The sequence below is a fragment of the Peromyscus leucopus genome, chromosome 18, assembly GCF_004664715.2.
Source record: "Peromyscus leucopus breed LL Stock chromosome 18, UCI_PerLeu_2.1, whole genome shotgun sequence".
NCBI lineage: Eukaryota > Metazoa > Chordata > Mammalia > Rodentia > Cricetidae > Peromyscus > Peromyscus leucopus.
This window is the reverse complement of record NC_051078.1, coordinates 33,924,678-34,068,856: the sequence shown is the minus strand read 5'-3', so window position 1 is coordinate 34,068,856 and position 144,179 is coordinate 33,924,678. Positions and strand designations below refer to the sequence as shown.

Genomic DNA, 144,179 nt, shown 5'->3' with positions numbered 1-144,179 from the left:
TTCATAAAGATCATAAATCTTACTGAGATCTGGCCCCTTAGGATTATCCTGGTCTGTAAGTGATGAGGAGACAGGTCCGTTTTAGAAGGTTTTCAACCGTAAAGGCACAAGTCAAGGAGCAAATCCGACCTCTGGTTGACATTTCCCAGGGGCTCAGCAAGTTCTGGGAGTGTGCCGGGTTCATCTTCTCAGACATCCATGCTCTACTGTGTTATTCAGAGGAATGGAAAGATGTCAGATAGCTGACACTCAGGCCGACTGCCCTGGAGCAAACTTCCTTTTCTCCTTGGCTTGCTTTATAGAAATGCACGCCTTCGGCCCTTCCACGTCCATCCCAGCCTGACTGCTTGCTTCCGGCAGGTTCTGCTGGTGGAACCATATTAGCAGCATGCACTCACGCCTGCCTCCCTGGGGCAGACGGCATCACAGTCCAGCTCTGGAAAGCTTGTGCCTGCCTGTAGTGGTCCTCAAATGTCAGCTTGCATCTGGATCATCTGGAGGGCTTGCTGGACCACAGACGACGAGAGCTGAGGAGGTGTCTTAGTGAAGTGTTTGCTACACAAACTCGAGGACCCGAGGTCAATCCCCAGCGTCCATGTAAAAAGTCAGGTGCGGAGACACACACCTGTAACATCAGAACTGGGGAGGGAGAGACAGGAGGATCCCCAGGGTTTGCTGGCTACCGAGTCTAGCAGAATTGATGAGCTTCCGGTTTGGGGGGAGACCCTGTCTCAAAAAATAAGGTAGTGATTAAGAAAGACACCTGATATCAACTTCTGGCTTCCTCACACATGTGCACACGTTCACACGCACATGAACATGTGCATGCATGCGCACGCGCGCGCGCGCACACACACACACACACACACACACTACAGATTACAGGGCTCCACCATAGTTTCTGATTCAGTAGACATTAGGTCGGCCCCCTGTCTTAGTTAGGATTACTATTGCTGTGATGAAATACTATGACCAAAAGCTACTTGGGGAGGAAAGGGTTTATTTGGCTTCCACTTCCACATCCTAGTCCATCACTGAAGGAAGTCAGGACAGGAACTCAGGAGACAGGAGCTGATGCAGAGGCCATGCAGGGGTGCTGCTCACTGGCTTGCCCCTCTTGGCTTGCTCAGCCTGCTTTCTTATAGAACCCAGGACCACCAGTCCAGGGGTGGTCCCGCCATCCATGGGCTGGACCCTCCCCCATCAGTCACTAGTTAAGAAAATGCCCCGCAGGCTTGCTCTACAGCCCAATGTTATGGAGACATTTTCTCAATTTCAGATGATTCTAGCCTGTGTCAAGTTGACATACAATTCACCAGCACACCTCCAAAATGTGTTTTTTTGTCTCCTAAGTTCTCAGTGCTACCACTGATGAGCTAGGTTGCCATCATCTGAGACTCCCCATCTAGGGGCCGTGAAGGCTGAAAGCACCTCTGGCCTCCACGCCATGTTCCCAACAAGCCCTAACTCTTTTTGGCTTCTGACCACACTCTCTCATTTTCCTCAGTCCTCAACTCCTCTGTTGACTTCCAAGTCTACACTCCACCTGAAACATTCTCGCTGAAGTTAAAAGTGACGTGCTCGGGGCTGGTGTGGGGAAGTTCAGATAGAATTCCAGTCATGATGCCCTGATTTGCTGGCTACAAGGATGAGCATGCGTTCCTATAGTGATAATTACAGCACCCCAGTTCTTGGATCACAGATATTAACTCAGGGACCAAAACCTACATCAAACCAATCAATCCTTTGCTAGAATTTCTTATGCCATTTCATCACGCCTGAGGATCCGCTGAGGAAGAGAAGCGCTATGTATAAGGACCCATGCCATTGTGTTATGGTCAAAAGACACAGATGTAGCCAGGCATGGTGGCCATGTCTTTAATCCCAGGACTAGGGAGGCTGAACCAGGTAGATTTCTATGAGTTCGGGGCCAGCCTGATCTATGCAGTAAGTTTCAGGCCAGCCCAGGCTACATAGTGAGACCCTGTCACCCACCCACCCCCCCAAAAAAGAATAACAAGCCCCATCCTTGAGATGCTACAAGAAACAGGAAGTCTTACTTTGGGTCTCCTTTTCCAAGGTGGTTGCTGTCTCTAGAGTGCCTGGCAGGAAGGACCATGTGGAACCATGGCAGAGAGTGAGTGGGTTTGTGGCCCTTAACATTCATTTTGAAGGACCGTCATGACAAAGCGTCACAGACCAAATGGCCAAAGCAACAGCAGTTTGCTTCGTCATGGTCTCTGACGAAGGCTGGAAGCCTGAGGTCAGGTTCCCAGCAAAGACGATTATGCCCGAGACTTCTCTTCGGCTTGCAGATAGGCATCTTTTCCTGTGACCTCATTTCCCGTTCTGATTAAGACACCAGTCAGATTGCATTGGGGAACCACCCCAATGACTTCATTTACTCTAGTCACCCCTCCAAAATATAAAAAATCTTCAAATACAGGGGTGAGGGCTCAGAATTCTCCCTACAACAGTCATTGGTGGAGTTAACTTGTGAAGAGTCAATGTGCTCCCACTGGAAGAATCCCCCTCACTTCCCGCTCTGGGGAACACAGAGCTGGATGATTCTGAAGTCGTACGTAGTTGACTGAGGGTTGAGTTGCCCCTCAGAAGCTAGGTCCATGTTCTAGTCCCCGGAACCTGCCAATGTGACCTACCTTGGAAGAAGAATCTTGGCAGGCGTCGTTAATTAAGTGAAGGGTTCTCTCGAGATGAGAGTGTGCTGGCTTAGGGTGGGTCCCTAAGTCCAAAGACAGTGTCAAGAGAAAGGGAAGGTGGGGGGGGTCAGAGAGGGGAGAAGACACGCAGAGGAGACCCCGAAGACGGAAGTGGAACGATGCACGCAAGTGAGGCAGAAAGCGGGACCCCTGTGGAAGGGCAGACATAGGTTCTCATGGCCTTAAACCATGAAGCCTGTGCCCACCACACGTTTCCCTCCTCCTTGTCAGCCATGAACGGAACATGTTTGCCGCTGGTCCTTTATCTTATGGCACGAGATTCAAGATAGTGCCAGGAGGTCTCCAAGGACGAACTGGGTGCGGATCTGTGTCTTGCACAGGAAAGTCCCCTCAGACCACGAGGAAACATCATCGTGAGTAACAAGCCCTCAGACCACTCCAGAAACCAGACGACTTTTCTCTCCCTCTGCAGACAGCTTAAATCTCCCACAATCAGTGTGGCCCCTTTTCCTCAACCGCGATTTCCTTTCAAATATAAAGTTGCCTGAGAGTTCATATTTTAGTCTTTGTTTTTATCTCTATGATCCCCAGAGAAAGTCCCCCGAGTCCTGGATCACACAAATCTTCCAGCAGCCACCAGAAGCTCTGAGACAGAGGCGGGGAATTGATTGTCCCTCGGAACCTGAAAAAGGATCCCATCTTGCTGGCACCTTCTAGGCTCTTGCTCTTTAGAACTGTGAGAAAGCAAGTTTCTAAGTTACCCAGTGTGTGGTGATTGCTTATGACAGACAAAGAAAGCTAATGCTTCCAGTTTCCTCTGTGAAGGGATGAGGGCTACCTGAGAATTATTGAAAGTGAGGTACTTCAAAGCTGTCTCTGAACAGGTCTTGGTGATATAATAGGGGTCAAGTCCTCTTCTATTGGTTTCTGGAACCCTACTCCTCACACGGGGTCGCCTTGCCCAGGCTTAATACATGGGGAGGGGCTTACTGCAACTTGATATGCCATGTGTTGTTGATATCCATGGGAGACCTGCCTTTTCCTGGATGGAGATGGAAGGGGGGGGAGGATTGGGGAGTGAGAAGGGGAGAAGGGGGGGAGAGAAACGGGAGGGAAGGATGGGGGAAAGACTGAAGATGGGATGTAAAGTAAATAGATGAGTAAAAGAAAAAAGTGCTCAAGTCACTAGACTATCTAGGATGGAGATAGTTACTATTTGAGCAGACAGCCCACAATGTGTCCACAAAGTAGAACTGTCTTTTACATTTCCGAGGTTGTCAGATCCTTGAAGCCATCCTCTTTCCCGCAGATAGAGGATGGGATTTCATTGTGCAATAAATTAAGAATATTTCTAGTTTCCCTGAAGCGCCGCTTTCCAAGAAAGCTGAGACTTGACTTGCACCGTCATATCGGTAACGAACACTGATAGCAGATTTCCTTGCCAGCCTTTGCAATCCCGGCGTCATCACGGGACCTCCATTACATCACAGCCACCAGAAGAGCTTCTTTCTGCCATGTCTTGAAGATAGAAAAGGGAAGGAAAAAAAGTGAAGAAAGAGGAAATTGTGCATTCCGCTGATAACAGAGGAGAAGCAGGTCCACACAGCAAATTCCCAACACTTGGCTTTATGCATTTGGCATCTTTAACCTGCTCAAGTCCCTAATCAGAAAGATTCCTTGCTTCAGAAGAGTAAGGACTATATGCCAGGGCCTCTTAGGGGGTCTCCAGACTGGACTTATGGCAGAGGGGCAGAGGGGCAAAGGTGTGTGTGTGTGTGTGTGTGTGTGTGTGTGTGTGTGTGTGGAGAGAGAGAGAGAGAGAGAGAGAGAGAGAGAGAGAGAGAGAGAGAGAGAGAGAGAGAGAGGAGCAGATAACCAATTAACATTTCAACTCAATGAATAATGAATTTTCCAGCTACATCAAACCAATAGGATATATATCTGTAAAGTCACCTCCTTATAAATTGGTCACCTCAGTTATTTGTGAGGGAAAGCTGACCAGTGAATAAAGTGTTGCTTTAATACCTTTCTGAGGCCGGGCGGTGGTTGCACACACCTTTAATCCCACTAGTTACTTTCCAATGTTGTGAAAAAAACACTATAACTAAAATGACGTATAAAAAAGAGTTTAATTTAGATTGCAGATCCAGGTTAGCGTCCATATTGGCTTAGCGAAGGCAGAGGGCCGCTGAGACCTCACATCTGAGGTAACTAATACAGACAGCAATTCTATTCTTTGGTTTTATTTTATTTTATTTTTATTTATGTGCATTGGTGTTTTGCCTGCATGTATGACAGGCCCCTAGAACTGGAGTCACAGACAGCTGTGAGCTGCTGTGTGGGTGCTGGGAATTGAACCCAGGTCCTTTGGAAGAGCAGTCATTTCTTTCTTTTCTTTTTCTTTCTTTCTCTCTCTCTTTCTCTCTCTCTTTCTTTCTTTCTTTCTTTCTTTCTTTCTTTCTTTCTTTCTTTCTTTCTTTCTTTTTTTAAGATTTATTATGTGTACAGTGTTCTGTCTGCATGTATGCCTTCACACCAGAAGAGGGTACCAGATCTCATTATAGATGGTTGTGAGCCACCATGTGGTTGCTGGGAATTACTGTCCCAGCTATCTCTGAGCTATCTCTCCAGCCCTTTTTTAAAAAGCCATTTCTAATGTATACCATCAGTTTTGACTCTCTCTTCAAGGATTGCATGTCCCTGAATAAAGCCTAGACAAACATCCTTCTATTCCTTTTTATAAGCGGTTGCTGAATTTTAAAAAAAAAACCCATTTTCTGAGTCAAAGTAATTGAGGAGTGATGAAAATGAACATTGATTTCTTTCACATCATAGTCCTTCCTAAAGAAGAAAGAACACCTGCATGTCCATTCACTTTTTAAAAAGTCAGGCTGGGACATGAACTGTCTATGAGAAAAAGAGTTATGTGCAAGTGTGGACTATTAGATTAATCGTCTTTTAAATTTCTTATTTTATTTTATGAGCATGGGTATTTCGCTGGCTTCTCTGTGTGTGTCTGGTGCCCACTGAGGCCAGACGAGAGCTCTGGATCCCCTGGGACTGGAGGTATAGATGGTTGTGAGCCACCACGTGGGTTTGGGGAATCTAACCCAGGTCCTCTGGAAATACAGCCAGTGCTCTTAACAATCGAGCCATCTCTCCAGTCCCTAGATCAACCATCTTCATTACGGCATGCACGTGGAGTTTTGAGGGAAGAGCAGAGCTGGAATACCCCTGAACAGCCTTGCTTATTAAAACAAAGCCCTGAGTGCCCCACTCTGGCCATTCAAATGGGGCAATACCTCATAGTGGTGCTTTTCATTACACTGTTCCCCCACACACACACTTTTTTTTTTCTTTGTATGTGTTCATGTTTGTGTAGAAGTGCATGGTGTCAGGGCTGGAGATATGGCTCAGAGGTTAAGAGCCCTGGCTGCTCTTCCAAAGGTCCTGTGTTCAATTCCCAGCAACTACATGGTGGCTCACAACCATCTATAGTGAGCTCTGGTGCCCTCTTCTGGCCTGCAGGCAGACATACAGGCAGAACATTGTATACATAATAAAGAATTTTTTTTTAAAAAGTGCGTGGTGTCTGCACTTTGCGGGGAGGTGGGAGTGAAGGCCAGAAGTCATCTGGTGCCCTCTCTACCCCGCTCTCTTTCGCAGTCTGCCTTATTCCTTTGAAAGAGGGTATCTTACCTGGAGCTATGGTGGCAGCCAGCAAGTCCCAGCAATCCCCTCCTGCTCTGCTCCCTACCGCACCGGAGTCACAGACACCTGCAAGGCTACTCCCAGCTTTTTATGTGGGTGGTGGGGTTTGAACTCAGCTCCTCATGCCTGCACAGCAAGTGCGCTTACCCACCAGCCCCTGTTGCATAGCATTTCATCTTCTGACTTCACTTTTTTTTTTTTTCTGAAACAATTCTCAGAAAAAAAAAAAAATCCACTTTCCAAGAAACCCAGTGTTATCAGGGCTGGAATGGAACAAACCACTTGTTGGCCTGGTTCAGGGTGGAGGATTTGCTAAGTGCGTCAGATCGCTTGGATGGCGTGTTCGGGTCGGAAGCCAGCTCAGCGGGCGTTTTCTTTATTCTTTACACAATGATCCTGATTTAGATGAGATTGGCTTTTTTTCTTCCCACGAAGCTAAGTAAAATTGATTGTCTGGTCTTTTTTTTTCCCCCAGACAGGGTCTCTCTGTGTAGTTTTGGAGCCTGTCCTGGATCTCTCTCTCTAGCCCAGGCTGCCTCAAACTCACAGAGATTCGCCTGCCTCTGCCTCCCGAGTGTTGGGATTAAAGGTGTGCAGCCACCACTGCCTGCCCTAACAGTAGACTTTTTTTTTTTTTTAAGATTTATTTATTTATTATGTATACAGTGTTCTGCCTGCATGTATGCCTGCAGGCCAAAAGAAGGCACCAGATCTCATTACAGATGGTTGTGAGCCACCATGTGGTTGCTGGGAATTGAACACCGGACAGTATGGCGGTTTCTCAGAAAATTAGGAATCAAACTACCTCAAGACCCAGCCATCCCACTCTTAGGCATATACCCAAGGAATGCTGATTAATACCATAAAGATACATGCTCAGCTATATTCATAGCAGCACTATGTGTAATAGCCAGAATCTGGAAACAACCTAGATGCCAGTCAACGGAAGAATGGATGAAAAAAATGTGGTACATATACACAAGGGAGTACTACTCAGCAGAGAAAAACAATGAAAGCATGAAATTTGCAGGCAAATGGATGGAACTAGAAAAAATCATCCTGAGTGAGGTAACCCAAACCCAGAAAGACAGTCATGGTATGTATTCACTCATAAGTGCACTCTAGATATAAAATAAAGAACAATCAGACCACAACCCACAGAACCATGGAGGTTATATATATATAGCATGGAGGTCCCTAGGACGACTGTGGCTTATAATAAATTTCGGTTTTACTCAATTACTGAGCTAACCTCAATGAAACATCTCACTATTAAGATAAGAATACATACTCTATCAAGCTGATAATAGAAAAATTAATTAATTAATTTTAAAAATAAAAAGAAAAGAAAAAATTTGAAATATTAAACAAACAAACAAACAAACATTTTACTAAAGTTTAAAAAAGGGAGAACTAGGGACTCATCATTCCTCTACACATTCTATTCTTTCCCTTGTTTTATATATTTTAAAATTTTTTATCAGTGGATTCTGCTGGAGTTTATCGGTGGATTCTGCTGGAGGATCCAATGCAGATAAGCACTGGAGGGCTCCTGTTGCAAATCACCCTCTGGAGCGGTGGAAGGATCTTTCTACTAGCACATGGAAGAGACCCGATCTAGCGTTGGTGTGGCCCCGGAGTTTGGTTTATGTCTTTCCTCAGGACAATGAGGTTCCTCTTTGGATTCCTGAGCACTGAATGTGCCCTGTGGCTGCTGCTGAAGCCCAACATGACAGAGACCTAATGGGTCTCCATGAAAAAAATCTACCCTTCTGATGCCAATGGAGATTGAGAGTCCAATGTGGCCAGCTTTGGCAAGCTTTAATGTAAGCCTCGGAACTGTAGCCATGAGATTGGATTCTCCAGAAGAGCTGCCAGCCAAAGTCATGCTGGGATCAAGAGAAATGGGCCTTGGTGGTTCGTGTTCCTGGAGTTGTATCCGTGCCAGTGGATGTCCATACGCTCCAGAAGAAAATTTGACATTGCTGCTGCCACTGTTGCTGTTATAGCAATGGCAGCCACCACTGCTACTGTTTCTGGGATTGCCATTTCATAATTGCTTACTACAGCTAGCACAGTGGAGAACCTGGCAACAAAAGTAGCTACCACAGTTAGTTAATCTTTCATTCTATTGGGCATGATAAATTTAATTCAGTAGTTTTATACATCTTGATTGGCTTTGAAAATTATAAACTTATAAACTCAAGTTCCAGTTGCTTTTGGGATACCATCTTACAAGGACTCCAATGTACAGTATGGCTCGTTAAGGAAGGGAATGGCTCAGTTGTCTTTAGCCTACTGGCTATGGGTGAGATAGGTCCTCTGTTGGTCTTTTCTGTATCGAACACACAGATTGCAAGCCTAGTGCCACTCTGAGATCATTGGCAGCAATTAACCATGCAGCTCACACACATGATTGAGCCGGTATGATAATGAGTATTCAGAAATGGGTAATTCCTGGGGGGCACTCACCAACCTAAGACAGAGCACCTGTGTGGTCTGGGCAGGCATCTCCATGACGGGTAAGGTGACCTGCTGATGTCCCACACAACCCAAGTCAGAAGCTCATTTTTTAATAAAAGGGGGACCTGCAGGGTCCTGGCCCCCGTTTTGGGTAACTGTTGCCTTGCTTACGGACCTTGACCTTGATATCCTCCCAATGCTAATTCCCTGCTGGGTTCAACCCTCCTGAATGCTTAAGGGAAGTTCCTTGTCTGTGTATCCTGAATAATGGGCGTTAACAGCTTAGATGCAAGATTGTAAAACATCAGCAGCGAACTTCTGCCCTCCAGGGTCCTCACATTGTGCTGTAAATCTGTATTTAACCTCCTACCCCCTTCAAGAAATGACATTCAACATTTAAAATTTATATATATAATTGAATGAATACTACGAGTGTAATCTATGAATACCACAAATGTGATTAATATCATGAGTGTAAGTAATGAATATCATGAGTGATGAGTGTAATTCAAAAAATAAATAAAAAGAAACAATAAATAAATAAAAGAGTAACTTTTTTTAAAGATTTTATTTATTTTATTATGTATACAGCACATTTTATTTATTTTATTATGTATACAGCAGGCCAGAAGAGGGCACCAGATCTCATTACAGATGATTGTGAGCCATCATGTGGTTGCTGGGAATTGAACTCAGGACCTCTGGAAGAGCAGCCAGTGCTCTTAACCTCTGAGCCATATCGCCAGCTCAAGAATAACTTTTTAAAAAATAAAAAAAATAAAAGATTTATTTATTTATTTATTTATTTATTTATTATGTATACAGTGTTCTGTCTGCATATACACCTGCAGGCCAGAAGAGGGCACCAGATCTCATTATGGATGGTTGTGAGCCACCATGTGGTTACCGGGAATTGAACAGCGGACCTTTGAAAGAGCAGCCAGGGCTCTTAACCACTGAGCCATCTCTTCAGCCAGATTGTCTGGTCTTTTCCCCATGATTATATCCAGCCTGGAGAAATCCAGAATGAGAGTGCACAAAGGATCCTTTCTGGATGACGAAAAGAGATTTGACCAAAGCAAAGAGTAGAATCCACAGCGAGGTGTGGGGCGGCCCACTCATTCATCCAAAGTGGTATTGTACACTTCATACACATATTAGTCTGCCTTCCCTCTCTCTAACAAATACCTGAATAAACCAACTCTGGTGTGTGTGTGTGTGTGTGTGTGTGTGTGTGTGTGTGTGTTCCTAAATACACAAATACAACCTGCTTTGCTGTGGTATATTTGCACACTGTGTGAAGATGTGTTGCTGTCACTGGTGTAATAAAAAGCTGACCGGACAATAGCTAGGCAGGAGAGATAGGTGGGACTTCCGAACAGACAAAGAACACGGGGAGGAAGAAAGGTGGAGTTGCCAGCCAGACACAGAGGAAGTGGGATGTGCAGGAGGAGAGGTAACAGCCACAAGCCACATGGCAGGCTGTAGATGAATAGAAACGGGTCGATTTAAGTTGTAAAAACTAGTTAGAAACAAGCCTAAGCTATAAGCCAAGCTTTCATAATTAGTAAGAAGTCTCCATGTCATTATTTGCAGGCTGGTGGTCCCCATGAAAAAAATATTACTACACTACTTAGTCTGTATAACGTTGGTATGGGATCTTTTTTTAAGGTTTATTTTTTATTATTTGTATTGATGTGTGTGTGTGTGTGTGTCTGTCTGTCTGTCTGTCTGTATCTATGTGAATATATGTCTTATGGGTGCACATCTGTGGAGGCCAGCAGAGGTGTTAGATCCCTACAGCTGATGTTACTGGTGGTTGTAAGCCAATAGATGTGGGTGCTGGGAATCCATCTCTGGTCTTCTAGAAGAGCAGCAAATTCATGCAATTGCTGAGCTGTCTCTCTAGCCCCAACAGGGAACATTCCTGAAGAGGATAACAGAATCTCCTCTCTTCGTCCTTTCCATTTCCTTACTACAAGTGAAGTGATTTTTGTCCTGCTATGATCTCCTTCCATGAGCCCACCGTGGTGTGGTGCCCTCTCACAGGCCCAAGGGAGAGAGGTGAACCCACCATAGACCAAGACATCCAAAACTGGGAGCCAAAATAACCCTTTTCCTGGACGAAGGAGACAGCTCAATGGTTGCAGGGTTTTCTGTGCAGATGTGAGGAACTGAGTTCCACCCCAGTACCTGTGTAAAAGCTGGGCATCACGGGATATGCCCATGCTTCCAGAGCCAAGGTGGATCCCAATTGCTAGTCGGCCAGCCAGTGTAGCTGATTTGGTGAGATGAGATTCAGTGAGAGAATCTGTTTCATAAATCAAAGTGGAAAGAAGATACCAGATGTTGACCTCTGTCATCTACGTATGTCAACATGGGCATATACATGCATGAACAAGCAAACCCACATACACACTGCATGCACTACACATATACAGTTGTTTTGTTCAGGCATTTGTTAGAGAGATGGAAGGCAGACTAATACACAAACAAAATACAGTACAACTTCGGATGAATGAGCAGACTGTCCCACATCTTGCTGTAGATTTCACTCTTTGCTGTGGTCAAATCTCTTTTGGTCATCCAGAAAGGAACCTTGTATGGTTGGGGTCACCACAACATGAGGAATTGTGATGTGAAATAGTCCTTTTTGTACACTGTGAATATGTATTACTCTCATTGGTTTAATAATGAGCTGATTAGCCAATACTTAGGCAGGAAGAGGTTAGGCAGGAGAACCAAACCGAGAGGACTCTGGGAAGAAGAATGGTGGCATCATGGGGCGTCACCAGCCAGACACAGAGGAAGCAGGAGATGAACATGCCATGCTGAACAAAGGTACCACCACGTGGTAAAGTACAGATAAGGAAAATGGGTTAATTTAAAATGTAAGAGCTAGTCAACAACAAGCCTAAGCTATCGGCTGAGCATTTATAATAAATAATAAGTCTCTATGTGGTTATTTAGGACAGAAAATCCTGCCTACAACACTGTATTAAAGGGTCACAGCATTAGGAAGGTTGGGCACCACCGAACCAGATCACAAGCTGAGGACCAAGAAGAGCCCATGAAGAACCTTTTAGTTCTAAACTACAGAAGGCGTCAGAAAACTAAGGTAGGTTCTGGGTGAGGAAAAGAGACACATAACCTTCTCCCATGTTTGCTGCTATACAAAAACTCAGTTCCTCACGTCTGCATATGAAATGATCATGTATGTCACCCCCATTTCACTGAGTGCCGGGCCCCAAGAACACAGCCGTGAATGTGGGCGGCAAAAGGTTGCTGGTGGACAGAACTGAAGGATGAGACATGGCTGACAGGAAGGAGAAAAGGAAGCATGTTTCAGTCAGCGAGGAACATGCACCTGGAGCTGAGGTTCTGGGTTAAAGGAAGGGACATATGTACAAGGACACTCCAGAGAAGTGGGGAGAACCATGCGGTAGTTGGAGCTTTCAGAAATGGAGGTCTTTACTCAATCAAAGGACCCAAGGCCTGGCTCCTCCACTCACAGATGTGTACCCAAGACAAAGGAAAGTTGATGCCCACAAAAGACTTGGACACAAATAATGACAACAACCTCGAAAAAGTCCCTACTGCGACCAACCCAAATGTCCAGCTATGGAAGAAAAAACAAATATAGATTCATATAAATTCCTACACAGCAATGAAAAGGCACAGACCCCTTCCATATCAGGACAGAAGAATCTTCAAAAGACCATGGTAGGTGACTTAGTCCATTTCATTTGACGACATTGGCACGAAATCTACAAATAGACAAACCTAATTTTTGGTGACAAAAGCCAATGGAGGGGAAGGTCTGGGGATCAATGAGGAGGAGGAGGGAGAACAGAAATTTCTGAGCTTCTGGAACATTCTACACATCTTGTTTGAACTGATGGCTTCACGGGCCAATCTAGCTGTCAAAACTCATCAAAATGTGCTGAAGATGTGAAACGTTTTTGTTAGTATATTATTCATCAATGGGTTTTTAAAAAAATATTTCTCTTTATTCCTATTTATGTTTATGTATGTAGTGGTAGTCAGGCCCCATAAGCTCATAGGGAGTGGCACTTTTAGGAGGTGTGGCCATGTTGGAGTGGGTGTGGCCTCATAGGAAGAAATGTGTCACTGTGGGGGCGGGCTTTGAGGTCTCCTATGCTCAAGCTATCATTGCAACACAGTTCACTTCCTGTTGCCTTTGGGTCAAGATGTAGAATTCTCAGCTCCTTCTCCAGCACCATGACTTCTTGCACACCACTATACTCCTAGCTACCATGCTCCCCATCAAGATGATAATGGATAACCTCTGAATTGTAAGATGCCACTTCAATTAAATGGTTTCCTTTATAAGAGTTGTCATGGTCACGGTGTCTCTTCACAGCAATAGAAACCCTAAGACATGTGTGGTATGTGTGTGCCTACAAGTCTTGTGTGCAGGTGCCCATAGAGGGTAGAAAAGGGGTCAGATATAAGTCACCCTTGCAGGTCCTCTGCGAGAACAGTGTGAGCTTCTAACTACTGAGCCCTCTCTTCAGCCGCTCAATGTTTTTGTTGTTTTGTTTTGTCATGTTTTTTAAAGACAGGGTCTCCCTACTAGCCCTGGCTGTCCTGGAACTGGCTCTGTAGACCAGGCTGGCCTTAAGCTTACAGAGATCCGCCTGCCACTGCCTCCTGAGTGCTGGGATTACAGGCATGTGCCTGGTACTTATCAGAGATTTTTAAAAAAAAACAAAAAAAAAACAAACTACAGTGATGGAGAGATGGTTTGTTGATGAAGAGCATTATTTTTCCTGCAGAGGACCTGGGTTTGGTTCCCAGCACCTACATGGCAGCTCACAATCATCCAGTTCCTGTTTTCTGGCCTCTAGGGATACCAGGCACACTTTGATGTACTTACATACATGCTGGCCAAGCATTAATACACATAAAACAAAAATCAATAAACACAGGGTGAGTGTGGTTGCACACACACACACACACACACACACACACACACACACACACACACACAAAACACGAGGAGGCTGAGGCAAGAAGTTTCCATGTCTGAGACCACTCTACCCGGAAGAGCAAGACCTTGTCTCAAAACAAACAAAAATGCAAAACATGCATTTGTGTGTACACACAGAGGTCAGAGGAGTACATGGAATGTCCCTTTCTATCAGCCTCCACCTCATTCTCCCGAGACAGGGCCTCTTGGTGAAACTCGACTTCCCATTTTGGGGGCTAGGCAGGCAGCAGGCAAGCCGGAGTGATCCTCATCTCTGCCCCCACCTTCCCAGCACTGGGGTTACAGGCACAAGACCACAGCTCTTTGTTTTTTCCCTTAGGTGCTGGGGATCCAGCCCCACACTTGAGCAGCAGGAGGTTTTACCTGCTAAGCCACCTCTCCACGCCCCAAATATGCATATTTATTTATACATTGTAAGCCCAAGAATAACACCATTGTGATTTGTAACGTGAGCAGAGCCCCCTGGCAGTGGCCGAGAGAAGATTCAGAAGGGCCGGAATGGAAAGGGGTCAGTTGTGTCGAGGAAACCCGTGAACATTCATAGATGCCCACCCCTCACCTGAATTTAACATAGAAAAATCCAGACTGCGCCTTGCTGACCACCCCTAAGAGCTGTGCAAAAACAGTTGTCAACCCATCACAAAGGAAATTTTGCTGCAGGAAAAAAAGGGGGGGGGGCGGGAGCTGAAGCAAGAGAATTAAGGAAATCACAGACAAAGGAGACAGATTGAAGTAAACGTATATAGAAGCTCTCAAGCCAGGACAAAAAAAAAATAATAATAATCGTCTTTGTTTCATATTTCCTGCAATCCTGCCAAATGCTTTGTCAGGCTCTCTCGCTCGCAGTTACAAATTTCTTCTCAAATGAGGAAATTTAGCAGTCTGTGCCTGGGGATGTCTTTCAGTTGGTTGAACGCTTGCCTGGCATGCACGAAGTCCTTCAGTCCCCAGCACCACGGGGCACCAGGCACAGTGACACACCACCTGCTTTTATGTGGCCACTTGAACAGGTGACTCCAGCATCTTCAGCCTTTGAACACAGACTTCACCAATCACAGCCTAGAGCAGTGGTTCTCAACCTTCCTAACGCTGCGACCCTTTGATACAGTTCCTCATGGCGCGGTGACCCCCAACCATAACAATCTTTTCATTGCTACTTCATAACTGTAAGTTTGCTCCCGTTATGAATTGTATTGCAAATAACTGATAGGCAGGATGTCTGATGTGCGACCCCTGTGGAAGGGTCGTTTAATCCCCCATGGGGGTCACAACCCACAGACTGAGCACCACTGATCTAGAGGCTTTAGGACTCTAGCCTTACACAGGGGTTTTGTTAGTTGTTCCATTCCGAGGCTTGCAGGTTTTAAACAGCTATGTGTTTTCCCCTCTCTCCTGACTACCGATGGCCGCTGTGAGACTGTTGGGCCTCCGATCATGTCAGCCCATCTAGTGAATCCCGTTAGAGTTGTATATACATGCTATCTGTTCTGCTCTCTGGAGGAGCCTATTGCAACTTCTCAGTGGATTTTCCTGGTGTCTCAAAGTCACTAATCAGACAGCTGTCTCATTGTAACGGATTGTTGCCATAGAGATCGTAGTAGACAGGGCTATATCTCTCATATTGTTGCTATCCTGACAACTTACTGGATTTTTAGGTGGGGGAAGCTCAGACCTTGTTTCTTACACATTACTGTTTTATAGATGGATGTCATGACAAGCACATCACTACGGGCTGGTTAGTCCAAAAGATTCTGAGTTTTCATTTGCCTCTGGGAACTTGTTTTTTCAAAAAGAAAAGCACAAATATGTGTGTGTGTGTGTGTGTGTGTGTGTGTGTGTGTGTGTGTGCATCCAAATTTTCTTCTTATCCAAAGGACTTGCCCATGATTTTTTTTTAATATCAGTTAAGAATATTTTGGTTGTAACACCAAGATCCATTTAAATGTATTTGCAAAATAATAATCATCATCATTTTCTAGCCAAGTAATTAGGACATGGTTTCTCTGTTCTTATATGGGTGACTGCCTTATCCCCTCATAGCCATAAAATGGCTACAGAAATGCCTTCAAGACCTTTATGAATGTCACCTCAAGTGTACAGCCAGCAGAGAGTAAATTTGCCTGATGGTGACATTCATAAAGGTCTTGAAGTCTCTTCTGCTGCACTGGTTTAATTCATGTGTCCCCTGCCGGACACATGGATGGAGTGCCTCGAGGCTAGACCATCTGCTCTTGAAGTCAGAGTTCGGAGTATTGCCGGAATCCGGACTTGGAGCTGAGGAGGGGGAATTCCCCAGGAGGAAACAGGAAGTTCATGCGCTAAGAAGGAGGAGGCTGAGACAAACTATGGCGTTGTTTTCCTGAGCAGTGCACCAGAGCCAGGACTCACTTCTAAGAACCCCACCATGAGTCATCGTGGACGCTGTCCTTGAAATCAGAGCGTATCTGGGCAAACACGAAGGTCGGATTTCCTTTCAGCCCGGAAGAGCTTGGCAAGCAGAGTGTAAACAGGGACAGCCGGACCTGTCCTGGTCAGACAAAGTGTGAACTCGAGGAGGCCCTTGGAACATTCTACGGGATGAAAACAGGAAAGAAAACAAACAAACAAAAACAAAACACTGTGCTTTCTCTTTTCCAGAGATGCCTATCTCGCTTACAGAAGAAAGAGTTTGAATAGCGTGGATAGTGGGATAGGAAGACGAGACACCAAAATCTGATTTAGACCAGCAGCTCTCAACCTGTGGGTAAAGACCTCTTTGGGGGTCAAACAACCCTTTCATGAATTACAGTGATGAAGTAGCAATAAAGATAATGTTATGGTTAGGGGATCCCCACAACATGAAGAACTGTACTAAAGGGTCTCAGCATTATAGAGATTGAGAAGCCCTGCTTTAGACTGAGGCTGTCTCTGTGAAAAAGACCCTTGGGACCTGCCTGGATAGACATAGAGCCATGTTCCATGTAAAGCAAGAGGCATTTCGAACATCTGCTGCTTTTATTAGGGGAAAGGCAAGTCATTTGTGGTCACTGTGTCTTATGCCATTTTGAATAAGATGTTGGGGACACTTATTAAAATGCAGTTGACAATAAAAACAAAATTAGCTCTTGACTATGTAAATTAAAGCCAGACTCATACAAAGCCACTGCGGGAGCGAGATTTCTTTTTTCAGCCAAATGTAGCAGAAACCCGAGTCAAACCAGTAGAGACGAAAGGGGATCTTTGTGGAGAGACCGTGTGGCTTGCAAAGACGCAGAGTTGTCTACACCATCAGAAATCTTCTCTCGCCCCAACCTCCTCTCTCTCCTCTGTGTGTGTGTGTGTGTGTGTGTGTGTGTGTGTGTGTGTGTGTGTGAATGCAAGTGTGCATGTGCTGAGCGTGTGTGGAGCTCAGAGGCTGGTTTTCATCTGCCAACTCTTAGAGACCAGCTTCTCTTGCTGAGTTTTTCTGCGGCTGCACAGCAGGCAGAGCCTGGTCCACCTCCCATCTCCCTGAAGGAGCGGTAGGGTTATAGATGCATGCGTTACTGAATCCAGTCTCATATGGGTTCTGGGGGCTTCACCTCAGGTGTGTGTGACAAGCACCTCACCCAGTGAGCCCTCTCCCCAGCCCTGGACTCTGCTCTTCTCATCCACTTCCCTTGCGCCTGCTTTCTTCAGGGGAATCACGTCACAAGGAAATCTGGTGTTCCATCCTCCCCTGCATCCATCCGTATATCCCCCTGCCCGCCCCCCCCACTCCCCACCCCCAGCCACCCTCACCCCCCCCACCCCGGCTCTTGGAGAAAAGAAGCCTATTGACCCAGCTCCGTCTTGTCAAATCCTGAAGAAGGGCTCTGGGTACCCAGGTCATGGACTTGCTCAGCATCCAGACACTGGAGTGCGCTCAGGTCGGCTGTATGCTGGCCTTATCCACCCTAATCAACCATGGTAAAGTAGGGATCCCCTTGACATGGGTGCAAGGAAAACGAGCCTTTTCTAGATGAAAAGGGCTGGAAAGGTGGGTCCTCTTGAGATGTTCACATCAAACCTCAAGTTCGTTACTCAGTAACAAAGTGTATCAAGTAAGCCAGCAAAAAGGCTTCCATTAGTAAGAAGACGGCAATAGGAGCGCTCAGGGACTAAGGTAAATTCTTGGCACAGGTGGATGCCACAGATGTTTCCCAGGTGGCTACATTCTTTCAAAAACAAAGTCTACCTGCCCTGAGACCTCAGGGGCACCCTTTGCTACTCTGGGATTCAGACCGCAGACTGACCTTGAGCTGACTCAAAATCCAGTGAGTCAGAACTGGATTTTGCTAGTCTTAAAAAGAGAAAGAGAGAGAGAGAGAGAGAGAGAGAGAGAGAGAGAGAGAGAGAGAGAGAGAGAGAGAGAGAGAAAGAGAGAGAGAAGATTAAAAAAAAAAAAAAAAAGGACCTCACATCTTGGCTGGCTTTGATCTTGCTAGGCTGTTGAGGATGACCTTGAACTTCCGATCCTCCTTCTTCTTCCCGAGATTTCAGGTGTGCATTACCCTATCTGGCTTATATGGTGTTAGGCATCACCCAGGCCTCCAGGCTTTCAAGGCAAGGCCCCTGCTAACTGAGCTATATCCCCGGCCCGTGCTGTTCTTCATCAAGGTTACATTTTCACTCTCTTTTTCCATACCTGCATGATAGGATACAACCACAGTGGCTTTTTTTTTTTTTTCTGAGACCCAGTCTGGCTGTCCTGGAACTCACTCTGTGGACCAGGCTAGCTTTGAACTTATCACAAAGCTGCCTCTGCCTCCCAAGTGCTAGAATCAAAGGCAGGCACCACCACATCCGGTGATACCCACAGCTTCTTACATGGAAGTTTCTTTAAGAGAAATCGGGACCGGGTTCCTGGTTTCTAAGTGTTGTGTTCCATTAAAAGGAAGCAGGAGTCCTTAGAAAAAAGGCTGATTCCAGAGCCAGGGCCGGAAGCGCATCTGCAGCTGCGTGCTGTGCAGCAGGATAAAGGGATGCCCCAAAGTGATGGATGAAGATGTTCCAGACAGCCGCAGGGAAGACGTGTCTTGCCTGGCTGTGTCGGTGTGTCTGAAGACACCAACCCCGTCCTCCTTCTAGAAGCTCAATCCTTGAACTCCCATTCTCAGACACCTCCTTCTCTTCCTGCCTCGTAACTATATGGGATTTTTCTTGGCTCTCTGACCTCAGCCTTTTTTCCTCTGCGGCTTCCTCTTGGGCAATCCTGGCTAACCCGGGTTTCGGTTGTTCTCTGAAGGTCTGTTTCTGAGGGCATTTGTGTGTGAGCTGTAGTGAGCACAGGGACTTACAAACTGCCTTTGCTAAAAGCACAACTTCCTCCCTGGGCCTAAAAGAAACTAAAAGCAGAGTGTAAGCCTGACTTCAGGGCCTTCATTTTACATCAGCCTTCTTTATCTTGAAACTGTGGGTCAGACTTCTGCCTAACCCCTTATGTAGGCATTCTCCCCCATCTTAAGTAAGATCTCTTCCACCATTTCATGGTCCCCTGTCTATCTGCATGACCTATACCCCCCATATACAGACATATACATTAAAATGATAATTTAGGGTTCATATAGGAGAGAGAATGTACACAATTTGTCCTTTTGAGTCTGTGTTACTTTGCTTACTATAAAAGACTGACTTCGAAGAAAGCTGTTAACCTTTCTATCTCACCTCACTTCAAGACTGAAGACATCCAGGTAAGGGGGACTGGGCTATCTCACTGTCAGTCTCTGGACTGCCCTGTCTCACACCCTCACAAGGTAATTGAAAGCTTCCCTAAGTCATCTTCAGCTTCCACTCCTGGACCAGGGGAGTCTCACGGAAAGATCACGCCATAGTGATATCACCACTATCATCTTCCAATCAATAAGGCCCCATCCAAAACACCTCGCAGAGCCAGACCTGAGACAATGACCAGTCAGATACTTTCTACTTTGACTAACACTGTCCCCTGCCCTGTTTCTTGTTTAACCCAGAAATTCAAGATGGGCTGAGATGTTTAATAGCCATCCTCCTCCAACATAGCTTAACTATTTAGTTAACAAACCAATTAACTAACATAGCTAATTAAAATCATTTCACCCAGAGCCCCAGAGTTGAACATTTGCCCCAGGGTGGTGAGTTACAAAGTGTCTTAGTCACTGTTCTGTTGCTGTGAAGAAACATCAGGACCTAGGCAAGTTATAAATAGAAACATTTAATTGGGGGCTTGCTTACGGTTTCATGAATGCCATGACATTGAGCGTGGTTGATTGCAGGCAGGCATGGTGATGGTGCAGTGGCTGAGAGCTCACATCTGATCCTCAGGTTTCAGGCAGAGAGACAGACAGACAGACAGACAGACAGACACACACACACACACACACACACACACGGGGCAGGGGAGGGCGGAGGAAGGGAGGGAGACTAGGCCAGGCTGGACTTTTGAAACCTCAAATCCCACCCTCAGTAACATATCTCCAACAAGGCCACACCTCCTAATCCTTCCTAAACAGTTCCACTAACTGCAGACCAACCTTTCAAATATGAGCCTATGGGACCATTCTTATTCAATGACCATATAGATACACGAGTAGTTTAGATAGACAGACACACAGACAGATTCAACATGGTTATCTCCTTGAGCTGCAGAACTACATAGGCCCCATTTGCCTCTTAACTTGCTGACATCTCAAAGATAAACTGAATACAATCCCTTCTCTTCCCCATTATTGACACTACCAACATCTGCTTGTCCAAGGAAGTAACTGAAATAATCCCTCTTCTTCTTCTAGCCGCGTCCCCCCTTTCCTCCTTCCTCTTTTTGTCTTCCTTTGAAACAAGGTCTTACTATGGTTGGCCTCAGACTCCTGACCTTCTCACCTCAGCCTCCTAACTAGCAGGAAACTATAATTAGTGTCCATGTCCTTCAACCAGAGGCTACCAGGAGGACATACGGAACTCAACAAGTGAGCGTCTCACTGAACACAGCAAAGGAGAGCATGCGACCTTGAGGCTGCTCAGGAGAATATTTGCCGGAAATCCTTTAGATCATTTGGGATCAGGTTGGGTGACCGTGTACAACATTTAAGGAAGCAGGCTTGGCTCCAGATTGGATACGATCAGGGAACAGAAGGATTTTATGACTGAAAAAATCACAGACCTTATCTCCAAGGAAGGCAGTGCTGGTTTGAAAGAAAATGGCTCCCAAAGGGAGTGGCTCTTTTAGGAAGTGTGGCTTTGTTGGAGTAGGACCGACCTTGTTAGGTAGGTGAGGAAGTGTGTCGCTGTGGAGGCGGGCTTTAAAATCTCACATACCCAAGCCACACCCAGTGAGTCAGACCACCTGCTCTTGCCTGCCTATCAAGATGCAGGACTCCAGCACCAAGTCTGCCTGCACGCCACCATGTCCCACCATGATCATAACAGACTAAACCTCTGAACTGTAAGCCACCCCAATGAAATGTTTTCCTTTATAAGAGTTGCCCTGGTCATGGTGTCTCTTCACAGCAACAGAAACCCTGACTAAGACAAGGGCAAACCAAAGGAGAGCTGTGATCAGTGGAGTAGCAGTGCTCATTGTCCCTGAGAGGAGGACATTAATTATCTTGTGGTGGGCACAGTGACTCTACTCTTATCTATTCTTTGGTAGATTGTGAAGTGAACTTATGTTGTGTCAGTCCACTTCAGGGCCCAGAGAAGGCGCTCAGATGTTGGGATTCTATAAGATCTTTATGTCCAACAGGAAAGACCCAGCCCTCACTGTGAATGCTGGGTCATCTGGATGTGAAGAGCTATGTGTGTGTATGTTTGGTGTGTGTGTGTGTGTGTGTGTGTATGTGTGTGTGTATTTGTATGTGTATATTTGTGTGTGTGGTGTGTATATGTGGTATGTGTTGTGTGTGTGTTGTGTGTGTATTTGTGTGTGTTGTGTGTGTATTTGTGTGTGTGTGGTGTGTGTGTGCATTTATGTGTGTGTGTGGTGTGTATGTGTGGTGTGTGTGTTTATTTGTATGTGTGTGTGGTGTGTATGTGGTGTGTGTGTGTATTTGTGTGTATTTGTATGTGTGTGTGGTGTGTGTGTGTGTGGTGTGTGTGTGGTATGTGTGGTGTGTATGTGGGGTGTGTGTGGTGTGTGTGTGTGTGGTATGTGTGGTGTGTATGTGTGGTGTGTGTGTTTATTTGTGTGTGTATGTGGTGTGTGTGTATTTGTGTGTATTTGTATGTGTGTGTGGTGTGTATGTGTGGTGTGTGTGAATTTGTGTGTGTGGTATGTGTGTGTGTATTTGTGTGTGTGTGGTATGTGTGTGTGTGTTTGTATTGTGTATGTGTGTGTATATGTGTGTGTGTGTGTGTATGTGTGTGTGGTGTGTGTGTGTATGTGTGTATGTTGTGTGTGTATGTGTGTGGTGTGTGTATTGTGTATGTATGTGTGTGTATGTGTGTGTGTGTGTGTATGTGTATGTGTGTATGTATGTGTGTATGTGTGTGTGGTATGTGTGTATGTGTGTATGTGTATATGTATGTGTGTATATGTGTGTGGTATGTGTGTGTGTGTGGTGTGTGTATGTGTGTATGTATGTGTGTATATGTGTGTGGTGTGTGTGTGTGTGTGTGTGTGTGTGTGTGTGTGTGTGTGTGTGTGTTGTGTGTGTGTGTGTGTGTGTTGTGTGTGTGTGTATGTGTGTATGTATGTGTGTATGTGTGTGTATGTGTGTGTGGTGTGTGTGTGTATGTGTGTGGTGTGTGTGTGTGGTGTGTGTATGTATGTGTGTTTATGTGTGGTGTGTGTGTGTGTGTGTGGTGTGTGTGTGTGTATGTGTGTGTGGTGTGTGTGTATGTGTGTGTGGTGTGTGTGTGTGTATGTGTGTGGTATGTGTGTGTGTCCGTGTCCCCCGTCTCACTAATCCATCACTCATGCTCACTCCCACACGGATTGGTTGTCAGCACTGCTCATTCTGCCCTGTATCTCTAAATCCCGCTCCTCCTAACCCTCGTGCTGTTTCCCTGACCCGGGCCACTGTCAGCTCTCACCCTGATCACTACCTCAGCCATCTTGCCCCTGCTCCAGCCCGTCCTCCTCTCTCTGCCCGTTAGCCAGAATGAAGTTTCTAAATACGTCATCCCTTGCTAAAATTCCTCCTTGGTGGTATCGACAGCTGTGTTCTAACATTGCACGGCAAAAATAAAAATCAGTGTGGTTAGCAATGCAAATAAACTTTCTCCTTTCTTCCCCGCAAGGAATCAAGAAGGGCAGAAAGTGGATTTGCATAAAGAATCATCTGAATTTAGAGCCTATTTTGATATTCTGATTCCCTCTTAAGAAATTATGACTCATTGAGAATCCACTGGATGACATGACTGCTAAAAAAAAAAAAAAAAACACCCCAGAACTTTAATGTGTCATTGGCACCGTTATTACAAGTAGAGTGTCCTGAGTGAAGAAATGGTGCTCAGTTCTAGGTGACGCATTTTCAGAGATGCAATTAAAAGAATGAATGAATGTATGGGCCCAAAGAATGGGAGCCAAGAGAGGGGAGGTTCTAAGAACATGTCATATGGATAACCAAACCAGGAGAAAAAAAATAATGAAAAAATATAAAGAAATCTGACCAGTGGTTTTTAATATCCAAAGAGCTGTCATTTGTAAAATGGCGTCTGTTTCTTTTGTAGTTCCAGGGGCAGGATCAAGTTTGAGAATTAGAAACCATAGGGATACTGTAAGAAGAAGTGCTAAACCATCTTAATAATAAAAAACCCGGAGCCAAATACTGGGGTGAATTCTGAAAGATCAGAGAAGCAGAACAAGCCACAACTAACCTCACCTCGACAACTCCTCATCGGATCCTGTTTCCACGAATCTTCAGACTGAAAGCTTCTGAGTCCTCATCCAAATGGATCTCAGCTGAACTGCTGCTAAAAGCCTAAAAGCTTAAAAAGCCTCTAGTTCCTGGTCCTCACGCTTTATATATCTTTCTGCTTCCTGTCATCACTTCCTGGGATTAAAGGCACGTGTCTTTCCCAAGCAAGATATGAGATCTCAAGTGCTGGGATTAAAGGTGTGTGTCACCATGCCTGGCTGTTTCCACTGTGGCTTTGAACTCACAGAGATCTGAATGGATCTCTGCCTCCCAAGTGATAGGATTAAAGGCGTGTGTGCCACCATTTTCTGGCCTCTATGTCTAATCTAGTGGCTGTTCCGTTCTCTGACCCCCACAATATATCAGCACAGGATACTGCTTTTACCCCAAGCAAACACTTTATAACAAGACTGTCTACTAATGGAGTCAGCTTCCTGTAAAGGGCACAGACTTCTAACCATTGGAAGTTTTTATACCCCTAGAGAGGAACAGGGTAACGTGTGCAGACATCAGTGCAGACCATAACTTTCTCTGTGGAGTCAGCTGGCTCTGACCATCCTACGTGGGAACCACAGTCAATTTGCTATACTTGAGCAGTAAGCGCCTTTACCCACTGAGCTGCCCCATTGGCCCGACTTTCTCAGACTCCAATGGCCGAGGAAATAAGAGAATGCATTGATCAACGGACTAGGTCAAATTAAAATGTTTCTACAAACAAAAGAAACAATCAACAGCATGAAGTCCTAACCTACAAAATGAGAAAATAAAATCTTACTCATTTGATGAGGAGCTAATATCTAGAGTATATAAAGAACTCCAAAAATATCAAACAAGAAACAATCCAACCAACTAGTGAGCAAATGAAGAGAGGAGATATTGACCAACTGAAAAAAAAAAAATGGATGGTAAATACATGAAAAAAAAATGTTTGGCATCCTTAGCCATCAAGGAAATGTAAATCAAAACTACATTGGAGCTGACCAAGATCCCACACCTATAATCCCAGTACTCAGGAGGCAGAGGCAGGCGGATCTCTGTGAGTTCGAGGCCAGCCTGGTCTACAGAGTGAGTTCCAGGATAGCCAGGGCTGCACAGAGAAACCCTGTCTCAGGGTAGGAGCAGGGGGGAGGGGGGAGATAAACAGTAAGGAATGTTAGCAAGATAGGAAGAAAAGTAGTCCTTAGTCTGCCAGGGAGAGTAAGAATGAATCTAACCTTATGGAGAGAAGCGTAGCAGCTTTCTATAAAAAGAATTAGAAAGAGAACTTCTATATGATCCAGCCCTACAACTTCTGGGTATATACCCCTAAAAAAAAAGTGAATTTACCACACTGTCCTCTGATTTTTATCCACCACTGAAAGTCACATTGCACTCTAATCTGGAATGGAAGAATTCTTAAAATTCAGGTTTTAACAATATCATACAAGTTAATATCTCCAAGTGCTCAATTTATATCTTTAAAAAGCTGGGCCAAATTGGCTTCTTGCAGGGCTATCAAATGTACCCGACGGAGCTTTCCTTCACTGTAAGCACCGTACTTCAGCAAGCAGCCCGATGTTTATCTCCCAAATTATCACATAACAAAGAGGATGAGCTCATTGCGTTAGCCTTTCCATAATTTATCCTCTTTGCTAATTCATTAAACATGCTCCTTAGTACACTATACCTTTAGTATGCTTGAACCATCAACCAGGGCTGGAGAGATGGATCAGCGGTTAAGAGCACTGACTGCTCTTCCAGAGGTCCCAGGTTCAATTCCCAGCACCCACACGACAGCAGCTGTCTGTAACTCCTGTTCCATGGGATCTGATGCCCTCATACAGACATACCTGCGGGCAAGACACCAATGTACATAAAATAAAATAAAATAAAAACCAGCAAGCACTGTTCCCTGCTGAGCCATCTCTCCAGCCTCCCAAAATATTAATTTATATATATATAATGAGATCTGGTACACAGTTAACAGAGTGCTTGCCAAGTACACACAGGAGGTCTTTGGTTCTTTAGCACAACATAGGACCGGGTGTGATCATTCTTACCTATAATTCCAGCTCTCACAAATGGACAGAGGATGGTCAAAGCCATTTGGGCTATATATAGCAAGTTTGGGGCAAGCCTGGAATACATGAGACCTCATCTTTTTTTTTTTTTTTTTTTTTTTTTTTTAGGAAAGTGGAGTGGGGACCGTGATGGTCTCATCACCCCCAACTCTGTCTTTTTATTTATTTATTTTGTATACAGCATGTATGACCAGAAGAGGGCGCCAGATCTCATTACAGATGGTTGTGAGCCACCATGTGGTTGCTGGGAATTGAACCCGGGACCTCTGGAAGAGCAGTCAGTGCCCTTAACCACTGAGCCATCTCTCCAGCCTGAGACCTCATCTTAAATGGAAAAGATTGTATATAGATTATAAGGAGTGTGTGTGTGTGTGTGTGTGTGTGTGTGTGTGTGTGTGTGTGTGAGAGAGAGAGAGAGAGAGAGAAATTGAAAATCAAGTTTTCAAAGTTAAACATGAACCCCAACTCTTCCTTCCCAAGAGAAATTAAAACATATGTCTACACAAAAACTTGTACACAAATATTCGTGGGTGTTTTGTTCATGAAAATCGGAACCTAGAGACAACTCAGAAGCCCGTGGACAGGGGGATGGATAACCAGACTGAGGTAGATCCACATAAGTAATGCTGCTGAGCAGCTGCGGAGGTTTGCATGAGAACGGCCTCGCAGGCTCATGGATTTGAACGTTTGGTTCCCAGCTGGTGGACTGTTTAGGAAGAAGGATTAGGAGGTGCAGCCTTGTTGGAGAAGTATCCCACTTTGTAGCGGGCTTTGAGGTTTCCATCGCCCACGCCAGGCCTAGCCTCTGCTCTCTGTCTCCACCTTGTGGATAGGAAAGGTCCCAGGTACTGCTCCAGCACCGCCCCCACCTGTCTGCGCCAAGCTTCCTGCCATGATGAGGGACTCACTCTCTGAAACTGCAAGCAAGCCCCACCCCCTTCAACGCTATAAGTTGCCTTGGTCACGGAGTCTCATCACAGCAATAGGAAAATAATTAAGATAGCAGCAATAATTAGCTTACAAAGTAAACTAGTACATGAAATAACGTGGATGAGTCACAAATATCATACATACTACCTGGAAAAAAAAAACAAAACAGGCACTGGGTCATACTCTGAAATTCTAGTTGTATAGAATTCTAATTGAGGGCTGGAGAGATGGCTCAGAGGTTAAGAGCACTGACTGCTCTTCCAGAAGTCCCGAGTTCAATTCCCAGCAACCACATGGTGGCTCACAACCATCTGTAATGAGATCTGGAGCCCTCTTCTGGCCTACAGTCATACATGCTGTATACATAATAAATAAATAAATCTTAAAAAAAAATTCTAATTGATAGTGACAGGAAGCAGATCGGTGGTTATTTAGGGCTGGGGGTCAGGGGTGATTGGCAGCTGTAAGTTTGGGAGATGGTAAAATGTTTCTCTTAATAAGGTGGTGATTACAGGGATAGATACACTTATCACATCCGTGCCTTTAAAACGAACATTTTATGAGGTACAGTTACACCACACGAATGTGGATTTAAAAAGGATTTTCCATGACCCCACCCTCCTTAACCAAACCCTGGGCTCAGCCTCTCAGCACTGCATAAAACCAGGTGCAGTCCTGAGTTTGTTTATTTGCAGATTGTTTTGGTAACTATATTAGAAAGTTATTTCAGATTTCTGTTTAAAAAAAAAACCCAAGAGATCTTTTTTTTTTTTTTTTTTTTCGAGACAGGGTTTCCTGTGTAGCTTGCACTTTCCTGGACTCACTTGTAGCCAGGCTGGCCTCGAACTCACAGAGATCCGCCTGGCTCTGCCTCCCGAGTGCTGGGATTAAAGGCGTGCGCCACCACGGCCCGGCGAGATATTTATTTATTTATTTATTTATTTATTTAATTTATTTATTTATTTATTTATTTATTATGTATACAAAAGAGGGCACCAGATCTCATTACAGATGTTGTGAGCACATGTGGTGCTGGAATTGAACTCAAGACCTCTGGAAGAGAAGTTGGTACTCTTAACTCTGAGCATCTCTCCAGCCCGTATTTTTTTTTTTTTAAAGCAATGGGATTGTTCATGTATGCCTTTAATAAATAAAAGTTTGCTAACTTGTAGTGTTCATGAGCATATGATAATCAACTTGACTTCATCTTCTGGAACTCAAACCTGTACAACTAAAATTTAAAAATATTCCTAAGGTCCAGAGCTGCCCAAAGGGTCCAGAAGCTATCCAAAATGAAGGGGGAATGGCATCTTACTGTTTTCCTTTTTTATTTTTATTTTTATTTTTGAGACAGGGTTTCTCTGTGCAGCTTTGACTGTCCTGGAACTCACTCTGTAGACCAGGCTGGGCTCGAACTAAGAGATCCACCTGCCTCTGCTCCTGAGTGCTGGAATTAAAGGTGAGCGCCACCACCACCCAGTCTTATTTTTTTTTTTCTAAAAACACTTGTAATTAGGACTGGAGAGATGGCTCAGTGGTTAGAAGCACTTACTGCTCTTCCAGGGGACCCGAGTTCAATTCCCAGCACACCCATAACTCATGCCTTCTGTCACTCAGGCTCCAGAGGGTCTGACACTCACTCTGGCTTCCATGGGAACTGTGTACACACACACACATATAAAAATAAACCTAGGGCTGGAGAGATGGCTCAGAGGTTAAGAGCACTGGTTGCTCTTCCAGAGGTCCTGAGTTCAATTCCCAGCAACCACATAGTGGCTCACAACCATTTACAATGGGATCTGATGCCCTCTTCTGTCATGAAGATGTACAGGAAGACAGAACACTCACACACATAAATAAACAAATAAATTTAAAAAAAAAAATAAAAATAAACCTAAAACTACACTTGGAATTAAAGATGTCTCCCAGAACATATGGAAGCCGTGTTTATGTCTTGCATATGAATATTATCTCCGTTCTAATGTTACTAGGCGATTAGCTGCAGGCAGGTAAAGTCAGGGAAAGGTACAAAAAACTTTTAGGAAGCATCTTAAAGACCGCAGATTCTATACCCAAGAAAACAAACAGATACACAGTCTCAAAACCCTCTTGTCTCAGGAATTTTGTAGGTGCATTTCCATCCGGAATCCCACACGGGCTCCTTACATCAACGTCCTCTGTACCAGGGCAGCTGCTTTTACAAAAGTACTTTCGGATGATGAAGATACCAGACAGTGTCAGATAAGGAGCCCTGTAACACACATCACCGGACCAGGCCATCCATCCCAAGCATGAGGTAGCGTTTAGTAGAAGAAACAGACATTCATCAAGTGAGTACACGAAGATGGCCAACTGCCCTGCATGGTGGCGCATGCCTTCAATCTCAGCACTCGGGGAAACAGAGGCAGGTGGATCCCTGGAGTTAAGGCCAGCCTGGTCTACCCAGCAAGCTCCAGACCCTCTAGAGCTACAAGGCGAGACCTTGTCTCAAAAACAAAGACAGCAAAAAGAAGATGCCCAACACGGTGGGCACAAGTGTTTGCCATGCAGGCCTGCTGACCTGACTCCCCAAGTTAGTCCTCTGACCTTCACACCACACCAGGGCACACATGAAGCTACACACCACACACACACACACACACACACACTACACACACACACCACACACACACCCACACCACACATACCACACACACACACACACCACACACACACACGTAACACACACACACACACACACACACACACACACACCCAGGAGTGGGGACTGGTAAATGACCCAGGGGGTAAAGGAGATTGCCATCAAGCCTGAGTTCAATACCAGAGTCCACATGGTAGGAGAGAATGGAACATCCATCCTCCACACACCGAATAAATGTTTACAACAACAAAAGATGGGGGAAGAAACTACTGGAGGGGACCAAGTCCCCAGCTGACCTGTCCCCGTGGTCCAGCTGCACTTCCCTACAGTCCCGAGATCCACCCACAACAAATTCCCATCGCTGGCCTCCATGGCTGACAGATTCTGTCCCTGGAAACCAGGTCTTAATTGACGCATCCTCTTACATTGTCTCACTGTGACTGAATCACTCTCCGCCGAGTCCTCAGCTTCTCAGGACGTGCTAGGGGTTTGGATGACCTCAAGGGCGAAAGTCACAAAGCCCTCTAGGCTGTTCTTGTGTTAGATGAGGGGGTGACTCAGTGGTACAGTGCTTGTCTAGCATGTGTAAGAACCCAAGGTCAATCCCCAGCAAAATAACACACACACACACACACACACACACACACACACACACACACACACACACACACTGCTCTCCCAAAGGACTTGAGTTCGATTCCCAGCACCCCAATGTCAGTTCACAGCTGTCTGTAACACCCGTCGCAGGAGATGCAAGGGCACCAGACACCACGTGGTACACAGACACACATGCAAACAAAACACCCATAAAATAAAAAAAAATAATCTGTTTTAAAAAGAAAGGGCAAAAAAAGTTAACTTTATCTTTGAGTGGATCAATATTTTCTACAGTCTCAGTTTTTACAAATGATAGTGAATTACATCCACAGTTGGAAAATGATGTCATTAGAAAAAAATAAGTAGCCCCTGTGATAATGCCAAGGATATTACAGACCTTTGCTGCTGTCCAATTAAAAAGCAGGTTTTCTCACAACCAGCAGTTATATAAATATTTCATGATATCCTGTGGGATAATGCTTTTGTACACTGGTTTAATAAAATGCTGAGTGGCCAGTAGCCAGGCAGGAAGTATAGGCAGGATAAGCAGAGAGGAGAATTCTGGGAAGAGAAAGGCTGAGTCAGGGAGCAGCATGTAATGGCACACAGGTAAAGCCATGGAACATATGGCGACATATAGATGAACAGAAATGGGCTGAGTTTAAATGTAAGAGCTAGTCAGTGGTAGGCCTGAGCTAATGGCCAAGCAGTTTTAATTAATATAAGCCTCTGTGTGTTTACTTGGATCTGAGCGGCTGCGGACTGGGTGGGACACAGGAAAAGCAATCAGCTACAATGATACACTGGTAGAATGTCTTCTGGCAGTGGTATTTACTGAATCACTCCTTCTCAAGTAGGAATATTCAAATTCTCTGCCAACCGCAGGGGAAGCGCTCAGGCTGAACGCAATGTCACAGTGCCCTCTGGTGGTTTTACCAAGAATGTGTTCTGCAGGCTGAGGTACCACAACCCTCTTCACCAGATAGGGAACTGACAGAGCTGCGTTTAAAGGAGCATCCCATATGTGTATGTCTAAATGCCCACTGAGACCCATCAGGGTGTGTCATAGGAAGGGCAGTGAGCAGCCAATGGTTCTGCCCCTGCTATGGGAGAGGTGGAGAAAAGTCAAAATCAGCAACACGTGAAAATAAAAATCCCAGTAACTACATTAATCTATATTTTCAGTGCATTGAAGTCTAATTTCCAAAACACTGACATGTGACGGTGTGATTCTGGCCTTCTAGAATTTCTTGCACTTGGCCTTTTAGTAAGAGAATCACCCGCTGGCCTGATCTGATTAAAGCGTCGCCAACGCCGCTTTTTTTTTTTTTTTTTGTAGCATTTTTTTTTAAATCACTTAATTCAACCTACAAGTCTTATTCTTCCATATTTATAAAATATATTGATCTTTGAAATTTTTTCAATAGAGATCAATATAATTTGGGGGAGGGGTTCAAGATAGGGTTTCTCTGTGCAGTTTTGACTGTCCATAGACTGTCTGCAGACTGTGCTGGCCTCGAACTCACAGAGAGCCACCTGCCTCTGCCTCCTGATGCTGGGACTAAAGTTCTGTGCCACCACTAACCAGCATAAATGTTTTCAATATAGTTTTGTTCAAACAAAACTAATCATGTTTGAAAGTCAGCAACACAGTTGGTAAGTCTGTGTGTGTGTGTGTGTGTGTGTGTGTGTGCGTGTGTGTGCGTGCGTGTGTGTGTGTGCGCGCGCGTGTGTGTGTGTGTGTGTGTGTGTGTGTGTGTTGTGTTTTTTTTTTTTTTTTTTTTTTTTTTTTTTCGGCGGTTTGTGTGTGTGCGTCTGGTGTTGTGTGCTGTGTCGAGATGCTGTTGTGTGTGAGTTGTGCGTGATTTGTGGTTATATTTATTTATTTATTTATTTATTTATTTATTTATTTATTTGTATTGAGTCTATAGGAATTTCACATCATGCATCCCAATCTCACCCATCTCCCAGTTCCTCTGCATTCACCCCTCACCCTCATAGTTTTCCCCCACAGGAAAACTAACAATAATAGATAACAATTTTTTTAAAAAAGAAGAAAAAATAATTTAAATAAATAATAAAAATACAAATATCAGTTTCAATTAAAAAACAAACCATTTAACGGAAAAAAGCAAACAAACAAAACGAAATGAAAGAAAAAAATTCAAAAGAAAGCAAAGACTCTGCTCCTCTGCCTCTGCCTCTCCATGGCCTCGGCGTTGGTCTTGGTGGCATCGGGAGCTGCCGTGTGTCATGCAGTAGACGTTTTGTCTGAACAGCTTTCCTTGCAAACGTTCATTGTGTAACGTGTTTTTGGTCGGGTTCAAGGCCTCTGGCCTCTGGCAGACCATCCATGCTGGACCTGCAAGGAAACTCCTGGGACATGAGGAGTTGCCCATGTAGACCCCACGGCCATGGTTCTGCAAGACCAGTCCCTTCACACACTCCAGCGGGTCACAGATGGGGTAGATGTGGGGTGTGCCAGCTCAATGCCCTGGATGTGTGAGTACCTGGGAGGTTGCTGAGTTGGTCAGTCTGGGCCAGTGGGAGAGCACTCCCCTCAAGTGAGGGGCACTGACAGCTTTCCCACGCCCATGGTGAGGGGTGGGGCCATCTTTCCCAGGAATGGGGGTGCAACTCTCTTTTTAGGGGTGAGCCAGATTCCTCAGGTATGGGGGGTCCAACTCTCCTATTAGGGGTGGGCCAGTTTTCCTAGGTATGGAGATCCAATTCTCCTCTTAAGGGTGGGGCCATCTTTCCCAGGTATGGGGGGGGGGTCCAGCTCTCCTATTAAGGGTGGAACAGCTTTCCCGTGCTGGCATCCTTGGAGTCTGTTGTCCTGGGGCCAGCGAGGGACAGGGTCCGTGAGGAGCAGGGCCAGCTCAGCGAGACCCTTGTGCTTGAACTCATGGTTCAACTCATGGTTCATCAACACATGGTTCCCATGGCCCCTGTGGTAACATGGGCCACAGACACCACCACAGACCCCAGCTGCGGCAGGACCACTGACCGAGACATGGCCATCAGCTGCAGCTTGGGCCTGGATGTCACAATGGCCCCGGGTGGCAGGCAGCACAGGCCACCCCGAACTGCATGGCCCCAATGACAGCGTGATCCTCTGGCACCAACAAAGCCTCAGGTGTTGGTCCAGACCCCAGGCCGACTCTACTGCCTTCGGTGGTAACCTGAGCCACAGACATCGATGGCGGAACATGGCTGAAATGGGACCGATGTCACCATGACCCCGAGTCACTGTGCAGGTCTCTCAGACAGGCATCGCTAGGTGGACCTGGGACAACATGGCCCGAGGTGGTGGCCCAGACCTCAGGCCCTCAATGGTACTGAGAGCTATGGATATCCTTACAGGCCCTGGCTGCAGTAGTCTCAGGATCTCTTCCCAGAACCGAGTGTCAGCCCAGGCCACTCAGATCCAGATGGCCCCTGCTGTGGCATGGACCTTGGACACCAACGAGGCCACATGTGGCAGCCAAACCCCGGGAATCCTCACGGCCTTCGATGGTTAACAGGAGCCATGGACATACACACAGACCCCAGCTGCAGCAGGACCACAGACCCAGACATGGCCCCTGGCAGCAGCTCATACTTGACATCACCATGGCCCCAGACGGCAAGCAGGCCTCCCACATCAGCCGGTTCCTCAGCTCCTTCACCTCTACAGATCTGCCTCCCTCCACCGCACAGGGACCTCTCCCTCTCCCTCCCATACCCATCTGTATATTTGTTAAATATAATGGCACAGGACGTTAGCTTTTTCCCACCTACCCAGGGCAAAACTACCCTGGGCAGTGTATGAATCCATCAGGTAAGTGTTTCTGATTAGCTTGTATTTTTGTTGTTGTTGTTGTTGTTTGGTTTTTCAAGGCAGAGTTTCTCTGTGTAGCCTTGGCTGTCCTGGAACTCACTTTGTAGACCAGGCTGGCCTCGAACTCACAGAGATCCACCTGGCTCTGCCTCCCGAGTGCTGGGATTAAAGGCATGCACCAATATACCCAGCTAGCTGGCTCAGTGTTTAAGAGCATGTACTTTACACAGAGGACCTGAGTTCAAGTCCCAGCAACCATTTTGGGTGGTTCACAACTGCTTTTAACTCTAGCTCCAGGCCAGAGCCTCTGTGGGCACCTGCACTCATGTGTACACATGTTCTCACATAATTAAAATAATAAAAAAATAAAATAAAAAGAGGTACAAGCAGGTGGATCTCTGTGAGTTCAAGGCCAGCCTGATCTACATACAGGTCCAGGTCAGCCAGGGCTACTAGAGAGACTCTCTCAAATAACAAAATAAATAAACAAAACAGGAAAAACAGATTTAATGTTTCAAAAGGAAAATAAGGTCAAAGTGGGCTTCTCTAAATAAGAACCTCAAAGTCAGAATCAGTATAATGAGAAACACATTGAAATCTATGAAAGGGTGTTTTTATTATTTTCTTACAGAACATCTTAATAAACACACCATTTGCATTTTCTCAGTTGGCAAATGAGACAAAAGCAAAATTTCCTCGATGCTTGGAAGATCGAGGGTCATCACCTGTCTTTGGGGGGATCCGGTTTCTTACGGCGCCTGTGATACCTTGAGAAGAAGAAAATATTATAGGTAAGATTACTCCAATAAACTAGTATTCCAGGTAGACATCTTAAATGTCTGTGATTATTTTGCTATTTTTATTAGAATTATTTGAGAAAAAAAAGTCAATAAAGCTTCATAAATATGCTATTACACACTTCTCAGACATTTCTTAGTAATAAGCCACAACCCCATTACAAAAACTATTTTCTATCAACTAAACATTCTGGAAAATCTCCTTTCAGATCTTGAGGACAATTTCATAACCTGAATTATTGGTCTTGAATTAAAATGGATGCTTACCTTTAAAGAGACTATATATCATAAACACGTCTATAAAAATTTATTTAGAATGTAATTATTTTCCTCAGAATAGGGGCCTCTTAAACTGTAAAATCATGTCCCAATGTACAGACAAATTCAACTAATAATGTTTACAGAAAAATGCAGACTGTGACCAAGAATGCAAGCTATGAAAATCAGAATGTCCAGAGCGACTTTGCTCACTTTGGCAATCACAAATATGCTGAACACTGTGAGAACTGATCCAAGCACAGACACCACAGGCTCAGAGCAGCGTGCCTCCACTCTCCACAGCACACTGGAGAAGCGGTGTGGTGAGCAAATCAACTCCTGATCTGCTCCAAAGTGTCTGCGACCAGAAGTGCTTAGGTTTTTCAAGTGTTTGCATGCACAGCATAAACTATCTCATCTGTTTTGTGTTTGGTATGTCTAAACACAAAATTCATTTGTGTTTCTTTCATATGTGCATTATACACACAGTTTGAAGGTAATTTTATGTAATATTCTGACTGTGACTGCAATCTGACTGTGACCCTCAACGCTGAGTTCATGAACAACAACAACAAACTGAATTCAGTACAGAATTTTCCACCTGTGGAATCTGGCCAGTGCTCAACAACTTTCAGAGCCAGGAGCGAGGGCCTATTTTAATCCCAGCTCTTGTGAGGCAGAGGCAGGTGGCTTTCTACATTGTGAGGCCAGCCTGGGCTACATAACATGCACCACTACGTCCAGCAGATGCTTGTATTTCTAAAAACAACAAAAAATCCAATGCTGTTTACAGTCACAATGAAAGGACTCATTGGAGATAAATTTATACATTGCAGCCTACACAGGAGTTTAGAGCGGAGTGCAGTGGTACCCACTGGAGTTCCAAGTACTCGGGAAGCTGAGGTCGGAAGATAAGTGTGAGGCTAGTTTGGGGAAATTACAAGACCTATCTAAAAACCAAACAAACAAACAAACCAACAAAAACCCAAAGCCTCAGTCTGAAAACACATACATATAAGTAACAGAAAAAAAAAAAAAAAAAAAAAAAAAAAAAAAAAAAAAAAAAACAATGTACATAAAGATGAAACAAGGAAGGTTTTATTAATTCATTATTTTTAAAAAAATTACAAAAACTAGTAGACAATTTTGTTTTAACAAGCAGACTATGGAAAAGATAATATTGACAAAGTCACCTGGATTTCGATGAAACATCCAAATCACAAGCTGCTCAACATACAGCAGATCAGCGGTTTTGCGAGCGGAAGCAGAAGAGTAGAAAGCTGGCTGGAGATGTGTAAAGTTAAAATCTTCTTTTTAAAAAAAAAAAAATGTTTGGATTTGTATGTCAATTGCTGATTGGTCAAAAATAAAACATATGGCATCACAGAAGTAGTACAAGAGAGAAGAGAATTATGGAAGAAAAGCGAGCAGGAGACACTGCAGCTGCCCATGACCACACATGTGAAGACGCGTAACCACAGCACGTGCAAGGTATAGATGTATGAAATGACAATTAAGCTATAAGAACAGTTAGCAAGAAGCTGCAGGCATAAGTTTGTATGCAATATAAGTCCTGTGTTATGGTGGTTGAGCGGTGTACTGGCGGACAGACATGTCCTCTTACAAAATCCCAGTGCTTGGAAGGCAGAAGCAGGCAGATCTCTGAGTTTGAGTCCAGCCTGGTCTACAGAGCGACTTCCAGGACAGCTAGGAATACACACATACAACAACACAACAACAACAAAAACCCACTTAAAAGGAAAAAAATTCTAGAGCTCTAAGTACATGGAAAAATGCTTTGTTTCCATAGATGTAAATATCCAGTTCTGTAAGGCATCAACTAACCTGAAACTGACCTGTAGACCAAATGTCATCATATTTAAAATTGCAGAAGGCTTTTTTTTGTTTGTTTGTTTTAGTTTCTCCGAGACAAGGTTTTTTTTTATGTAGCCCTGGCTGTCCTGGAACTCACTCTGTAGCTCAGGCTGGTCTCAAACTCAGAGATCTGCCTGCCTCTGCCTCCCCGAGTTCTGGGATTAAAGGTGTGTATCACCACCACCGCCTGCTTCCAATGGGCTTTTTAAGAAAAAAAGCTTGTTAGAGACAAGCTGACTTCAAAAATTTAGACACAAATGCAAAAGACAGGATTGTTGAGAGAACTCTGAAGAGAACAAAAAAGTTAGAGGACTTCCTACATCTCAAGACACATACCTCCACAGCACAAGGGAGTCAGGGCCAGGGACATGTCAACGGACATGTCAGCTTGACCCAGTGGCTAGGGGGAGACAACGGTAGGTAGAGTTGGCCCAGGTGCTTCGGACACCAAGATGTGCTCTCAGGAGAGATTTGTGCTAGGGATTCAGACAGCACAAAGTTGAGTAGACAGAGCACAGGGCTACCACACTGGCAGGCATCAATGACGTTCACCTGCAGGGACTAGGGTATGACTGGAATACAGAGTTGTCCACTTTATACCTTACACACTTTAAAGGCAACACGGTATACCTCTAAAAACACTATAAAGGACATTATATATCTCATTTTTAAATCATAGTAAGTCCTGTTCTTCTCCCTGCTAGACCTTAAAAACTGTGAAATATTAACAAATCATCCTATATATTGCCTGAGTCTTAAGGAAAAATGGTTCACTGATGCCCAGAAACAAATACTTTCAAATGGTATACATTAATCAACAATACACACATTGGGGTCTACAAGAGAGATCAGTGAGTAAGGAGCCTGCTGCACAAGCTGGCAGCCTGAACTCCATCCTTGGAACACACACACACACACACACACACATCATGTACAAATGCTGACAATAAATACATTGTGTGTCTATGTCTATGTGTGTGTGGATAAACCTGCAGACACTACGCAAGTGTGTGCTGAATGCTCTGACAGGACAATGATTCCAGGCGAGATTTTTTTCTTTACTCATACAAACTAGTATCTGGGGTTTTCTGCTGTGCTCTTTACTGAGAGGTATTGAGACAATCAATTCCACCTAATTAAAGTCTGCTTACAATTCCAAGTGCTTCACAATCCTGAGGGGGAAAGATATACTAGGAGATTACATTAATTAGCAGTCAAAAGCTAATTACTAGCAATAAGATTAAAGAAGTAAATAAGATTAAACATAGGTAAGATCCTAGATAACGTGCTTGGTTTTAAGGCTCTGAACAGTCTCTTTGCCTTCAGTCTGCCCGCTTCCAGTGAAGACAGCCAGGGGATTTTTCACAACTTCTGTGACTTGGTTATGAACAATGTTTACGAAGATTGAAACAATCTGGAATGCGCAGGAAGGAAGCACGTAATGAAAGCCAGAAGGGAAGCTCAAAACAGGCTGGAGCTCAGGTCTCTGGATGATGTGCAAAACTAAAAGGCTGGGAAGACAGCTCAGTCAGGAGAGCATCTGCCTCGCAAGCCCAAGGACCCGAGTTCAATCCCCAGAACCTACGTGAACAGAACAACCATGGAACATGCTTGCAATCCCAGCAGCGGGAGGTGGGGACAGGTAAGATCCTGGCGCTTCCTGACCAGCCTGGTCTAGGTGGAGAGTCCCAGGCTCCTGAGAGACTGTCCTAAAGCAAAGGTGGACAGCTCCAGTGACGACAGCTGAGACCTGGCGTTGTCGTGACCTCTCCGACACCTGCACACCTCCCCCACATAAATGAACAGGTAGATACTAAGTCAACAACAGGGCTGCTGAGGTGGTACAGGAAGTGAATGCACTTCCTGTGGAAACCTGACAACCTGAGTTTCAGTTCTGGAACCATGACAGACACATCAGCAGTGTGGCATGCACACATTCACACACTTGTCCACACACAACACTGTAGCACGAATCCCAATTGGTCTTAATAATAAAAACCCGGAGCCAGAAATCAGGGTGAAAGCTGAAAGATCAGAGAAGCAGAGCAGCCAGCCACTAGAAAGACTCCTTACCTCTAGGAATCCTCGCCTGAAAGAGCCCTGAGCTCCTGTCTCCTCCCACCTTATATTCCTTTCTCTGCCCAGCCATATCACTTCCTGTCTCCACCTCCCTAGTGCTGGGATTAAAGGTGTGTGCCACCACTGCCTGGCTGTTTCTCTTTTAGACTGATCAATCTTGTGTAGCCCAGGCTAGTCTTGAACTCACAGAGATCTGCCTGGCTCTGCCTCCCGAGTGCTGGGATTTAAGGTGTGCGCCACCACCACCTGACCTCTATGGCTAACTAGTGGCTGGCTTTGCCCTCTGATCTTCAAACAAGCGTTCTTTGTTAGCTCACCAACGAAATATCACCACACAGCACTAATAATACCATAAAGACTTTTTAAGTAAAATGAAACTAAGAGATGAACAGGAGATGCACTGGCCATGAATTGTGGCAACACCCCTGGGAACACAGCATGATTAAGACACAAAGCTATGGGATGGCTTGTTAATTTGCTTTCATGAGCTCTAACTTAACAGTTACAAAGACAGGTGAAAATCTAACAACATGCATAAGCATGTGAGTACTAAGAAATAAAAACCAAAGAGGAGATTAGAACTTAAAAAGGAGTCAGAATTGAAACACTGTAAGTTGGGAAGGAGCTAGGGGGGGGATATGATCAGCACATATATGTATGACATTATCAAAGAATAAATGTAAGAGCATTAAAATGGATTATCCTACCACAAGTTGCTTATTCAGATACAATAAAAATTACATTAAAACAAATGTAGACTGTGTTGGCCAAAACTTCTAATTTTTTTCTTGGAAAAGAGACAGGCATATCACCTTTAGCCTGTAATCCCAGCACTCAGAAGCTGAAGCAGGAGGATCGTGACAAGTTCAAGAGCTACCTGGACTTACAAAGGAGTTCCAGGACAGACTGGCCTGTACAGTAATATCCTGTCTGAAAACAAAGCAAGCAAGCATGCGCTTGTGCGCACACACACACACACACACACACACACACACACACACACACACCACACACACGCACACACACACACACTAGTTCTCACAGACAGTTAAGTGAGGGGCTTGTTTAGATGGGGTGGGAGGGGTAGACTGCTTTATTACAGAGAACCAAAAGCTTTGGGGAAAGTCTAATTAAATTTTTTTTTTTTCCTGCAAGGAAAGCTCAGATAATCCATGCTGGCTCCTGCCTGTGGTAGTGGGAGCTGGAGGCTGGCCTTCTCCCACAATGATATAATCAAGAAACAGAGGGCCGGGCGGGCAGTGGTGGCGCACGCCTTTAATCCCAGCACTCAGGAGGCAGAGGCAGGCAGATCTCTGTGAGTTCAAGGCCAGCCTGGTCTACAGAGTGAGATCTAGGACAGCCAAGACTGCTTCACAGAGAAACCCTGTCTCAAAGGAAAAAAAGGAAGGAAGAAACAGAGGGACAAAAGAACTGACATGGCCAGGCTTCAGTCCCCAGGGGCCCACACCACTGACACACATCAACCTGACAGACCCCCGTCTCCTAAAGGTTTCACAACCTCACCAAACAGTATCACCAACTGGGGACCAAGCGTTGAGATGAGTGAGTTTCTGGGGGGACATGTAGATCCACATCTACCAGCTTCCCATCCAGTCAGAGCTACGTGCGTTTCCTCCGTATTTTATCTGACAGGATCGACCTTCTCGTCCACTTCCTGTCTACCTCCCTGAAGCACCGAGGTTCACTGACACTGTTCATATTCTACAGCCTTCACTCCTCGGCGTGCAGATAAGGAACAGGTTTTCCTCATCACCAGCACTTCTGCAGCAGTCTGGACTAGACTCACGAGTCCCACGGTGCATCCTGAACAAGCGCCAGCTCGGCGCTGGCTACTGAATGGCACACGAGAATAAAAACAGAGCCTGCTCAGACAAACCAACACAGAACACTTCCTAGTTTGGTTTGGAACAAGAACGACACGAAAGAAGGTTCTGGGCCAGGAGTATAGCTCAGCAGGGAAACACACCGCTGAGCATGCGTGGGGCCTGGGCTGATTCCGAGCATTGCAAGAAAAGAAGTAAGGAGTTGATTGGGGGTGGAGGTGGGGGAAGAGATTGGGAGTGTAGCTCGGAGTACAAAGACTGCCTCTAATTCCCAAGGCCCTGGGTTCAATTCCCAATACTACAAAAACCAAAAAATAAATAAAGTCAATGTTTTTTTATTTAAAAAGGGGGGACGGTGGCAAAATGGCTTACTGGCAAAGGCCCTTGCTACCAAGTCTCAAGACCTAGGTTTGGTCTTTGGCACCCACATGGAAGGATGGGGATCACCAACTCCCCCAAGTTATCCTCTGGCTGCCACATGCCTTTCCCACCCCAAATAAACAAGTCAATAAATAAATAAATAAATAAATGCAGAAAATTTTATTTGAAAAGAAGAGGGAAGCCGGTTGCAGTGCACACACCTTTAATCCCAGCACTCGGGAGGCAGAGGCAGGTGGATCTCTGTGAGTTCGAGGCCAGCCTGGGCTACAGAGCGAGATCCAGGACAGGCTCCAAAGCTACACAGAGAAACCCTGTCTTGAAAAAAAAACAAAAAACAAAAAACAAAAACAAAAACAAAAAAAGAAATTTCCTCAATGGACAGAAAATGAACATTGGCAAAGAGCTTGCGGTAATTTTTTGGGGAGAGATAAACACAAATATCCCAAAAGCAAAAGAATTCAGTGTATAAAGAGAACTAACTGGGTCCTTCCTCACATTGTACAGGGAACACCAATTTCTGGAGCCCATAAATTCTATATGGATGCAAACAAATCAGGAAAGGCAGGTTATAGAAGGCAGGTTATAAATCAGGAAATTTAAGAAAAGTGGCTCAAAGCCCTTATGATTCTATTCAAAAGACAGAATTATATGGTATTCTCACTGTATTATTAGATTACTGAATCTCTCAATTAGTTACTGACTCTCAATATGCAGAAAGAGTTGTTTTACGTATTGAAACTGCTGAACTTATTTCAGATGAATCAGAATTGACTGTTATTTATTCAAATACCAGAAATAATTAGAAATAAAATTATCTCATATATAACACATATCAGAACCCATATGGATCTACCCAGGCCCCCAAGCACAAGGTAATAATGAAATTGATCAGCTTGGTAGGAAATGTGCTAGAAGCCTCAGAATTTCATAAGAAGTACCATGTTAATAGCAAGGGTTTGAAAAAATAATTTTCCATCACTTGGCAATAAGCCAAGGAAATTATAAGGGGATGTCCTACTTGTTCTTTGTATAGCCAAACAACAGGAAGTAGTCTACAGAAGGACGCCCACATTCCCAAAAGATGGATTATGGATATTCATTATCATTTAAGGGGGATTGGTTACAAGTTGTTATTAGTAATAGAAAAAAAAAGCTAAACAAAGAGTTAAATTCAAAGATCTCTTTCTAAAGGAAAAAAGAGGGGAGAGGGTATACAAATGATAGGATAAAAGGGTAGATTACTGAATCTACTTTTAAACAAACAAAAAAAACCCAACTACTAGCCAAATATTTCATATTAGTATGGATTTTGGTATACTGATACAAATTTAAAGTTAATTTTGTTATACAGTATGTATATTTCTACTCTTGTTTGGGGTATTGGGTTTATGTAACTCATTTAAAAATGTAATGTACAACTAAATACAAATTAATAGTCATCTATAATAGTCAATCCTAGTCATATTAGGTATGTTTTCAAGGTCATATACAGATATATTTAGATAGCTGGTCTTCAAACAATTCAAAGACCTACAGAACATGGCATTTAAATGTTTTAATCATGACAACAAGACACGTCTGCTCCTGACAGTACCAATCTACTTCAGAAAAGATGACGGACATAGAGAAAACTCCATATGGAGTTTGCCTTCCCTATGGCAAAAGCTAGCCATGTGGGCAAAGAAACTGCCCTTGCCTCAACTGCTGACAGTTACTGTGCAAACTGGACCAAGACACACACACAAGCGACTGCCAAACTTTGTCAAGACAACGTCGGACAGTCTTTCAAAATTCTCTGCTTCTCAAAAAAGTCTGTCAGATATTCTAGGCCTCTAGGCCAAGGATGAAGGCCACAACGTTACAGAGGAAACTTAGATGACTGTCCAGACAGCCAGCTGTTTCTATCACTTCTCCCAATTTTTAGAAGTTCACTTGCTATGCACTTCCTGCTTACTTGGGTAATATTATATCTTTATGGAGTCTTTGATGAAGTTGAAGACTAGGTAGTCATAAGTAAAGTTTTCCTTAGTTATAATAAAAGGTAAATTAGGTATAAAACTTTAGATTCACAAATATAAGATAAATAATAGAGTATTTTCTCTAATTTTGCCCAACACAAATGGACTGGATATTGTAACTGTAATTCTTACTTGATAACTCTTTTTGTTGTCTATAATTTTACTATGTTAAAGTTAAAAACCTTCCTTTTTAATTAGACAAAAAAGGGGGAAATGTGGAATGTTCCTTTACACTGTGTGAATATATGTCACTACGATTGGTTTAATAAAGAAGCTGTCTGGCCAATAGCTGACCAGGATAAGGTTAGGTGGGAGAGCCAAACTGAGAATGCTGGGAAGAGGAAGGGCAGAGTCAGGAGACACCAGCAGCCAAGGAAGCAGGGACGTGTAGAGAATGAGGTGACAATCCATGAGCCACATGGCAAAGCACAGATAGGAAATATGGGTAATTTAAATGTAAGAGTCAGCTAGTAACAAGCCTACACTATCGGCTGAGCATTTACAATTAACATAAAATCTCTGTGTGATTATTTGGGAATGGCTGGCAGGACAGAAACTTCTGCCTACACCTTCTCACCTCACAGGGCACAGCACAAGTGTGGTGCATAAACATGAAAGTAGGCAAAACATTCATGCACATAAAAGTAAAAATAAATAAGTAACAGGAGGTGAGGGGGAGAAAAAACAGTAAGTAAGGGGAAGAGTGATTAAGGAAGGCACTGGACATTGGCCTCTGGCCTCCATACGCACACACGCTAGCATGAAAATGCATATACCACACACACACACTACAAACATATACACACAGAGACAGAAAGATTAACTCAGAACAACCACAAAAAGGAAAACTAGAGCCACAGTCAGCCACAGGCTAAGAATCACACAGTGTGAGTCCTGTGGACAGAACAGCAACTGGTTTTTAAAGGAATTAGGACAATGTTTACTGACCAGTCAGGCGCTGCACAACTTTCTTGTGTGTAATAATTCAAAAATTTGCTAGAATGGATAAAGGGGGCTGGAGAGATGGCTCAGAGGTTAAGAGCACCTGCTGCTCTTTCAGAGGATGCAGATTTGGTTCCCAGCATGGTGGCTCCCATTCCAGGGAATCTGGGTAATCCTCTGGCCTCCAAGAGTACCAGACACACATGAAGTGCACTTACATACACAAATCACTCATACACATAATATAAAAAAAATAAATAAATCTTTAAAGTAAGGAAATGGATAAAGGGATGAGAATAAGATGAATTTTTACCAGGAAGCAGAGTTTAAACTATAAGGACTGCTCTTGCATTAAAATAAAGGGGAACCCAAGTGTTATTTTGTTTTAACTTCAGAATACACCATAGCATACTTGGGGTCAATGGTTCCTCACACAGCACCACTGCAGAGGCCGTCGGTCAAAGCCCCCCCCCTTCGGCGTCTGTGGGGGGGTGGAGAAAGGATGAACTTACTGTCCGAGCGGGTACCAGCGATGCTTGGTCGTGAAGAACACCTTGCTGAGCTGCTCTATCATGGGGCCTTGCTTAAGCGGTTTGCTTTTTTCTTCTAATTTGGTTTTCAGCACTTGTTCGTGTGTTTCTTCATTATTATGCAAAATATCTGGTTGAGGGATAGGCTATAAAAGAAGCAATTGACAACAATAAAGTGTAGAAATGCACGCCGGGGTCTGACTGGCTTTACGAAGAAACAAGGACCATACTCAGCAATCCATTACATTCCTGACAGTGGGTAAGCAGCCAGAGCACTTTCAGTTAGTTATACTATTCAGAGGTAGAAATACTCTTCTACTAGCCAAAAATTGTGGGTTTCTTTTCCAATAATAAAAGCTCTTATTTGATTCTTTTCCCTCAGTAATAAGGTACTTGTTATTTTTGTTTCTATTTCCCAAAGTATATACTAGGGTCCATATTACATTTTAACTTGCAATTTAACAGTTTACCTTATATATTACTAAGGAGAAAACAAACTGTGGTTGGTATGTAAAATAAATTTTAAAAATCTAATAAAAAAAATTTCAGAGAAAGAAAAAAAGGAGAGAACAATGAAAAATATATATAAGACCTCTGTGTGCCGGGCAGTGGTGGCTCACACCTTTAATCCCAGCACTCGGGAGGCAGAGCCAGGCAGATGTCTGTGAGTTCGAGGCCAGCCTGGTCTATATAATGAGTTCCAGGCCAGGCACCAAAACTACACAGAGAAACCCTGTCTCGAAAAATACCAAAAAAAAAAAAAAAAAAAAAAAAAAAAAAAAAAAAAAAAAAAAAAAAAAAGAAAGAAAGAAAAGAAAAGAAAAAAAAAAAGACCTCTGTGGTGGTTTGAATAAGAATGGCCTCCACAGGCTCATCTATTTGAATGTTTGGTTCCCAGTTGGTGAACTGTTTAGGGAAGATTAGGAGGTGTGGCCTTGTTGGATGGGGTGTGTCACCGGAGGTGGGCTTTGGGGTTTCAAAGCCCCCACCAGGCCCCGTCTCCCTGTCTACTTGTAAATATACGCTCTCAGCTCCTGCTCCAGCATCATGACTGCCTGCATGCTGCCGTGATGATGGTGGACTAACCCTGTGAAACGTAAGCTGCCCCCGATGGAATGCTTCCTTTTATAAGTGGCCTTGGCCATGGTGTCTTTTCACAACAACAGAGAAGTAACTAACAACTTCCCATTGAAAGCGACATTCCTAAGCAGCATAGAGAGCTGCATGCCTGCAGTCCAGCACCCAGGAGGCAGAGGCAGGGGGATCGCTATGAGTTGGGCCAGTGGTTATAGTAACACTATATGCTGACACACGCGTCAACAGTAGTGACATGGGAGAGAATAACAAAGAACAGCGAAGAGGTTAAGAGCAGCACCTCGGTCCCTGGTCCTGCTGCTTAGGAGTGGTTATAGGCACAGGCAGGGAGATAACCTAAACCCTACCCCTCTTTGTAAGGTCAGGAGGAACGGCTATCTCATAAGGGCTGGTGCAGATCGAGCGAATGGTAATGGATGCTGTGCCTTGCTGTTCCTCCAGCTCATGGAGACTTCAGGAAATGGTAGCTACCGACATCTCCCTTACGGCCCCACACAGGACACAAGTGCTATACGCATATTTAAAGAAGCACCCCGTAGACAGTTAAAGCATCTTAAAGGACCGTCTCTTTCACAAAAAGCAGACTATTAGTCATGGTGACTGTGACCGTCGCTGGAAGGCACCAGCAAGCACAGCATCAGCGCTGTAGGAGCTGTCAGGATGAAGACGGAGCCGCTAAAGCGTCAGGCCCCGACTAAACATCTGTGGATAAGCTGGGGGCTTCTTCTAAGAAGTTCTCACGCTCATACATCTGACAGCGAGAACTAGCAGAGACTCCTTCAAACCACAACCTTGCCCAACGGCCACTGCAATTCCTCGGTAAAATTACACCCACCCAGCAACTAACTGCCTGGTGAGCCTTGGGCTCGCTCACCGCGTGTTCCTGATTCTCGTGGGGGAGAACTGGAGCCTCAGACCATCCGTAATCCCTTCTGCTGGCCTTGTTCAGCCTGCCGACTACAGCAGTTCACCCACCATTCACGGCCTCTGGGCGGCGCTCTTAAATACGCTGCATCTCCTCTGCTGTTGCTTGGCTGACAGAGCCTTCAAATACAAACTTTCTCTTAGGTTTTGCTGTTTGTTGCTAAAGGCCAAATGTCTCAAGTCAGGCATGTTGGCACTCACCTGTGATCTCAACCCTGGGGAAGCTGAGGACACTCTGAACTACAGAGTGAGTATCCAGGATAGCCTGGGTAACATAAAGAGATCCAGCCTGGGCTATAATGAAACTCTGCCTCAAAAGACTTCCCCACTTTAAAAAAAAAATGTAAATATTATAAAGAAGGTGTTTGAGGCCAGCAAGATGCCTCAGTAGGGGGCTGGGGAGATGGCTCAGAGGTTAGGAGCATGGGCTGCTCTTCCAGAGGTCCTGAGTTCAATTCCCAGCAACCACATGGTGGCTCACAACCATCTGTAATGAGATCTGGTGCCCTCTTCTGGTATAAAGATGTACATGCAGGCTAAGATACTGTATATGTAATAAATAAATAAATCTTTAAAAAAAAAAAGAAAAAGAAAAAGAAAAGATGCCTCAGTAAATGAAAGTGCTTGCTGAGAAAGCCTGACAACCTGAGTTTGACCCTGGTACCCACATAAAGACAGATGGAGAGAACTGAGTCTACAAAGGTATCCTCTGACCTCCTCACGCCCTGTGTCTTAGTCAATGTTCTATTGCTGTGCAGAGACACCATGACCACCGCGACTCTTATAAAGGAAAGGATTTAACTGGGGTGGCTGACAGTTTCAGAGGTTTAGTTCACTGCCATCATGGTAGGAATCATGGCAGTGTACAGACAGCAGCAGGAGCTGAGAGCTCTGGATCTGGATCTGCAGGCAGCAAGAAGAGATACTGGGACTGGCTTTTAAAACCCAAAGCCCCCAGTAATACACTTCCTCCGTGAAGGCCACACCTCCTAATCCTTCTCAAACAGTTCCACTCCCTAATGATTAAGTACTCAAGTATATGATGAGCCTATGGGGGCCGTTCTCATTCAAACCACCATACGGCACACATCTGAACCACACACATCGTACACAAATATGCAATAAAAAAATTAATAAAAAAGCTACATCAGTTGGGCGGTGGTGGCGCTGGCCTTTAATCCCAGCACTCGGGAGGCAGAGGCAGGCGGATCTCTGTGAGTTCAAGACCAGCCTGGTCTACAGAGTGAGATCCAGGACAGACTCCAAAGTTACACAGAGAAATCGTATCTTCAAAAACCAACCCCCCCCAAAAAAAAAAATTAAAATTAAATTAAAAAAAAAAAAAAGAAAAAAGAACAACAATCCTGTTCTAGATTTAGCAGTTTGGACTGACAGTAGGCCTAAGGAGCAAGAATGGAGGAGAATCACCCAGGGCTGACAGACAACAGCAACAGGCAAGTATTATCAAAAATTAAAACAAGGGGAAAAGAGATGGCTCAGAGGTTAAGAGCACTGACTGACGTTCCAGAGGACCTGGGTTCAATTCCCAGGCCATCCAGTGTCTGGTCACACCAGGATAAAAATGGGGAAAAAAAAAAAAGCGGGAAGCAGAAAAAAATTAAAACAAAAGCATAAAATTATCAAGAGAAATATCTAAGTTTTTTAAAGTAAAAACTCAAAAACAATTTTTTAAAAATATTTCCAAACCTTTAAAAAATTTTAAATTTTAGCCAGGCGGTGGTGGCACACACCTTTAATCCCAGCACTCGGAAGGCAGAGCCAGGCGGATCTCTGTGAGTTCGAGGCAGCTGGGCTACCAAGTGATTCAGAAAGGTGCAAAGCTAACAAGAAACCCTGTCTCGAAAAAAAAAAAAAAAAAAAAATTTAAATTTTAAACAAGGTCTCACTAAGATGAATTTGATGTCCTCCTGCTTCAGGCCAAGCGGTCTGGATGACAGGTCTCTACCATCGGGTCCAGTTTTTAATCAGATTTCTTAGGTCAGAAAACTGATGTCCTAATTGCCCTTGTACACTGGGAAACTTTAAATGAAAGATGATAAAAACTGAGAGGAAAAGTCAAGACAGTAAACTAGAAAAGCTGAAACCAGACAACTTCCGCACGTACTTTGGTGTGTTCGTAGGGGATGTCCACAGAAGGGTGGTAGCACACTATGGTCCTGCCGTCGGAGGTCAAAGCCAGCTCTACCTTGCTGGAAAGGAACGTTTTAGAAATAGTTAGACTGTACTCAAAGCAGCATGAGTACTTTTGGGTTTTAGCTTTTTGAGACAAGGTCTCACCGTAGCCCAGGTAGCCATGGAACTCACTATGGAGCCCATGATGGTCTCAAACACATGGCAATCCCCTTGCCTCTGCCTCCAGAGTGCCTGGATAGCAGATACACACCATCCTGTCTGGCAGGATCTCATGTGTCCCAGGCTGGTTTTGAACTTACTATGTAGCAAACAATGACCTTAAACTCTCGATCCTCCCACACTATCTCCTAATTGTTAGGATTATGCCCCGCTACAATAATGACTCTTAATGAGAAAATTAATTACGAAATCAACCCAAATGCCACACTGGAAGCTAGGCCTCTGGCTGCTAGAGAAGGGCAAGGGCAAGAAATCTGTGCAGCCTCGCCACAGTACAGGCTCCGCTCACGTGCACCAGTGTGCTAAGGTCTGCTCACGTGCACCAGTGTGCTAAGGTGTGCACCGCCACACAGGCTCTGCTCACGTGCACCAGTGTGCTAAGGTGTGCTCATGTGCACCAGTGTGCTAAGGTGTGCTCACGTGCACCAGTGTGCTAAGGTGTGCTCACGTGCACCAGTGTGCTAAGGTGTGCAACGTGCCACAGCACAGGCTCCGCTCACGTGCACCAGTGTGCTAAGGCAGCTCGGGTCAAAGGGAGCCACAGGAGCAAATGCAGCCCCAGGGAAGTGGCCACTGCTGCACATGACATCGGAGGACAAAGAAGTGCTTCTGGGGTGACTTACAAAGCCATGGATGAGAGCTACACATCTGCCACACAAGTCTGCCCGGTTTGGAAGCGCCATATCTCAACAGAGGCCAGGGCATTCTGATGAAGCCAAGACTTCTAGAACACATCAGCCCTAAGGCCTGGGTTTCAGGATGCTACTTTAAGCCAGGTGTGGTGGCACACACCCTTAGTCCCAGCACTCAGGAGGCAGAGGCAGGCGGATCTCTGAGTTCCAGAGCGAGTTCCAGGCCAGCCAGGGCTACACAAAGAAACCCTGTCTCAAAGAACCAAAAAAAAAAAAGCTTAAGCTTAAGCCAGACTATTCTAGACAAAGAAGAAAAAAATACTGAAAAAAGTTACTGAACTTTTTAACCTAACTGAAATGTTACAACTAAATCTAACGGCATCTGATTTGAATAGGCTCTGAGAAAGTTTATGTTTAAGGTAAAAGGGATTCAATGCACTATAGAACTGAAAATTTAAAAACTGATGGGGCTGGTGAGATGGCTTAGTGGGCAGAGGTGCCCGCTGCCAACCATGACAACCCGAGTTTGACCCCAGGGCCCTCATAGTGAAGAGGTGTCCTCTGACCTCTGCATGCATGTCATGGCCCACACATGCACACACACCAGTAAATACATGTAATAAAAATGTATTGATGTAAGGTTGCTAATTCCAGGTTGAGAAACTGTGTTGAACATACTTGTATACTACAATAGCAAACTATTTCAATTTAAATTTAAACTTAATTAATCACAAATGCTAAAGGAAACATGCTGTATTGCTTGATTGGAAAACTGAGTACCTATAACATAAGTGACGATTAAAAGACCATAACAGAGCATTTCAGCTTAACTACCATAAAAAAATAAATAATAGTGAGGCTGTAAACAGTATTTCATCTGCACGGTTTTACTATGGTTTTACCATTGAATTCTACACACAAGTGCAGTAACATTTCTGATATTAGTAAATTAATTTATTTATTTTTCAGACACAAGGGAGGTCTCACTCTGTACCTCTGGCAAGCCTGGAACTCACAGAGCTTCACCTGCATCCACCTCTCCAGGGCTGGGATTAAATGAGTACACCACCATGTCCGGCCCAAATCAGAAGTATACACTTCATAAGACTTATTTATTTTGTGTCTGAATGTCCCCTGCACGTGTCTATGCACGCCATTCGTGCTCCCAGTGTCCTAGAAGTCAGAAGAGGTTCTCAGATCCCTTGTCACGAGTTACAGTCGTGAGCTGCCGTGTGGGTGCTGGAGGCAAACCAGGTCTTCTGCAGGAGCAGCTCTTTTAACCACTGACCACCATCACTCCTTTCCGAGCCAAGGTCTCACCAGATAGTCCAGGCTGGCCTTGAACTCACCAGATAGATAACCCAGGCTGGCCTCGAACTCACCAGATAGATAACCCAGGCTGGCCTCGAACTCACCAGATAGATAACCCAGGCTGGCCTTGAACTCACCAGATAGATAACCCAGGCTGGCCTCGAACTCACCAGATAGATAACCCAGGCTGGCCTCGAAACTCACCAGATAGTCCAGGCTGGCTTTGAACTCATGATCCTCTAGCTTTAGTTTTCCAAGAGCTGGGATGACACCACAGCTGGCTTTAGGGAGTTTTGCATAATATCTACACTGACATCACTCAATCTATTCAGGTTCAAAACAACATAACCCAGTCTACTTCATCACGTGCAACTTAACTTAGTACTCATCAAATGTACTAAATTAAAACCAGCATCAAAAACCAAAGTATGGGCTGAAGAGAAGGCTTGTTGCTATTGCAAAGGACCCCGGTTCAGTTCCCAGCACCCCCGTGGTCGTTCACCAGTCAGTAGCTCCAGGAGATCTGATGCCCTCTTCTGACCTCCCCAGACACAGGAACACACATGGTGCACACACATACATGCAGACATAATGCCCATACACATAATAAATTCAAAAGAAGATCTGAAACTCCTGGGCATGGGGGCACACATACCTCAGCACTGTGAAGAGGATCGGGAGTCCAGGCCAGACTCAGCTACAAAGTGAGTATGAGTCTAGCCTGGGCTGCTTTTTGTTTGTTCATTTACTTTTTATTTACTAAAACTTGCAATAAAACTTACATAACTTAAGAAAATAAATTGCAATTCCTGCACATCAACTCTGTTCAAAAGGGGAAAAAAAACACAAACATCCTATTCTTAGCCTATTCTTAGTTTTTAGAATAATGACTAAGCTGGATAAACACCAAGCAAATCATACTGAATTCAGCAGTGTAAACTGGAATTATTCAGTGTCAAACAAAAGACAGATAAATACCTAATCTAATAGATATAAGCCCTAACATAAAATTATAAAAACGAATTAGCTTATACAAAAAGCAAAAGCCTATTGCAGAAAGAAAAGAGCAAGTCCGTTATAACAAGTGTGAGCCTTCACAACACAACAGTACCAGATTTTCTCTGAAATGTAAAATGTGTACCATCCAGGGACACACTTAATCCACAGAGATAAGACACAAATTTAATACCAAAATTAAAGAAAGAATAATCAGGAAAGCAAACAGAAGATCATTGCAGATAGAGCTGCGACTGCTGTGTTCAGCTGACTTTTATACATACCAGTTGTAGTCCTCTGGAAGAGAAGAATATGTAGACTTATGGCAGACACTGGATAAAGCTCCATCTGCAAAAACCCACGTGGTAAAATAGTTTAGTTCCCTAAGCATAAAGGTTAATTTCAACATCAACCAATATCTGTTTCTTTTTTGTCATTTATTGAGACAGGGTCTCACCATGTAGCCCTGGCTGTTCTGGAACTCGCTCTGTAGACCAGGCTGGCCTCGAACTCACAGAGATCCACTTGCCTCTGCCTCCCACTTAAGTGCTGGGATTAAAGGTGTCCGCCATCACACCTGGCTTAAATGCTTTTATTATTTTTATTTAATTTTTTAAAAATTAGCCGGGGCTGGAGAGATGGCTCAGAGTTAAGAGCACCAACTGCTCTTCAAGTCCTGTTCAATCCCAGCACATGGTGGTCACACATTGTAATGAGGTCTGCATCTTTGTATAGATTAAATAAATAATTCTTTTTTTTTTTTTTTTTTTTTTCGGCTTTCTCTGTGTCTTTGCCTTTCTGGAGTCATTGTAGCCAGGCTGGCTCGAACTCACAGAGATCGCTGCTCTGCTCAAGTGCGGATTAAAGGCGTGCGCCACACGGCAAATAAATAAAAAAAAAAAAAAAAATTAGGCCGGCGATGGTGGTGCACGCCTTTAATCCCAGCACTCAGGAGGTAGAGGCAGGTGGATCTCTGTGAGTTCGAGGCCAACCTGGTCTACAGAGCGAGACCCAGGAAAGGCACAAAGCTACACAGAGAAACCCTGTCTCGAAAAACCAAAAAAAAAAAAAAGAGTAAGTTTGAGATTACCACAGAAAACTAAGGATCAGCTCCCTCCAGAGAGGATTTCTCCTGCACTCGGGGCTAGGACCCACTGACTTCCCATCGACACACCTCTACCACTTCCCAGGACAGAACACCCTTCACACTTCTTCAAACACCACTAAGCCTTCAAAGTCAATGTATTTTTGCCTATGAAGTCCTTCTGTGGCCTCTCGGCACTCTGGCCTCTCTCACAGGAGAACAGCTGTCTATTTACGTAGCCACGATCCGTGTTCACAGGACCTTACTCATCCCTCTCTGCCGTCCTTGTTTGCCCCAAGTAAGTTACTATGGGACCACATAGCTTCAAAAGCTCTAAAAACACAAAATCTACACCCGATGTCCACTGCATACAAGAGTTTAATGCTCCCTCACAAGGGAGGGCTTTTTCCTGATGCTCTTTGTATGTTCTCTTTTAACATTGTGGATTGTGCTTTGCCACCAATGTCAATATCCTTTTTCACATAAAATGTCAAAAATTGAACAATTTAAATTAGCTCATGGTGAACTGACTATTCTGATAATCCCAGTCAACTCAAATCAGTTAATTAAACATTAGGGACTGAGGCTAGATATCAAATGTGTACTAGGGACACAGTATAAATGGAATGGGCAATCTAACAGTGAAAGGATCATTTCAGTAAAGAGGGACAAATAAGTAGTCTCATGTTAACTCCTGTGAAGACTGAGGGCAGTGTTGGGTCTGAGTTTTCACCACCCTGGGGCTTGGCTTCTCTTAGGGAAACTAAAGGTAGCATGGATCTTTCTCTCAACTTGTCACCAAGACTGATGACCTAAGTTCCATCTCTGAGACCCACATGATAGAGGGAGAGAGCCAATTTCACAGACAAACTGTAATAAAAAAATACCAACTAAAAACAGAATTATGAAAGCTACACATGTGGTTTACATAGAATCCAGGTCAGGCAGAGCCACGGGGCCACCCAGCGAGGCCCTGTTGCAAGACAACAAAGCAATAACCAGCATCTGACCCTGTGTCCACTCTGACACAGACCCTAAGGGGCCAAGTCAGGTCCTCTGAGATCCTTGTACATCCATCCTATTGTGCACTGCTCACAACAGTCAAGACAACCCTCAACAGGCAACGGGCAAAGACAATGTGGCACATACACACTTTATTCAGGTATGAAGAATGAAAACACGCCACTTGCAGAAAAATGGATGGAACTCACGACCATCATGTTAAGTGAAGTAAGTCACACTCTGAACGACAAATAGCCCTGAGTGTGGCCCTCACAGCTGTAACTCTATTACTAGGGAGACTGAGGCAGGAGTCCACACGTTTGAAAGCAGGCTGGGTGAGAGTGAAACACTAAAAACAGTAACAACAAACACCTAGAGTAGTGGAAATCCTCGTGTTTGGGAAGTGGAGGCAGGAGGATCATGTATTCATCAAGGTCAGCCTCACCCCCACAGCAAGTTCAAGACCAGCCTGGGCTACATGAAACTGTCTCAACCAAAGAGAAAACCGAGCCAGAGATACAGCTCAGTGGCAGAGCACTGACCTAGCATGTGTAGTTTCAACTCCCATGGCCACAAAAAAGAAATTAAAGTTTCTGGACTAAGGATACAGTTCAGAGTATTGTACAGTATGCATACTGTACAAGTATGAGGGCCCAGGACTAGATTTCCACACCCATGTAAAAGCTGCTGTCTCTGAAACCAACGATGGGAAGAATGAGAGAGTCGGAGATGGGCAGGTTCTTGGTGATCACTGGCTATCCAGTCTAGCTGAAACCACAAGCTCTGGGTTCACTGAGAAACTGTCTCAAAAAATAAGGTAGAAAGTCAACAGAAGAAGACAACCTAAGTTGACCTCTAGCCCCATACACATGCCCAGGTGAACACACCCATGCATATATCACACACACAAATAAAAAATAACAATATAAAGAGGGGGCTGAGATGACTCAGTCAGTAGAATGCTTGTTCACAAGGATGAGGACCAAAGTTAAAACCACAGCACCCATGTACAAAGCCAGGAACGATGGTGTGCGCTTGTAGTACCCACACTGGAGAGTGAGCAGAGACACACCCCAGACAGCCAAGTCTATTGGGGATCCCCAGGTCCTATTGAGAGACCATCTCCACAAAAGGTTGATGGCGCCTATGGGAAACACCCAAAGTACACACAGGTGTACTCACATCAACATTCACACCTACCACACACACACACACACACACACACACACACATACACATACACAGAGAGAGAGAGAGAGAGAGAGAGAGAGAGAGAGAGAAGACAAATACTATGCATTTTCCCTAAAATGCAGAATCTAGATATATATGTGGTTGTGAATATATATATGGGTATTGTGGGTTTTTTGTTGTTGAGACAGGGTTTCAGTATGTAGCCCAGGCTGGCCTCCAACTTCCAGCAACCTTCCTGCCTCTGCCTCCAGAGTACTGGATTACAGGTGTGCATCTCCACGCCCAGAGGATGTTTACAGAGGATGTGAAAGCGGAAGGGGACTAGAGGAAGTTTAAAGAGAGGGGGAAATCAGGGAAGATAATGAGGGGAGGAATACTCCATGTTTTCGCTCATATGGAAATCTAGATTTAAATCTATGTACAACTACGTGACCCAAAAGCAAAAGGGGACTATTTAGGGAGAGGAACAGAACCAGCAAAAGGCAGGAGGAGGACACCAGGGTGAATGAGTAAGTCACCAGGACTATGTATGCAAGAAATGTCATAAACTTATTATTTTGAATGCTGACTAGAAGGTTAACTAGAAGGTAAAAATACAGCAACTTTATTATTTATTATCGGTATTTGGAGACAGGGTCTCACTATGCAGCCATGGCTGGCCTGAAACTCACTATGTACACCAGCTTAGCCTTGAACTCACAGAGCTCCACCTGCCTCTACCTCCCAAATACTTAGGATTATAGGCCTATGTCACATGCCCATCTCATCATAGTAACTTCTTGTTGCTGTTTTAAGACAGGGTCTCTCTAGACAGCCTTGGCTGTCCTGGAACTCACTAGACAGTCCAGGCTGATTGCAAACTCACAGAGATCCCCCTTCCTCTACCCCAGTGCTGGGATCAAAGGCCTGTGCCACCACGCTCAGCTCACTATAGAAACTTTTAAAAGCCTAGATAACCAAAAGTTCAATGTGCTTTGTGTTGACTCCTATTGTAAATAGAATGTGATAAATGAAATCATGTTCAGAGCCCTAACAATGAGGAGTAGATAAGCAAGGGGTCAGGGACAGAAGGCTTTCTATAAAAGTGGGTTCAGTAAATTTGAACACTGCTTCAAAAAGGAGTTTAGTGAGCAAAGGTTTGTCTTGCCTCAGATGCCCCTAAGTTACCTATTTATTGCTGGGGGTGAGGGGGATGAAAGCAGACAGCTGTGAGAAGCAGGATTTTACATTCTACTATTGATGAGTTAACAGACTGACTATAAAGCATGTATTAATAGACTTTTGAGATGATCTTTAGAAAGGAACTACATTTATTTGTTTAATGGCTGTATCCATAAGGGAAAAAAACCTCCCACAATATTAACAGTGATTATCCCTGGAAGATGGGACTATGGATTTGCTTTTTATTTACAAATCTTGGGAACCACTTTAAAGAAGAAGAAGAGAAGGAGAAGGAGGAGAAGGAGAAGAAGAGCTGTAAAATACACTAAGAACAAATGTTCCTCATGAAGAGGAAGTTACCTTCTACCAGTTCACCTAAATCCTACTTGTGGTTTAATGATAGCCAATGATTACCCTAGATCCTTTACTTGGCATTTATGCACACACACACACCGACACAGACACACACACACACACACACACACACACACACACACACACACACATTTTAAGCCCACAACAGGATCATTCTCTGACATATCAGGTTTTTCTTCTTTCTCTAGTTGGTGATCTGTCCATGTTGGTAACAGCTGCACGATATTCATAGTTAAGAGTCCTCTTTTGAATGACATTTAAATTGTGCCCCCTTTTTATTATTGCAAATAAAAAGCATATAGAATAACCAAATGCTTTAAATATTCTATACTTGGAAAAGCATACTTTTTTAAACATTAAAAAGAAAAATCTCACTTACTTTGCATTGGAAATAAATGTTTCCAGACAGTTCTGTTTGATGTCACCCATCTGACTGCTGACGCCATGATCCTTATCAGGTGATTTGAAAAAGATTTTGTGCGGCGAGATCGCGTCTAAAATCTGTTTCTAGGCACACAGAATTCCAATCCTGCTTAAGAGATAAAGGAAAATCAGCTATAGGGGTAAGCCTCAATCAACACCGCAATAGGACAGGAACCATTAACTAGCACGAGTCACCTGAAAAGACGGCTTTTCAACTTTTCAGTCCTACACGATGTAACAGCGGGACAAAGAGCAACGGCATTAAAATGTAAGAACCCACACCCAAGAACTACGTCTACTATCCTCTCCAATGCAACCTTCACCGCACTCATGCAGTTTGTTTCTGTTGAGTGTGCAGTAAAAACGCAATTACTTAGAAAGTCCTTCACACACAATGCACAGTGCATACGCCTCAAACGCTGGTGTGTCTACGTACTAACTCCCAAGTCCCACACATGAGACCTTGCCGCTCACTGTAATATTGTTTCTGATGAAATATTCAACAAGACCTGTCTTTGATCCATGAAAAATTTAAGAGGAACACGTCAACGTCACCATCTTACAGGTTGTAAACAAACCGCTCTTGTCGCCGTTTCATCTGTCACGTAATATTTAAAGATAATGTCAAAGCGTATTTATAGGGAATCATGAAAATTGAAAGGACTTGCTTCCAAAGACTTTGGAGTTGCTCACTTACAAACTGGAAAATCTGAGGCAAGTCTTTAATTGAACGACCTTCCAGTTCTTCCGTGGTAAACTGAGGGAAACAATCGCAGTTTTCATGGGAAGTTGTAAATACGTTGTATATAATTACTGTGCCCCTATTCTCAATTTGTCTCAATGGCTATCTATGCCCTCCCTAGCTCAGCAGGCACGAAAGGGAATAGTAGGGCACAGTCTCTATTTGCAGGCCGATTCCTGACACGCCTGACACGCCTTGCTAACCCGGAGTTCACTCGGCATGCAACAGTGGCTCCCTTCCGCTCTGTGCTCTTTCAGACATTTGATTAGGAACAAAGGCCGAGAGAAGTCCGGTGATTTATTATTTTAGTAGCCCAGTGTTTAACTAGTGTCATGCATGAGACACAAACCCACGTCTTCCGACTACAAGTCCAGAATCAAAACATTTGTAAGGGGGACTTTAAGTTTCCTCGGCTCGGTGCTGACATTGTCGGCTGAGGGTCAAACTGCTGCTGCAGAGACTCTCGACCGTGAGCCCCTTGGCACGGAATTCAGCTCGACATCTAACACCCGGGAGGGTCTGAGGTTTGGGGAGCAGGTGCACGGGGACTGCAGCCCGGGGACCGATAGAAAGACTTGGACCAGGAGAGATCTCAGGAGTCGCGGGGTCAACGTGGTGCAGCCGGACGCCCCAGCAGCACACGGACGGGTGCTGAGCCACGAGAGGGCACAACCAATACGTGCACCTTCCGCTGCATGGAGCCTGGGGGACACGGCAGCCTCGCCCTGGGGGGGCAACGACGGGCAGAAAAGCCCTCGACAGCCCACGGACGAGCCTTCCAGGCCTGTCCCGGAGGAAGAGAGGGCAGCGGCTGCATAGAAAACTACTCACCGCGGGCCAGCCATCTTGCCTCAATCCGGGTCCGAAAGACGCCGTCCAGCGCGCGCACCTCGGGCCCGCGAGGCACTCTGGGAGTCGTAGTCTTTGCGGGGGATGGAGGGGGGAGTAGCCCTGGTCGCAAGAGGAAGGCGGGGCGGGGTCCTGTGGCCACCCAGCATTTGTGATAGCAGCTTGGGTTACAAAAGGTGTTCAGGCCCGCCGGTGGTGGCGCACGCCTTTAATCCCAGCACTCGGGAGGCAGAGGCAGGTGGATCTCTGTGAGTTCGAGGCCAGCCTGGGCTACCAAATGAGTACAGGAAAGGTGCAAAGCTACACAGAGAAACCCTGTCTCAAAAAACAAAAAAAAAAAAAAAACACAAAAAAACAAAACAAAACAAAACAAAAACCAACAAAAGGTGTTCAGGCAACAAAATCGCTACCGGTTTCTAGTAGCAGGTACTGTTTAAAATAACAGCAGAAAACAATTCAGAAAGACACTGGACTATACCGTTGAGGGCTGAATTAGGTTTTTTTAGAGCAGACAAGATGTCAGAGAATTCTAACATGGATGTTAAGAGCTGAGGGTGAGACATTCCGGGTGTGGCTATGTTGACTAGCTTGAAGGTTAGTCAAAGCACAGGAGAGGACAGACTAATCGAGCAGGTTGGGAGTTTGTCCTATAAGGGTGGGAAAGGATTCCGTTTGGGAGTTGTCGATCTGGGGATTCATCTGAGATGCCCAAGTGGTGATATAAAACCAAGCAGGCTGGTAGTAGAGGTTAGGCTAAATAGGAAAGCCATGGGAATGAGGCCTGGGTATCTACCTTGGTGTTGTAGCATGCCTGAGGCCCTGGGTATGATCTCCAGCACCACAAAAGCATAATAAATAAAGCTATGGGAATATTGAGCCAGTCAGTGTAGGGAGAAAATGTAGCTAAAATTCAATCAAAACTGAGCTAAAGGACTCCCAACACTTAAGAGACCAAACATAAGAGGTCACCTAGCAAGGGAATATCTGAAAAGAGACATTCCAATAAAAAAAATAATAAACACCAAACACCAGCTAATAGTTTATACTGGCACACATCAAAGTTGTTTGGCCTGTGAATAGTGGCGCACACCTTTAATCCTAGCACTCGGGAGGCAGAGGCAGGTGGATCTCTGTGAGTTCAAGGCTAGCCTGGTCTACAAAGTGAGTTCCAGGACATCAGGAACCCTGTCGAAGAAAAAAAATAGCTTGAAATTCAGAGTAATAAAATGGCGAAATAGGCAAAACCATCGAAGCAGAATGAAGTGACTAACCTAGAAATGATGGAAAAGTTACCCAGTTTGTGATGACTTTGGGGAATAGTTTCACAAGCCCCGGACTTCCTGCTGTAAAGCTTTACAAAGTAGAGCAGCTGCCACGTGGGTGGAACAGACTGTGATTTCAGTACTTAGGAGGCTGAAGCAGGAGGATTCCTGTGAGCTCTCTTATAGAACCCAGGACCACCAGCCCAGGGATGGGACCACCCACAATGGGCTGGGCCCTCCCTCATCAATCACTAATTAGGAAAAGGCTTGCCTGCAGCCTGATCTGATGGAGGCATTTTCTTCTTTGAGGTTCTGTCCTCTCGACAACTTTTAGCTTGTGTCGAATTGACATAAAACTCTCCAGCACAGATTTTGTGTCAAAAAAAATATAAAAATATTACGTTTGGGGCTAGTGAGATGGCTCAGCAGAGAAAAACACTTACTGTCAAGCCTGATGACCTAGGTCCGATCCCTGAGACCCACATGGTAGAGGGAGAGAATCAACTCTGGCAGGTTGTTCTCTGACTCCCAACCACGAGTGCCCCTTCCCCATATAAATAAGTTTAATTTTAAAAATTAAAAAAAAAAAAAAAGAAGAATGGGGCTGGAGAGATGGCTCAGAGGTTAAGAACACTGGCTGTTCTTGCAGAGGACCTGAGTTCAATTCCCAGCATCCATAGGGTGGCTCACAACCATCTGTAATGAGATCTGGCGCCCTCTTCTGGCCTGCAGGGACACATGCAAACAGAACACTGTATACATAATAAAAATAAATAAATAAATAAATAAATAAATAAATCTTAAAAAAAAACAATGACATTAACTTTATCAATAGTGTTAGATGATTGTTTAAGAGGAAGAGCACCATACTTAACTGTACTTATTTACAATGAAGTTTTATATTAAAAAAATAAGCTGGGCAGTGGTGGTACATGCCTTTAATCCCAGCACTCAGGAGAAAAAAAAAATATATATATATATATACATATATATATATACATATATATATATAATGAGGAGCCAAGCACGATGTTATGTATCTTTCATCTCAGCACTTGGAAGGCAGAAGGAATCAAATATCTGTGAGTTTGAGGCTAGTCTGGTCTACGTAGCAAGTTCTAGGCTACCCTAATGTCATTTAAAAAATTTTTAATGTGAATAATCTAGGTGTGTGGATGTGTTTGTTAGTATAGTACTGTAAGTCTGACTGGGTATATGCCCATAATCCCAGCATTTGGGAGGCAGGAGGATCACGAATTCAGTAGTCTTGATTTCTTCTTCCTACCTCTCCTCAGTTCTCCGGCATTCCCATCTGCCCTGTCCTGGGATAAGGGCACTGCAGGTGACCAATGTGCTAAGTCACTTAGTGTCCAAGTCTTCAATTGGGGGGTCTTGTGGAGGTGGTAAATCCAACAGCCTGCAGAGTCAGAGCTGTGTTCTTACCTGATGAAGGCAATGTTTTGATCTCCATTTGTTGAGTCTGGCATAGATTTTTTTTCAACCAACAATACTTTCAGGGATAGAAATAGGGTGTTATTTATTGTCTTGAGCTTGTATAACTTGTATAAATAGAAAGAGAGAGGGAGACATGCAATGGGCCAGAAGAATTCAGAAAAAACAGAACAAGCAAAATGTAAATCAAAATTGCCAGAGCAATTGCTTTGGTTTTCTTGACCAGATCAGATTGTAAGGGTCCAAGAATCTGGCGGAAGATCCCAGACTCAAACTGCTGTGGAATAATCCTTCTATACACTATGAATATGTATTACCCTCACTGGCTAAAACAAGCTGATTGGCGGTAGCCAGACAGAAAGTATAGGCAGGATGATCAAACAGAGGATTCTGGGAGAAAGGACAGGGTCAGAGGATCGAGAGGAGACGTCAGCTAGCCACTGGGGAAGCAGGACATATAGACAATGAGGTAACAAGTCATGAGCCACATGACAACATAAATAGAAATATAGGTTAATTTAAATGTAAGAATCAGCTAGTAACAAGCCTGAGCTATCAGCCGAGCATTTATAAGTAAATTAAGTCTCTGTGTCAGTTATTGGAGAGTGGCTGTGGGATAGGAAAACTCCACCTACATCAAATAGTGTGCAAAGACAAAGAGCATTTATTCCAGTATGCGGGGTGGCCCACATGTACAAAATGGTGACCCAGGACAAAGGTCTAAAGGTCCTTTTAAACATAGCTAGGGAAATTCCAGGAACAGCTATGTCATTTGTAATGTGATTGGTCAAATAAGCAGCAGTTACATTAATACAGTTTTTTATTTTTGTTTTTCCATATTTGGGCATATTTGGGCCTGTCTGGGACTGTTTCGGTGGGTTACAGGAACGGTCCTTTTTTTGGTCATTGCTTTGATATCCTGTGGGCAGACTCAGGCCTTGTATGATCTCTCTCCCTCCTCCTTGTTGTCAGGGGTGTTGTTGATTAACAGCCCTTTGTTTAAGAAACTGGAACTTAGACCCAGCTTATAAAATGGAGGAAGTTTACACCTCTCAAGGTAATATGTCTTGGGCTCTCAAGCTTTGGGCCTTCATTACCCCTTGAACTTGCTACATACAGGGACACAGAAGCTTGCACCTGGAACCCAGCGATCAATCCTGGCTTGGGATGCCATATGTCTAATAGGCCTCTGAGGTGAGAAAACATTCCAAAGACTGAAAATCTCTGTTCCAGGGTGGACTTGATCCCAAATCTTTGTACTCCATCCCTACAGTTCTGATTGGTGAATTCTAAAACAGGGTTGGGAGCTGGAATTGGTGGAGCATGTCTTTAGTCCTAGCACTCTGGAGGGAAGGTGGACCTGGTCTACCTAGGGAGTTTCAGGTCAGCCAAGGCCACATAGAGACACTGTTTCAAAAACAAAGCAAAAAACCAAGTGCTCACTTGGAGGAGACCCGATCTGGCGTTGGTGTGGGCCTGGGGTTCTGTTTATGTCTCTCCTCAGGACAACGAGGTTCCTCTTTGGATTCCTGATCACTGTGTGCACCCTGTGGCTGCTGCTGAAACCCAACATGACAGAGACCTATTGGACCTTAATGAAAAACTCTCCCCTTCTGATGCCAATGGGGATTGAGAGCCCAATGTGGTCAGCTTTGGCAAGCATTAACGTAAGCCTAGGAACTGTAGCCATGAGGTTGAATTCTTCAGAAGGTAATGTATAGTAACTGCTTTTTCAAGTATGTTTGAGAAAGTGTCACCCAGACACCTTGGAGATTAAGGATAACCCTGAAGGTCACTGAAGATCCATTTGTTAACAGCTAAGCCTTTTCATTTTCACAATCCTCTTCAAGCTGGTGTAGTACCTACTTTTCAGGAGTGGCTCTGTGCAACATTTATTGGCCTCCTGAAATTCATTTAGCCCCCCTTTGAAGATACCTTAAAATTTATGAGCCTGAACGTAGCCATTATAAGACCATTAGTTATGCTCCTTATGAGCTGCCTGTTTTTTCTTTATGGTTCTTAGTTGTTTTGCAAAGCTGCCAGCCTAAGTCATGCTGGGATTAAGAAAAATGGGCCTTGGCAGTTCCTGTTCCTGGAGTTGTATCCGTGCCAGTGGATGTCCATATGCTCCAGAAGAGAATTTGACATTGCTGCTGCCATTGTTGCTGTTGTAGCAGTGGCAGCCACCGCTGCTACTGTTTCTGGGATTATTATTTCATAATTGCTTACTACAGCTAGCACAGCGGAGACCCTGGCAGCAAAAGTAGCTACCACAGTTAGTTAATCTTTCATTCTATTGGGCATGATTAATTTAATTCAATAGTTATATACATCTCGATTGGCTTTGAAAATTATAAATTTATAAACTCAAGTTCCATTTGCTTTTGGAATACCATCTTACAAGGACTTTAATTTGCAATAAGGCTCGTTAAGGAAGGGAATGGCTCAGTTGCCTTTAGCCTATTGGCTATGGGAGGGATAGGACCTCTGTTGGTCTTTTCTGTGTCGAACACACAGATTGCAAGCCCAGTGCCACTTTGAGATCTTTGGCAGCAGTTAACTCTGCAGCTCACACATGATTGAGCCTGTATGATAATGAGTATTCGGTGACGGGTAATACCTGGGGGGCACTCACCAACCTAAGACAGAGCACCTGTGTGGCCTGGGCAGGTGTCTCCATGACAGGTAAGGTGACCTGCTGACATCCCACACAACCTAAGTCAGAAGCTCATTTTTAGTAAAAGGGGGACCTGTAGGGCCCTGGCCCCCGTTTTGGGTAGCTGTTGCCTTGCTTGCTGACCTTGACCTTGATATCCTCCCTATGCTAATTCCCTGCTGGGTTCCACCCTCCTGAATGCTTAAGGGAAATTCCTGTTCTGTGTATCCTGTATAATGGGCACTAACAGCTTTGATGCAAGATTGTAAAACATTGGTAGTGAACTTCTGCTCTTTGGGGTTCTCCCATTGTGCTGTAAGCCTGTATTCAAGACCTCTTCCCTCCTTCTATAAACAGCATTCGGCACTAAATAATAAATAAAGAAAAAAAGAAAGAAAGAAAGAAAGAAAGAAAAAAGTGCTGTGGATATCGCTCTGTATAAATAAAACACTGATTGGCCAGTGGCCAGACAGGAAGTATAGGCAGGACTAACAGAGAGGAGAATTGAGGAAACAGTAAGGGGGAGACTGCTGGAGCCGCAGCCAGGACAAGGAAGATGTAAGGTACCGATAAGCCATGATCCAACATGGCAAAGTATAGGTAAATAGAAATGGGCTAAATATAAGAGTAAGAGCTAGACAAGGATAGGCCTGAGCTAATAGCCAAGCAGTTTAAATAATGTAAGAGTCTGTGTGTTTATTTTATAAGTGGACTCCGGGACTGGCGGGACTTGGTGTGAGCTGGAAAAAAAATTTTCAGACTTGGCGGGAGCTGGAGAGAAATTCTCCAGCTACAACCAAGGAGTTGGGTCAGTTCTACCCAGCCTTATCCCTTATTTCTCTTTTCCTTTCTCCATCTTTTTCCCCCTTAAGACAGAGTTTTGCTGTGTAGTCCTGGCTGTACTGCAACTCGCTCTGTAGACCAGGCTGGCCTCAAAAATCAGAGATCCGCCTGCCTCTGCCTCCTGAGTTTTGGTTTTAAAGACGTGCGCCACCACCGTGGGGCTCCTTTCTCCATCTTTTTTTCCCCCTCTTTCCAGTGCTGAGTTCGAATCCAGACACTCATGACTGTCAGTGAACGCTCTTCCCCTGAACTACACAAACAAAGGTCTCAAAACTCTGTCCAGTCCTTCTGGAAGTGGGCCATTTCCTGAAACTAGTGATGCACCTGAGGGATGGACTTGAGATGGACGGTGATGATGGGGAAGGAAGCCGAGAGACAAACCTGGGTGGGAGTACCAGGTGGGAGGAAATGACACTCTTGGCGGGGCTAGCCGAGTGTGCAGTCACCAGCAGAGGCTCAGGGACACGGAATGCAAGCCTTCTGGGAACCTGAGAGGGTGGCGCACAGAGGCTGTGGGGAGGCTCTGCTGTTACCTGTTCCTGCCAACCTTCTTGCCAAAGCCTGAGTCATCATCCCCTGGAATTCTGTCTCCATTGAGAACTGGCCCAGAGTGTGGAGAGGAAACAGCACTCTAGCATGCGGGGAGAGGGGGTCTCTACAGATTCAGGGGTGCCTGCTCTTCAAGTCTGTTGATAACACAAGTGTCTTGGGAGACAGAAAACACCAACAAAAGCAAGTATTATTCCTCAGAACCTCCTGGGTTCTATCTCCTCTCCTCCAGGGCTGTCTACTGAGATAACGCCTTTTGGGACTGGTGATGACCCGGATGACGCTCCTCACATTCCTCAGGCCCCTGTGTTGCTTAAGTTTCTTCTTAGGTTGGAGGCATGAATGTGAGGCAGCAGGCGTTCTCCCTGACTTGTTTTGTATTAGTATTGAGCCTTTTCTTCCTCCCCGCCCACTGCCTGCCTGAGTCAGCAGACAGGAACCCGCTCTCACACACAGGCTTCTGTCTTGACCACCCACGAAACAGTTTCCCCACGCTGCCAGAAACAATAAGGGAGCTTGCAAACAAATACTTCTTATTGATGACTGCTGTGAACTGAAACAGGGTTTCTGTTAAAGGTGACTGATAGACCATTTTCAATAAATTCTCTTTTTTATTTTTTTTTCCCGTTCTTTCTCTCTTTTTTTTTTTTTTTTTTTTTTTCTTCTTTTTTTTTTTTTTTTTTTTTTTTTTGCAAACCAGGCCTTGTTGTATATAGCCCAGGCTGGCCTCTAACTGCCTACTCCAGCCTTCTAAATTCTAGGATTATAGGTCTGCCCCATCATTTCAAGTCTCTAGCTTGTCTTTTTGAAGCACAGGGCTGTGGGAAAGCGGTTCCGGTCACTGGTAAGGGAGGCCATATCTAGCTTTTTCCTTATAGGAGTGTCGAGATTTCAACTCGGGTCTCCTTGCTTTCACAGCAAATGCTCTTATGTACTGAGCCATCTCTCGAGACGCCCTAAGGAGGGAGGTCTTTTGATCACAGTATACCCACAGTGAGACACCAGCTACTTGTCTTTATTGCTTCTCTGGTTCTTCCATTTGCTCTTGCCATGAGACTCCTTCTCCAGAGGCCTCAGATAACCAAACAGACCACAGACTTAAACCTCCCCTTCTCCTCTTCTCTCTCTCTCTCTCTCTCTCTCTTCTTTTTTCTTTTGGTTTTCTGAGATAAGGTTTCTCTCTATAACAGTCCTAGCTGTCCTGAAACTGTGTCTATAGACCAGGCTGACCTCGAACTCATTGAGATCTAGCTACTGAAGCTGCAAGCTAACACAAGAGTACACCATTCCTGTCTTCTGTGTTCTCTACATGACCAGCACCTCTTCCCTGAAGGAATGGTTTCAGTTGGCTTTATAGTTGTCATGTTTCATTCCTATTTTGTGGATACAGATAATTTTTTGCTTGTTTGTTTTTCAAGACAGGGTTTCTCTGTGTAGCCCTGGCTGTCCTGGAACTTACTTTGTAGACCAGGATGGCCTTGAACTCACAGAGATCCACTCCCCCACCTCTTCTCTGGTGCTGGGATTAAAGGTGTATACTACCACCACCTGGCAAATAATATTTTATTTTCATTGGTTTTGATTTTTTTGAGATAGGATCTTCTGCATCTGACTCTGGCCACCAAATCAGTATGTGACTGAGGATGACCTTGAATTCTTTAGAAGTTTCACTTAATTGACAATGTATTGTGTGTGTGTGTGTGTGTGTGTGTGTGTGTGTATGTATGCGTGCGCGTGCATGTGCACGTATGTATGCATGTTAATTAATGTCCTATTATTGTGAAAAGACACCATGATCAAAGCAACATGTAAAAGAAAGCTATTAATTGAGGGGCTTGCTTACTAAAGTTTCAGGGTTAGTCCATTTCCATTATGGCAAGAAGCATAGCAATAGGCATGCAGGTATGGCCCTGGAGCAGTAGCTGAGAGTTTAGATCTGATCCACTAATTGGAAACAGAGAGAGAGAGATCAAGTCCAGACTGGGCCTGGCATGGGCTTTTGACACCTCAAAGCCCATCCCCAGTGACACACCTCCTTCAACATGGCCACACCTCCTAATCCTTCCTAAATAGTCCACCAATTGAGAACCAAAAATTCTAATATATGAACCCATGAAGGTCATTCTCATTCAGATCACTGCAGGGACTCTGTGTGTGTGTGTGTGTGTGTGTGTGTGTGTGTGTGTGTGTGTGTGTGTTTACAAAGGCATGGAGATCAGAAGACAACTTTTTGCCTTTGCTTTTTTTTTTTTTTTTTTTCTGAGATTGGACCCTTCTAGAACTCACTATATAAACCTGGCAGGCCTGGAACCCACAAGAGATCCATCTGCCTCTGCCTCTCAAGTGATGTGATTAAAGGTGTGCACCACCACAACTTAACTAATATTTGTTTTCTAGCTCTGTTTTGAATATAGTCAATAGGATTCTAAACTAGCCTTTCTGTATCTGTACGTTTTTGTGGGTGCATGTGGAGACCAGCGGTGCACCCTGGGCAGAGTTCCCAGGCACTGTTAATTTTTTCTTTCACTAGTCTGGAATCCCCTAAGTGCTAAGTCGGCTAGGCTGGCTGGTCAGCAAGCCCCAGGGATCTACCTGTCTCTACTACCCAGCACTGAGATTTCCAGCGCACATTCCACTCTGGGGCTTTTTCCCCTGTGGGTTCTTCAGATGGAAGCCAGGTCCACAAACCTGCAAGGCAAGCGCTTCCAACTGAGCTAGCTCCCTAACCCAGCCTCATTAAGAATAAATCCCTTTGTTCTGCAGCAACTCATCCTCTAGAATATACCCCATTCTACAGGACTTGCAGGCATCGGGGGTTCTAGATTTCATTTTTATGATTAGACTGTGAATTCTCAAAGGGAGAAAAAAAAAAAAGCTAAAGGAGACGTGAAAATATTTTAGTGATTTAATTTGTTAATTTGGTGGTGCTAAGGAGTGAGCCTAGGCTCTCCCCCACACTAGGGAAGAGCTGTACCCTGGATCCACACACTCCCAGATTCCCTCCCCACACATTCCACAGTGATAATAGTCTAGAGCAGTGGTTATCAACCTTCCTAATGCTGTGACCCTTTAATACAATTCCTCGTGTTGTGATGATCCCCAACCATAAAATTATTTTCGTTGCTACTTTATAACTGTGTAGCTGGGGGGGGGGGGCTGGGGGGAAGGGGAGGGGGGCAGGAAGGGAGAGAGCAAGGGAATCTGTGGCTATTATGTAGAACTGAATAGTATTGTAAAATAAATAAAAAAATAAGTAAAAAAAAAATAAACCTATAGTGAGAAACATAAAAAAAATAAAATAAAATAAAATAACTGTGTAGCTGGAAGACTTTCTGTGTCCTGCCTGGCCTGTGGTCGGGATAGATCTCTCACCCACAGTCCCACAGCCTTTTATAAAACAATCACACAGAGGCTTAATATTATTTATAACTGCTTGGCCATTAGCTCAGGTTTATTACTGACTAGCTCTTACACTTAAACTCAGCCCATTTCTGTTAATCTGTATGTTGCCACGTGTTCCGTGGCTTTACCTGTGTGCCATTGCATGCTGCTCCCTGGATGGTGGGCTGGCATCTCCTAACTCAGCCTTCCTCTTCTCAGAATTCTCTTTCTGCTTAGCCTACCTATACTTCCTGCCTGACTACTGGCCAATCAGTGTTTTATTTATCAACCAATCAGAGCAATGCACACTCACAGCATAGAGAAGGACATCACCCATCATAACTGTAATTTTGCTAGTTATGAATAGTAATGTAAATATATGTGCTTTCCAATGGTCTTAGGCATCCTCTGTGAAAGGGTCATTTCAACCTACACAGGTTGAGAAATGCTGGTCTAAAGGACCTTCATATCATCAAACTAATCTGTCAAATTTCAAAGTCAAGTTCTAAAGATCCAATTTCCTAGATGTTTTCCTTTCCAATCATAGATGCTTAAAACACTTAATTTGAGCGAGTATCACGTGGTCTTTGTTTGTTTGTTTGGTCTCATGCAGCACAGGACAGGCTGGCCTTAGACTTGCTCTATAGCCAAGGATGGTCTTAGACTTCTGATTCTCTGCTCTTCATTTACCAAGTGCTGGAGAGTTACAGGTATATGTCACCAGGACAACTTGGTCCTTGTTTTTTTTTTTTTTTTTTTTTTTGAAACAGGAGTCCAGGCTGGTCTTGAACACACAGTAACTTCTCTGCCTCGGCTTCCCAAGTGCTGGGGTCATAGCTGTGATTCACTCCATCTGACGGCCTTTCTTCTTTTTGCATGGGCATATGTGAGTGTAGGGTGTAAGCACACATATATGTGGAGGAATGCATACCTGTGTACAGTGTCGGAGGATGCTGGATGTCCTGTCCTACTACTCTGTGCCTTCTCTAAGATCATGTCACAGTGAATCTGGAGCTTGGCTGGCAAGCAGCAACCTCCAGCAGCCATTCTGTCTCTGCCTTCCCAACAGAGCTGGCATTATGGACGTGCACCACCATGACCTGCTTTTTACGTGGGTTCTGGGGCTTTGAACTCAGGTCTTTTGTAGAGACCCACAGAGGTTTCCTAGTGAGACCTTACTCAGGGCCCAAGAATCTGAGCTTGCTTTACCCAGCAGGGCTGCATAACGGGATGATTTGACCATGGAGCGTGGAAGGGTCTACACTTGGCTGTGCAGTGTGCTTTGATCTAGCAAGGGGGACGTCTTTTGCCCCACCCCTTGGCATTGTTATAAAAAGCCCTTTTGAAGAGGCAGAAGGGGCCGATGAGTTTTGATCCAGATCCTCCCAAAGCTATCCTGTGTTTCTGTCTTTCTCCTCTTCACTATCTTTCATCTAAAAGTTTAGTATTCCTATCTCCTCCTCACAGGAGCCCTTTAAAAGGTTGGAGCTGGCCTCTCAACAGTCCTTATGCTTACATAGAAGTATTTTTACCCATTATCTCCCTAGCCATACCTTTTTAAAATTTATTCTTGAAGTTCAAAGCCTTTTGCTCTGAAATGTTAGGTTCTATTAAATCTTTGCAGAGTCCCAGGCTTCCACACTGATGCCGGGAATCTGAATATCTGGAGGAAGTGATGCATAAGTGCTCTTCCTAGCCTGCATCCAAGATCATCTAAGGAAAACTGACCAGGTTTCCACGTAGCAGAGGCGTTTCCAAGGTTGGTCCTAACCACAGCTCCACCATTCGTATTCTGCTAGATTCTGGGACACTCTCTTTCAAGAAGTAGACTCCATGTCACCTACCCTTGAAACAGAGTGGATGTTTTGTTGACCAGTCGATTATGATGCCACGAGGCCACTGGCTTTCACAGCTGGGTTAAGAACAGCATCACCTTCTACTTTTGCATACCAGAATTCCTGCTCTCTTGGAGCTCAGCCACCTGGTTGGAGGGATATTCAGGAAAACCACTTGAGAGGAACTAACTACCAGCATCAACTTGCCAGTGCTGTGAGATGGCTTGGAATTGGCATTTCTGGCCATCATCAAGCTTTCCGGGCTGGTAAAGCATGGAGCAGAGTTATATCTTCCTTGCGGATCCCAGGGAATACTACAGATTTGTGTATTTCTAATCTTATGATGTGGGCTGGAGAGATGGTTGCTCTTCCAGAGGTCCTGGGTTTGGTTCTCAGTACCCACCCACACGGTGGTTCAGAACTGGAGTCTGTAACTCCAGTCCCAGGGGAATCTGATGTGATCTTCTAGCTTAACACATTAGACTGCATCACTGTGTCCTTTTCACAGTGGACTCTTGAGTTCAGGAAAGCATGATTCACCTTTTCTGTAGTCTTTCTGCCGTAACTCTGCACCAAGCCGTGTCCTTCAGGCATTCATTCAGCATTTACTGTTTGTGCTGGGAGCCATTGTTAGGTAAGGCCTGCCTGTGTTTTGGCAGTCCTGCCTGGGAAAGCAGCTGCACTGTTGTGCTATAACCTTAGAAAACCTTAACCCCATCTAAACGACACTTTAAAATGGAAGCAGCAACATCTCCGTAACAGTCTCATGAGGGGGGCTGGAGAAATGGCTCAGCAGTAAAGAACACTCCTTGCTCTAGCAGAAGACCCACATGGTGCCTCACAACCACCCTTAACTCCAGTTCAGATGGATCTGGCCCCTAAAGGCGCCAGACTCATGTTGGTTAGTATGGTCAACTTGATAGAATCTATCAAGTTGGAAAAGGGCCTCTGGGCATGCCTGGCGGGGATTGTCTTGATTTAATGGATGCACGGGTACTTAATTGTGGATGTGACCTTGGCTGTATAAACGGAGAAAGATGAGCACCAGCAGGCAAAATTCCTGATGATGGATTGGATGTGACCAGCTGTGTGTTCCTGCTGCTGTGACTATATCCCCTTACAAGGGACTGTAACCTGTAATTTTTGAGCTGAAATCAACCCTTTTTCCTTTAAGTTGCCTTTGTGGGGTACTCGATCGCAGCAATAGCAAAATGAAAACACCCAGCAGCCGGGCGCCTTTAATCCCAGCACTTGGGAGGCAGGGGCAGGCGGATCTGTGAGTTCGAGGCCAGCCTGGTCTGCAGAGCGAGTTCCAGGACAGGCACCAAAGCTACATAGAGAAACCCTGTCTCGAAAACGAAAAAAAAGAAAGAAAACACCCAGTAATCTCTTTTAGGGCCTTCACTCTACAGACAATCCTACTCTTTTAGGATCACTCTGAGTGCTCCGATCCTTCAGGTGGATCACTCTAGTTAGGAAATAAGATTGTTAGGCTCAGCTGTAGGTGGTGGCACAGGCCTACACTCTCAGCACTCAGCGGGCAGAGGCAGGAGAATCACGAGTTCCAAGGCAGCTCAAGGGGGGTACAGTGGGGAGTGCTCCAGGCTGGACCTGGTTCCATAGTGAGCCCTTTCTCAGAAAAACCAAACCCAAAGGATAAAAATCCCGCTAGGCTCGAGCATTTAGGTTGCATTCCTTTGGCCTCCTCCCTTACTTGCTCCAAATCCTCTTTTTTTTTTGGGGGGGGGGAGGGTTTGGAGGGGTCAGAGGGGGTTCCCTTTTTTTTTTTTTTAAATGTGAAATTTAAACACTTAGAATTACTTGTCAGGGCCTTGATCACTAGCGAGTTCCCCAGGTGGTAGAAGCTTGGCCATCGGAGTTGCTCCGGTGTGCTCCTCGCTGGGCACGAGCGCGCGCTCCCCCGGGGTTGGGGGAGGGAGAGGGCAGGGAGAACCCGCCGCAGCGCGCAAAAACCGCGGGGGACATTGAATGAACAAAACCGACCGAAGGAATGAATGGGCTTACGTCGGGGGGCGGGGCCTTTGTTACGTCGCCCACCGGCGCAGGCGTGGTCGCACGGACGCCGCCGGCTCGTGGGCGCCGCCGGAAAGGGGGACGTTCCTCCCCCACCCCCCCCCACTCCCCCACCCCACCCCCGCACCCCCATCTGGCGCAGATCCCGCCGCGGGGCCAAGAAGTCGGGCGCCGCCTCGCGCCGCCTCCCCCAAGTCCCTGCCCCGCCGCGGAGCGTCACTTCCGCCACCCACCCCCCTCCCCCGAGGGGGCTAAGGTTGGGGCGGGGCGTGCGGGGGAGGGAAAAGGCCGCCCGCAGCCCGCGCGCGCGCGCGCGCCCAAGCCGGGACTACATTTCCCGAGGGGCCACGGCGGCGGACGCGGCGAGCGCGAACGCGAACGCGAACGCGGCGACGTCCCCCGGAAGTGGAGCCCGGGACTTCCACTCGTGCGTGAGGCGAGCGGAGCCGGAGACAAGAGCAGAGGCCGAACTCGGGATCTGACAAGATGGCCGGGCTGCCCCGCAGGATCATCAAGGTAACCGCCCCGGCGGGCATCTTGGGGGGATGAGAGGGCTGCTCGCTCGCCTTCTTCCTCCCGCCGGGCCGCCGCGGCCATCCGCTTCCCCCCCACCCTCGGCAGCCGCCGAGACGGCCCGAGGGAGGGAGGGAGGGAGGCATCGCGGAGAAGGGTCCGGCGGCGGCGAGGAGGGGGCGCCCGGGAGACTTCCGGCCGCCGCTGAAAGCCGGACACCGGGGCCGGGGGCAGGGGAGGGAGCGGCTCCGGGGCTGCGGGGACCGCGGCACGGGGAGGCCCCGGCCGGTGCCGGGCGGAGGGCGGGGCTGCGGGGCCGGCTCGGGCCTCGGCGGTCTTTTCTCGATCCCCGGGCCGGCGGGCATCGCGGCGTGGCCTGGGCGCGGGGTCGGGGACCCCGGGCTAGCCGCTCCGCCCCGGAGCCTCCCTTCCTTTGGGCCGCCAGTCCCGGGTGCAGAATGAATGAGCCGGGCCCCCCGAGAGAGAGAGAGAGCCGGGCGGGGCCGCGGCGGAGCGCGAGAGGCGGCTCCGGGAGGGCCGCGCGTCCTGCCACCGACCCCGCACATGTTCGTCCCGGCCGCTCGCACTCGGCGGCGGCCTTGGGGGCTCGGCGGCGCCCGGTGGCCCTGGCTTCCGTGTCCGCTTGCCCGCGTTTCCTTCCTCTGCACGTAATCTCTGCGAAGTGATTTTACTCTGGTTGGCAAACTCTTTTTTTTTTTTTTTTTTCTTTTTCTTTTTTGGACCAACTGTTTTCCATTCCGAGGCGCTCGTTTAATTACCCAAGGCTTCTCGGAGGGGCCTCAGTTAAATGGGGATGAGCTGGGAAATAGTTTGCCTGCCTCGCAGGTGACCTGCACCTTGAAGATTAAGCGCTCCCGAGGCTCTTTAGGAATACCGTGTTTCGATAAGTACATATGGAACCAGGGAGGAACTCGTATCTTGGTTTTCTAGAGGCTTTACATAACCCCGTTGAGTCTTCAGACACGATAGGTAGAGTAATCCAAGAAAACTAAATCCTAAAAAAAAAAAAAATCTGGCATCCTTTTATGAAGGATATTGGTTAAAAATCTGCACCGCTCGAGGGACCAGCGAAGAGCCCAAATTGAAGCTTCATTTTGCTTGCTGTAATCTAGTGAACACGTATTTATAGCGGTGTTCACTCTCTGAAGGATGTCGTGCACTGTGTCACAAATGTGTGAGATTGGGGTGTGTGACAGAAAGGTGCTTAAAGTAAAAAAAAAAAAAAAAAGACCATTGTAAGAGTTCTTAGGAAGAACGAGTACATGGTCAGTGAGCACTGGAGTCTTAACATAAACTTCCACTGCCGTATTTTGAATCTCCGATTCTTTCACAGTGGATTTTAATTGTTGGGCCGTGCATTAGAAGGCCCTGGCGGTCGTTTAATTCTGAAACAGACACATGGCCACTAGCGATCGTGTTAATCAGTATTGCATTTGAAAAATGAGGGCTCCCCACCACCGACCATCAAGTTTCTATTTATTGTTACTTTGATTGTGGACTAAACATAGTACAGATTGCTAATGAATAAATTCTATAAAATGCACAGCATATCTATCAGTTGATGTAGTTTTTTCATTTTTGCTTGATTCTGAAGATTGGTATTCTGCAGTAATATGAAAGTCTTGGATGGGAAAATGAATTCTGTGGAATATTGGTTATAAATTTACGGAAATGGTTTAAAGTAGAAAGTTGAAAGTGGTGCCCACAGTTGAGTTCATTTGGTACACAATGCTTAAGCATACATTCAGGTTGCCATTTTGCTATATAAAACAAGGTAGTGGTAACTCACGCTCTAATATTTAATCTTTGCAGTATTTTATTGCAGGCACCTCTTTTGATTTAATAATTGACTTTAGTACTTTCAGCTTTAAAGGATCACCGCCCCGCCCCCCATCACTAGGGCAGATTAAGAGATTAGTATCCATTTTTGTATTATGTAGGTTCTATAATCAGTATAAAAAATTTTTTTTCTAGTGTTGGGGATTGAATTGAAACTAGTTAGGGCTTTGGTACATGCTCTGCAGATGCTTTACCACTGAGCAACACCCCAAGAAGAAAAACATATATTTACATTAAAGTTTCTTTTGAAGTGTGTGCAAGCCTACTGAGTGCTATCCTCAACGCTGCACACAAACTGATCATGGTGTTATTTTGTTTGTTTGTTTGTTTTTTGTTTTTTTTTTTTAAACAGCGGTTCTCTCTAGCCCTGGCCTGCCTGGAACTCAGATCTACCTGACTCTGCCTAAAGTGCCGGGATTGAAGGAGTGTGCCACCGCACCCATCCATCGAGGTGTTTTATACTTAGGATCCCAGTGTGATAGAGGCAGAAGGGTTTAGAAACTTCCAGCTGGGCGGTGGTGGCGCATGCCTTTAATCCCAGCACCCTGAGACAGAAGGCAGATGGATCTCCGTGAGTTCCAGGACAGCCAAGGCCACACAGAGGAACCCTTAAAAAAAAAAAAGTTAAACATCCTTGGCTTCTTAGGAGGTTGAGGCCAGCCTAGGACATATATGAGAGGAGCTTATTTCAAACAGGTTACTATACAGGGGGTCTATGTGATGAGAACTGTGTGGTAAGGGTACCTGAGGCCATAGGGACATACTTTCTTCTATTGGATTAGTATTTTATTTCTTGGTAACCTTTAGCTTTCAAAGGATAAGGTCTACTATTGCTAAGAGTCCTTTGTTTTTAATTTTTTGAGACAGTACCTCTCCATGTAACTCCTGTTAGCCTCACACTCAGAGATCTCCCTGCATCTGCCTTCCCGTTCTGGAATTAAAGGTGTAGGACACTATACCTGGCAGTGTTACTATTCTTATCTCACAAATACCAAATAGTTTGATTTAGACAATTTGGTTTGGGCAGTTTAGTATGGTGCTTTCTACCTCATGATGGCTCTTATATTTGTTCATTTCTAAAGCTATTTGATGACATTTTGTGAACCAGGTAACATGTTTTTCGCAGCCTAGTGAATGATTCAAATGACTTTCCTATGGTCTTAAAACTGCAAGTGTGACCTTCCTGTCTCTTATTTGAGAATGACATAAGGTATGTAAAAAATAACCTTGATAGCAGTGAAGTGAAAGATAACCCCCTTCACTTTAGATGGGGTCTCACTGTGCAGCCTTTGTTGACCTCAGAATGCTCTGCTCCTGATTGCTGGGATTAAAGGTTTGTGCCACCATACCCAGTGGAAGTGACTTTTTTTTGAGTTACTGTTCATCTGGTGGATTCTGCTCTCAGATTCCTGTGTTCACTCCATTAGAAATTCTGTAGGCTTGCTGGGTGGTGGTGGTGGTGGCGGTGGCGGTGGTGGCAGCACACACCTTTAATCCCAGCACCCAGGAGGCAGAGCTAGGCGGATCTCTGTGAGTTCGAGGCCAGCCTGGGCTACAGAGTGAGAAACCCTGTCTTGAAAAAAAAAAAAGAATCTTGAAATTCTGTAGTCTCTATTTTGTATGTTAGGCACATTTTCCCATCTGTCAGAAGCCGCTGGTCAGGTCTGTCCTTTGCTGCCTGCTTTGTTGCATTAGTGCGTTTCTAAGCAGCAGGTGGTTTCTTGATTTAAAGATGCTGTACTGCTGAAAACTATAGTGGTTCTCCAGCACATAATAAAATCAACGTCTTGACTAACTGTCCCCAACTACAAGACCCTGCATATATATATCTGGGATCGGCTCATCTCTTGTACTTGACTGAGGCTGTTTTCCTACAGTTAGAGTGTTGGCTTGCTCTGCCTTGGGTAATGAAGGGTTAAACTTTGGTAATGTGTATTGTGTTCTTTTCTCATAAGTCCTGTCCCTAGAGAGGTCTACAGCTGTGGAATAACCCTTCTGTACACTGTGATTCTATGTGGCTGTGATTGGTTTAATAAACAAGCTTACTGGCCAGTAGCTGAATAGGGTAAAGTTAGGTGGGAAAGCCAAACTGAGAATGCTGGGATGAAGAAGGGTGGAGTCAGGACTGGCTAGACAGACCTAAAGGAAGCAGAAGAATGTGCCATGCTAATGGGTGATTTAAATTGTAGAAGTTAGTAATAAGCCTGAGCTATTGGCCAAGCATTTACAATTATTATAAGTCTGCATTTACTTTGGAGCCAGTGGTTAGAAGAGGAAAACTCTGCCTACAGTCTACCTTAATTTTAGTTGTCTTGTTTCTTTGTCCACATAATCCCCTCTTTTTCTCTGTGTAACACTTAATACTTCTTAAACCTGTATTATGACTTTGGGTGATTCTGGCATTGCTCCTTAATGTCAAGAGAATCTTTGGTGAATACATAATAGACATTGCAATACTAATTGACATAATGAATGAGATTTATGTGGAAAAATTTTTACAGGAGCTGTGATTGTATATTATAATTTGATGTTGTTGCTGTGTTTAGTAGTGTTCATTTGAACTAGCAGTGTCTGAAAGGATATATAGATATAGATGTTCTCTTTTCTTGGTACACAAGAGTTCATGTGAACCAGGCTGGCTTCAGACTTCCTCTGAACTCCTGATCTTCTTGCCTCCAAATGTGCCACTGCACCTAGTTTTATGCAGTGCTAAGTGTTGCACCTAGGGCTTCCATGCTAGGCAAGCATGCTGCCAACTGACATGCTGTCTCTTGTGTGCCTCCTCCAAATTCATCAGAAAACAGAAGGCTAGGACCAAATGGAGGGAGAGCTCTAGAGGGGGCAGAGATGATTAAGATTGACACATCTGCCTTTCAGGGTTTCAGGTCTTCACTGCAGACACCAGAGTTTTAGTGTCCTGTCAAAGGCCACAGTAATTCAGCTCACGTGTACTCGGCTTCTTCCCCTGCTCATGCACAATCCTGATAGCCTCCCCACCCACCTGCCAACAGTTTACCTTCAGGGTGACTCACTTTATAGAGCTGCCTTATAGGATTGTAACTAATTGCTTGTTGATAGCTTTTAAACTGTGCCCTCGAATATTAATAGCTTTGTTTACATGGCATTTTTTGTGGATGATACTGGGTGTTGGTAGTTATTTTTTAGCTATTAACTCCCTTGCTGCTCTCCTGCAAGTTCTTGCTAACTAACCCAGATTATCCTCAGACTTGAGATCTTGCTTCAGCCTCGAGAATGCTGTGAGTATAAGGTGTGGACTACCAACCACATCATTTGGCATTAGAATTTTTCTCAGTTTAAAGCTAATAAAGGTCACTCAAAAGTATTCTTAAAGTGAGAGATTTCTCTTATCCTGTTTATCATAAATAAGAACTGGTTATTTTGGGAATGGATAAATCTAATTTTGGCTTTATGTTACACTGATAGGATACTCTAATCTTTAAAAAAAATCTTAATTTTTAGCTGGGTGTGGTGGTTGTGTGCCTTTGATCCCAGCCCTCAAGAGGCAGAGGCTCATGGATCTGAGTTTTGGGCCAGTCTGGTTTATAGAGCAAAGTCCAGGACAGCCAGGGCTACACAGAGAACCCCTGTCTTGAACCCACTCCCCATTTTTTCAAGTGCATGTATGCTTGCTTGCTTGTGTACACATAGACCATGGCACACATATGGAGCTCAGAGGACTGTTTTGGGGAGTTGGTTCTCCTTCCCTGACTTCTGGGGATGGAACTCAGGTTGGCAGGTCTATGCTTTTACTCACTGAGCTGTCTCTGATCCCATTTGATTGTTTTTGAGACTTGGTTGGTCTTGAATTTGACATCATGCACCAGCTTCCAGAGTGTTGGGATCACAGGCATGCCAACACACCCAAAGTGACATTCTTTTGACTTGTTAAAATTAGTTATGGATAAGAAAATACTGTCTGATAAAGCCAGGCGGCGGTGGCGCACGCCTTCAATCCCAGTACTTGGGAGGCAGAGCCAGGCGGATCTCTGAGTTCAAGGGCAGCCTGGTCTACAGAGTGAGATCCAGGACAGGCACCCAAACTACACAGAAACCCTGTCTCGAAAAACCAAAAAAAAAAAAAAAAAAAAAAAAAGGAAAATGCTGTCTGATAAAATGGTAGCTGAGTTATTCAAGGAGTTGATTAAAATGTAATAAGCTGGCGATGTGGTAGCTCATTTGGTAGAGTGCTTGCCTAGTGTGTAAAAGCCCTGGCTTTGGTGGCCCATGGGCGCTAGTTTGAGCACTCAGGAGGTAGATGCAGAAGATCCGGAACTTTAAGGTTATACTCCTCTACTGAGTTCCATCCAGCCTGGACTACATAAGGCCATCTCAGAAGCAGCCTGTCAACCAGCCAGCCTCCTCACCTAGCATACTAGTTTCTTTTCTCCACTTTTCCTTTCTTGTTTGGTGGGAGTTTCTGCTTCTCTTCTCCCCCCTTTCCTCCTCTGTCTTTTCCTAGGATGGCTTCTTGCTTGTCCTCCTGTTTCAGCCTCCTGTGTGTTGAGATTATGGAGGCATGCTTGGTTTTTATTTCCTCAGCCCTGCAACTCGCCATGTAGTATATAGGCTCACTTTGCACATTTTAATCGTGAACTCCTACTGCTGATCCATAGCCAGCCCCTAGATACTTTGAAATGTTGACTTCTGCATCTAATTGCGGATACATCTTGGTTTAAAAAAGAAAATGGGCTGTTCAAATTTGCAAGCTCTCCTTTAATTTTCAGTGCTATCATTTGTTTTGTCTCTGTCAATTTGGTTATTTTTAGGAAAATCAATTTGTATTCTCACAGTCTTTACAGATTTAGGGATTACAGCTATCATAGCTAAGAAAACACTTCAGTAACCTAGTAAGACTTGAAGGGCACATTTCATTCTTCATAACTGATTTGTCTGCCTTTCTGTCCTCTACTGGAGAGTCATGTTCTTACGCAGAGGGACTAGTAAGTATGAAGTGTGGAATAAGGTAGAGAAAAAACAGTGGTATATTTTATAAATCCAGTATGTGTGGTTGTATAACATCTTAAAAAACTTCAGGGTTAGGGTTTGTTGAAAATCATGACTGTTTAGTCAGTGTGTTCCAAGTTAGCACTGATATCTGTTGAGCAGCCAGAAGTAGTGGTATGTCACTGTTATCGCCTCCCAGGAGTCTGAGGCAGGAGGATAGTGAGTTTGAGTGTCACCTCAGCTACATAAGGGGTGTATGGGAAGGTGGCTCATTGGTACAGTATTTGCTTACCATGTGTGAGGCCCTGGATTTGATCCCTACCTAGTACTACAAAACAAACTCTTGGGCAGGCAAAGCTTTGTCAGCTTTTAGATTGTTAAATTCAAATTTAGTCTGTAGATAATGTTCATTAGAGAGTTGTTGTATAGAGTGACTTTTTCTTCTAGATATGGTCTTAAACGCTATAGTCCAGGGTATTGGTTTCTTACCCTGTTGCTATGATTAAATAAACTTCACAAAAACAACTTAAGGGTCTTTAATCCCAGCACTTGGAAGGCAGAGGCAGGCGGATCTGTGAATTTCAGGACAGCCTGATCTACAGAGCTAGTTCCAGGACAGCCAAGGCTACACAGAAAACCCCTGTCTCAAAAAAAAGAAAAAAAAAAAACCCAAATACAAACAAAAAACAAACCCACAAAAGTTAAGGGAAGAGAAAGAGTTTCTTATTGTTTTAAAATTATTTTATTTGTATAGGTGTTTTGCCTGTATGTATGCCTGGTGTCCATAGAAGCCAGAGAGGGCATCAGATCCTCTGGAACTGGAGCTTAACATAATTGTGAGCTTTTGTGTTGGTGCTGGGAATTGAACCCATGTCTCTGGAAGAGTAGCCAGTGCTCTTAACCACTGAGACATTTCTCCAGCCTGAGAAAAGGTTTATTTTGACTCACAGTTCATGGATAACAGGTCATCCTGGTGGGGAAGCTAAAGGCAGAAGTTTTGAGGCCCCTGGTCAAGTTGTATCTGCACAGGAAGCCAAGAATAGTGAATGTTTATGTTCAGTTAACATCCATCTTCTACAGTCCAGAAACCAAGCCCAGGAAAGGAATGGGGCTACTACCTTCCTTAAGGGTGAGTGTTCCATCCTAATTAAATCAAGGTAATGCCTTATGGGAATGCCTATGTGCTAACTTTAATCCAAATAATCTCTCTTATAGGTATAACCTAGAGGTTTGTCTTCCAGGTGATACCAGATATTGTCATAGTAATAATCAATATTTGTCATAATCAGGCTGTCCCAGAACTTACTATGTAGCTGGCCTTAGACTCTCTGCACCCCTCCAGTCTCAACCTTTCAAATAATGGAATTCTAGGCATATGAGACCCCATGCCCAGATTTGTGACAACTATTCAGTTTTTTAATTCTTTATAATAATGAGATCTTACTGACAATGAACTGGGTATTGTTCTAAGCACGGTGTATGCATTCATTTAATTCCAGCAATAATCCTGTGAGTGTATTATTCCTTTTTATAGATCAACTGTCTTGCACAGGGGGTTCAGTAATTTATGGAATATTGATTTGAACCCAAGTGGTATAGTTCCCTGGGCTAAATACTACATACAGCAATGCATTTTTTTTTGTTTGTTTTTAAATATGTGGACTAGTGGAATGGAAGCATGTCCAAGGGAAGGATTTAGCTACTTTGTTTTCTTGGTTTACAAAAAAATGTGGGGTGTGTGTGTGTGTGTTTTGCACCTCGTGTATCTATGGTGTCTGGAGGCCAGAAGTGGAACTAGAGTTAAGGACAGTTGTAAGCTATGTGGGTACTAGGAACCAAACCTGGGTCCCCTGCAAGAAGAGCAAGTGTTCACAACTGGCAAGCCATCTCTCCAGGTCCTGTCTTTTTGCTTTTCTTTGTCCAGAATTCTTTACTGTTTAATCATAGGCTTTTGCCTGTTGTTGTATTGAAGTTTGTTGTACGTTTGCTCAAGTTCCCTGACTTCAGAGTTTGTGGTTCTTTGAGACTAGACTAGAAAGCAGTTATTACCACCATGCCACTCGATATTTCCTGTCTTCCCTTTGAATCCCTCCCTGCCTTCCCTATGAGATGAGGTCTTGCTGTGTGGCCAGTATCCTCAGTCAGTCAGTCTCCTTGCACTTCAAATGCTGGTATTATTAATTACAACCCTGTGATACCAACTTTGGCTCTGTTCTTAGGACACTCAAGTTGTCATATCACATTGAAACCATTTTAATGTTAACTGATTTTGGATGGGTGGTGGTGGCACACACCTTTAACCCCCAGTACTCAGGAGGCAGAGGCAGGCAGATCTCTGAGTTCCAGGCCAGCCTAGTCCACAGAATGAGTTCCAGGACAGCCAGAGCTGTTGCACAGAGAAACCCTGTCTCAGAAAACAAAAGAAAACAAAAACAAAAAAGCCTTTGTGTTCTACTAAATAAGCCTAGAAGTAGATTCAATTTCTTTTTTTGCTCCCATTGTGTTTTCAACTCAGAGAAGGATTTATTTGTATCTGACTCCCATTTGGAGAGAATAAAAAAAAAAAAAAATACCTTCCTCATACAGTTTTCTTCTGCCTGCAGATAATTCTTGGTGTTAGCTTAGGAAAAAAAATATTTTTTTCCACAGTTGGAAATAGTGATTTACAGCTATAAAACTTGACGTTTCTTACCCTTGGCTGTGAAAGAGCTATTCTCATTACCGCCTCCCCCTAACACCATGCTTTGTTGTTGCTTTTTTTCTTTCTCTTTCTTTCCTTCTTTCCTTCTTTCTTTCTTTCTTTCTTTCTTTCTTTCTTTCTTTCTTTCTTTCTTTCTTTCTTTCTTTCTTTCTTTCTTTCTTTCTTTCTTCTTCTTCTTCTCTTCTTTCTTTCTTTCTCTTCTTCTCTTCTTTCTCTCTCTCTCTCTCTCCTCTCCTCTCTCTCCCTCCCTCCCTCCCTCCCTCCCTTCCACCCTCCCTCCTCTCTCTCTCCTCTCTCTTTCTTGTTTTGTTTTGTTTTTCGAGACAGGGTTTCTCTTGTGTAGCTTTGCCCCTTTCCTGGGACTTACTTGGTAGCCCAGGCTGGCCTCGAACTCACAGAGATCCGCCTGCCTTTGCCTCCTGAGATTAAAGGTGTGCGCCACCACTGCCCGGCACTTTTTCTTTTCTTTTCTTTTTTTTTTTTTTATTGTGCAGGAATTGAACCTAGGGCCCCATGTATGCAAGTATTCTATTGCTGATCTCCCCCCCCTTTTTTTTTTCTTTTTTTGACTTTTTGAGATAGAGTCTAGACTGAAGTTGCCCAGGCTGGCCTTGAATTTGAGATGATATTCTTGCTTCAGCATTCAGCCATGCCATCCTGCTCTACTAAGTCCAGCTTGTAGATGGAGTTTTTCGTCAGGAGTGCGGCTCCTAAATTACCACTTGGAGACTTATTAATTATAAATGCTCAGCCAGTAGCTCAGGCCTGTTACTAGCTAACTCTTACATTTTAAATTAACCCATATTATCTACACTCTGTCATGTGGCTTGGTACCTTTTCTTAGTACAGCAAGTTCATCTCCCATCTGCTTCCTCTTCATCTCCTTGAGACTCTTTAGATTCCTCTTCCTCCTCTTTTTGTCTGCCAGCCCCACCTATCCTCTGCTTGTCCAGCTATTGGCCAGTCAGTTTCTTTATTAAACCAATTACAGTGACATATATTCAGACAGTGTAAAGGAATATTCTACACCAGCTGTTTTTGTTATTTTTTGTTTTGAAGACAGACTGATCTTAGTCCAGGCAGTGGTAGTGTACCTCTTTAATCACAGAACTCGAGTCAGAAGCAGGTACATCTCTGAGTTTAACGCCAGCATGTTCTACAGAGTGAGTTCCAGGACAGCCAAGGCTGCACAGAGAAACCCTGTCTGTCTCAAAAACCAAAAACCAAAAAAGACTGGATCTCATGTATCACAGACTGGCCTAGAATTTGCTGTATGGAAGGTCCTTAAATTTCTAATCCTCCTGCCTGGAATTCTGTGCATTGGCATTATAGGAGTACACCACCACCACATTTCACATTTTAATTAGAAAAGTTCTTTCCTTTCAGAAGGTTATTTATTAATACATTACTAAAAATGCAGTTATTGTACCAAGTGTTATATACTAAAAATAGCAATAGGAAAAAACTCCTCCCCTTTTTTCAATCTAGCCTAGTAAAATGTTACTTTCTCACTGAATATTGAAGTAAAAACTAATTGCTTCATTTGTTTTATTATCTATTTTTTTATTTTCTGATTTTTTTGAGACAGGGTTTCTCTGTGTAGCCTTGACTGTCCTGGAACTCACTCTGTAGACCAGGCTGGCCTTGAGCTCTCAGAGATCTGCCTCTGTCTGGGTGCTGGGATTAAAGGCGTGCACCACCACCTCCTGGCTCATTTGTTTGTATTTTAAGGTATAATTTATATAACATAAAATTGAGTACTTTCAAATTTTAAAATTTCAAAATTTAAAATGTATTCAGAGCCATATGACCAACACCACTAATTCCAAAAGAAATATTTCCGTGACCTGTGAAAGAAATCCTCTACTTACATGTATTGCTCTAGGACTGGACATATATGTAGCTCAGTTGGTAAAATATTTGCCTAGCCCTCATAAGGCCGTGAATCCAGCAGGTGCTCATCCAGCAGGGTGTGGGAGTGCATACATGTAGTCTCAGCACTGAGGAATTAGAGGCAGAGGTAATCTTGGGCTGTACAGTGAGTTCCAGACCTGGGTTCTGGGTGATGGCCTGAACAAAACACAGAAGAGGAAACTGAGTTTCAGATTCACCTCACTTCCTGGTTCTCGTCTGCACTGGGATGTTTCACCCGCCTTGGTTGTACAGAGAAAGACTGGCGTGCTGGCCTGCTCTCTGCTGTGGGTATCAGCAGCACTGCTACTGTTTTTCCTGTTCGCCTCACCAGTGCCAGCCTAGTTGTCGGCAGCCAGCCGTTGCTCTTCCCCCGCAGTGTTTGGGGGGCTTTTGTCTCTTCTGGATGTTTTTCATTACCTCTTCTTCCTTCACAGACACCTTTTCATGGTGAAACATCTAAAACGTATCTTGAGGGCTCTCCATTGTGGGTAGGATTGGGTTCCAGCTCCATCCGCCACGTAAGACCTCCGAGTTGGGCTGCTGAGATGGCTCAGTGCGCAAAGGTGCCTGCTGCCAAGCTGACAACCCGAGTCCACTTCCTGGGGACCGGCACTGTGAAAAGGGAGAACAGACTTCTGCAAGTTGTCCTCTGACCTCTACATCATGTGCAGTATGCATACATGCACACACGGAAGGAAATGAGATGTGAAACCTCAGTCTTCCCTTTCATCTTAACTGTTTCATTGATAGTTCCTTTCTGTGCTGCTTTCCCTGTGCAGTTTCTGAATTGTTTGATCACAGTGATGAATTTGCCTGCTCCTGAGTTAAATCATGCCTGGCTGTCTAGGGAGGAATGATGATTAGCATGGTTCTCTCAATATTGGATAAATTACAAATTGGATGAGTGTCAGGTGATACTCAATAGGACAAGAATCCTTGAGAAACAAGTTCTCTCTGTTTCCACTGACACCTCCTTTGTTTAGTGTTTAGCAGTCATAGGAAGATACCGGAGAGGTGTTGACTTCATAGCTAACACTGATTTTCCAGGGTAGCTGTTTTTGAAGGAGAAAAAGAGCTGACATGGCCCTTCCTGTAGGTAGGAATAAGACACTCTTGTGATGTTACTGTACTTGGCTTCCTTCAGTCCTGCAGAGATTTGTAGGCTGTTGGTTAAGCTTAGGGGAACACTGCTGTACTTTAAAGCTTTAAGTAAACATTACATACTAGATAAAAAAGACTCTTAATGTAGTCCATAGTCTACCATTGTAGATGTTTCTGTCTACATTTCTGTAAAATGTTTTCAAAGATGGTTCTGATGATTAAACAACTTACATGAATACATAAACCAGCTTCAAGGATTAACCTTCACATCAGTCTCTTTACATAGATATTCTGGCTAAATCTAGCTAGTTTTTTTGTATTGTTTTTATTTATTTATTTCAATTTTTTATGTTGTGTCTGGCGTTTGGTTCACATGGGTTGTGGAAGAAACAGGGTCACTCTAGGATGATTTTCAGCCTTTGCAGCTGCACGGAGTTAACTTCTGGTGAACTGACTGACTAGCTTTATACAAGCTTTTTTTATTGTTATACAATTTGCACCTTAGCAAGTCAGTTTCCAAATACCAAAACCCCTAATCTGAAGCTCCCCAAAGAGACAAATGACAAAGCAATTTCTAGTCCAGGACAGCTCAGTTTTCTGAGTCCTCCCACAACCAGGTTTTGCACAGGCTCTGAACCTTTTAGGAAACAGTTGATGAAAACTTCGAACAGAAGGTAGATCCGAGCCAGGTGCTAGCCCTCCAGAATCATACCAGCTGCATTTTTAAAATTGTTGTATTTCGTGTGCATTGATGTTCGCCTGTGTGTATCTCTGTGAGGAAGTGGAGTTACACACAGTTGTGAGCTGCCATCTGGGTGCTGGCAGTTGAGTCTGGGTCCTCTGGAAGAGCAGCCAGAGCTATTTATTTTGTTGTTTTTCTGAGGCAGGGTTTCTCTCTCTCTAGCTGTCCTGGAATTGGTGCTGTAGAGCAGACTGGCCTCAAACTCAGAGATCTGCCTTCCTCCGCCTCCTGTGCTGAGATTAAAGGTATGTGCCACCATTTCCTGGCTTAAATCAGTTATTCTTTTTTTTGGGGGGGGGTGGTGTTGAGACAGGGTTTCTCTGTGTAGCTTTGGAGCCTGTCCTGGAACTCACTTTGGAGACCAGGCTGGCCTTGAACTCACAGCCTGCCTCTGCCTCCCACGTGCTGGGATTAAGCATCACCACCCGCCCCCCCCCCCCCCAGCTAAATCAGTTATTTTAAGGGTAATTTTTTTTATGACTTTGTAGCTCAAACTGGTAGCATGAAATGAGTTTCATGTTTATATTTTGAATTTTTTACATTTTTATTGATTGATGCTGTGTATTTATCTGTATGTGAGTGTACACATTCTATAGTGTGCAGGTGGAGAGCAGAAAACAGCTTTTTTGAGAGTCTGCTCTCTTTCCACCCTGTGGGCTCAGGTTATTGAAGGTAGGTTCTCAAGCTTAGTGGCAAGCGCCTTTTACCTGTGGAGCACCTTCCTGCCCGTGGGTTTTGTTTCACTGTGAATGTGTGTGCAGTGGCCTGTGTGTGGCCGTCAGAGGACAACCTTTGGGAGTCGGGGCTTTCCTTCCTCTGAGGGTTAGAATCCAGCAAGTACTCTTAGCTGCTGAGCCATCTCATTGGCCCGCTGCATTCAGTCATTGAATTTGACCTGATATTTTAAATGTTCTTTTACATTGTGTGTGTGTGTGTGTGTGTGTGTGTGTCCGTCCTATGTGTGCCCTGTGCACATGTGGAAGTCAGAAGACAAGTTGTGGCTTTTAGGGATAGAATTGCAGTTGCCAGGCTTGGTGGCTCGTGCCTTCTTCCTTTACCAGCGGAACCATTTATTTCCCTGGCCCCAGCCTTGTCTCCTTCTACTTTAGTCAGGATCTCACTTGGTTGCTCGGGCTGGCCTCCTTTACTACCTTAGTTGGACTAGAGCAGATAGCACCATGCTCCAAATCTTGTTTCTCATGCTGTTTAATTTCATATTCTTTTACTTAAGATTTATTTTTATTTTACATGTATGTATGTGCACCACATGAATGTAGGATTTGCCTGTGGGGCATTGGATCCCCTGGACCTGGAGTTAAAAGTGGTTGTGTTCTGTGATGTGGGTACTGGGAACCAAAGCTGGGTCCTCTAGAATACTGAACCATCTCTCCAATCTTTCAAGTTCTTAAACAAAACAAAACAACAAAAAACTTTGAGGTAGAGAGCACACACACTAACAGTGATCTGTGTGGAAGCAAGAGGCCTACATCAAGTATCATTCCTCAGGAGCTATCCATCTTGTTTTATGAGTCAGGGATCTGGGCCTTGTTGATAGGCTAGGCTGGCTGATAGAGAACCCTGGAACCTGCATGTCTTTGCCTTGAATGTGCTATACAGTCACTATTGAGGCTGTTTGTTCATTACAGTCGAGACGCTTGCACGGAGGAGATACAGCAGCAGGAGGACCAACCTAAGTTTGAGGCCAGCGAGGGCTACTTAGTGAGTGAGAGGGCTCAAAACCCAAGGAGGGTGGAGAGGAGAGAGCTAAGTGGGGTGGGGGGGATGGAAGGAGAGAAGGAAAGTCGACAGAGTGTCGGAGCTGCTGGAAGAGCAACAGAGTGAGCCTGCTGCTGTGGGCTTTGGAATTTGGTGTTGTAAGTGTATAGCCTGTGCAGTTACACTACAAAAAGCTGGAAGTTGGAACAATCTGTCCCAGTGTTCCGGCCACCCCCACGTTTTCGACCATTTACAGCCACTTTCTGGCTTCCTAAATCCTTAGACTGCATTTAAGTTCTTGAGTGTCACCTCTTCCCAGTTGGTCATCTTCTTTTCCCATGGAGATGCTCATCTCTTCCACTAGGACAGGATTGAGACACAGATGTGGGCACTTGGGATTGGGCCCCTGTTGGTTGGTGGAGACAGCATAAAGTAGCTAATTGTGTCAGGGGTGCTCTACAGAAGGGGTGTAGGGGACCTAGTGGGCTACAACAGGTCCCGCTTCTTTATATTTTAAAAGAAATTCCTGATGTAACCTCAGCAAACTTAAAGACTAACAGGTTAACATAATTCTAATATAAATATTGCTGTGCATAGTTACAGTTTTCTCAATTTTACATCTTAAACAAACTCTTAATATTTCTTGCTAAGAAAACAAAGAGTAAACTTCTGATGTATACATCTTAAATACTTTCTTAACTTCACCAAACCATGGTGCATCAATATCAATAGGTTAACATAATAATTTCTACAAGCCTGCTCTCAACCTACAATTTAGAACTGTACAAAACATAACATTAATTCACTCAAGTAACACAAAAAACTTTTGTAAGTTAAATATTCTGAGGAACATTGACTCCTTTTTCTTTATATTTTAAATCTCCAGCCTAGTTAGAAAACCTAAATTTCTCTATAAGCAGTTCCATTTTTACATAAACAGTTCCATCATCTGTAGCTAGAGTTTTCCTGCCTTGCCCCACAGTCAGGACAAATCTTTGTCACCCGCCAAGTAAACACAGAGACTTAGATTGCTTTCAAACTGTATGGCCATGGCAGGCTTCTTGCTAACTGCTCTTATAGCTTAAATTAATCCATTTCCACAAATCTATACCTTGCCATGTGGCTTGTGGCTTACCGGCATCTTCACATGCTGCTTGTCTTGGTGGCTGGCAGTGACTCCTTCTGCCTTCCTGTTCTTTCTTTTCTCCTCTCTGTTAGTCCCGCCTATACTTCCTGCCTGGCTACTGGCCAATCAGTGTTTTATTTATTGACCAATCAGAGTAATTTGACATACAGACCATCCCACAGCAATCATCACTGTTGATAGTCTATATGGATTAGCAAATTGAAACTGTCCCATTGTAATGAAATCATTTACTGTCCATTCCATTTCTTAAGTTCAAAAGTTCAAAAAGAGTTCTGGTACCATTCCTAAAAGTTCCTTTGAGCACTGGCTCGTACACAGGGCCTAGCTTGTCAGCTGTCCTTGAGTCTGTAGAGCTGTCAGAATCGTAATGACCCTGAAGCAAACAGTTCCAAATATGAAAAGTCCCATAACCAAAACTTTGCAGTTAAAGCAAGTCTCTTTGAAACTTTTGCTTTCAGCTACGTGTGCTTTGCAGTCTGTAGCCTTCCGCAGTGGGGCCGCTCCCGGACTAGGAGCTGAAACTGTGGCCTTCCCATGGCAACCCCGGCTTTGGGAGGAAAACCCATTCTTTACCTGTATTGCTGACTCCAAGTGTTCAGCAAACCAAGTCCTAGAATCCTCAGCACGTTGTCCTGCTGTACCACGAGTGTAGCCTCAAGGCAGCTCCTTGATTGCAGTCACATCTCACTGCTGGGAGCTCAGGCTGGAGTACGGTTCTCACCTCCACAGCTTCCTGCTTTCCAAAGTGTCTCAGCTGCTTATCTGGCACCGAGGCTAGGCCTCCGGAAGCAGTCTGGACTCTGCCATCTCCGCTGTTCATCTTTCCCCAGGCGGCGCAAACCTGGGCTCTCTCCTCCGTAGCATCTCTCAAAGGTTGCAGAACCTTACTATTCACCTTTCCCGCAGCGCAGCATCTCTGCAGGGCTTTCCAAACTGCTGTTTGTCATTAGCCTCTCTCGTGGCTTAGCTTGTTTGTTTTTCACTGTGGCTTTCTTTGGATAGAAAGCTTTGTAGACAGACCCTCGTGCATCTGCCACCTGCACGGCATTGATGCCTTGAGGGTTTCAGCTTCCGAGACCCTCTGGCTGCTATTTTCTGAAGCTGGCAGTCAGTCTCTGGAGCTGTTTCTTGTTACTGGTGGCTTTCTGGAACTGCCATGTCCACAGTCCACCATAGACATTGCTCTCTGAGTCCCAGCTTGGGAAACCTACTCTAAATTACTTTTTCATCGTATCCTTAAACCTGAGGACTGTATATTCTAAACCTGCATTTCTCTGACTGACTTTATACTAAATCTATGACCTATTTAAATATATGTTTTTTAAGTAATTTTTTTCTACACTACCTTATACTTCTGAGTTTTTCCTGCACTGTATTGCTACAGTCTACCTTCCTTATTTTTTTATAGATAGAAAAGGGGGGGAGCTATAGAGAGAATTCTAACTCAGCAGCCTTGCGGTATTTCCTTCACTGCCTACCTATACACCCGAGAATAAAATACCATTGCCTTCATTTTTCAATTCCTTCTCGGCATGCCTACACTCAACAATGCCCCTACAATTCTTTCACCAAGTTCTAGGGCTTGTTTGTTTGTTTTCTTTATCTTTTTCTTTGTCTCTGTTCAGGCGCCATGTGTAGAGGACCAGCCCCCACACTTATTTACCCCAGGAACTCTTGAGGAATGAGGAATAAGAGACTTAATTAGAAATAGGGGGAGAGAAACAGAGAGAAAACACAGACTAGACTCAAGTGGGCCTGGACCCTTATCCGCCGGCCCAGAACTTTATTCCCGGGGTCTATTTATAACAATGCCAAGGGATGGAGCAAAAGACCTCCTCCCCCTTGCTAGTTACAGTCACCTGGTACCCAGGCCCGTGGTCCAGTCAACCTCCCATACAGTCCTGCTGGGTGCAGCCACTAGGGAACCTAGTGGGCTCCAACACAGGGGCTCGGTAGCACTTCGGCTATCATTAGGTTTTCCAGATAGTAGAAGTATTGGCATTTGGGCAGCTAAAATATGGCTCATGGCTTAGTCTTATCCTCCTAAAATTCCAGAGCAAAATGCTGATTGTAGGGAGTGTGAAGTGTGGTTATCTATAGTAGAAGCACAACACTCGGCTAGATTCTTTTGGCTTTACTTTTATGTCTGCCAAGTAGTAGCTTGAGTAACTTCATTTGACCTTTCTGGGGATAGAGATGCATGCGCATGAGCATGCGCACACGCATACACAGTGCAAAGAACAGAGCCTAAAACAATTCTGAGCATTATGTAGTATTGGTTCTTACTAGTAACTGATTTTTTTTTTTTTAAACAAAGATTTTCCTTTACTATAAAGAAATTTAGTGTATCCTACTGAGTGGAAAATTTAAATCAGTTACACAAAGTATATAACCATTTTAATTCTGAAATGAACCAACCATTTTGAAAGGTGATGATACCCATTTACCAATAGTGGTTAGGAAAATGGGCTAGTTTGTGCAAAAACCAGCATGTAGAATCCATTTTCTATGTGTTAGACTATAAAAAGGTTGGCTCTGGAACCAGCAACGTGGCACCCTGTACACACACAAGCTTTTTGCAGCTGATAAATTGAACTTTTATTTAGTTGAAGATATTTGCATTCTTGCACATCCCAGCTGTAGAGGCTGCCATTCATGTAGACTGTATTGTAAATGGTGCTGTCCTGAAATTATGCAGCCTTGCCAAGGGGGCTTATCTGGAGGGTGACAACCCCTTAAAAAACTAATGCTTGTAACACAAATTTTAAATAGGCCTTATAATAATAAACCCAGAGCCAGATATTGAGGAAAATGCTGAAAGATCAGAGAGACAAAAGAACAAGCCATTGCCATGTCTCACCTCACCAGCTCCACAAAACCTGACTGAATGCCTCTGAATCCTCAGCTGAAAGCTCTCCAGCTGAAAAACCTTAGTTCCTGTCTCCTCATGCCTTATATACCTTTCTCCACCCAGCCATATTACTTCATTCTTAGTGCTGGGATTAAAGGCGTGTGTGCTTCCCAAGCAAAGGCTTGAGATCTCACTGGGATTAAAGGTGTGTTTAATCTGTTTCTCTCCTAGACTGAGTCAATCTCATGTTGTCCAGGATGGCTTTGAACTTGTGATCCAGATGGATCTCTGCCTCCCAAGTGCTAGGATTAAAGGCATGTGCCACCACTGCCTGGCCTCTATGTTTAATCTAGTGGCTTATTCTGTCCTCTGATCTTAAGGTAAATTTTATTAGAGTACACAATATATCACCACAAAAGCTCCCTACAAGTCTCTCTTTTGTTCTTTTTCTTTTCTTTCTTTTGTGTGCCACTACACTCGAGCATATTATTTCATCTTTAGTGTGATGGTCTTTGCTTTGGGTTTTATTATATTATTGGGGGGAGGGATGGAGATCAGAGGAAAATTTGTGGGAGTTAGTTTTCTCCTTTTATTGTTGAGTACTGGAAGTCAGACTCGAGCAGGTCATCAGGCTTGGTGACAAATGAATTTACCTTTGAGCCATCTCCTTGGCCCTTGGGCTCTAAATTCTTGTTTGGAACTAAATTACGCTGTTGGCATAATTGGATTGAGGGCAGATCTTAGACCAGTGTCTTTGCATGCCTCACCAAAACAATTGAACTGCCCTCCTTCCGCTTGTTCTGTATGTTACTAGAAGCATAGGTCGCCTCTGCTGGGGACATCTGTAGGAACAACATTGTGATCCAAATTCAAGGAAGGAAGAGCTTGTATATTACGTTAGGCTTGCTTTGGTAGCACATAGGTTGAACTCCGACAGAACAGGGTCGTCTAGTGTCACATCCCTGCTCTAGTGGGACCCCCAGCTTCTAGGCCAGGGGTAGTTGTTGGTGCATTTTGCAAAGAATATTGATCTATCAGTTATGCAGCTAGCCTTGAGGGATGAAGTAGGCAGTGTCACAGTCAGTAACAAGTGTGACCTTAAACAATGGCAGGGATTTTGGTAGCTAGGAATATGACTAATTTCATTTAAAGTCATATTTTATGAACAGGTTAACAGAACAAAAACCTTGGAAGTTGAGCGTGGTGACACATGCCTGTAAATCTAGTACTTCATTCAACTGAAGCAGGGTCAAGATTTAGAGGCCAACCCGGGCTGAACAGCTAGACTTTGCCTCAGAAATGAACAACCCTAAACAGCAAAACTGGATTTGACTGGTAACAAATTCCTTTCTTGTTTAGATACTAAAGGTTCACATATGTACCGGATATACAATTATTATAGAGATTTCTTCCCCTTAGCCTCAGAGATACTACAAAAGGGGAGTGTCTATCCAGAAAGATTGAATTCATTCTAATAATAGAATGCTTAGTGAATTTAGTGCCAGAGAGTCTTTGTTCCGGTAGGCCTCCGTTTTAGAAGGCAGTTGACTAGTGGATAGTTTTGTCGTGAACGTGTCTAGCTAACACTGCAGGCTACCTAACTGATTTCAGCTCTGTAGTATGAATGAGCACTATCTTCAGAGAATTAACTGTAGAAGGTCTTTGAGAGGTTATAACTGAGTTAATCTAGTTCCACAGGGATGCTGCTTCGTTTCTCATGTGTGAAGAACACCACGACCAGAAGCAACTTGAGGAGGAAAGGGGGACCATGGAGGAACACTGCTTACTGGGTCGCGTCCCATGGCTTGCTCAGCTTGCTTTCTCATACAGCCCAGGACCACCCACCTGGGATGGTATTTAACTCACCCGCTCAAGGGGACCAGGCCTTCCTCACCTGAATATTAGTCAAGAAAACACCCCCACAGATATGCCTTCAGGCAGTCCGATGGAGGCTGTTTCTCAGTTTAGGTTCCTCTTCTCAGATAACTCGTTTGTGTCAAGTTGACAAAAAACTAGCCAGCATGTCCCCTTTTCACTTCTCTAATTTTAGACTATCTCGTTACCAAGCAACCAAGGCAGCTTTAGGTAATTTAAGCAGGAACAGCATCTGTTGCATTATTAGGTATCTCAATCTTCAGGAGAGTCAAAGAGCTGGTAACAGGGTTTAGAATTGGACCACGTGGTTTCATTGAGTTGATGTATGCAGTATGCTCTGCATTGTGTGTGCTCCTATGCCCGTGTCCAGTACAGGATGCTACTGTTAGAACTCTTCCACTATTGGTTGCCTTGTGGTGACTACTGTTGGTCTTTTTAGGATGGATGCTTTTGATTTCTTAGCTGCTGTTTGTTTTGTTTTTAAAAGACAGGATCTTACATAGCCCAGGTTGGCTTAAATTTGCTGTGTAGCAAAGGATAACTTTGAACTCTTGATCCTTTTGCTTCTGACACCCAAGTGTTAGATATTACAGGAGGGTGTCATTGTGTCCAGAAGTGAGGAATTAATATTTCAACTTCTATTGAGGGGGTGATGGAATCCATAAAAGTGTGTGGGTGAGTGTGTTTATGTGTGTCTAGGGGTGTGTGCTGATTGCCAAACAAGGATGTTTGTTTATGAAGTGGCCAACGGAACTATGGATAGCCACAAACCTCATTCCCATGACTGTTGCCATGCAGTCTCACTGTGACCCTTATTTTGTTTTTTCTCTTCTCCAGCAGTAACCTCACATATACTCTTCTTAGCGCCTCAGCTCCAACTTAATTAAGGAAAGAAAATACGAGTCAACTAGGCACAGTGGTGGTACGCCTTTAATCCCAGCACCCGGAGGCAGAGAAAGATGCATCAAGGCTAGCCTGGTCTACAGAGCAAGTTCTAGGACAGCCAGGGCTAGACAGTGGGGAGGGTATGAGCCAACAAAGGAAATTATGAATGATTGGGGAATTTTTTTTTAACTGAAATTCTCATTGTTCAGTTTTGCTAATGTGTCACATGGGATTTACGTTTGCCACATAGAAATGCGATTTAGCGAACAGCTCCCTTTGTCTCTTGCCCTGCCTGTTGAGTTACTACTATTCCAGGATGTTGGATGTGCAAGTTAAAAAATGAAGCCAGTTGTTGAATTTCCTATTAGTGCTTTAGAAACGTGGCATATTTGTTACTAAGGTAGGTCCTTTTTCTCCTAGTGAGGAATAAAGACTCCTACTTGAAATAACCGAGCACTGGGACTCTGCAGATTTAAGGTGCTGCCAGTGTGGGTGCCCTGATGGAACGCAGAGAACAGTTTTTAGCCCCTTTCTTTATTGGTTTTGTAATGGAGGGTTAGTCTTCCGTTGTTGTTCTAAAGATGTATTTATCTTAATGAGTGTTTTGTTCATGCACCACAGTTACAAATGGTTGTGAGCTGCCATGTGGGAGGTTGGGAATCGAACCTGGGTCCTCTGGAAGAGCAGCCAGTGCTCTTAGCTGCTGAGCCATCTCTCCAGGCCCAAGGGTTATAGTCTTATTATATATCATCTGCTGCCACTTTCTCAACAGAGACACCTGCATGGGTTAAGCTTTACATCTTTTACATCTCACTGATTTAAACATGGTGCAGGTGGGTGACCTTGTCATGTCTGCAGGTTAGGCAAGCTCAGCTGTTCATTTTCTACTCTACGTTTGAGGTTTGGTGGGAATAGCTGGACTATTTATTGAGTGTTAGCAGGCCCGTTCTGTTCTGTTCCTCTGTCCCTGGGCCTAAGCTTCTGTTTTGGAAACAGTCTATTAAACTTTCGTTCCGGCTTCTTAGTAAAAAGGAGGAAAAGTAGCATTATTGTTTAAACTACTTTGGTGAACTAGTGATTACAAAGGTCAGAAAAGGTCCCTTCCTAACTCCTATATGCTCTTTGCTGCCCCAGCAGACCAGTTGGGCCTTTACAGTTCACAGTTGGTACCCTTGAGACTAAAAAGCCTGGACTAAGCCTTGGCTCTGGTTTTGGGTCTCACTGGTTAGTTACTCTTTGTTACTCATTTATTAAATGAGTGTGAGGATTGAGTGAATTTATGTGAAACACTTAGATCAACATTTGGCCTGGATCATTGTATCCATTCTTATCTGGGAATAGTGCATTATCCCTGTTCTTATGGAGCCTACAGGTGTGTTTGTAAACTACAATAGTTGATGTGTTAGGCATGTTTAGTTGAGGCAGAATTGGGAGATGGTAGACAAGGAGATTAAGAAATTAAGCCTAATTTACAAGGACATTATGTTAGGCTTTTTTCCTTGTCAACGATTGGATTAAATGCTCCTTGCTCTCTGCTTTCCTTTCTTCCTCCCTCCTGGACCACTCAGGCTGGCCTCACAGGTCCTCATGCCTGAGCTTCCCCAAGAGCTGGGATTGCAGGCAGAAGTCACCACATGTGCCTTTAAACGTGTCTTGAGGTAGGCGTTACCAGTTGACACATGCATTTATTTGCACTGATTGTCATTTACTACCTGGGGTTCTTGACATCAGATAGTTAAGGGTTTGGCAAGTGAACCAAAACCATTGTCAGTTTGAGTGATGGTAGAGAACAGGAAAGCGGAAACAGGAGAGCTTTCCCTTCTGTTTTAGACCTGAGAAACAACCTGATCATATAGACTTGGTCTTTCATAATTTCTCCTTCCCCAGTCTCCATTTCTCTTTCTTTGAACCTCACAGAGAAGCATTGATTTAGTTTAATGGGGAGGGATGAAATTGGGTGTAGGTTTCTAACATATAAATAGCACCTGGCCCCACCTGTTACGTAGTAATCTTAAGTGGAGGAGAGTACTTTTCTTACCTGCTACTTACTGTTAGGGTGAAGCCAGGGCCGTTGGTTGTTGTACTGGACCCTTTGTATTTCTGTGGAAGTTAGCTTGCAGACGTCTCTATCACAGACTGGGCCAGGCTCACTTTATAGCTGAGGATGACCTTGAGTTCCTGTCACTCTAGCCTCTGCCCTCTGGTGTATGTGGTGCCTGGTCTTGACCTCAGGGCTCACCGCGTGCTGTGCAGGCACTGGCCAACAGCGGCGTCTTCAGCCTCCAGATGGAGCTTTTCTCCAAAGGCTTTATAATACAAGATTAAAAACCCCAGATTTAGTCCTTGCTACTTAGTCTTGGAACTCTCCAGGGAGAGGAGAAGGGGGAGTGTGTGGAGAACCATCATCTTCTTTTGGCTTTAGGATAAAAGGAGGTCCTTATGGGGCCAGTGGCTTGTCCGGGGTTACAGAAGGCAGTAGAATACAGGGAATTGAGGGGTAGCCTAGTTTTCCCGATTGCTTGCATTAGCTTCCTTAACCTCTTAAAGTTGCGTTTGAAATCTGGATCAGAATGGGCCCCTTTTAAGGACATACTTACATCAGAGCTAACCTTAGCTTAGAGAAGTGACCATATGCTACAATTTGAAAAGCAAAGCGGAAGGGCAAACTACTGGGATGAAGTAATGAACCTTTAAAGGGTAGTTTGTGTTTTTGTTTCATCTCTTGCTGTCTGTCCACTAGAGGGTGGTGTTCACTGGAAGAATTGAAATTGTTTCTTGGTGATTAACCAGTTTTCTGTGGTTGCCTTTTTGTTATGTCGTTTTTATGCACAGTGTTGACTGCAGCGGACAGCACTTCTGACAGATTATTGTTGAAGGGAAAACGGTGACAGTTTAAAGTTTCTCTACAAATTTACCCACTTATATTTTATTTATTTATTTTTTTATGTGCATTGGTGTGAAGATGCCAGATCCCCTGGAACTGGAGTTACAGACAGTTGTGAGCTGCCATGTGGGTGCTGGGAATTGAATCCTGGTCTTCTGGAAGAGCAGCCAGTGCTCTTAACCACTGAGCCACCTCTCCAGCCCCAAGTTGATTTTTCTTAATGACATGTCAGTAGTAAGATTACCTTGGGCCAGGCAGTGGTGGCGCAGGCCTTTAATAATACCAGCGCTTGGGGGACAGAGCCAGGTGGATCTCTGAGTTCGAGGCTACCCTGGTTTACAGAGCAAGATCCAGGACAGGCACCAAAACTACACAGAGAAACTCTGTCTCAACACCACCCCCCCCCCAAAAAAAAAAAAGATGGCCTTTTTTTTTTTTTTTACTCTAGGTGATAGATAGCATCTTGTGGCTAAGGAACAATTGAGAAGTGGCTAGTTTGACTTGATATATGTGCTTAGTGTAAATTACAACCTGGAAGGCTTGGTATGAAAAGAGAGCTAAACTATTCTGTTAGTCATTTTATACTAACAGCATGTTGATAGTATTTTGAGTATAATTGGGTGAAAATACTAGACGTTAATTTTTCTCATAAATTACTGTTCTAAGAACACTGAGTTTATGTGGTGTGTGTGTGTGTGTGTGTGTGTGTGTGTGTGTGTGTGTGTGTGTGTGTTGACTTAGCTGGTAGAGGCACTTGACTGATATCTGAGTTCTGTCCTTGGGACCCACATGGTGGAAGGAAAGAATCAACCTCCACAGATTGTCTCTTTGACTTTCAAAGTAAACATGTTTTTAGCATTGTACACCAGTTTTAATCCCAAAGCAGGTTGATTTTTGTAAATTAGAGGCCAACTTGGGCTACATAAGAAAGACCCTGTCTCAAAATGAAACAAAATAAAAATACTATTTTTAAAAATAAGTTTGTGTGTGTTGGGTTGCCATGTACCTCAGTATTGTTATGTATTTCAGTATAAAATACCACAGTATTTTGTACACATACATGTGTAAATTTCATATGTGCATCTTAAATATTGCAACTTTTCCTCTTATGATTTGAAGTATGACAAGAAACTTGGCAAATTTCCTTTTTCATAATTTAGATTAAGTTAATTTTTTTTTTTTTTTTTTAAACAATCTCACTATGTAGCTTTGGCTGGCCTAGAACTCACAATGATGTGCCTGCCACTGTCTTTGGTGCTGGGATTAAAGGTGTGCTCTACAGAAAATTCATTTGAGCAATTTCCACACTCTAAAAAATTACTGAAATCAAGAACTTGGACTGTCAGTGCTTTCCCCATTCCTACACCCCCATGCTGGGGCAAGGTCTCACAGAGCCAAGGATGACCTGGGACTTGAAGTTGTCTTGCCTCTGCTTCCAAGTGCTGGCTATAGCTAGGTGAAAAAGATCATCATGCTAAGCTCAACCTTCCTAATACTGAGACCCTTTAATACAGTTCCTCATGTGTGGTGACCCCAACCACAAAGTTAAAACTAACTGTTTGCTATTTCATAACAGTCATTTGTGACTGTTATGAGTCATGTAAATGTTTTTGGAGATAGAGGTTTCCATTGTTGCTACTCACAGGTTGAGAACCACTGTTAAAAGGATAGAAGAGAGCACAGTTTAAAATTCAGAAATCAAAGCCAGGAGTGGTGGCAATGTGCCATTGATTCTAGCACTCTGGTGGTAGAGGCAGGTTAGTCTCTCTGAGTTTGAGGTCAGCGGGTCTATATAGTGAGTACCAGGTCATCCTGAGTTGTCAAGACCCTGTCTAAAAGCCAAAACAAAACAAAAAGACCAACAATAGACAAACAACCTTATAAATCAGTCTTTTACTTAGGCAAATTTCCATTTACTATTTTAGGAATTATTCTTAATTGTTTTATGTGAGTGTGAAGGGGTGGGGGGGCACTCCTGCACCATGGTACCCGTGTAGAGGTCAGAGGGCTTCAGTGACAGAACTCTGGCTGTCGGGGTTGTGTGGCAAGCTTTACCTGCTGGACATCTCGCAGGCCTATCACCTAACCGCTTTTGATTAAGGTGACCGAGGATAACTGCAGCTGTGGGAATACAGATTGAGTGGGAGGAGAGAGCACCACAGCTGCATGAGTACAGAGGTGAGGCTCCGAGACAGTGAACAAGTGCAGAGACTTTCTGATAAAGAACCACCATAAACCTGAAGGTCCGGGACAGTTGACCTTGTGTTCTTCTGTGGTAAGAGTCTCAGGCACTGGTGTCAGAGCCTTGCTTTAGTCTGACATTTATGCTGAGTTTGGGAAATTCAGGACGACCTGAGAAGGGATGGTTTGTGCATCTGAAAACTTACCCACAGTGTATGTTCCAATGAAATCTTGTGATCGATTAGGTCATTAGTATGTACTTTTTGTTTTTGAGACAGAGTCTTGCTGTGTAGCTGGCCTGGAACTCAGTACACAGCCCAGGCCAACCTTGAATGCAAAGCTACCTTAGCCGCCCAAGTGCCAAGACTGCGGGCATACACTGCACATCCCGCTTATGCATTCTTGGAGAAGGGTGCCTAACTAAGGGTAGGTAAACTGATGGCAGATGTGTGACTGTGACATCTGGCGAAGATGAGGAGTATTTAGGAGCTATTTTAGGTTCTGATGTTGGAGGGACTCTTGGTAGCTTGTTAGAGCTTTAAATAGCTGCTACTATGTATGATTGGAGAGTGGTGACTTAGATTTTTCGACCCTGTCCTCCTCCTCCAGCTTCCCTTTTCATGGAAACGGGATAAATAGAAGACATGTTACCACCTAGTTCCCTTTCATTTCCTTGCTCCTAATACTCATCTTTACTATCCCCCCCCCCCCTAAAATAAAGGCCAGGCTCTTGTCTTGTTTTTCCTAGTTGAGTGTTCCCGGGGAAAGGAGCAGGTGGAGTCTCTGAAGTGGAAGTATGCCTAGTAGGTTGAGAGACTGTAAGGAAGTGAACGAGGATTGAACAGGTTGATGTGGAGGAGAGCTGAAGGGGAACTGGAAAGGCAACAGAGTGCAGCAGTCCACACGGAAGGTGGACCTGAGAGTAAAGATAGCAAGGTCGAGGTCAAGCCGGGGAGAGCATGTTAGGTTATTTTAGTCTGCCATTTGAGAGCTGGTGGGGGCCTGGGCAGGGTGCAGGAGTGGGGAGAAGCAGTATAGTCATGGGCAGACTTCTGGAACCTTTCTCTCTTTGCTGGGGATCCAACCAAGGGTCACACACACACACACACACATAATCTTGCCCCTGAGTACTGCCCCAGTGAGACTTGGGAGTTTTTCAGACAGTTTTTTTTTAAACATCAGGTTAGATATTTAGCCTACAGGAAGAGATGGATTAACAGACAGGAAACTTTGTGGGTGGGAAAGATCAGAAAGTTGAGTTGGGGCTGCTGGGTTAGTCCACCCCCCCACCCCCATTGTATTCGTGTTAAAGGTGGGTACTTGAAAGGAAGAGTTTTAACTCACACTTAGAGGCTGAAAGTGTAAGGTCAGATGGCTTTTTGCTTCTCATGAGGACCTTTCCCACCCTGTCACGCCATGGCAGAGAGGCTAGGGGGGAAGTAAGTGGTCATGTGCAGAAGATGCGAAGCTTGCTGTACGAGAGCCAGCCTTGTCTCCTCCTCCTCTTCCTCCTCCTCCTCCCAGGAGCACCACCCTAACGTTGGAATGGTTGGAGGAGAGGTCAGAAAGGAGAGAACTGACGCTGAGATGTTGGCGCAGTGTTCTTGTGGAGGGGAGGAGAGAGCTGTGCTCAGGTGGAGAGGGTGGCCTTGGGAAAGTGCTCTGCTAGTCAGAGTTAAGAAGTGAGAAGCAGCCCAGCAGCACATGGGTGTGTGTGCAGAGGCCACCATGGAAACTTAGAAGAGGTTTGCCTTCTTGTAAAGTAGGAAGCAGGGATGAGGATGACTATTTTGAGGTTTCAATAGTCATGGAAAACAGAATGTGGTATGATTTTTTTTGGGGGGAGGCATTAAAGGCCATTCACAGGCTGTCAGTTTTAGGCCTATCAGCGTGGGCCAACGCACTCTGCCTTTCTCCATTCCTTTAGGTGCCCTAGACATGTTCTTGTTTCTTCAGATAGGTTGTACTCTAGTCTGCTGACTTGACTCAGAGACTGCTCTCGCTAAGACTGATCGAGGGTGTGCTTCTGCACCCAGTTCATCTGTCTTTTATAGTTAGCTCTCTGTGTGTAGGGTTCCATTAGATGAAGATGGACAAACCCTACGGGAGGAAAGTGTGTCTTTAGTGAACATATAAAGAATTTTGTCATTGTTGATTAATTTGTATTAGCTACTTACATGACATCCACATTGTAGAAGGCACTACAAGTCATCTAGAGATGGTTTGAAATACACAAGATTATTTCTGCACTGTACATACAAATACTGTACTATTTTATGTAAGAGACTTCAGCATCCAGAGATTTTGATATCCTTGAGTATTCTAGACCTAAGCCGCCCTTGAATGCGAAGAGTGACCACACTTTTTTTTAGAAAGGTAGAGTGTAGTGGCTTAGGCTTTCTGAATCACTGTAGAGTGGCTAGAACTACAGATCGCTGCCTTGCTCCGAGTGCTGGATAGGCGTGCGCCACCACCGCCCGGCGTGACACTTTTTAGAAAGGTAGAGTTTAGTGGCTTAGGCTTTAGTAAAGTTTAGAACAAGTTGCCTTACCCATTGTGGCAGTCCTGGTGTCATTTTTCTTTTCTTATACATGAATGTATAATCGGTTTTCTTAATCTCATCCCTGGCTGTCCTGGAACTCACTCTGTAGACCAGGCTGGTCTCAAACTCACAGAGATCCGCCTCCATCTGCCTCCCTAGTGCTGGGATTAAAGACGTGCACCATTATGCCCAGTGTTAACAGTCTTTTTAGCATTTAGTATGTTATTATTTGGGGGGTGTTTGTGCACATGTGTGCCATATTTTGGCATGGTTTAGAGGTAAAATATTCTTTGAATTTTACATTTGATTGGCTAAATTATGTATCATTGGGAGATTCTGTTATATCTAATTAAAAAGATAACTAATTTTAATTTTGGTGTTCAGTGAGATGACATGTGTTTCACAAGTGTATGTTTTTCTGTTGTAGGAAACCCAGCGTTTGCTGGCTGAACCAGTTCCTGGCATTAAAGCAGAACCAGATGAGAGCAACGCCCGTTATTTCCATGTGGTCATTGCTGGCCCCCAGGATTCCCCCTTTGAGGGAGGGACTTTTAAACTTGAACTATTCCTTCCAGAAGAATACCCAATGGCAGCACCTAAAGTACGTTTCATGACCAAAATTTATCATCCTAATGTAGACAAGTTGGGAAGAATATGTTTAGATATTTTGAAAGGTAAGTGTTGTCTGTCACCTGTGCTATATGAGTGTGTCTTTCTTTCTTAAGCATTCCATATTTAGATGTAAACATTGTAATCTCATCTTATGCTAACACCAGTGTGTGGGAGGGAAGTTCAGTCTGGGCCTGTGTTTTCATGCTTTATCATATCATACTGGGCCTGTTACCTTCATAGATAAGTGGTCCCCAGCACTGCAGATCCGCACAGTTCTGCTATCAATCCAGGCTTTGTTAAGTGCTCCTAATCCAGATGATCCGTTAGCAAATGATGTAGCTGAGCAGTGGAAGACCAATGAAGCCCAAGCCATAGAAACAGGTACTGCATACTTATTCTTTGTCTGCTTCTGCTTTTCAAAACAAGTCTGTTACCATTTGTTTGTTGTTGTCGTTGTTTTCAAGTGAGCTCAGGTTAAAAATAATCTAGAAAAGGAGATCTTGCACTGTGGGTTTAACCACATGGATCTAACAATGAGTATCTACTGTACTAGCAGTATGGGAAGAGACTAGAAAACTTGCAGCTGTTTTGTACTGGTTTTATGGTCCATTTACTGTATAGAGCAGTTTGTAAAGTGTAGAATCAGCAAGCATCTTCCTGCTATGGTTACAACAAAATTAGAGAGGAACATAATCACCTATTCTGAAGTGAAAGATAAAACTTTGTCCATTTGTAGAATTTTATGAAAGGTTTGAAGCTAGTCTGGTCTAAATAGTGAGAACCTTAGAAAACAAACAAAACCCCTTTCTAATTAGTTGTCCTGTTTTGGTAATAAGACATTCAGAAAATGATCTGATCCAGTTTATAGGAGAGGCTCTGAATTTAGGAGGGTATAAATATTATAGCATTTCCACACATGGTGTTTGTTTGTTGTTTTTGGTGTTTGGAAAGAAATCTACTGACTCAGTAAACTAACAATTGCGTATTTGTTTCTGTCTACAGCGAGAGCATGGACTAGGCTATATGCCATGAATAATATTTAAGTCGATCAGATCATCGGGTGTACATCACTTCTCCTGTTCTGCCAAGACTCTTCCTTTTTTTGTTTGCATTTAATGGACACAGTCTTAGAAACATTACAGAATAAAAGCCCAGGCATCCTCATCTTTGGTGATTACATGCACATTAGCAAATCTCTGTCTTGTCCTGATTCTCTGTTGTAAAGCATGAGCAGAGGCTAGAAGTATCATCTGGGTTGTTGTGACGTGTGGAAAGCAGTGGCTCTGCTGGGATTCGTTTCCCCATCATGGTTTAAGTACAAAGCACTGTGAATGAAGGTAGTTGTCAGGGTTAGCTGCCAGGGTATGGGTGTTTTTATTTTATTTTTTAGGGGGAAAGTAGTTTTATTTTAATTTTATGGTCTCCTTTCCCCCTCCCCCTCTTATGGGATCTAATTGCAGTGGTTAAATGCAGCTAACCAGTTTTTTAGAATATGCTCTCTAGCCAAGTCTAACTTTAGACGCTGTAGATGGACAAGCTTGATTGTCTGAACCAAATGGGAACATTAAATAAACATCACAGCCCTCACTAATAACATTGTGACTTTGCTGTCGAGTGTAGATTCTCTGCCCCACCCCCCCAAGAAGAAACAAAAGCTTGTGACCATTTTGTATGGCTTGTCTGGAAACTTCTGTAAATCTTATGTTTTAGTAAAGTATTTTTTGTTATTCTCCTTTGCCTTTGTACAGTTTATTTTACTGTGTTTACTTCACTTTCCCCATGTGACAATCGTATTTAAAATGAAAACGATGGAACATTCTGTTTTGGTCCTCGCCATCTGACAAGTTTGTTTCATTGATGCAGATTTGTGTTAGGATTTTACTGAGTGAGTATTTATAAACTGGCTGAGCATGCATGAAGCATCAGTATCTGTCCCCTCATCCCCCTTTTTTTAACCTCCTAGAAATTTTAAATAAATGTTACTTGATTTAATTAGGTGATCCTTGGTGTCTTGCCCAAATGTTTAAAAGTTGATCATACCTGACAGCCACAATAAAAAGGACAGGTGGGGTCATAGAGGACTCTCACATGTCCACATTTGAGCCTCGGATGTAGGTTATGACTTTTCTCTTGGTTCTTGTCTGAAAACTCATGTGTGTTGTTTGTGCTGCTAGGAAACCAGTGGAGGTTTGTGGAGGCCGTTTGAGTCTGTCTTCCTTGCAGACATTGTAAATCCCAAGCAACTGGCTTACAGGAAAGTTGTCAGCTCTCCAGCTCCTGTGCATTGCTCTCCCCTCCCTGGGGTTGGCCATGAGAATCCCTTCTCTCCTCCTTTTTTCCTGAGGGGTGTGTGCGTGTTTCTGTTTAACCTTGGGTGTCGTGGAACTCAGTGTAGAGACCAGGCTGGCCTCCACCTCGCAGATCCTGTTGCCTCTGCTAGGATTATAAAGGCAGCCATGGCCAGCTGCTCCTTTTATCCTTTACTTTGGGGTTAATTACTAAAGAATTACTCTGTTCTTCCCATGTGCAGCCGTCCTTTTCCCCTTTTCCACCGGACTTGCTGGTTCTCATTACACTCAAGTCCTATCCATGTGAGTGCTGACCTCATGGTCAGGCGTCTGTCTCCTACAGTGGATACTGGAGTCCATCTGCGTTTTCCTCACTGCAGAACTTCTGGAGTTTCTTCAGACTGTGCTATAGTTCATTGTGTTCCTATGTAAAATGAAGAATTATCTATTAAAATTACATTTTCAACATGTAACAGCTTTTGGTGACTGGTAACTGGATCCTTCCAAATAAATGCATTTTATTAACACATACTAAGTTTAGAATAAAATTGCTAATGGCCCTACCTGATACTGTAAATTTTAAAACTAATAAGCAGTTGTTATAATTCTTGGGCAGAGGGCATCTTTGGCCACAGCTAAGAAAACTCTCTCATTTAAAAAAAAAAAAATCACAGGACTTGAAGTATTTAGCCATTGGGCAGCGTTTCTTCCTGAAAGCCAAAGGCTGCTGGTTATGGCTGGTGTCACCCAGTGACTTACAGGTTACCCACACATGGGGTTCTAGTGTGCACTGCGGTTTTAGTTTCCCGGCTTACATCATCATTTCCTAATTTCATGGCATCACTTTTTTTTTTTGATGAGTCCCCGCTGTTTTGATGAGGCTTGCACTCAACCAGTTGGAAAAAAACCATTATATATGCCTGGACTCCTCCTAAAAGACTTAGAGAAACAACATGTCAAGGTAGAGGTTGAATCCTAGCAACTGCATCTGGCCCATGGTTTCCTTGATTAAAAGCAGTTGGAGTTACATGGCAGTATTTGGGAAACTCAGGATATTCACACCATGACAGTTGGTAACATTTGAATGATCTGAAGATGTGGCAGCAGTAGATTGAGACCCACTGTAGCCCAGGAACCTGCTGACAGGAACTGAGTTGCAGACACAGTACAACATTCTGTATCATTCTCTTTCTGTAGGAATGGTGGGAGTCATTCCCAGCCTACCTGGTCTTGTATGTGGTCCTGTTTTCTTATAAACCTTTGACTTTGTAGCCCCAGATGAAGAAAATTCATTTGACAAAAGTATTTGAACATTTGCCTAATAACTGGCTGTGGATGTGAATGAATAGCCATTGTGGGCATGAGGCACAGCACAATAGTTGCAGCTCTTATCCTGGAGAAAGGAAGTGCTGGAAAGGCCGGACAGACATCTCTAGCCTCCAGACAGTGTATACAGAGCCCAGTGAGAGAGGAAATCCAAACTCCAATTGACATCTTGAATTCAGTTCTGACGTCCTAGAGCAGTGGTTCTCAACCTTCCTAATGCTGCGACCCTTTGATACAGTTCCTCGTGTTGTGGGGACCCCCAACCATCACATTATTTTTGCTGCTACTTCATAACTGTAATTCTGTTACTGTTATGAACCGTGATGTTTTCGGGTTGCAGCTTAGAGGTTGAGAACCACTGCCCTCAGGTGTCAATTTGAACTTTGTGGTTTGAATGCTTTTTTTGTTCTGCTCTATTTTGCTGGGCTTCACTTCCACTCACTGTGAGACTAGTTATTCTTGGTTCTCTCAGATGTTTTCTGTCTATGATGCTGAAAACCTTACACTAGACCAGGAATGTACTTGTAAGAGAAGCCTCATTGCAAATTGGTTTATTAAAACCCCAGATGCTGTGGTTAGCATTTCTCAAGAGGGCGGGGAAGAACATCGGGTGTCCTGTAAGGTAGCGTGAGTCCAGCCAGCCAGACTGACCTAAGTGGTGCTGGAGGACATTCTGATAGTTTAGGAATGTTCATTCGGTGACTCTTAACTACATCAGTAGCAGAGTTTTAGGAACACAATATAGGAAAGCTGTCCACATACAAATTATAAAAGATGAAAAATTGGGTATTCCATAAGAAATATGTAATATTGGAATGTATTCTGGGGTTTGGTAACGTTTTGTTTAGCTATGAAGCATGCTGCCTATCCTAAGGAACTATATCAGGGTTTATATTTTAAGTAACAAGGAAAACATGTTGAATGTAATAATTTCAAAGAAGTATAAATAATAAAAATCTATACCAGTTGGATGTGAGAATTTGTCTATTTCCTTCACTCTGCAGTCACTGATATTACTGAGGCTGGAGTAGTATTTGTGCTAAGAATTAGCCTTTCCCACTACACATTTTTGTGGTGGTACTGGGGGTTGAACCCAGAACCTTTCTTGCACATGTTCAGGCAAATTCTGCCCCTGATCTTTATTCTAGCCCTATCAACCACTTGTATATAGGACAAAGTCTTTTGAAAGATATGTAACCTCACAAGCTTAACACAGCCTTAAGAACCCTGTCATTGCTGGAATTTAGCCAGTGACATTGGCCTGGAAGGTATTAAAAAATGGAGAAGCTGGGCTTGGTGACTCATGCCTTCTATCATCAGGAGGCAGAGGCAGGCAATCTCGAGTTCAAGGCTACCCTGGTCTACAGTTGTAGGAAGTCAGGACTATTTCAAGGAAGATCCTGTCTCAAAAACACTGCGAGAAACCTTTTTTGTTTTTAATTTTATGTGAGTGGGTGTTTTGCTTACATGTTTGTGGATGCTGCCCTTGGATCCCTGTAACTGGAGACACTTAAGCCACTGTATAGGAATATGGTAGCTTGATTTTTCTGGGAGGTCCATATTACATTTTGCTAAGGGACCATGTTGGTTTGTTTCAAATACTACTTGAAGTCTACACAAGAAATGAACAAAAAATGCTATAAAAATGAATTTTAGGAATGTTCTTTTAGCTAGTGAATTTTAGTAATCTCTAAAGGTGAGCTCCTAAGTGGACTATGGGCTCCTTGTCAAGGAAACTGCCACCAGGGGTGCTAGCTGGGTAAGGCATGAACAGGTGATGCTTTATAGAATTCCATCCCCCATGACTGCAAAGATTCTGAGATGTCTCTGTAGCCCTGGCTGTTTACACCTGCATCTTGACTGCTGGGGTCAAAGGTATGCACTACCATGCCTGGTCCATCCAGAAATTCTTCAGGGTCAGGTTCATAGAGGACTTTGGGGAGGTCGAAGGACAACCCTAGGTTTTGTTCCTACTCAGTTGCTTTCTACTGTTTTTGGAGACAGGCTGTTACTAGCCTAGCCCTAAGGAATCATGTGTTCCTTCCCATGCTGGGATTACCATCACAGTTTGACTTTTCATGAAAAGTGGGGATAGAACTTGGGTCCCACGTTTGCTTAGTGAACACATTACTGTCTGGACTATCTCACTAACATTTAATGATGTGTGTATAGACACATGCATGAGTGTAGGTGCCTGCCCACAGGCCACATTAATCTGCTGTGTGTGTGTGTGTGTGTCCGTGTGTGTCTGTGTGTCCGTCCGTGTCCCAGATTATAGGCATTTACGATCTCTGTGTAGCCTTGGCTGCTCTGGAAGTCACTGAAGTTGTCCAGACTGGTCTCAAACTCCGAGATGGCCTGCCTCTGCCTCCTGAGTGATGGGATTAAAGGTGTTCACTAACACTGCCAGGCTTGAAGTTCTTGAGACAGGGTCTCTTTATATAGTCCTGGCTATACTGGAACTCTACCTAGACCAGGCTAACCTTGAACTCAGATCTCTGCTTTCCCAGAGCTGAGATTAAAGGCATGTGCTGCCCACCACACCCAGCCCAAACTGCTATCTTTAATCACAGGCCATACACTTCTAATTCTTTATTTGGTTTAAAAATGTTGGTTATACACAATGGAGTACTACTCAGCAGAGAAAAACAATGAAAGCATGAAATTTGCAGGCAAATGGATGGGACTAGAAAAAAATCATCCTGAGTGAGGTAACCCAAACCCAGAAAGACAGTCATGGTATGTACTCACTCATAAGTGGATTCTACATATAAAATAAAGAACAATCAGACCACAGCCCATAGAACCAGAGGCTATATATATAGCATGGAGGTCCCTAGGACGACTGTGGCTTAGAATAAATTTCGGTTTTACTTAATTATTGAAAAAAAAATAGCCAAATGAATGGAAACACATGAACTATGAGCCAAAGGCTGTGGGGCCCCCAGCTGGATCAGGCCCTCTTAATAGGTGAGACAGTTGATTGGCTTGATCAGTTTGGGAGGCAACTAGGCAGTGGGACCAAGTCCTGTGCTCAATGCATGAGTTGGCTGTTTGAAACCTGGAGCTTATGCAGGGACGCTTGGCTCAGTCTGGGAGGAAGGGACTGGACCTGCCTGGACTGAGTCAACCCGGTTGATTGCAGTCCTCGGGGGAGGATTTGCCCTGGAGGAGGTGGGAATGGGGGGTGGGCTGGGGGTAAGGGGAGGATGTGGGAGGGGGGAGAACGGGAACCCGTGGCTGATATGTAGAACTGAATGGTATTGTAAAATAAAAGGAAAAAAAAATGTTGGTTATAGTAAGGAATGTCCTAATGCTTTCTCTAGTTTTGGTTATTAACATACTTACTATGAGGCTAAAGAAAGATTGGCAACATTTTAATGATAGCTCCTTTTAAGTCACCAATCCCAGTTAGTCATAAATGAAGACACTAGAGCTTTGTACATGAGGGCCAATGGACGATGGTGAAGGTTTTACTGTAGAATGCCAGGCAGGTTCTCCCATGGAGGTATGGATGGGTTGAATAGTTGAATGAACATTGTATGATGGATTCTGAACAGCGGAGTGTAGCTTTGCCTGGGTGGTTCCTTTATGGATATACTTGTGTGCGGTTGTCTGGAGGCCAAAAGAATGTATCAGATTCCCTGGAGCTGGAGTTACAGGAGGTTGTGAGCCTCTCATGTGGGTGCTGGGATCCAAAGCCAGATCCTTTCAAAGAACAGCCAGCCCTTTTAACATAAGAGTCCTCTCTAGCCTCCTGGGTAAAGCATGCACCTGGCCCCGAATTTCAGAAAGCTAACTTTGAAAGCTTTTATGCTAGAAAATAAACCCACACAGATTATGTTTCCATTTTTATTTGATATTTCCAAATGTAAAAAAGTCAAGATTCTTAACACCAGTTCGAATGAGACCATCTCAAGTGAGACCATGCAAAGCGATTCTTCCTTTTCTGCTTCATACAATGTGATTGACAAAAAGAACTGGATCTCATGTGCTTGGTGGGTAAACACCACACAGGGCTGCTTCTACTTTTCTGCAAGTCAATTTAATTAAAACAATTTCTTTGTTGTTTTTAACTTAGGAGGCACATGGAACTGAAGAATTTAGCTGCCCGATTTTATTCAGCTACTCCACAAATAAGCACACACAGAAGTCTCAGCACTGCAGACCGCAGAGGTCTGAGATGGGAGACATTACCTTTTTAGTAGACTCAACTACTTTTAAGAGAACTGAATCACCTTAGTTCTTTTCCTCTATAATCCTGCTGGTCTCTGGGTTCCAGGAGAGTAATAGGGAGCCCTCGGTGAAATTTAACAGTGAAGCTGCATTCTGGAAATCCTTTGCTACTGGCATAGACTAAAGATAGTTGGTTTGCTAAACAGCACTGGAGAAAATCCTGACCCAGGTGACATGACTTAGTCCAAATGTTCCAACCAAAGAAATTATACAACAATATTTATAGGCTAACTTTAAAGAGATGGTTGACATTAATACTGTACATATTTTACATGGCAATACATAGTCCAAGGGTTTACAAAATGAGTTCATGCACTGTTACTCTGAAAATATCATGTACATTTAAACCCCCAAGCACTTGTGATGTTAGCTGGAAGCAGTATTCTATACAAAGCAGTCCAGTTTCTCTGTTGTGTTTAGTACATAGAGAAATTGCAGACATTTGTGAGGAAAAAGTCTATTGGCAACTGATAGAAAATGTCAATCTGTGGGTTTTAAAATGTTTCCTTAAAAAAAAAAAAAAGAAAAAAGAAAAAAGCAATACATGACCTCTGTACAAAGAAAAATATAAAAGGTCTGAATGATCATGTGTGATTACATAATTCAGAATGAATGTTACTGGTTGAGTTTTTCTACTTTACTCATTACTTTGACAGCGTTAATTTGTAAACTAACATTTTTATTTAGTTCTGCTGCGTTTGTGGCACAAGATCTCATTTTCAGAACCAGTTTTCCTTACACGTAAGGACCATTTCAGCAGCGATTACATTTTAGAGGTTAACAAGTTACAGAACAAATGTCTTAATGGATTCCCTGTTTTATGCTTGCCAGTGAGAGTATTTACAAAAGGTTAACGATGGCTACATAAAGAATGATCTTTTCCTCATCCCACATCTGTGAAGCTTTCCCCTCCCCTGTCACTTCCGACCTGGAGGAAGTGTACGAGTTCCAGACCAGGTTCTCTTTCACAGGATGGCTCCTACGTTCTGGGTCCCCTACAGTTAACTTACACGACAGACCACTCACTGACACTCGGACAACAGGGGAGATTCAGATGCACCCTGTCTTAGGCCTGGAACAGCAAAGAACAGGAATGGCCATTTTATTTAGCCGTGATGCAGTCATCACTGACTGGGACTCGAGGTTAGATTCGAATCCTGCGGTAAATTGATTGTTTTAACAATCACTAAAGAGATGTCACTAAATCAGAAAAAAAAAAAGAACAATCTCCATCAAAGGAAGTGTGGCCTTAATATATCCTATGTTCAAAGGGTCACAGAGGGAACGGACAACTCAGCATGCTAATAAACGCCTATAAATACAGTTCTCAGGATGAGATGCACTCAATCACATGCAAGCCGCTGACAGTATTTCCCTAGAATGACGAGCTCTTTGTATTTTATATTGAATCACTAGTGTTAGGGGAAACAGTCCTAGTAGGTTGACGGTGACAGTAGGCTGTGAACATTCAAATTCTTGGAGAGAGTGAACTGAAGTACTTTGTCAAAGACTACAGCCCAAATCTGTAGTTTACAAATGGAGATTATGACCCTCTTAAACAAGCTTTGGGGTGGATATATCTTTAAATACTGAGGATCTCTTCATTAATTCCCAACACAAAGATCTGGTGACTATTTGATACTCTTAAGAAAAAAAAAATGGTGTGTGTGTGAAAATACATACCCAACAACTTATTTAATAAGACCAGGCAAAATAAACCACAGAATGATGTCAAGTGGACAAAAGTGGGGGTGGGGTGGGGGTCATAAAAAAATGAAAACCAAAGTAATGGGGTGGAAGGTTATAATTAAGGCTCTAAAAAAATCCCATATGGCTTTGGCATCTTAAAATATTTTTATGCTATTTTGTTGTTTACTTTAAAAGACTTGAAAGCATCTGAAACACATGCAAATTATTTGAAATCCCTGCATGGCAGATTCAGAGTTTGCCAGCAGCAGTCGGATGTGTTAGAAGAAAAGTAAAAAAGCCTCTCCCTGTGACGTGGTGACAGGACGTGGTGGGGGAAGGTCCCCAGCTCTATCTTACACTGGACGGCACCCCCGAGGGCTGTGCAGCGGCCGTCACAAACAAGGCATTGCTGTCTGGGAGGGAAGAGACGGTGGAATTCCCATTGGCTGGCGAGCACCCCAGCTTTAGTTTTTCCAGATACTCGGCATGGACAGGCTTATGACACTGCAGGACCTTGATTGCGTCTTCTACTTTGAACCACTCTCTCTTCCTTCCTACAGAACAACAGTAAAACAGCAGTTACTGCAAGGTCAGTTTGAAAAGGCATACCCTATCACTACACAGTGGACCCTCACGTCTCCCAGACTTGCTACTTCTTAAACGACAACGTGGCAGGGTGAGGTCATTCAAACGTAGAGACATGTTCACCTTCCCTCTCAAAAGAGCAGCCATCAGTTTAGGTGAATTGGAAAATGTGTCAGCAGAGGCACAGGAGCTCACCTATATTCACAGAATCTTCCCAGTCTTCCAATATTTCAGTGACTGTCAGAACATAAACATACGTTCTATGCTTCCGGTCTTGGTTCTGCTTGAATAGAAAAGCAAAGCATTTTAATTCACAGGAGGCAGTCATGGATGGATTTTTCAACGGGAAATCGGCTCTGGCAGTCAAGTAGTCTAGACGGAAGTGCATGCATGTAAGATAAACATTAAGAAACTGGGCTTTCAAGATGTCTCAGCACATAAAAGCGCTGATCTGAGTTGGATCCTGGGAACCTCAGTGGAGAGAACCCATTCCCAAATGTTGTCCTCTAACCTCTACGTGCATGCATCTATGCCCGATTTTTGTTTAATTTAAAAAACAGTGGGCATGGTGGTTCATGGCTGAAATCGGTACTTGGAGGGCTGAGGCAGGAAGGATCCAGTTCCGGGGCAGCCTGGACTACCTAGCGAGTTCCCAGCCAGCTGAGTTAAAACAAAAGAGGCATGAACTAGCTCAAGTGTGGTGGTGCACACCAGGACTCCCAACATTCAGGAGGGTGTGGCAGCAGCCTGCACCACGGAGTGAAGCCGGAGTGAAGCCGTCTCAATCAGAAAGAAACCAGAGCTTCGGCACTGTCAATGGGAAAACTGGCAATATGAAACTCGAATAGTTTCATTTACGTATATATACACGCAACTTTGTTTTGATAAAGAAATCCTCGAGATCTGAATGGAATCTAAAAACTGTAAACCCTCCTCCCCCTTTCTGCTTTGATGCCTGCAAAATCAATGCATTTACTGCCCCATTCACAAGTCACTGAGGTCACTGATGTGGCGTGAGGCAGTTCTAACGTGCTGGGATACTTTCTGAAGGGAAAAACACGCAGGCTGACGTTTTCTGTTAGTGTGCTGTCTCTTTCATAAGTTTTAGTTATGACTTTTCTTCAAAAACTGGGCGCACTGACCGAGGTGTTAATTGTATCCACACAGCACGAAAAAACTGTTGTTTCTCAGTTTAACCAGGAGATGGTGCTATGGAACTGTAAAACCAACATTACAGAGAGGAATTTCGAGTCCTATCTTAAGAACTATTTTTTTAAATTTTTATTTTATGTGCACTGGCACTTTTGTGTGCATGTACGCCTGTGCGAGGGTGTCGGGTCCTCTGGAACTGTTAGTTACAGACAGTTACGAGCTACAATGTGGGTGCTGGGAATTGAACCCGGGTCCTCTGGAAGAAGCACCAGTGCTCTTAACCACTGAGCCATCTCTCCAGCCACAGGGTTCCCCCCAACACACACCTTGGTTTTTTGAGACAAGGTTTCTGTGTAGCTCTGGCTGTCCTTGAACTCAGACATTCTCCTGCCTCAGTGCTGGGATTAAAGGCGTGTGATACCACCATTTGTATACTGAATTCTAGTGAGTCATCAGTTCCAAGTAATTTCTTTTTTTTTTTTTTGGTTTTTCGAGACAGGGTTTCTCTGTGTAGCTTTGCGCCTTTCCTGGAACTCACTTGGTAGCCCAGGCTGGCCTCGAACTCACAGAGATCCGCCTGCCTCTGCCTCCCGAGTGCTGGGATTAAAGGCGTGCGCCACCACCGCCCGGCTTCCAAGTAATTTCTAAAGGCTTAAAAATAAATTTTATATGGTGTTCCATCAGAAAGAGCGAGCTAACTCTTAAATTTTGATAAGGGAAGTCCCCGTGTTCTGGCATACTACATATCTATATCTGAAAGTATGAAATGAATGCATGGACTTGAGAACCCAGCTGCTTTTTTCCATTGTCCTGATCACTTTCCAATCCCCTGACTGAAAATTCCATTTAGTCAGTTCCTCTTCAGTTCTTTAGTAAGGAGATGCAGAAGGGGCTCTTATTTTAGCGTCTATTCCTTATACTGGTTCTTCAAGCCATTCCAGATGCTGCGCAGGGTCAGGGATCGCTCAAGTTGCCGTCTATCCCTTGGTGCGCACTGAATCCATTTCTGTGTATGGTCAGACACAGGTAACCATGGCAACGCCCGTGTGTACAGACTCGAGGGGAAGCAACCCAATCCTCGCCACTGACTTGCCTACTGAGTTTCAGAGGAAACGGATCCAGGTTGTTGTTGTGAAAGAATCGTGAATTCTAGATCAGTAGAGTGGGGGCTATTTTGTAACTCACCTCGAAGATTCCCAGGAGTCTGCCTAATTTTCCCTTGACTCCAGCCTATTAAAGAAAAAGTTGGTAATTAAAATGTTTTATCTTTCATAAGCATTACATTTATAAGCTCTGTTGTTTCAGTTTTTGAACTTATACAGCTCATGCTTTCCCCAGTGAGCTATTACCTAATCAAGTGGCTTCTTGGCTCAACTAAGATCCACCACCTAGGGTTTGCTATAGAAACCCCGACTGTCTGGTTGGGTAGGCTGATTTTTATTTATTTCACACATACACAAAAGGACAAAGAGTGATAAAAATTAGACTTCTTGACAATTTGGAAAAATCTGTGAATAAAAACAGACATTTCTAACAGAAATGAACTAACAGACTCAGTTCCTTCTTAAAAGCCTGCCTTTTTCCTTTGCCAGGGCTAAATGGCTACAGTTCTCTAGCTACCTCCCACTGAAGGGTCTTAATTCCTCACCCTGTTACTACAGCAACCCCAGGGCTTCCTGTGTGTGAAGATGGGAAGCTCTTCCCTCAGGAAGAACTGTCAAGACTTCCCATCTGTCAAGATTCTGAAGCCTTTCCTAATGTACCCCCAAAGTCCAAAGGAAGAATATAGACATGTGCTCCCCATTTATACCTTATATGGTCTTGCCTGTGAGTAAAGCAAGTTCTATCCTCAAAGTCACTTGTGATTTTGTACATAAGGATGTGACTTATTTTTACGACACAAGAAAATATAAACAATTGGTTTCTTTTTGTTTATTTTTTGAGACAGGGTTTCTCTGTGTAATCCTGGCTGTTCTGGAGCTCACCCTATAGACCAGGCTGGCCTTGAACTCAGAGAGATCTGCCTGTCTCTGCCTCCTGAGTGCTGGGATTAAAGGCGTACACCACTACTGCCCAGCAATTGGTTTCTCATTAGTTTAAAAATTATGGTACAAGTGTCTCTGCTCAATACAATACTGATGCAGCCCTCAGGCAAGGCTATTATATTATACGTTGAGCATTAATCAAACAGCAGATCTGATCAACTGTGAACTAATGCTAATATAATACAATTGCATGTTAATCTAATTCTAGAGGGCTCACATTCATTTTAGTTGTTTACCATGTACAAAAACAAAACAAAAACCTCTTAAGCAAAAATGTAAACTATAGCAATATACAATAAACACTTCGATCTCCTCATTCTTGCCTTTCCTCAGGATCACCTGACAGGAAGGCAGAAGACCCTCCTGTAAAACCCCTCAACAGTGTGTGTGTGTGAAAGACAAAATACTTTTCATCTCACCTCTTCATATACTTCCCTCACAGCAGCACCACCCGGCTCCTCCTCTGGCTCCATCCCGCCTCCTGGGACAATCCACTGGTCTGGGTACCGACTGCTACTCACCAACAGCACCTGCAAGACCCATGATGACCAGGCACTTAAGGCTGAGAAGCACTAAGATGCAACATTCCAAACATTTTCAAGGCTGTAGCTGGAGTCTACATCAATCTACTCTTAAATGTCACCAAAATCATTCAGGGCACACATTATAACACACACCAACTGTAGCTTATGGTGGGAGATACACCAACAGTCCCATCCACCAAACCATCCTGCACCCATGGACTCATTTATATTGAGACAAGGTTTCACTGTATAGCTTTGGCTAGCCTGGAACCCAGTATGTGGACCAGGCTGGCCTAGAACTAACTCTGCCCTCGTGGGATCATTGAAACCACCAACTTAAGAAGTACAGCTTTCCAGTTCTTAGGCAAATGTATTATTAGCCCTACAGTTGGATACACTGCGGTCATATCAGTTACTGGCCGGATGCTGGGATCCACACTCAGGTCTCCAGAATTACAAGTACCTTCCTTACCCACAGCCCCACATGTCAGATACTCCTGAGCTATAGAGAACCTTTGTTCTCCCAACAATACAGCCAGGTGGGATTGTGTAACGTTCAGATTTCAGTGCTCACAGATAAAACTATTAGAATTAGTTACTCTTACTCGCTTCCACATATCCCCTGGCTTTTTATGTCCCTGTGACAGCAGAGTTATTGAAAACAGAGACCACGTGGGCCACAAAGCCTAAAATATCTGCCTGCCCTTTTAGAGTAAGCAAATAGACTTCTGACCAAGAACAGCATTATGCCACTCTAGCCGGTGGTGCCCAACCTTTAATCCCAGCACTTGGGAGGCAGAGGCAGGCGGATCTCTGTGAGTTCGAGGCCAGCCTGGTCTACAAAGAGCCTAGCACCACAAACAAGGACTTGGTTGTTAACAGTTCAGTAACACTGAAGGAGTATCACACAGCCACTGTACAAATGAAAAACAAAACTCATTCAAGTCTTAGAAAGGCCAAATGTTGGTGAAAGTAACATGTCTTAACCATCTTCAACAAAAATGCTGCAAAATTACTGTAGTATGCTTATTTAAACAGGTCTTCCTGTGGGTTGGGAACACCACACTTAAGAGTTTGTTTGGGTGGTACTTGGGATCAAACCCAAGGCCTCGAACGTGCTAAGTGTCCCAGTGGCTTTCCAATGCTGGGATAAAACACCGATCAAAAACACCTTGGGGAAGCAAAGGGTTCACTTGGCTTCATACTTCCAGGTCACAATCCATTATCGAGAGAAATCAGGGCAGAAGCTGAGGAAGAAACCGGAACAGTGCTGCTCACTGGCATGTGTTCACCTTGGTTATACAACCCAGACCTGCTTGCCTAGGGATGGTGCCACCCACAGTGGGCTGGGTGGGCCTGCATCGCTTCACCTACCCGGCAAGACAATCCCTTACAGACATGGCCTCAGGCCCATCTGAACTGCAATTACCCAGTAAATCTCAGTTGTGTCAAGATGAAATAAAAATTTACCAGCGCATCAGGCAAGCACTCCAGAGCTGAGCTATAGTCCCAGCACCCCCGCCCTGAAATTAATCCCAACAGGGACACTGCCTTGACAGACACTAGCCACCGTCTTTTCCTCCCTTCTGCTGGGGAAGCTGCTGGCTCTCTAGAGCTCAGAAGCATGGGTGTTCACTCCTGGAGAAAGGACATGCATATGGGTGAATGTGTTCATGCACGTGTGCAGGACAGAGTTGTCTTGTGTCTTCTATTTTTACTTTTTGAGACAAGATCTCTCGTTGAACCCATTTTGGCTAGACTGGCCAGCAAGCTCCCGAGATCTGCCTGTTCTCCACCACTCTGACACCCCACCAAGAGCTGGATGTCAGCATGCCTAGCGCTTCATGTGGGTGCTAGGGACTCACCTTCCTCAACAGGAAAGCTCAGTGGACCATAGCAACTCAACACCTCTACATCCTTGTTCTTGTCATACAGATTTAGCAGAACACTGCTGTACTGTTCCCATCTCTCCTAAGCACGCACCTTACAAAGATGGCGGCCAAGGCAGGGAAATCCTCAACCCATAGAATGGCTGGCAAAGCCTGAAAGCACTCATGGCTGCTCTGAGGGCGGGCGGCAGCATCATGCCCAAAGAAGGGCTTTAAAGTTAAGATTTAATATCTGCAAATAGGGCATGAGTTCATAACTAGAAACCAAGGAGCCAGAGTTAAGCAAATCCGGCAGTATCAGAAGACATGGGTCTGAACTTGATTTACGCATGGATGGGAGAATAGTGACCCGTTAGTGCTAAGGATCTTCTCGTCTTGCATGGCTAAGACTCTGAGACTCGGGCCTAGGCAGACCCTGCTGGCCACTGTGAGCTCCATGCTCTCCGGCTCTCCCGCCTGTGGAGCAGAATCAGCTCACCAAGAACTGCTTGTTACCAAATACTGCTAGCTTTATAATTCTGAGAATGGAGACAAGATGGCAGAAAGGAAATATATATATTTAAAAACCTGTAAAGACTCATAGCCTGTAGGGGAAGAGTCTTTATGTTCAAATTCTACTTTGCAAATCCCACTTCAATAACTGTTGCCTAAAGGAGGCTCAATGAGGCTTATTAAAATAATGAAAGGTGTTGGACCTTTGTATCCAGACCGGCTAACATCACAGGTGTTAATTCGACCTGAAGTGTAAACAACCCCAGGTCTGACCCCCAGGCACAAGCCTCTTATTGGGGTCAGAGTTAGGGATGCCCTGGTACTGGTGGGATAATTCTATGCTAAGTGACTTCCCTGACCTTTTATAATGGATCGGAACAGTGAGGATACATGACAAGCCACTCCACGTAAGCTATTGTTTAGTAAAGGAATTTCAGAACCCTTGGTATTCAGAATGTTTGAGCCCTAAAAAATGAAACCCAGTGTCAGGAGTCTAGGGGGACTCTGGACACCACATTCCCTCATCCTTTTCTTCCCTCCAAACCTTTCCGTTGAGACAGGGTCTCATGTAGATTATGTAGCTAAGGATGACCTTGAACTTCAGATCCTCCTGCTCTGCCTCACAAGTGCTGGGGTCGCAGGTGTGTTCCATGGTGCCCTGCTCTTGAAAGGAGATTTGTCAATGTCCATGTTTGGCGATGGCTGATTTGCAATCTAGTACATTTCATTAAATGCTTCTCACCCTGCACCTAAAGGCCCCTGGATCTGCCGATCCACTGTCTGGAACCCAGTGACCTCTGACCTTCCATGCTTCATGGAGACCCAGAGCTGTGTTTACCAGTTACCACTAACAGCGCATAGCTATTTAAGAAACAAAATAAAAAGTTCAGTACCTCAACCCTCCAGTCCTATTTCAAGTGCCCATTCCAAGGGGGACAGACTAGAGGACAAAGATCCACGGCAGTTTAGGGGCACCCTCTTCAGAGCAGGTCAAAGGTGTGACTTAGTTATCCACTTCCTCCACACGAAAGATCACCACATCGATAGGAGCCCATTCACTTCTGCTCTATAATCCTCAATCTTCAGCCGGTAGAGGATGATAAAATCAGCAGAGCCCTCTGCTTTCAGGAAGCACCAGGAAGCCTGGCTGAGCTTGTTTGGTACAGTGATGCTGAACAACATTGGATGGATTAATGAACACCTTTTCCTCAAAGTACTCAGTCTTTGGGGGGGGGGAACCATACAGAGGGCTAGCTTTTATGCTGAAACTAGCCCTCCCTCCCCCAAAGGAAGTAGATCTATATAAAGCCATATGATAACAGACCTACATAAATTTTGGACAAGTGATTTAGCCTAACCCAATAATTTACCAAGAGTCTCTTGATACTCTAAAAAAGATTAACTTTGATCAACCCATTAACCTCAAATGTACCTTTCCAAAACCAGGATCAGTTTTTAAATAAGTAATACTTATCGATGTAGAAATAACTATCACATCTAGCTACTAGCTTAACTAGGTTAAGAGATGTGATACAAATACATGGCAGAGATACGAAAACCAGGGTGTTTGATTAAGTACTTGTCTACTCAGCTTGACTATTTCATTAAGCAGAAATGAGGGTACAGCCACATTGGGTCAGGAAGGAAAAAAGGCTGACTAAGAGTCCTGTGTGGTGACACATGCTTGTGACCCCAGCATTTAGCAAGAGGCAGGATCAAAAATTTGAGGCCTGACTAGGAGGTGGTGGCACACGCTTTAAGCCCACTGCTTGAGAGACAGAGACCGGGCAGATCTCTGTGAGTTCAAGGCCAGCCTGGTCTATAGGGTGAGTTCCAGGACAGCCAAGGCTTTTACACAGGAAACCCTGTCTCAGAAGAAAAAAAAAAAAAAGAACAAAAAAAGAGTTCAGGCCAAGGGAGGAACCGTGACCCCAGGCTTCAATTCGAGCTATTCTAAAGGGAAGCAGAAGACCACAAATCCAAGGCCCTCCAGGCTCATTCATGAGAACTCAGTGCTCTCCCAGAGCCACCTTCAAGCCTCTTGGTCTTTTTTTTTTTTTTTTTTTTTTGAGATAAGGTGAGATAAACACAAACCAGCCTGAAGCCCTATGTCCACTGAACTGACCTTGAACTTATCTTTTGCCTCAGGCTCCCTAGTGCAGAGATAAGAGCATGCACACTCATGCATAACAATAACAATTAGCCAGGAAAAAGGTTTGAATATAATTAGTATCCTCTATAGTATGAACTATTTAGAAGCAATCCACCTTTCACTACAAATATGAAAGTCTTCCACAAATCAATCTCTTTTCAGCACTGGGTCCTATACACGCTAGGTATGTATCTACCTCTGCGCTATAACCGCCACCTTTAAGACAAACCGAGACCGAAGCCAGACACTGGCTCATGCCTACAGTCTCAGCAACTGAGGCAGGATGACTGGATCAAATTCAAGGCCAGCCTGGGCTACCTAGGAGATATTGTCAACAAATAGAAAACAAAAAAGGCCGGCAGTGGTGGTGCGCATGCCTTTAATCCCAGCACTTGGGAGGCAGAGCCAGGCGGATCTCTGTGAGTTCGAGGCCAGCCTGGTCTACAGAGCCAGATCTAGGACAGGCACCATAGAGATATCCTGTCTCAAACTCCCTCCCCAAAAAGCATGCCAATACCTTAGAAAGGTGACTGCCACAGGGTAAATGACAACTGATCCTACTTGTAAAGGATGCTGGGGAGGTTTTATCACACCAGTATTCCTGATCAGGACTCATCTTCATTGCTCTGGTGTAGTCTAATGTTGAGATGCCATCTTTTATTTTTCCCCACCACACCTCACTTTTTACTGTCTGATCTTGCTGGATTCAGACGTTCCCGATACATCAGGCTCTATCTATAGCAGACTCTCTGGAGGAGCTGTATCCCCTAACTCTGAGAGGCTAACCAGTGAGAGTCACAGATCCAAAGACAGAACTGGTGTGGCTCTCAAACTCATCTGCCCAGACCCCCCCCCCTCCCGCAGCTGCGCCTGGATTCCGCCCAGCATCAAGCCACTTCTAATTCCCCCTTCGGCAGTCTACGTCCCATTTTGCTGTCAAATCCTCCTCAAAAGTCTAGAATTGAAACCTACTGAAACTAAGAGCTCCTTTCTTGCCTAGCAAGTTGTCAGGCTTACATGTGAGGTGCTATGTCCGTCTGTCCCATCCCCCCTGCCCTTTGTAGCTGGTAGGAAAACATTCCACAGCTGACCTACACCCTCTACCCAGGCTCTTGTTTTTTTTTTTTTTTTTTTTTTTTTTTTTCCCTTTGCCATCCCAAGCTGACCTTGCAGACCACAATCCCAAGTCCTCCTCTATTTGGGATGCTTGGTCCCTCTCCCATTTACAGAAATGACACACACTGGGTTCCAAACCCAAAGCACATGAAAGCGCTTTAGGCCATTGCATTTCACCGTCTGTTTCACCTAATCTTCCACTACAGAAAACGTTCCTCACCAGCTAAAGCTCCATCTTTACATCCACCGTTCAAATATACATGCAAATATGTTCAACGGAATGTATTTCTGGTCACCTACTCATAACGCTACAGTGATCTGTGTCTATACAAGCAGGATCCCAGCCACTCTCTGGACGAGGCTTCACAGAACGAGCTAGCTAGAGGTTGGTCAGATGGACTGCAGATTTAGTAACAACAGACCTGGACTTAAAGTCCTGTTTGTTCTGTGACCCTGGGACAAGTTACTTCTGCAAGCTAAATTTGGTGTTTGTTCTTTGCAGACAGGGTCTCACTATGTAGACAGAGATCCACCCCCCCCACTCCACCCCGACTCCCATGTGTGGGTATTTAAGGCGTGTACCACTATGCCTGGCTATACCCACCCACCACCAGGGTCTTCCTATTTAACCCAGGCTAGCCTCCTAAATGCTGGGATTCCTGGCATATCCCAACACCATGCCAAGGTCTAACTCCCCATCCTATGCTATGTTATCTCTTAAGGAAGAAAAAGAAAACAGGAAAACTAAACAGGATGAAGAAAAAGTGTGTGTATGTGTGTGTGGGGGGGCACCTAAAACTATCCCACCCCCAAAAGCAAATCCACTCTGCCATTAGAAGAACCTACTCTACCTGGGTATCAAGGCTAACGCCTGTAATCCCAGCACTCAGGTGAGCCAATGGAGGCTCTCCATAGCCTTTTAGGGTGAAACAGTAATTACTCTTTTGATTTGAAATTACTCTCATCTTTAAAACATACATTTAAATGTCCGAACCAGGACCTACGAGTTCTTAACCCAGTGGAGAAGCATTTCTTACCCATTAGCTAGAAAGGTGGGTTCCAGCAGTTCTGTAGTCTCTGGAAGGCTAGTAATCTCATTTCAATAGGGAAAGCACATCTCTCTCCTAGATATCTTACAGTCTGGCTAAGAGTTCGTTCTGTAATTATCAGACAGCAGAAAGAGCCTCAGCTATACACAGCCACAGAAATACAAATTCTGACGAGCTAAACCAGATGTCCAAAGTTGGCTGTGTGTTCTGGAGAATTCCACCCAGAGTCTTCTTCCCTTAGCAGCTCCCCTAACAAGCTGATTCACCAGGCTTTGCAGCCTACAGGTTCTAAGAGCCAGAGTTTTATATAATGGATTCTAACATACTCCCCGACTCCTGCTCTGCTTCCTTTTAAATAAAGTACTTAGTCTCATTTTGAAAATGGGCTGTGGCAGTTATTTTACAGTAACTTCCCAGAGGGGGGTGGGGGGCCCTGAGGATCGAACCCAGGGCTTCTGCGTGCTAGGCACAGCTCCCCTGCACCCACCAAAATGATTTCCAAGTACACATGAACCAACCCATGTACCTGCTTGAGGTCATTTATGAAGCAGTTAGTTGTTAAGACTGTTCTGAGACCCACAATTTAGATCATTGTGATTTCTCATTTCCATGACTTCCCCTAGGGGAGACACACAGACCGACCAACACACACCACTCGGGGGAAAAAAAATGGTGCCCGATTTTTCAACAACATATGGCGCAATTTCAAAGATAACTTAAAGGCTCTTAAGTTAGCCTGGCGACATGGAGCATGGGATCGCTGAGCAAAAGAGGCCCTTTACCCAGACGCCCCAGCTTCTGGAGTAGGAACTGGACCCTGAATTCCAACTCGACTGCCTAATTCTGTCGTGTGGGCAGAGTTCTTCTGCTCACTCAAAGCTGTCTTCTCACCTATAAAACAGGACTGACCAGTGCTACTTCCAAGTGCTAAAAGGATTAAATGTAACAAACATTCCCCTGGCTGCACCTAACACATTGTAAACGCTCTACTAAAAAAATGAGAGTGAACAAGTCAGACGGGATCCTGGGTCTGTTCGCTATTATACGCTTTTCTATTTACTTTGCCTTCCCTAGCACGGCCCTTCCTTTAAAGAGATCCCCCCCACACCCCCTTGGTAGACTGCATTTCACGCTTGTTGACGTCTTTCCTTGGTGCACTTTTCAAAAGTCCTTGTCTTTACTTCTCTCCTGAGTAGAACCACATCAAAGATCTTTCTCTGGAAGTTCCTTCAGGATTCGGGTTTAAACACTAAAAGGTTTCAAAAATCAACCCGAAGTGTTTGTTCCTTTAAAAAAGAAAGTAAACCCCAAATGGGTTTAAAGATCATACTTTTCAAGCACGCGGCTTTTGTTAATACAACTAAGCCACTGACTGGGTGTATGCCATGTCATACTCATCCTAATTTCAGGGGCTAGCTGCGAGAAGCCATTACATTCCCATCTCCAGCTTTTACGCCTGGTGTTTTCCTGGACACGGTTATGGAAGCAGAACTCAGAATGGTTAACTTTCTCTCTATCAATTCATTTTAGGCGTGGCAACGCCACAAGATTTTCCCCAGCGACCTAACTAACCGCTCAGACCAGTTTGAAAACAGAGTGCCGTTTAAAAAAAACAAAACAAAACAAAAACACGAACACATATAACCGAAACAAACAAAAATCGCCCTCCCAGCGGATACTCCAGAGGCCCGTCTCCATCCAACGCAGAAGGGGGGTAGAATTACACACCGCTCCTTCCCAGATGTCAAGCCACACCGCAGAGAAACCAAAAGAGCGAGAGATCACGGCGCTGAAAAGGGCAACTTCGCCCGGTTTCAGGCCTATCTTGTCCCTCCTGGCGTCGTCATCCCACATCTCCCGCTGGCCATCTCTCGGTCGTCGGACAAACTTTAAAACAGCGGAGGCCGTTTGGTCAAAAAAGAGGGGCACACGGAATTTCAACCCAACTGCGTGCGAGCGGATGGACGGAAGGGCAGACTATGAAACCAACTGCGTGCGAGCCGATGCACACCGCTCCCAAGGCAGGCTGGGGAGGGCAGCGGCGGGGCTCCCAGCTCCGGGCGAGCCGGCTGTCCGCGGGGGTGCGGGACGGATCCCCCTCGCCGCCGCCGCCGCCGCCTCCGGCCTTTGTCCCCGCGCTCACCTCGTCCTCCTGCTCGCTGCGGAAGCACAGGCAGGCCGCCCGCTTCTTGAAGCCCTCGCGGTCGTACGTCCGCGTCTGGTTGGGCTTGAACTTCATCCTAGAGCCGGGCTCCTGCTGCTGCTCCTGCTGCTGCTGCTGCTGCTGCTGCTGCTGCCGCCGCTGCTCCGGCCGCCGCCGTGGGGACCCGGCCGCCGCCACCCCGCCGGGGAGTCGGGCCGAGGACGGTCACTGCGGAGCTCGGGCGCCGGCGGGGACGGGCGGCGGCGCGGACACGGACGGCGAGGCGGATCGCGGGTCACTGCAGCCCGGGCGCAGCGGTGGGAGCGCCGCCTCTGCTCGGGCGCCCGCCGCTCTCCATGGAGCCCGCTGCTGCCGCCGCCGCCGCTCGCAGCCACTCCCTGCCTGCAGCCGCCGCCGTCTCCACCGCCTCCTCCGCCGGGGAAGAGCGCGGCTCCAGGCTCGTGCCACGCGGAGACAGTTGGAGGCGGCCGTGCCGAGCGGGCAGCGACGCCGAGGATGCGCGCCGCCCCCTTCGCCCGCATTTAAGCCGGGGCTTCTCGCGCGCGCGCGCGCGAGCGCCATCGCCCGCCCGCCGCGGCGCGCGCGCCATCGCGCCTGCGCGCCAAGACCGTTGCTGGGGGAGGGAGGGAGGATCAAGGGAGGGAGGGAGGAGGGAGGGAGGGAGGGGGAGCGGCTTCGGCCCGCCCCGGGCGGGGCAGGCGGCCTAGGTCTTAGGCTCCACCGGCTCTACCCGGCCCGCGAGCGGGCATGGAGACGACGCGCTTTGTGCAAAGCCGGGGACGGGAAGCGAGCCGAGACCCGGTTGCCCTCGGTCTTTAGTGGTCCGGTGGAGTTCCCCTTAGGGACGGACCCCAATACTGTGTCCTGGGAGAGGGGGGCTCCCCAGGTGCCCGGAGCCGTTGCAAGGGACGGCGGAAGCGTCGCGGTTAGCGCGGCCAGCGGAGGCTGGCGAGGTTAAGTTCATTGAGTTCTCGCTCGCTCGCTCCTCTCCCCCTCCCCCGGCCTTTCCTCTTTCTCAATGAGGATGCAAGTGTATCCTCTTGAGTCAGCAGCAGCTTTGAAATGGTCTGGGCTCCAGACCCGTGCTCCATGCTGGAGCATCCCGCAGCGCGGCTCACCGGTGCTCCGGAGCGCGTTCGTGAATACCGCCTCCGGCTGTTACTTTTCTGTGTGTCTCTCATCCTAAGTAAACCAATGGGATTCTTGTGGCGTTTGGAAGCTGACAATCTTAGGCACTTGGAACAACTTCCGATATTTCGGTGCCGTGGAAGGGCTGAGATAGAAGGGTAGGAGGCCTGACATCACTGGAATTCAAGAAAACCCCTAATCCAATTCAGGTGTGGAATCCCAAGTATGTAATCCCAGCACTTGGGAGGCGAAAACTGGTGGACTGGGAATTCAAGGTCACCCCCACCATACATTTGGAGCTGGAGGCGAGCGAGACTGGTCTATATGAGACCCTGCCTTCGAACCCCCGCCCCCCTCCCCAAACCCACTAGAGCTCAGCTTCCCACGGAACTGTTCAGACAGCCACATCCGTTTGTTTTTCATTCCTGGAAGGCCTCCGGTGTGCCAGGCGCTGGCATCTTACAAAACCGGTCAGACCCTGCCCCTCCAGGAGAATAAGAATCTGAGACTAGAGAAATAGAGACCGAGCACAGGAGGTGACGTGGTCGGAGGAGTGTAGGGGTCTCAGAGGGGAAAGAGGCAAGCTAGGCAGCAGGGGTAGGAGGAGACACTAAGAACAAAGAGACCTGGGGTTTATGCAAAGGTCAGGCAGGGAGGGAGGGAGCAAAACTCTAAGAAATGAACGAAGGAGGCCAAGGTGGCTGTAAAGACCGGAAGCTTGCGCCCCAGGCTGAGCGCTGTGAGTCCTCTTGGTGAGCTAGGGCACTCCTTTGATTGGAGACTGTGCCTGTCTCTCTCCCGGAGCCTCGCAGATGCAAGTTTGGAGAATGAGTTAATGTTGAATAAGTGGTTTAAGGAATGAAGCGTCACCACAATTAGAAATCAAGTCTGTACAGAGACATTTTCCAAGCTGTGCTTACTGAAGCCACTTGAAGTTTAACTGTTTCCGGGGTTTACAAACACATGTACCTGGGAATTTCAGCGGACTGGTATCGCAAGTGCTGTTTTTAAACAGTTGATTCCGTTGATAAAGTGGTCTTTTTTGTTTTGTGTTGTTTTGAGAGAGAGTCCCGAGGAGCTCAGGCTGGCCCTTGAATTCCTGATCTTGACGCCTCTGCCTCTCAAGTGCTGGATTACAGGCATGTTCCCTCGTGCCTGCCTTCACTGTAATGCTTTCAAATGGGCGGAGAAAATTCGATTTCCCTCTGCTCAAATTCTTCGAAGATCTGGCTGCTAGCTGTGCTCAATAAATAGAATGGCTGAGCGAAATGGTGGTTTACTCAAGTCCCATTTATTTTTTACATTTCTTTTATTTTTGTGTGTATGGATGTTTTGCCTACACGTTTGCATACATACCTGCACCATATGTGTGCCTGGTGTCCTTAGAGGACAGACGAGGAGGTGAGATTCCCCTAGAACTGGAATTAAGGGTGGTTGTGACAGCTAGGATCTGAACCTGGGTCTTCTAAAAAAGTAGCAAGTGCTCTTAACCACTGAGCCGTCTCTTCAGCCCTTCTCACTTATTGGTTATCGGAGATGGGCTAGAGTTAAGAGACAAGGGGAAGATGCCTGGAACCAAACGGTGGATGCGGAAAAAGGACAGCAGGTGAGGGTGTAGGGGAGCGTCTTGTTTCAGCTTGGACTTGGTTAAAAAAAAAAAAAGCCCGGGCGGTGGTGGCGCATGCCTTTAATCCCAGCACTCAGGAGGCAGAGCCAGGCGGATATCTGTGAGTTCGAGGCCAGCCTGGTCTACAGAGTGAGTTCCAGGAAAGGCACAAAGCTACACAGAGAAACCCTGTCGGAAAAAAAAAAAAAAAAAATCTGGGACTTCCAAACTTCCACATACCAGTGACTACATGTTGGGGCGTCTTCGAGCCTCAGCTGTTCTCATCCTTCTAATGGGTACAGGATGATTTGTTGCACTTCGCACAAAGTTGTGCCTCTGGAAGTGCTTTGAAGTCGCGAAGAATTTGAAGAAACACATGTTAACGGCGAGGCGTTCTAATGGCGGCTTTGGAAGGAGTCTTCCTGGGCAGCTCAGGCTACCCTTGAACTCTGAGTTCTCTAGCAACAGTCTCCCTGGGATTACAGGCCTGTCCTGTTCAGTTTTACAGCAGAGAAATTTTTATTGGCGAGCTCTCCAGGTCCCCCCTCCTGCCCATATTCAAACACTAGAGGAGTTAGTGAAATGTTGGGAGAAGGCTTGGAGTTTAACATGGGACAGAGGGGTCTTAAATACTGCAATAAATTTTATCTAAAGGGAACACTCTTTTAATAGTATAAATTGCCTACTCCTTCCGCACTTACGCATTCTAATTTATTGACTTGCAATTATTTTGGAGAGGCCCAACAGAGAAGGAGGCTTGTCTGACTAAAATCCGACTAGAGAAAGGTCAGCCACAACGCCAGGTCTGCATGTGCCCCCCCGCCAGTTCCTGTGAATCAGGGTGGCACATCTCAGCTCAGAGCCCCAGCTTAGTATTCTTTAACGAGTATTAGGCGCCTGAAATGAGCTTAGGCACTGTTCAGAGCTTAGAGCCTATCCCCTCGGATCACAGTTGAGATCGACAGGCTGTTTTTCTTCTTCAGAACCAGTAAGGACTGAGCTCTACCGGTCAGTTCACTCGGCGACTGGAGTCCGGTTTCAGATTAACGTCTGTTTAGTTCGTTCGCCACAGTATTGTGTTACCTGGAATTTCGCACCCACGGTGCTATTTCATGCCGTATTTCCAACTTTTCTGAACCTTCAGAGAGGGATGTGGCTTAACGTGGCGTACATGGCTGTATAGGGTCTTTTCTCCTGGAGTGTCGCCCCAAGGTAACAGAGACTCCTCCGAGCATGACCCCCTGGGGCAGAAGAGCTCTGCTGTGTCCTGGATCAGCTGAATTCTTTCTCTTGATGCAACTGTGATCATGAAATGGTCCTTTCAGTGTCTTTCTTCTGATGACAACGTTTCTTTCTCGTGTTAGCCGGGGCATGGCATGATCTCACCGGATGATCCCAGCTGCAGCCCTGAGGACAGCTGCTAGGGCTTTTGTTATTCTTGTTTTGCTTTTGTTTTCTCAGTCAGGTTTCGGCATATAAGCCGAGGCCAGCCCTCCCTCTCGCTCTAGCTCAGCTGACCTGGAACACGTTCCTCTGTCTCAGCCTCAGGAGTTCTGGGCTTGTAGGGCCTGTCGTACCACCCCCAGCAGGTTTTTATTTATTCCCATTTTACAGACTACAGAACCCGGGGCAGAACGCCTGCCTGTTTCTATTACAGAGTAACTATTAGTTCATGTGTGTTTTATTGTAACACAGAGTTTCTTTTCCTTTTTAAAATGAAAAGGGAACTCAGTGGGGTTCAGAAGGGGGGACTCCGAGGTGGGAAATGGAAGTGGAAATCAAGATTACAATTCCATATACCCTCACGTGGTTTCTTTTACGGAGGCACCGATGAGTAAAAGCCACAGATGCATACATACACCTTTAAACCAGCAGTTTTGGGACCCTTGGTGGGGGGGGGGCGGCGTCGAATGACCCTTTCACAGGGGTTGCATACATATTAATGATTCATAATAGTAGCAAGATTACAGTTATGAAGCAGCAAAGAAAGTAATGTTATGACTGGGGGTTGCAGCATTAGGAAGGTTAAGAACCACTACTTTAAACCCGCCTACTCTGGAGGACTAGGCAGGAGGAGCAGAAATTCAAGGCCAGCTGGACAGGGTAGCAAGTTCAAGGCCAGCCGGAGCAACTTAGTAAAACCTTGTCTCAAAAAAGAAAAGAAACCGAGTAGTGGTGGTTCAGGCCTTTAATCCCAGCACTGGGGAGGCAGAGCCAGGCGGATCTCTGTGAGTTTGAGGCCAGCCTGGGCCACAGAGTGAGTTCCAGGACAGGCTCCACAGCTACACAGAGAAACCCTGCCTCAAAAAACAAAAACAAAAACAAAACAAAAGAAAGAAAGAAAGAAGGAAGGAAGGAAGGAAGGAAAGAAAGAGGAAGAGGTGGTCTGGACATGGTAGAATACTTATTTGTTTGTAATTAAAGCCTCAGGTTCACCCCTCAGCACTGCAAACAATAAACAAAATATAAAAAAGACAGGGTTAACATTAAGATGAAAGGTTTTTTAAATGAGTAATCGATCCAACTATTATTTAAACTTCGAAGGCAGCCTTTTGAGTTTCACTGTTTGTAAACTCCTCATTTATGAGAATACTGGACTTTCACATTTGTAACTGAATTCCTATTTTCTAGGTTCCTGTTCACCAGGCCTTTGTCTGGAAAGCCTAGTGCATCTAAGCAGTCCTCCAGCTGAGGAAAATGTTTGCTGGGAAGTGCGGTTCTCCGGTCCTTATCAGCCAAAGAAAGGCACATGCCAAGGAGTTATCTCCTTGCAAAGACATGACTTGCTGATCTCAGAGACTTCAGGGCAGCCTCTGGCTCTGGCTTCACCCTCAGAAGCTTGTTTTTTTTTTTTTTTTTTTTTGCTATATAACAATTCTTCACTTTTTTTTTCAAGATAAAAGCAATCACAACAAAGACATGCTAATTCGTCAAATACATGGAATTTGTTTTAATCTGCTGTCTAACAAACTATAGGTATTGTAGAAGGATATTTGTAGGAGAGTCATTTGGTTCTGGATACCTGGTGTCACAGACTGAATTTTTCATATTAAGCAACTGCTGTGCTGGGGTTGATGTTGAAAAGGGGGGATCCTCGTTTTCCGGCAATGTATGCTAGATACATTCACTACAGTAGCACGGTATTTTGAGTTCTTCAGAATAACCTAGGTTGCTGGGGAGCAGGGAAAACAGTCAGAGTGTAGAATAAGCACCGTTGCTGATCATCATCTGAAGCTGAGATATAGGTACAAAGGGATGAACTACATTTTTTGTGTAACTTTGAGATAGATGTGTGTGTGTGTGTGTGTGTGTGTGTGTGTGTGTGTGTGTGTGTATGTGTGTGTGGATCTTATTTTACTTTATTTTTTATGTTTTGGAAAGGGTCTTGCTATACAGTCCTGGCTGGACTAGAAATTGTTATGGCCTCAAGCTCATAGAGATCCACCTGCCTCTGCCTCCCAAGTGCTAGGGTTAAAGGCATCTGCCACCATGCCTGACAATAAAAATATTTTTAAAATGTAAGGTGCAAGCCATTAAAAAGAGAGGGGGTGGAGGGAGAGAAGGAGAGAGACAAGGGGGGGGGGGTTCTGTATTTCCTCTGGGCATGGAAGTAAACTCTGACACTGTTGGAATGGATGTTTGCACACTCAGAAGCATGGGTCTAGACTAACAAAAGGCTGCTTACACTAATTTGATCTGAAATGGATGAGAACCATGGGAGTTCATTAGTTAGATTTTAGAGATCTAGTTAGCCCCCCTTTTCCCGTCTTCTTAAATGCTGGCCCACATAAAAATGTTGCATCTAGATGTAATCCTCATTCTGTATAAGCTGCTCTCAGCGTCACACCGTACCACTCGATACGTAACCACTCACCCAACCTGCGACTCCCACTCAGCACCTCTTTACGCTCCCATACTGTTAAATATCTAAATCCTCACGCGCTACAACCATATTCATTATTCACCGAAGCGATCGACGCGCTACAGCTGCCGTCTGCTGGAATCACTATTGACTCGATCATGTACGAGACCAAATCATGCTCACAATGATAGACCGTCCAGCCCTCGCTTCCGTCACGACCGACAATCTGCAGTACTCCACGCTCCCACGCACACCGCTTATCTACCATATCCACGATCTCACACTACCCGCCTACCACTTTATTCGCTCCACCTCTAATACACAGATCGCGCCCTATCCATATTCCCCCAAATGCAAATTATAGGCCTTAGCGCAAGAGACAGAAGTCTATCAACCGTGTCACCCACTGGCCGACCTACTAAACCTATATAATGCTCCTTCTCGTAGTTCTGCTACACTTACGTGCTTCCTAACTCCTATCTCCGCACATCTTCCTCGATGCGTCTCCCCCTGTCACACATCCCGATCTTAATCTCATTCACTGTGCTCGTCACCTTCCCCTAGTCGCACTCCTACCACCCACATTACATTACTCTCTCCATGCACTCCCCTGACTGTCAGCCAGTGTACGTACGCGCGCGCCACGTTCCCTACTGAAACTACCTCGCTTATCAAGGCTTGTTCCTCCTTACCTCGCCGATATCCAGGACTCAAGTGCAATTCCGAAGTGACTAATGACCCGTGACCACGCAATCTTCACCGCTTACAACCGCACCAGATTAGACTCCGACTCCGCAGCTCCTGCATACGACCATCGCGTCCACAAGCGTAATCCGCGCCGCCTATACCTCGTACTACTTACTCGAAATCGAGCGAATCTATAGAACGTCATCCAAAATCGTTGTCTGATTCCCACACAGTCGCATCCACAGCGATGACTTTATCAATACTGTATTTTCGAACAACCTACTTTCATAGCCTACACAGACCCCTGCTCTACACCGCCGCCTATCAACAACATCCTCCATCTCTCCCATCTACCCCTAGTATCGCATCCATCTCGCTCACACTCCTAGTTTAGCCGCCTCCGATACTTCAGTTCTTAACGAATTCGTCTTTAGTCATATTGACAACCGGTACTTCCACTCGGTCACCTACCTTCCACTCGCCGATGTGGTAGTATCGTGCGACGCAACATGAGCTATCTATCCATTGACAATCAGCCCCTCAATGCCATGTATTTCACACTCCTCTCATTCCTTACAGCACCTGCCTCTAGTGACTACTTACGCTCAGCATCACGTTAATATACTAGCAAGACTCATCCTATCCCGATACAAAGTCTTAACTCTGCATCCATACCTCTTCTCCCTGCTACTTCTCGCATAATCTCCTGACTCATAACTGTAAACTTATGACTCACTCACGTATCCTCTCCACCACACGCTCAGCGATCTATTCCATTCTAACTTTCTCCTCCTGCCCATATCCGGCGTAATTTTCTCAATCGTGCCTCTGCGACCAGATCTCACAAAGCAATCACCACCAACTGTCCTCATATGCCTGTATCATCACACCCGTTCTGCAGCCGTCATACTATACATGCTCCAGCACCATGTCGCCTTATAGATCGATTTCTCGCGACCGCTCATTAGCTAGTGAAATTTTTTACTCTGATCCACATCCTGCGCAAGACATATGCGAATCTAACCCTATAGTAACGACCCCAACCACTCTTCATCTCTCCCTCCGCCGCCCTCCACCCGCTCGTAATATTCCTCGTGTATCCCATCTCTCTGCTCGCGCTACGACCACATATACAGATTAATGGCGATTTCTGTATCTACATCAACATCTAGCAGTGAACCAGCGAGTTGTCCTTCTACGTTCACATAATCCCATACGCACCATTCGCACGCTGAATATGCTAAGGGTGTTAATTGACCTTAATCACAAATCTGCATCGATCCTGCTACGTTTGCTGCAATTACAAATCGACAGTACATCACTGTATACGCCGTACTCGTGCGTAGATCAACTAACGCATCTATATGCTTACCTGCATGTTATGCCTACTGACATGCTAGTTCGTCCTTCGGGCGCTCCCCTCGGCTTGTGAGTCCCGCATGACTCTATCCATGACTCTCTACGATGCGATCGATTGCCATTAATATACCATCCTCTCACATTACCTCGCAACTGACTACTTACCTCGGGTTAGTCTTCACCCTCACTCAGTCCATACTTCTCCAGCCACCGCATACATCCTGATTATTACGATATCTCTGCTATTATAATTAGGTTGAATCATACTACATGACCATACCTTCACACGCGTCAATAACAGTCGACTCATACCTGCCACTAGATCTCAGCCTCATCACATTCGATCTGTATTTCTTGCTCGCGCATTGTAGACACCTTTAAGTTCTACAGACGCCTTCGATTCCAGGGTGTCTTCCCACTATCACGCCATCCGTTACTTATATCCCTCATCCTCCACGAGTCAAGCCGATCCTCAGGACGATGCTAACAGCTGAGCCTACACCTCGCCTCCATTACGACTTACCCGTTGATCTCTGCATCTCCTCGGATCATATAAGGTAAATACTGCGTGGTAACCCGTTCTGCTCATCGCTCGTATCTACATATTCTAATCTCCGCTTATCCCCTCAGGATGTCCTAGCTCATTTCGATAAGACTATACCATGCCAGATCCTCTCCTCCAACTGATCATTCACACTGCCATCAACTCTACGATGTAGTATCTTGCGCCTCCTATATGTCTTGGCTTCTCTCATGCTTGATCGCGTCGTTTCTTACACTACTATGAACCAATGACATAGCTAGTCAGCAGTCGCCAAGCCCTAAGTATATCGAACGTCTCTACCCCATAAACCGAGCCCAGATTATTCCATACACTACCCTCTCACAACCACCGCGAATCCACCCTAACTGCCCTGAAAACACGTTCCGACACCGTCATCTTACACCTCAGTTCCGGTCCATCTATTCCTCCATGTCCGACGCCTGTTTATACTTGCCTTTCAGAGCCACTAGCAGCTAAAGTACTACTCTATTAAGGTAGCAGTCAGAAATCCCTAGAATGTTCATGTATCGACACGCTACCTCTATCATGCCACGTTAGCATCTGTAACACAAGCTATCCTGTACATCTCGACCTTAGCCACGAACCCACCCTCACCCATAATCGTCTGACATGACCCGTCTCGACACGCAACCACTAACTCGCCATTCCTGCCGCAATTATAACGCTACCACTCATGCCCCTCATCAACTCGCTAATCTTCTCACGCACATACTAATCGTATTTTGCATCTCGCGACGCATCCGATTCTCCACTCGTCATTCTTACCGACCCCAGACAACCCGTCCATAATACATCCTATCCGAATATCTTCATAAGATCCTAAGATATCGTTTCGCATCACGATACCTAACGTGATGTTCAAAGCTTCGACCCCTACCATCTAATTTCATATGCCTCGCACCAGCCCCATCAAAATATTCACCTGCTTAACCCTCGTCCCATATACACCTACATCGACATGCTGACGTTAACTGTTCTGTCTCGCAGGCATCTCCCTAGTACAATCCACGCTGCTATTAAACTCTTCCTCAATCACAACCCAGCTACTCTATGCCCTACAACACTGTTCACTAGTCATACTGGCGTACAAGGACCAAGATGCAAAACCACTGGCCGCATGTAAGCTCGTGTGCTAAACGCGCCCTTACGCGCAGCATGACTATCGATCTTCGGTAATCACAATCACCTTTAATGTCGTGAACTGGCATCAACAGCACCTTCACCATATCGAGCATCCTCGAACACACGCTCTGTCCCACATAATTCTGACCATATTGGCCATACACGTCTACCCTCGTACCAACTCTCCCCATGTCATGGTGATATTTGATGGTAATAACCAATCTCGCCAACGTGCCGACGTGCCAGTAAGAGTACGTCACAACAAGAGTCCGGCGAGACCTCCACGAATCGATAAACTACAATGATCCTCATACACACACAATAAGCACTCAGTGACGCGTTCGATTCGGCTCATCGATCCACCACACCAGCAACGATATTAAACGATCCCACATGATTCTTATGCCACGTGTGCTTCCTCCGGAAATCCCCCTCCGGCTTTTCAAGTCTCAGAGCTATATCGTTGTCAAATCGTCCTTTCGTTCTGCCGTATGCCTATAACATCTGTACACTCATTTCTCATGCGATATAGGACGTCCTAGCCGCTGGTAACCCTCGCGCATCCACTCAGCCAACACCTTACCCGTAACAATCACACCCTAATCGGCTTCTACTCACTAGAATCCATCTACACATGTGATTCGACACGCGACCTCATCTATTTCCAATACTAAGACGTTTTCAACAGCGCTCCTCATGCAGATCATCACCCACACCTCATTAAATACTACACACACGCTCACCGTCCGAACACGTGTCTCGGTAATATTGAGAATCCCATGACACGGCTGCTAAAACTATGAGTTCTCCACATCGCCACGCTCTCAACTTCGCTTACTACACACCGGATCTGCACTCAGCATTCTACATCGAACATCAACTCTATCACATTCAATATGCGCACATACATCTGCCCCAATCCATAAATCAATCACAATAACTACAATCAACACGCGATGGTACTTCATCTAAAAGATCCGAGAGCTTATCGATGTTTTCTTTGTGAAGACAGGGTCTATACGCATGTGTCCAGTTAACTGAACGCAAATATACGCCCTTCTTGCTTAGCTGTAGAACCTCTCATATTAGGCTGCATTCGACTTTCATGACTTCGACATCTGCTTTTTACAGTCTATGATCCACCGAATCTCTCGCATCTATACCTATACTCTGCTCGCATCGATTCTCACTCACAATAATAACTAATAAGTTGCTGTCGGCGCACTCCCTATCAGAAGCAATTGTGCTCTCGAGTCCCGAGTTTTGTTAAGCGTCCCGTATTGCTCAATATGAGAACTCTATACATATCGTCAGACCAGCACTGAACCCGACTGCAGGCCATGTCCCCAGCTGTCTCCGGTTTCTCAACATGTCAGTCTCGCTCTATACTATCCACCGAGCACTAGCTTCACTGCCTATAGTACCAGACAATACTACAGCATATAGTAGGAGGAAAAGGGGTCTATGTGGCTTACACTTCCCCACTTACTATCCAGAACTGAGTGGATAGCGCACAAGTATCCTAATTGACCCGTGATATAGTCTAATTACTGCGAGCGAGGAGTGGCTACCACCTTTCAGCTCGAACGCTCGCTAGCGATGGGATGACAGCGTAAGCTCATCTCGCTCCAGAAGTGGCTACAGACTGGATCGACTATATACGTCTACATCGCCATCCTGCTCTTACCATCAACATAATGAGACCAATCATTCTACCGCAGATCCCTATTATCGACAGGGCCGATTTAATAACATGTTCCACCATTTATGCATCACATCTTGTTCCGCTCCCTCTGGATGCCAGACAGTTCAGAAAGAGTAGGTGGGCCACCAGTAGCCCTCAAGAATTCAATTTTAGTATAAAGGTCCATTCTTTTAAATAATTGGAAAAAATGCAAAATCCAAAACTACTTTTGGTTTCTTAACATCTGTACGTGTGTCATTCAGTTGTGAAAAGTACACATCTATGAGAAATTGGAATAGTTTTGTTTGGTTTATTTTGGGCAGAGTTCACTGGTATCTAGGACTGCCCAGGAAACTCATTATATATAGCCCAACGGGCTGAATATTGCTTAGAAAAATCCTGTCTCAGCCCTCCAAGTGCCAAGATTGCAGGCTCGAACCCTTTACCTTGGCTTTGAGGATGCTTTGAGATCGATTGTGATATATGCTTGACATAAAACTCTCAGCGGTTATGCCGAGTGCCAGGTTTTGGAAATGGAAGAACACAATTTGCCTTGAGATATTTATCCAGAGGCAAGCAGCATGTGACGTAACCTTCTAGCCAATACCATCTGTCAGAAGCCACTGTGGACAGATAAACGGTAAATGCCACACCCAAAACCAAGCACCACAGCCACAGGTGACACTTGATGTTCATGGATTCCTTCTCTCTGGGTTATAGACACAAACCACGAGAATTGGAAACCTCCCTTGGGAAAAAATAGGTAGATATATAAAAGCTTATTCATCCAATTTCTAACAACAACACAAAAAAGTGAAGCAGAAAAGCAAAATAAGAAGCATAAATGAAATAGCCCTTTTTGCCCCACACCCCCAGCCTGGTGTAAAATCCAGGGACAACGGGGCTTTCTAGGAGACTCCAATCCCATGTGACTTTAAAGGGTTTCTCTGCTGGCTCCTATGGAGTCCTGGAATATCGTCCAGCTGCCCACCTGTTGTGTAAAGTCTGGACAGAGCAAGACAGAACGTGGCGGCTTGCTGAGAAGGCATGGAGGGCGGGTGAGAGGGGGCCTCTCAGCAAACATTTGTTTTCAGTTATCTGTGTTTTCAAAAAAACTGGTCGCACTAATGCTGAGACACCTGAGATTAGCAGGATTCTAGGACTGGCCGGTGGAAACGTCATGAGCATGAAAGGCAGCCTGTGCGCGACAACTGTCAAGAAAAAAAAAAGAGTGGGTCACCCTGCCTTCACATGGTAACTACTCATCGCCCTGGCTTGATTCGCCCCTTTACCACTCTTTTTTTTCAGACACCGCGTGTTCTGCCCGTCGTGCAGTGATTCGTCGATATCTACACAAGCAAGAGCTGTCACGCACACAATAGCTACACTATCAAAACCATCCTAATAACACAAATAAGTACTCTCCAATGCTCGATCTCACAACCTCAGATATCTCCACGCACGACACCAAGCGCTTTCAATACTCTCATACGCAGCGCACAGACAATGAGTAGCCACTACCTGCAATATAGCTCTGCTCCACGTAGCTGAAGTCCTCACATGACTCGACGCGGCCGCATTACGTCTTCTCTGTAGGTTGTTTATATTCTACTTAATATTCCACCGGACTAGTACTTCTAGCTCTGAGCACGACACACGCACCAGCATATATAACTAGCTCAGACCCTCTCCAGCACGCGATTCTAAGAACAATCCTGTTCTGTGGCCTGCTTTATATCGATCTACTCACGTATCACAAATCATAACGGACTATCATCTTCAATATGCACTCCAATCAAATAAGTAGAAATATAACTCGCTCCAATCAGTATGACGTTCTATGTTGCGCTTTCTATTCCTAACCCATGATATATAGCATAATATTAAGAAGTCTGCTTCACAGTCTCTCACTATACGACTATATATTACTCGATTGATACTTCCACGTAACCACATCCATTAAATAATATCCTACAACCATGTGGATCTCCACAGCAACCTGAATAGGCGTATACTTAGTAACAACGAATTAGCCTATAATTCCAATGCGCTGTGAACACTCTCGTGACTGTCTTTCATTATGATATAACCGTCTGTGAGGGCTAATACTACGTGCACGATCAACACTATCTAATCTATACTGTTAGGTCATCTCAGTTTGGCTCTTCCTACTCGAAATTCATCCCAGATACTTTCCCGCTATCACGCTGCTAATCACTCTCAGCTATGTACCACCGATAATAATGCCTACACACCGTACAGTGCGGCCAGTCAATTAACATATTTCATAGATGTACAGCGATGTTGACGAAGAGTAGTCGTTAGTCTCCTTCTGCTCTGAGTACACGAGGATGAGCAACTGATAGACTCTTGTTTCTGCCTCATCATGTCTGTGCGGTCCGGTTCTAGCTGGCTGTTATACAATAGAAGTCAGTCAATCTCTACGTATATATAGCATCGCGCGAGCGGAGCTCCTACTGTACATTACCAAGTAGAACGCTCGACCGAACAGTCTAACAATCCACAATAGTATAATCTGCCATCATCTCACTCATATATATGATATAGTATTCTTATTGTAAATTACTGTCATCACGAATAGTTCACAATGTATCCCGCCTAGATATCAAGTATTACTTCTCCTTTTTATGCTTTCGCATTATCGCAATAAATAATCTTATATACACCTCTCAAATAGTATTTCAACCTTTCAAAAGCTCTCAATATCAACCACAAGTAAATAAGAATACCTGAAAGGTATGGGCAGTGGTAATTTTTTTTTATTTATTAGCTTTCTTTTCTTCTTCTTCTTCTTCTTCTTCTTCTTCTTCTTCTTCTTCTTCTTCTTCTTCTTCTTCTTCTTCTTTCTTTGTTGATTTTTTGAGACAGAGTTTCACTATGTAGTTCTGGCAGTCCTAGAACTAGCTCTGTAGAACAGGCCTCAAATTCACAGAGATCTGCCTGCTTCTGCCTCCAGAGTGCTGGGAGAAACCCTGTCTCAAAAAAATAAAAATTAAAAAAAAGAAAAAAAGAAAAGAAAAGAAAAGAAAACAATGCCTACCTAGTTTCTAAACACAAGTCAAAAGTTTGTTACCAACCTTTTCGAGAAGTTCTGTGTGTGAGTATGTGCACATGCGTGCAGGGTCCCGGAGGCCAGAGGGATTGGATTGCCCAGAGCTGGAGTTGCGGCCGTTGTGAGCTGCAGGACTTGGACGCTGGGAACCGGGCAAACCCAGGACCTCTGGAAGAGCAAGCAGTGCTCTTAACCTCTGAGCCACCTCTCCAGCCTCCTTGTCACAAAGACTTGTAAGCATAAAAGTCTGTGAGCAGTCGGTCATAGACCGAGGCGGAGGATTTGAGTGTGTCACCATTCTACACAGGGAGACCAGGTCTCAAAGAAGTAAAGCAGAACAAAACAGATTGTGAGCATAATGCAATATGAAAATTGAACAGAGGGGACTTGGGTTGTAGCTCAGGCACTTGCTTAGTATTTGCAAGCGTGGATTCAGTCCCCGGAATTGCAAGAAAACAAAACAAAACTGAAAAAACAAACAAACAACAAAAAAAGCAGCCTCGATGGCCAGCTGTGATGGTACTTGACTTTAGTCCCAGCGCATGGGAGGCCAAGGCCAGCCTGTCTGAAAAAACAGTTCTTCTTTTGGAGGGAGTACAGGTGAATGTTTCATCATGAGCATATCTCATTTGATTAAGCTACAGTGTTGTTTGTATGATCCCCCCCCCACTAAGTTAACATGGATTAATAAGGATAAAAACACTCTAATCCCAATAAAGATAACAACGTAACATTCTGGGAGGAACTGGTATGTGATGAATGCGTTCACTCCAGACCACTGCAAGTCAAGCCTGGCATTCAGCCCGGCGGCACACCAAGCCGCTAGTCCCGAGCTTGCTGTGGTTTTCTGGTTCCACGACAGGCACAGACCCCTTGACAACCCTCTGCCTCATCGTGCACCAGCTCTCCCCCTCCCGACTTCCCGTGTGACTGCTTTATTATCTAGGAGATGCTGGGAATCAGCGAACAGGAAGGCAGGAACAAACGGGGCGGGTCGAATGCAAAGGTACAGAATCCTTCTCTGTACACTTCCTTCTCTGCCGGTAGGATGGTCCCCGGGACAAGTCTGAGTTGCAGAACCAGTTCACATAGCTCAGATTCACTGGCTGTAGCTGGTAGAGTTGGTGACCCAGTTGTGGGAGCGGAGATGAACTCCCTTCTAGTCCTTAGAATGACGGGGGGGGGGGGGGGGGAGAAGAAGAAAGAAAGAAAAAAGAGGCATTGGAGCATGTAATAGTGTCTGTCTCCCCTCTGCTCCTTTTCTTTTGACAACCAAGCTTTCATAGTGATTAATATTGCCTCATTAACATTTTGTGAAATTAATCAAGGCCTTAAGTAGCCTTTCTGGCAGCAAAATACCCAGCAGCCATTTAGGCTGCAAAGCTTAGCCGAGGACACAGGGCAGCCAAGTTTGAAGCCCATTTTGGACTCTCTGTTAGCTCCCCAAAGACATCAACATTTCTTTCTAAGTAAAAATTATATTCTGTGTCGCAAACAATGATTTCTCGGTCTTATTTAAAACATCGGGCAGGAAAACCGTCTCTAGGAAAATTTGCCTCTGCCGTTGATTTCATAACATACAATTTGTGCAATTATAAGACAAGCCTCGTAAGTACTACTTGTCATGGAAGAAAAATAAATATTTGCAAGCTGGGGAAAGAACAATGGCAAATGTAAGTCCAGGGCTCAGCTTTCCCCGGGGCTCCACAGAGGCTGGCAGACAAGCCCTTGAAAATGAAGGTCTCCAAACAAGGCAGGGAGAGGAGAGGGACCCAGGCAGGGAAGGTCATGTTCACAAGCAGCCCAGTGTGAAGTAGGGGTGGCTGGCCTCGGGGATTCAGGCAAAAGAAAAACGGCTTGTGGCCAGTAGCCGAGAGGTCAGGGACACCGGCCTTGGCTCCAGCCTGGATGGCCAGACAGGAAGATGAAGAAAGAGGAGATAGTCAGACCTTGTATCAAAATGTGTACCCAGGGGCTGGAGAAAGGGCTCAGTGGTTAAGAGCACTGGCTGCTCTTCCGGACTTTGATTCCCAGCACCCCGTGTCTGTAACTCCAATTCCAGTGGACCCAACAGACAACAACCATTCAAATACTGCACTTGCAGGCCAAATACTCATGCGTAGAAGATAATTTAGGACAACAATGAAATAAAAAAGCATGGACCAGAAGTATCCGAGTTGAATTCAGCCAGTGCAGCTACTTTAGGAGTCCAAGAAGTAGATCAGGCGAGGCCGGCTTTCTGTGTACATCACACACCTCCTTGGGTGTGTTTAACTCTCTGACTTTGAACCCTCACCTGCTGGTAGTGCGAGCATCTATGTAGTTGCCGTGAGGCCTTGGGTCTCATTATGTAGCCCAGGCTGGCTCGGAACTCGTGGTCCCTCCCCAGCTTTCCATGTGCTGGGTGTACAGGCGTGTGGCACCCTGCCCAACAGGTATTTAGAGTCTACGGGGCCCAGAAACGGATGGATGTGGAAGATGAAGAAAGGAGAGGTCTAAAGGAGAGCTCCTGCCCTGGCAAGGGGGTCAGTTGGTGGTCCATTATACGGGAAAGGCTTGCTGAAGAAGTAGAAGAGATAGTGTGTTCAGGTTAGACCCACAGTTACGATGGCCCACCCCATGGGGCGCTTTTGCCAAGTGGTCCAGTGGTTTAGACACCCAGATCCCAAGGACACGTGGTTCCACTCCTCATCCAGCTCCAAGCCAAGCTGTTGGACAGAGAGCTTCTCTTAGGGCTGTGCGTGTGTGGACTAACTTCCCTGGCTGTACCCCAACAAAAAGCTGGGTTTCTGCTCTCACTTGGCCCCACCTACCACAGTCTCTGGATGCATCCTGCAGGGGTTCAGAGAGGGGATGGGGCCCTGTGTCATCTTCTCGTGATGCACCCTCCCTCCCTCTATTCAGCTGCCCTTCGATTGTTGGTACCGTTATTGTTAGCAGGCAATTGTGTCGGCATTGTTAACGGCCCAATAGCCTGTGCTGAGATTTCTGGGCTGCATGCAAATGTGAATAGCCACCAGCATGAGGTGGCTGATGCCCAGCCTTGGCTGTGAATAGATCTGGCACAGAAGGTGTCCCAGTCACATGAAGACCAGCTGATTTATTCGTCATAGAGGGTGAAGCGCAGGCTGGGCTCTTTGGCGGATAACAGCTCAAGGCAAAACGTAATCTTGGGAGCTTTTCAGGACACCTGCAAAGAGTAGCTACTCTTCTGCTCATAAGGCATCCAAACTGCTTTGTGTGAAGCCTT

General features: G+C 44.9%; 3 protein-coding genes across 5 annotated transcripts; 1 reads left to right on the top strand and 2 right to left on the bottom strand.

The window, feature by feature from the left end:
• Window positions 1–34,344: 34,344 nt before the first annotated feature.
• On the bottom strand, window positions 34,345–58,705 carry Mrpl42 (mitochondrial ribosomal protein L42). Its single transcript, XM_028855704.2, has 6 exons — window positions 58,618–58,705; window positions 57,001–57,150; window positions 52,093–52,156; window positions 48,622–48,706; window positions 44,460–44,623; window positions 34,345–34,520 (listed from the first exon to the last, which is right to left on the bottom strand). The coding sequence occupies exons 2-6, from the start codon at window positions 57,065–57,067 to the stop codon at window positions 34,475–34,477; spliced, it is 426 nt and encodes a 141-aa protein (XP_028711537.1). The 5' UTR covers window positions 57,068–57,150; window positions 58,618–58,705; the 3' UTR covers window positions 34,345–34,474.
• Window positions 58,706–71,332: 12,627 nt separating this feature from the next.
• Ube2n (ubiquitin conjugating enzyme E2 N) lies at window positions 71,333–104,872 on the top strand. 2 transcript variants are annotated; one of them, XM_037196800.1, is made up of 4 exons: window positions 71,333–71,514; window positions 102,952–103,198; window positions 103,377–103,517; window positions 104,139–104,872. In XM_037196800.1, the coding sequence occupies exons 1-4, from the start codon at window positions 71,479–71,481 to the stop codon at window positions 104,177–104,179; spliced, it is 465 nt and encodes a 154-aa protein (XP_037052695.1). In that variant the 5' UTR covers window positions 71,333–71,478; the 3' UTR covers window positions 104,180–104,872. The 2 variants fall into 2 exon arrangements, with proteins under 2 accessions (XP_037052695.1, XP_028711531.1); XM_028855698.2 differs by lacking the exon at window positions 71,333–71,514 and adding an exon at window positions 73,028–73,163.
• Window positions 104,873–110,588: 5,716 nt separating this feature from the next.
• Window positions 110,589–126,321, bottom strand: Nudt4 (nudix hydrolase 4). 2 transcript variants are annotated; one of them, XM_028855699.1, is made up of 5 exons: window positions 125,823–126,321; window positions 116,877–116,987; window positions 115,598–115,642; window positions 113,456–113,543; window positions 110,589–113,229 (listed from the first exon to the last, which is right to left on the bottom strand). In XM_028855699.1, exons 1-5 carry the CDS (start codon window positions 125,916–125,918, stop codon window positions 113,024–113,026), a joined length of 546 nt encoding a protein of 181 aa, XP_028711532.1. In that variant the 5' UTR covers window positions 125,919–126,321; the 3' UTR covers window positions 110,589–113,023. The 2 variants fall into 2 exon arrangements, with proteins under 2 accessions (XP_028711532.1, XP_028711533.1); XM_028855700.1 differs by having other exon boundaries at window positions 113,456–113,540.
• Window positions 126,322–144,179: the final 17,858 nt, after the last annotated feature.

Excerpts from the sequence above, each read along its gene's own strand:
- Mrpl42 (XM_028855704.2), bottom strand. The coding sequence starts at position 57,067 with ATGGCGTCAGCAGTCAGATGGGTGACATCAAACAGAACTGTCTGGAAA. Across the intron at positions 52,157-57,000 it reads ACATTTATTTCCAATGCAAA|ATGGAGCTTTATCCAGTGTC; the intron begins GTAAGTGAGATT and ends GGGTTTTTGCAG. Across the intron at positions 48,707-52,092 it reads CTTCCAGAGGACTACAACTG|CAAGGTAGAGCTGGCTTTGA; the intron begins GTATGTATAAAA and ends GTTCCTTTCCAG.
- Ube2n (XM_037196800.1), top strand. The coding sequence starts at position 71,479 with ATGGATCTGGCCCCTAAAGGCGCCAGACTCATGTTG. Across the intron at positions 103,199-103,376 it reads ATGTTTAGATATTTTGAAAG|ATAAGTGGTCCCCAGCACTG; the intron begins GTAAGTGTTGTC and ends TTACCTTCATAG. Across the intron at positions 103,518-104,138 it reads AGCCCAAGCCATAGAAACAG|CGAGAGCATGGACTAGGCTA; the intron begins GTACTGCATACT and ends TTCTGTCTACAG.
- Nudt4 (XM_028855699.1), bottom strand. The coding sequence starts at position 125,918 with ATGAAGTTCAAGCCCAACCAGACGCGGACGTACGACCGCGAGGGCTTC. Across the intron at positions 115,643-116,876 it reads TGAGGGAAGTATATGAAGAG|GCTGGAGTCAAGGGAAAATT; the intron begins GTGAGATGAAAA and ends TTTCTTTAATAG. Across the intron at positions 113,230-113,455 it reads GGAAGATTCTGTGAATATAG|GAAGGAAGAGAGAGTGGTTC; the intron begins GTGAGCTCCTGT and ends GTTGTTCTGTAG.